At 44.2% G+C, this 144,179-nt stretch overlaps 1 protein-coding gene across 2 annotated transcripts; it reads right to left on the bottom strand.

Moving 5' to 3' along the window:
- Positions 1-45,963: 45,963 nt before the first annotated feature.
- Positions 45,964-138,168, bottom strand: RUNX2 (RUNX family transcription factor 2). 2 transcript variants are annotated; one of them, XM_075086619.1, is made up of 6 exons: positions 137,087-138,168; positions 129,717-129,873; positions 123,962-124,066; positions 84,814-84,987; positions 75,554-75,715; positions 45,964-50,877 (listed from the first exon to the last, which is right to left on the bottom strand). In XM_075086619.1, exons 1-6 carry the CDS (start codon positions 137,387-137,389, stop codon positions 50,399-50,401), a joined length of 1,380 nt encoding a protein of 459 aa, XP_074942720.1. In that variant the 5' UTR covers positions 137,390-138,168; the 3' UTR covers positions 45,964-50,398. The 2 variants fall into 2 exon arrangements, with proteins under 2 accessions (XP_074942720.1, XP_074942721.1); XM_075086620.1 differs by lacking the exon at positions 84,814-84,987.
- Positions 138,169-144,179: the final 6,011 nt, after the last annotated feature.

Here is a 144,179-nt window from a genome sequence, read left to right as displayed (position 1 = left end):
ATTTCTACAAGTATCTCATGCTATTATAAGTTTCCAACAGTTCAGTTTGGGAACTAAATTAAAGATGAAAATGAATGTTTAAAGGCAGGACGCAAATCCAGATCCTTGTTCTAGTGACACGTCTGCTCAGAGACATAAAACTGTTTTGTTAACTGGCAGGGAATACCAGCTCATGGTGGGATTTCCTGTGTTTCATAATCCCATATATATTAGACAATACTGTATGCTGTCATTCCCATTCCACAGATAGGAAACTGGGACCACATGAGCACTGCTACATGGGCAATATAGAAAACAGTGCAAGGACGTTGGAGGGTGTCTAGCTATTAAAACTAAAAATCTATCAGGAAAAACTCCCTTTGAGGTAAGCTGTCTTCTAGGACAAGACCACAAAAGCACCACATGAAACTGTGAAGTGGAAGATTGAAATAAAAAAGAAAAAAAAGGAAAGATATGGTTCTTCACAAAATGTGCAGTGAATCTGCGGGGCATGTGCTGCAAGATGTTGTACAAGAGAAATGTTTGCATGAGGTCAAAAAGTGATCAGATATTGGCAGCTTGTGTACCCAGGGGATAAAGAAGAAAGGGACATTTTTTGAAGCCAGGGTGTTCTTCATGATTCTCTTGGGCTGAACAAAGGTCCCTTCAGAGAGGAGAAGGCTGTCTGTGACCCCTGTCTCTCTAGATCTGCCCAGTCTCACCATGTCTGCACTGTTCTTGACCCAGGTCACTGGCAACACGTTGAGTCTTCCTTGTTGTCCTTCTGTGACACGTCTCAGCTTCTGCTCTTGATCTTTTATTACAGGTCTGTAGATGGCTATGAGGGCCTAGGAGATGGGATGTCTTGTGCCTGGGTAGCAAACATCCTGCAGACACATCTGAACTTACCACCAGTGTATGTTTGCCTGCAATATGGAGGACTGGAAGTGATGACCAAAATAGTGCCTTCTAAATATATATTCCTACTGTCATGATCCCACAAATGTGGTATCATTCACAGAGGGCCACACCAGGACAGTACTTCCTGCAAAAGGGCCCTTCCCTGTCCTGGCTAAATGCTGAAGGACCTACTTCTTGGGGGTTGTTGTTCTTTAGGAAAGTCTCTCTGTTCCCTCATCCACTGTCTACACAAGCTGTCTGTGTTTTCCTCTCCATGTGGCTAGAATAATATATAACAGGATTTCGACTCTCCACTGTATGCAAAAGTAAATGGGCTTTACGGTAGAGGAGAATCTCAGACAGGAAGGGACAGTGCAGAAACACATAAAGAGCTGAGGAAAGCTGAAGATGTACAGAAAGGGTCAACATTAGCTGTTTCCTGCAGGTTGACTGTAAAGCAGCCTACACATCCAGTCAAAACAACCTCACAGTTATTCTGCTTAAGTTTTTGAAGAACATTATTTCAGTGCCAGCACCGAGACAGACTGCTCTCCACGACTCAGAAATTGCAGATGGAGACACCTCCACCAAATGACCACCTGGACCAGCTCAGTGAAGACTGATCTCCTGCAGACTGAACTGAATAGACAAAACCCGGTAAATGGGAGCTGTGCTAAGTCTCACATCCTCTACAGGGATCCAGTAACCCACTCGCCATCGGGTTAAGCTCCTACTGAACATGAGCAAAGCTCCTTACATGTTGTGCAACACAATGGAAAATTGAGACCATACCATAGATGAGGACATACGAGTTACGTGGTTTGCCCGAGGCCACACAGTGAGTCAGTGGCTAAATTATAAACTTGGGAGTCCCTGGCTCCAAGTCACTTATTCAATCTATGCTGCCTCTAAGGCATATTACATTGGGGGTATTGTATGGAAATGACATTAACTTTAAAGAGCACTGTACAGTAGAAGCAAACAAAATAAGTGGGCTTTATTGTGGGCTGATTTTTTTAAAAAAAAAGCATGAAAAAAGTGACATGAGCAGTTTTGCAAGCACACAGTATAAATTAATTTTGCACAATTTGATTTCGAAACCTCCCTCCTGGATTAAAAACCTAAACACCGAGTTTCAGGCCATAATGGACCCTTCTTTTCCACTCTTCTTTTTTTCTCTTCTCTTTTTTTTTTTTTTTTTTTCTTTTCTTTTCTGGCAATTCTGTTAACCCCCGAAAATAGAGGTTTAATATGGAAATGCTGACAGCTCCTTAAGGAGAGCATCGCATTTGCAACACTGTAATTATGTCTACTTCAAAATGCTCCAAAGAAAACAAGATTTTCTTGTTCAAACAAATCTTGAATGGTTTTAGCCCCAGAATTAAATCATTCAGACCAAAAAGGACTGTGCTAAGCACGCTGAACCAGGGCTGTACTAAGGAGATGTGGAAAGAGATAAATGCAAACTGATTTTACAATATTTATGTAATTAGATCCACATCCCTGCTTTTCTCTCTTGAATGAGTAAAGACCAGATTAACCTTATTATTATTATGTTTATTTGATTGACTCAGGAATTCCATCTGGATAAAAGACGGTCTAGATGTCTTTCTCCATGCGCGCCCAGTGTGAAGCCAATCAACATGCCTCTCTAAGTAACAAATTTGTTTTATGTCATCTATCAGCAAGATACTGTAATATTGGATATAGCTTTAGCTCAATGGATGACTGCTCCTTAAAGACCACGCAGCTTAGAGGTTTCCATCCTGCATTTTTATGTCCCCACACAAAATTACTTGTCAGATTTTCCACTCTTGTGAAGAGGGTTGTAAGCAAATGTGTGGTGCAGAAAGCATGCATGGCACATTTAAATGAGAACACAATCAATATCACAGCACTGCTTTTTTGGTGGAGGATGTTTGCTTATTTTGCAAGGCTTTCTTGCACCCCTTTTCTGCTCTGTAGAACAGAGGCAAAGATGTGCGTAGGGACAGGTTTCCTACACCGGTGATGAGACAATAAGAGAAAAGGGAAAGATTTCTTCTACCGCTCATAATGTGTAATTTCGATTGTTATGACTGCTTCATGCAAATAATCCTTCCTAACAATATTTACTACATCCCAGTTTAGCATAAGTAATACTAGACCAAAATAGGGAGGAATTTGGTGTCAGTCTCATTGCATTTGTATGGGGAAAAACAGTGTTTTGAGTTAATAGGAGAAGTCCCTGCAAATGGATTGTTACTTCCTTTGTAAACTATAAAAACTATTCTACCAGCTAATTAAAAACCACTGTCAGGAACCTTCTTCTGGTAGTTACCCTCGCTTTCCAGAGAAGAAGGATAATACAGTTGCTGGGACAGGTTGGATTTATTTCCCAGCTTTACATAACCAAACAGAGCCACACAGTCAATTTTCGCCATCTCCAACCTGGACAAGAAAAATATTCAGTTTTTCTCCATTTTGTATCAGTCTTGTTTACTCAGGTTGCCATCATTTCTGGGCAGAGTCTTCTTCTGACCACGGCAAATATAACACCCAATTCACCCAATGGGGAATGCAATTAATCCAAAGAGATGGCCGTTTGAATGCAACCAAGAACACTTCTATCATCAAAGTAGCTATTTTGCAACTGTAAGTGGACATCTTGTGAATGGTTCTATTTTATCTGATTTCCCATTTCTTGCTTTAATAGGCATACAGGAATTTGCCATCAGGCTGCAATCTGAAATAGTTACGTTACATGAGACTTTGCGTGTTATCTCGTTTGTAGGCTCCCTTTACCACACAGACTCGCTTTTGACTTCCTCTCGTGCATTATCACAACAGACTCCAACTCACGCGCTTTGCTTTTCTGTTGGGAAAATATTGTGTAACCTACAAAACTCACACAGCAACCCTTCCCCCACAGGGAAGGAAGCCTCCAGCCAAATGAAAGCTTTGATATTAAGAGCACAGCAATGTGTAAACCCATAATAATGCACTTGGACTGCAGCTCTCCTTTAGGAAAACAACAAAACAAAACACTCCTAATTAAGCTATTGGCTTGGAGGAGGTACCAAGTCCAAAATGATTTTGACTCCATATGGAATTTATATGGAATGCAACATGTAATAAAACACCAGCACACCCAGATGTGGATGTTCCCCAGCTGTCTGTCTGCCGCTTTGATGGCAAGCTACAAAGATCCTTCCCTACATAGTCATCTCCATGGGAAGCAAGAGGTGACTCCTCTGCGCTCACGTATCAAACTGAGTAGTGGAAGGGACATTTTAGAAAGAAACATTCAAGTTTATGAATGTTAATATTGCACACAGCTTTATTTTCTGTGTTTGAAACAGTGTATGATGCCCCTCAAACTCATCGATGGGTCACACAGTGCCAATGGAGACTCTCAGGACACACAGCTATGGTCTCCCCAAGGTTTCTGCTTGGGGCTGTCGATGCAGATGTTATTTTTCCCTGCAGCTGCTGGGGGCAGTAGACAATCAATCCTGGGTTTCTGTAACCTGTATGACCTGGGTGTGGATCATATACGGGCTGTATATGTGCCCTGATGCTGAACATATTTGCAAGCCAGCTGGCACACGTGGGAACCTGAGGAAAACATAAGTGTTGCCTTGAGAGATGGATATTTCAATGGTCACTGAGATATGGACAACTCTGGTCCTGATCAGGGCCAAGTTCTGCTATCTTACATTGCAGTATCATTTAGCTGATGTCAATTGATTTGGGTCAGAATTTTCCCATTTTTAAGCCATGAGTACACTTATTTTAGACTTAGCTGCTGAATCTTCAAACAAGGTCCAGGAAATGAGTTGCTTAAGTCCTAGTGTCAGGGAAACAGATATGCTCTGGACACAGGCAGGAGGAAGATTGCAGACAGAGACCAGCAAGATAAAATTTTGGAGATTATTTTTACATTAACGGTTACCAAAGATGATTCCCCCCCCCCCCCCCAAACCACCTTACAGCTGTAAGGTGTGCTGGGCACAGTTACTAGCTGGACAGGTACTGAAACGCATGGCTGCGTGATGTGGGAAGGCCACAGCACTGAAGTACAGCAGGATCAAGGAGCTGGGTTCAATCCAGGCACCAGCCATTAATTATTTCACATTTTAGCACACTGTAGGATTCTCCGGTCTGTGCTGACATCTGTGATCAACTTTAAAACAATTCTGAAGCCCTAAAGCAGAGAAGCCCAGCTCATCCTCATCCTTAGACCCCAGAAATGAAGAGCCTTGTCTCCTCTATGCACAGTAATAGATGGGGAGGGGGCAATATCCTCGAGGGCAGCTGAGCCCAAAATCTGAAGGCATCAGAAAAAGCAGCTTGTTTTGTTCCACTACTGAGGGAGACCAGGCACCCTAATTACACTAAGGTCCTTGGAGACAGATGGGATGAGCTTGTGCCCTATGGTGCCCTGTGGCAACGATTCAGCCACCAGCTCAGAGAGACTGTGGAGCTCCTAATCACAGTCAAGCTGGACCCTTCTGCAGGGGGTTTGGAAGTCAGCTCTACCTTCCAGATCTCCAGCATTAGAAAACTGCCTGACTTCTCCCTTTTCTGCCCTTCTCCATCTCTTCTTTTGTTAATGAGTAAGAGGCACCTTTCCATAAAAACAGCACAGCATGGACAGTTTGTGGCTTGCTCAAACAAAGCTTAGGGGAGCTGAGTTAGTGTTCTCAGCCTACCCCTGCAACCTCTGATAGTCCCTTCAGGTCCTACCACAGGCCATCAGTTGCTGTCCTGAGGGCTTCACTGTCTGTTCATGATGTTTCAGGTGTTTCTTCTAGCAAGCAGTGAGCTTAATGCAATGAAGAGCACAGATTTGCGGTGTAGCTGCCCGTACCTGGGCTACTAGTTTAGGCTTAGAGTCAGTGGGGATAGATAGGCACATTCAGGGTACAGCTCACCTTTCCTAAAACAAATGGCTAAAATAACTCAGGTTTTGTGTAGTTTTCATGTTTAGTAGGAAGCATTAACTCCGTGTGCCTCAGCTTGACCTTCTACACTCATCCCTGTTCCAAAGTTCAGGGATGAGATATTTTATTTTTTCTCTAGGCTACTCTTATTCTGAAAACTGAGTGCTCTGGGGCATACTGGTCCCCCACTTTGCCATACTGGGGACCTGCCAGAACAGCCCCAACTGCCTTCTGGGCTGGGCTGGGACAGGGAGGTAACTGGTGCACACCAGGGTCTTTCCCCATATGGGACTGAGCCATGGTCAGGTAATTGTAGATGTCTGGTACAACAGGTGCCAGAATGCTACTTTAATAAAATCATTGCTTTTAATAAGAATAAGAATAAGGAGGAATGCCCAGTAGCTAAAAGGCTAGGCCTTGATCCTGAAAATACATGCTCACATGAGTAATTATATGCATTTAACAGTCCTCCTGCAGTGCTCTGAGAACTTTGGTACGGGCTGCTCCCGTTCCCATGGGCTGCAGCAGGGACAGGACACCCCGAGCTCTGGGGCTGGTTTCACCGTGCATGAAGTGACTCGTGTTCCTGGTCTGACGGGAACGAGACCCCCAACCAGAGAGCTGTTCCTCAGATATATTCCTTCCTCAGTTGCCAAAATGGAGTTCTGCAGGGAGTGGGGTGGGGATGGCCAAATCAGGATTCTATTAGTTAACAGGACAAGATTTTCATATCCTGCAGCTTCCCAGTTTCCATTGAGCTGTGTGATGCTGTGAGGATCGGCTGTTTCTCAGGAGATTTAAAAAGGATTAGTGGTTCCCATGTTGGAGCTATAAACACAGTCCTGCCAATCACTTCACCCTCCCTATTCATGCCAGAAGAATAATACAAGGTCCTGCTCACTTTACTCTTAGATTTCACATTCTCATTTAGAATATTTTTCCTTTTTGAAAGATCATCCAGGGATAAGCGGATAGTGGATTATTTTAACAACTGAGCTCCAATACTGGACCATTTACATTGCTTGTCTCTAACTGGCCTTCTTGTTTACAACAGACTGAAATGGTTAATCAAAATTAGTAACATATGATATACCCAGGTGTTTCATACAGTGGCCATATTTTTTTTTCCTGGAATTATTATGTTACCACAAACAGCATAGAAATAGTTTATTATCTGTATCAGAGGACTTTCAGGAATAAAGAGATTTGACTGAAGGAAAATATTCTAACAAAGGTTTTCCTGTATGGGCAGTTGCACTCTGACACTAACAGCTCCTTATAACTTCACATTTTTAATGATGGGTTTGTGAGCAGAGCTATGAAAAGCTCCAGCCTGGAGAGCTAATATTGCAGTGAAGCTCACATGGGTGGTTTCTCTGTTCCACCCTAGAGGTAGCTGCTTTTCCACCCTGTGACTAAGCAGATGATACACACTCAGGGCTAGATGGGTTTATTTTTTACTCTTACACTGTCAGAGCAATTAGCCAGCCTGCAGTGGAAGTACCACAAGTGGCTTTCAGTATGTAAAAGACTTTTTGCTTCAGTTAAAGAACACTTATCAATTTATTTGGATGTATATTGCAGCTTGGTCCTTCTGTTTCTCTCCTACAGGTCAAAATAGACTTGGGTTCTGTTTAGCTAAATGGGACGTTTTCCTAGTTCTTCCTCAGTCCTCAGGATGGTGAGGAGATGGATGAAAGAATGTGAGAGCTTTTTGTAAGCTAAATGTACCCTTCCTCTTATTCTCACCGCTTGCTTAATGATTAGCATTTAAAAGCAAGCCAAAACAAAACAAAACAAAAATGTCTGAGATATTGCAGTGTCTGAGGAGCGTTTGTATAAGCGGAGGATGTGAGTTCACAGACCCCACCTCTCACTTTCCTTATGCCTCAGGTTGCCTGATGGTTGGGAGCAACCCAGATGGGCTCCAGTGCGGGAAGGCAACCCTTCCACAAGGAATAATGCTGCAGGCCAAGTGTACAACCAGTTCTACCACTAATTGGGGCCCGGAGCAGAAACGATCATATGTTTTCATTATGAAAAGCAGGAACTCCTGGCTTGTACCACGCTCAGCTCTGCACACTGACAGAGAATTCCTCCGGAGAGGCAGCGCATAGCAGCTGCATTTCTTGCGCACACGTCTTATCCATCTTACAATCAATGCCAAGAACAAGTTACCGCTTTACATAATTTCATTTCCATTTCCAGAGCACCGAGTGCCCAGCACGAAGCGCTTATCAAGAACAGCAGGCAGTGACCCCTGTGCTTACACGGTGCTTGCGATCCCAGTGAGCGCTTTTTGCAGCATCCCTTCCCTACGGGGCTAACAGCTCTCACCACTGAGGGGTGGTTGCCCTCGAGCAAGTACATGTGGGACAGATTTCCAGCTTGATACATCCAGCTTTATATTTCATCACACCCCTGAGGTTCACGCACATGTCAGCATGCTGCTGCGTGGGTGACTGCAATGACCACACACTTTTAAGATCCTTCAGCAATCTAGCACAAATCATTTTAGGAGAAGTCTTGATATTTAGTAATTTTTTTCTTTGTTTAGTCCCACCTGAGGATTTCTACAGTGCTTCTAAGTCCTCTTTTGGCAAATATCTTTTTCCACATGGCACTGCCTATTGATTTCAATTTATGCCATGGAATTAATTGACACAAATATTACAGATATCAGAAAACGGTACATACAACTTAGTTTCATTGAGTGAAAGGAATAGCAATGGTCCCACTAAACATTCATTATCTTGTTTGGACTTTTCTGTGTGAAAAATCCATCCTTCCTCTCCTTACCCGTCCATATAATTTTGTTGGGATTAACCTGTGCTCCTTCACATTTTTCTGTTCCTGATGTCAAAATTACCATCAGAGAAGCCCTGGTTCAGCCTCCCAGCCGGGTTGTAGAAGGGCTGAGCAGAGAGGGCAGAAGAGCAATAAGGACCGATACTACTCCCCCAATAAGCAGATCAAGGACTGGATGGTCCAGAAGATGCTTTCCAGGTCTGTGTTTCTGTGAAGAATTGGCTGTAAAGACATTTTTCTACTTGTGGGCTTCTACTCACAGAAAAACTTGGAAATAAAGGCTCAAAGTACGTAGAAAGTCATACCCACAAAGAGGGACAAGCCCTTTTGCCAGGGCAAGATACCTTTGGATTTACTCTACAAGCCAAAATTGCCTTTTTCCACCATTTTACATTGTACAACCATTTCTTAGTCACTTTTAACCACCATTAGTAGCTCTTTTAGGACATCAGTGTTTTTTCAGATCTCTCACCCTCCTATTAAATATCTGTGCTTTGGCTTATTATTCCCAGATTTATTAGTTTGCCTTTTTCCAGACAGAATCTCATTCTGTTTCCTACTCATATTTCTAACCTCTGGTTCCATTAGTGTTATTTCTCTGTCTTCACTTGGTTTACAGTTCTTTCCAGCACAGTGTCGTGTGCAGATCTAGTTAATGTACTTGGTTACACCTCCTTCCAGACCATTAATAAAAGTATTAAATAATGTTGCTGCTAGCATAAATCCATGCAGCACCCTGCTGTTCACCTCCATCATCTTCAAGACCACAGCCATCCATCATGCACACCATTTATCACTGGCAAACAGACTTTGCAAACTAAAGCTGTTCTGTTTGAATTACATCCCTAGTTCTGGGTGAGGACAAAAGGGAAGAAATGTCAAGTGTTAGTGACAGAAGGAGGTGGGACAAGGGCCGGATGATGGCATTGCTCAAACCCACTCTTATCAATGAATCCAAATGGACTGATTGAGAGAAACGTAATCCCTCTCTGCATCCTGCCACATCCCGTAGCAAAGGTTTCCCTGATGCACTCTGGTCTGGCACTACCAGGGACCACATACTTCAGGGAGGAACTATTATTATCCCAACAGTTGCTCCACGAGCCAATGCACAACGAGAATAGCAGTCACCGGCTGAAGAGAGATACTGTTTGCTCCCCATAATTATTTCTGGTAAGAAATAATCACATATTCAGACATGGACTAAAATCAAAGAAGGAGATGTTCAAAGAGGGTGCGTTGCCGCTTTGCTTGCTGCTGGGCTCTGCAGTGAGGGATGCATGTAAAGCTGAATATCAAAAAACTCCTGGGCTGGAACAGGCAATTATCTGGGTAATTCTACCATTCCTGGGCACCTACACTGAGAGAGGGGTTGGCAGAAAGGCAGGAAAGGGGTTTTCATCCAGGCTTCCTCTTTAGGAAAGCAACATATTCTCTATATACTTGTCTAGACGTGTGGCATGTACAGACTGATGTCAGGAACATAAGCGCTTCCACACTGATTTAAGGACCTGAGGTCCAAAGAGCTTGAGCTCCTGCCTTAGACAATGGTCAGCATCACATACCTCTGGGAGAGGTGTAGCTGTCCTGACGCACACAAAGCTGGCAAATCCCCCTCCTAGGTTTTACTACCGAGGCTTCAAGAATGAAAGATGATTTTAATTCCCAAAGCATGAAGTATAATAGTTTTTCAAACTGTTTGATACACTTGTGAGAACTATGGATTTGCTGGCTAACCACAGAAATGTCCCAACCCCACCTGTAGGACAACGAGCCTCCAGAAGTCCAGACAAATTCAGTGGGAACTATGGGGGTTAAGCAAGTGAGAAAAATCACATCCAAAGGCAACACATGCAAACTAGGATGACTGCGCTGGTCTGACTAGTTAGTTAATATCTGGACTCTTGCAGATCTGTTTCTATTAGAAGAAACCTTTCTGGTTTTTGAGTGTAATCCTGTTTAACTACGGAATATGCCCAAAAAATCCTGTTTCTTTGAATGCAGTAGAAACAAAGAAAAGCAAGCAGCTGTTTTGCTCTGAAACATCCAAACTTGCTCCTGTAGCAATTTCTGTGCCCCAAAAAACCCTGTTTGTACTCAAGAAATCATTTAACAAATGCAAGTGAAATAAAGAACCATGGAATTAGGTACAGTTAGAATTATGGAGCTAGACTTTTTCTGGACGACTGGTAGCAAAAAGCACTTAAAGAGAATACCAAGTGAAAGTATTTCTTGAGTGTATAGACATCTTTAGCTCTAGGTTGAATACACTGTTGAATTTTAAAGGAATTGGTCCAGTAGCTTACCAAAGCACTGGGAGTTCAGTTTTGAGCAGCTATGGGAAATAGAAGATATAGGACATACGTAGGAGGAAAAGGGAGGAAAATGTATTGAAATTATTGTGTCTTTCTAATTAAAAATAGCAGTTTCAGCAATCTCGTCAGCTTACAATTCACTGCCCAGATATTATAATTATGGTTATAATAAGCAAGTCTGAACAGAAAAGCAAAAGAGCAAGACAGGCAGCTGAGCATAAGGTTGAAAAGGGGATAATAAAAATATGAGCTATAGAGAATACGATTTCAGACGAACAAGAACGGAGACAATTCCTTAACTAAAACTTCAGAATTACTGAGTACAGAGCTACAGAGCCTAGAGGGAACATAATGAATTTTAGCACAACAATTTCAAGCAAATAGATCATTTATCATGAGCGTTCCCTGCAGAGGGTCAGATTCCTGAATCCACACAGGCACTGCTTGAACCAGCCCATGTTTTTTCCATGGTGCTCAGGTGCTCCTTAACATAGGGTGATCTGTCTGTTTACAGATCATGTGCTGCAATCATATCAGGTCCCATAAACTGGCTGCTTTTGGGTGTGCCACACTACTAACATTTCACTGGAAATTTTTATCCCACATATGTATGAAGTGGAATTCATCCTCCTGAGTCTGAATGGAGCTTTTGTTCACCCCAGAATAGTGATTTTGGTGGCTCGGTGCTGTAGGATTGGGCATAATTGCTTAATAATCAAATAATAAGTTTTATCTTTAAATATTTCATTTGCTCACAATGGTGAGCAATAATTTAAAAAAAAAAAAAGAAACAATTGTTTTTCTTTTGGAATTTTAGATATTGAAACTGCTCATGTGAGAAGGGTGTTAAGTCTGATGCGTTGCCTGAATTCCAGTGGTGTGCTTACATTTGAATTACTTTACATTCCTATGTCATTTAATCTAATAGGGCAATAAATTTCACTTTCTGTCCTAAACTATGGTAGCGTTGCTTTCATGTGTTAAATAGCTGCTTACTGCCCGGGACTCAGGGGAAGTGATCTTTCTGATTTAAGGCATACTTCATCCTGTCCCTAGCACAGACCACCCCGCCAGCCAGGCATCTCCTCACAGTCCAGCTCCCCTCCCCACTGCAATCATGTAATACGCACATGGTAACGACAGCCACGATGCCCGTGATGACGTTGTGCTAGGAAAACACTGAATTTCCTTGCAGTGCGGCGTTGCGACAATAAGAAAACCCTGCTTTAGAGAACGGTGCTGACAGCAGCAGTTATTTTGGAGGGTACTAAGTGTCAGCAGTGAAAACACCCTGGTGCCTGCTGTTTTAAGCACATCCTCCCTGTTTAACCAAACATGAGGTGAACATTACCTTTTTCCACTTGGTGGAAGCCCGTGCAATACGTTTTGTCGTTTTATTTCTCACTTAAGCCAGCCAAGGAGGTAAAGCCATTAGGGGAGAAGAATTTGCTCCTCTTTCTATAAAAGGCTGGACTTTGAGACACTCACAGACGAGGTTTATTCCCCACGACACCACTCAGCAACACCATGCTCCGACCTTGCTGCTGGCGGAGGCTCCTCCGTCTACCTGGCAACTGTTTACAATTAACTGATGATTAAACATGCCGAGATAGCAACCAGCTCACCTAGCCTGCCCTGGGATGCCGAAACTTCAAGTGCCTACAGCAGAGAGAAACCTTTTGTCTCATTTTTGCATAATATGAGGTCGTGGCTACAGCTATCGTTGATGGGGACAGCCACAGATCTTCAGGAGTGAAACCACCGTGGAATTTAGATGCAAAAGTATTTGCTCGCATTAGGATAGACACCAGAGCCGGACAGGCAAGGCAAAATGAGTTAGCGTTTCCTGTATTTTCTGGTGTTTTTCTCTATTTAAACAGGCCAGCCTGTAGGTGTAACAAACAACAGCATTTTAGCCACTGGCAAAAAGGAAACGTTTCCTGCTGCCCATCTACCAGGGATCTGTTTTTCTTCCATGCAACAGTGTCTGCAGAACACGAGCGCTTTGTGCAGGGAATCACAGGTCTGCATCTTCATGCAGATCATGCAAATTGGGATACAGGTGTGAAGGGGCCCATGCAGCTGTGTGAAGAGACAGTAAAACAGCATTTCTTAAAGCCAGAAGAAAACCAGTGCTGTCCTCCAATAAGTGTCTCCTTGTTGCTAGCGGCGAAGCCAGGCCCACCCTACCCATCCCAAATGAAAAAGTTGCTCAGCCGGCAAGATTGTGTCCTCTTCAGTCAGCAGGGCAACAAAAGGAAATTGGATTTTTTTAATGCAGAAAGCTGTCTGGACCTCTTACTGTTAGGAAATGTAAGGAACGGTGTGAACGTGCAGCCTAATACAGAATTTCCTGTTCTTTTCTTGATTCCTGCCACCTTTTGGCAAAAGGCAGGGTTAAGATTATAAATGGAGACACACCAAAACCTTATGCTGTCTTGAGCAACTGTTTAGCTGCAGTTGACTTGCACTAGTGTGAATGTAAATTCTCATTTGCAAAATTCACATTTAATTCATCGTGACTACTCAGGAAAAAAATTAAGTAGGTATAAGATGCAAGATCTGGCTACCAATATGCATGATTTTTGCTCCAGCATGCTTTAGAAAGAGTTACACAAGGTTACTTACAGCTGTACATTATAATTTCTAACCTGAAGGTATACCATTTTTGAAGTTTTAGAAGCTACACAGGACCAGATCCAGAATTTTGTGGGCATCTAATTTCTCTTTAGATTCCAATTGATATCACTGTGCTCAATGCCTGGATACTACTACGGTATGAGCCTTAACAGTAGTGTTATTAATTCCATAGTAACAAATGGGAGTGTTAATATTACCTCATTACAGCAATCTTTATCCCTAGACCATTTCTTTCAGATAGTAAAGAGAAGCTGCCAATGCCCAGTTTACCTTATCCCTAAAGCAGATACCTAAATGAGGTAGAAAATTCCTTCCAGAAGTGATTTTTTTTTTCCACAGAACATACAGGCAGCCTGGAATCACCAGCTCAGCTGTGCCCACCTTGCCAACATCTAAACTTGGCATTGCTAACAAGCCTGTTCAGTCCTGCCATCTTCACTCGCGGTAGCGCTGCCCTGGGCTTTGGTAGGTGCCTGTAAATTAAGACAAGTCTCATGGGTGAGGTCTGGAAGACCTGCTAGTGAAACACAACTCAGGGACAGCACAGGCAATAAATTAAGCTACAGGACAAAAGGGGGCCACTTTTTAAGCAGAACTTGCTGGGCTTACCTTCAACAAAATTTTGCTTTTGTGCAATAATCTTGCAAAACGGATGGAATTTCCATCAGAAGTTACATTCTTTTAACGACTTCATTAAACCAGTATGAACCCAAATGGAAACTCTTATTTATGTTTAGGTAGGCTAATAGGATTATGTCAGAAGGAATTATAATTCAGGTTTTGTAATGTAAATGTAAAAATTAATCCTTAAGCGCCTTAAGTTAAGGTAGAATAAACTGTAAGAAACATCCTCAGCTCAATTTTTTTTAGAAGTAGGGTGTTTTTTAGTGTTGGTGCCGCTGTACCTTGTCAACTGATCTCATCAATATTCTCTCTTTGATTTATTTCTTCATACCCCTCCTGTTGAAGGAGCAACACTCTCTGATCAAATGTAAACATTAGACTGGAGCTAGGCACCTTCCTGGGCTCTCCATCCTGCCCAGGGGAGGGGAACTGGCACATCAGCAGCGTAATTCATCTCACCTAAAAAAAACAGCACTTGATTCAAGCACGCAGCCCCAGCTCCTCTGCACGGACTGTCTCAGGTGTAGCAGAGGTCTAGATGTCTAGAGTGGCTAAAGCTGGTGAGATGAATCCCAGCATAGCCATCCAGACCGGAGTCCAGCTCAGCCTTTAAATCAATACAGCTATTCCATACCTCGGTGTGTTTAAAGCTTTCCCATTTTCATGGGAATGTTGTGTTCACTCCCAAACTGGGTTAGCAGAACATTTCTCTGCTGTCTGGCAGGTTCTCTTGCTTCCCCTCTAAAACATCTGGGCTCAGCTAGACACTTCTTTAGATAAGCCTCAGCCTAACATTTCCAGTTTCATATCAGCCTAAGTTAGAAAAACCGGTTTTGGAGGAACAACGGTATCTTTAAATAGTTCCGAAAAAAGAACATGATGCAAAAGGCTCCCAGAGGTATGTTTGTGTAAATGTAAGCATATGTTATTGCATTTGTTTTCATATCAACGTTATTTAAGTATCTATTTCATTGCTAACATTTGACAGGACTTACAATACACTGATAGTACACATTACAGTCCTCCCACACGAATTGTTCCCAAACATAGCGATAACGCTCTTCCAGCACTTTATGCATCAGAAATATTTATTCATTTGCCTTCATGGGAATATAAGGCAAAGCATATTAAATCAATACCTGTGCAGAGGGTTTTGTTTTTCTGTTAAGTCTCCAAAATAAAACTGACAAACTGATAAAATGGATCGCATCTTACAGTTTCCAAAGTCTGTTTTATGGGCTAGTCTGTGATATTAATCAAATGCTGAGCCAGAGGAAAACATTGATCATACTCGTTAAGTGTATAGAGGATAATAGAGTCAGACCCTTCACTGGTGTAACCTGGAATAATTCAGTATCTCTATACCTCAGTTTACACTGGCTGAAGGTCTAGTCCACAGGCTTTATACTGACAGCTCTTTTGAAAAAAATCTGTGTATTAGACACTACATATTTTCACTTTCCCATTCTCATCGTGGTTAAAAGATTTAGACAGCAAGTTCTCTGAGGCAGGGATTTCCACAGCTGTCTACAACGGGCTGCGTGAATATATAGCTTCCATATATTGTAGGAGAAATAGATTTTCTCACCCCCAAAAGGGTCACTTTTGCTGAAGGCACAAGTCCCTGCACCTGTTTTCCATTGCGCTCTCAGCACGATGTGCTCATCGCTGACCGTAAACACACCACTCTGAGCTCCTCAGAGTGAAACTGCACATCAGAGCTGTGGCCAGGAAGGAATTTCCCAGAGGTCTCAATGTTGGGGCTTTTTTTATATCCTTTTGTGGTAGGTGGCACGTTCTACTTCTAGGATTGCCTGAAATTTTGCCAATCTCACCAGCTCACAAGCAGTATATAAAAAAAACCAAACAAAAAACAAAAAACCCAAACAAACCAGACAAACAAACAAACAAAAAACCAAAACCAATAAACCAAAAAAAGAAAAAAAGAAAAAAGCAAGGGAGAGGATGTTGTTATAGTCCAAGAACACAAGTGACAAACCAGAAGTCCAGATTGCCTCCTGCTCTTGACTTCTTTGCCTTTCCTCGCTTTGCCTCTTTCTATAAACCCTGTGCTTTGCTATTGAACTTGCAGCAGACACTGCCCATGAGTACCTCACCTGGGCAGATGACTTTTATGTAGAGGGCTCATATATAAACAAGCAGGTCAGGTCTAGGATCCATCTAGTCCAGTATCTTGCCTCTGACAGTGGCCAGCAGTGGATGCCTAACATAAGAAAAGGCAATTGCACTGATATTTCCCCAGGAATATTCCTATACCAGAGCTCAGGGCTGGTGGGTCGGGACATTTCATTGTAAGGGCAGATGTGGACCGTGAGAGTCCATCTACGCCAGGAAGAGCAACATTTGGATTGCGCCTTTCATGACAGGTTACTATTTAACCCTGAACTAACCACTTCTTATCTCTACCAACTCCTCATCAACCTTTAGCATTGTGGCCACGCAAAATGGTTGTGAAAGTTAGAAAAAAGGAGCCATTGCTGATGAACTCATTGGAACTCATCCAGCTGGAGGCGCTGGCAGGGACCTGGCACAGGCGCGCGGGGACGGCGGCGGAGCAGGGGACAGCAGCAGGGTGAGACAGACGCCTCGCCACCTCGATCGGATGTTGAATTTCGGGACGCGTGCAGCCACATGCACAAAGCCAAATCAATTACTGCCTCAACTACTCCTGTGAGTAGTTTTACTTAAACCATTGCTTATTCTCCTCTTATCTCAGCACAATAAGATACATTCGGTGCAATAATTAGGAAGACAGATTCCCCTTATAAACATTTTCTGCTTTTGTGCATACTTTTTCCATTTTCAAGACTGTGAGACCATTAGCAACAGACCAGTAAATCTTCAAGATCTATTCCCCATATGAGCACGATTCCCTGTAGTTTGCCAGGTTACAAGAAATATAATTAGGACTCCTTCACCTGACAGATTAATGAGTCGAATAGCAAAGGCCAGATAGCAGTAAATTAAACACCTAAATATTGTGATCTCTGCACATAATATAATCGTGAAATAGCACATCTTTTGTAACAGCCTCGGCCGTTTCAACACATAAATTCTTTATAACATATCAATTTTATGGTACTATTTAATTGTACCTTGGTATAAATATTTATACTTGTAGCTTTCCTTTCCAGTAAATATTTAGCATTTTGTTCTGAACGGTGACAGCCCGGGTTTGTACACACTAAATGCTGCATGGATTTGTCACGTGAAAGCATTTAATGAGCCACCGAGAATGTGCGTTTGGCAATAATCACCTCTTAGAAGAACTAACAAATGCTTGACAAGCTGCTTGTTAAATCCTGCGTGCCCTCGGACTCAAAAGACAGAGCTCGCAAAGTGGTGAAAGCAAGCACATCCGTCTGAGGCCAGCGTGTTTGATTAGGTTAGCTTAACAGGCACTTGTGGAGGGGGAAAAAAAAACCAACAAAAAACCAGATCTCTGCTAAAGTGTTTAATCCTGTTTCAACATGAAGTAGTGGGATTATGTCATTTTAGATGCAAATTAAAAAATAAAAACCTGATCAGGTCATTTTGTACTTGCAAAGAGGTTTTATGGTATTGATGCCACTCGTGAAAGGCTTTTGTTTGGGATTAGATACTGAATTCCTGCTCTCTGTAGGAACTCAGAAGAAAACAAGATTATCCCTTAATTTTTATCATAGTGATGCCTAAAAAAACAGGTTAAGGCATGAGTTGATCTCTCACATATCTTAAAGTTCCCCGATATCTTACCGCTTAGGTGTAAAATGAGGTGCAACAAGCCTACTCAGTGGATGATCATCAGCAAAGCTGCACGGTATGACTATAATAATAATAAAAAAGACTTGCTCGCAATGCTCAATTTTTCAGTCCTTATCTTTTACAGCTACCCAAAGAGCCCTCAGCTCGGTCACACTTTGTGCGGGGCAGGCTCTCCACAAACACATATTCTAGCAACTCGTTAGCTACCTCGATTTCCTTGGGGTGGGATTCATCTCACCTAATTAGCCATCGCCAGGCCAGCGGTCCGCGCAGACCCCATCTCGCGGGCTCCCCCCCAGCCACGGGAGAGCCAGCCACCTCCCGAGAGCAATTTGTTTTGCCCAAAGACGGAGTGAACGGCCCTGAGAAGGTGCCTCCATCTCCCTGGGGTCATTAGCGGAAGGCCAAATGACGGGTTTGGACTAGACACCTAAGTTTTAGACAGCTAAAGTTAGGTGAGAGAAACCCTACCCTGTGAGTGGGAGCTGATCCCACTTCCCTGCACGGCCACATTGTTCTGCTCAACAAAAGGGTCTTTCTTTGGGGTGAGGCTCAAGGCGGACGTCCCAACGAAGGGAGGCCAGGAGCGCTTCCACTGGAAAATCTTTCCAGGGAAAAGACCTTTTCCAACCTTTTCACAGGAAAAAGTTCCCTTCAGACTTCTCAAAAAACCCCAAACTCAATCACAACATTTAATTTCCCGTCCACTCAGAGCCAGGTAGCTCAAAGTACGCCTGCTGGCCCCAAGGGCTCCATGAGAAAAATGTTATTTGCTGTTCCTCCACATACAAAGTTTAGCAGTTGACTGAGGTTATCACGCATGCAGTAACAGTGTGTGTTGGGTAGACACACAGCAAAGTGGTTCTTCCAACCCTGCTGATACTTTTACCATTAATCACCGAATTGAAATAGAGCAATTCTACTAAAAAGCAGGAGGGTTGCACTTGTGTCACCCAGGCACAGTAAGAGCTGACATAGAATCATAGAAGCACTGAATGGTTTGGGCTGGAAGGGACATTTAAAGATCATCCAGTCCAACCCCCTGCCATGGGCAGGGACACCTTCTACTAGACCAGGCTGCTCAAAGCCCCGTCCAACCTGACACTGAACTCTTCCAGGGATGGGGCATCCACAGCTTCTCTGGGCCTCCTGTTCCAGTGCCTCACCGCCCTCATTGTAAAAAATTTCTTCTTTATATCTAGTCTAAATCTACCCTATTTAGTTTAAAATCATTACGCCTTGTCCTATTGCTACAGGCAATACAGGCCCTACTAAAAAGTCTATCTCCATCTTTCCTATAGTCCCCCTTTAAGTACTGGAAGGCTGCAATAGGGTCTCCCCGCAGCCTTCTCTTCTCCAGGCTCAATAACCCCAACTCTCTCAGCCTGTCCTCATAGCAGAGGGGCTCCAGCCCTCAGATCGTTTTTGTGGCGCTCCTCTGGACATGCTCCAACAGATCCATGTTTGTCTTGTAATGAGGGTGCAGAACTGAACTCAGTACTCGGGGCAGGGTCTCATGAGAGTGGAGTAGAGAGGAACAATCATCTCCCTTGACCTGTTGGCCACCCTTCTTGTTATGCAGCCCAGGATAAGATTGGCTTTCTGGGCTGTGCACATGCACTGCTGACTCATATATCATATCATATCATATCATGTCATATCATATATCTTATCTTATCATCAGCCCAGACTAAAATCAGGTTAACCCCAGCACAGCAGGCAGAGAGCCACCTGAATATTTAAAGTGAGTAAAATAAAACCCCAAAACCAGACCAGCCAAAAATACAAGTCAGAGCTACAAGGCTGAACAACGCAGTCAATAGTCTTCATATCTGAATTATCCACCCCAGTTTAAGTCAATGCAGGAAACTTCATTTCCTCTCATGGACAATCCAGTAATGTCATTAAGTATTCATCAGCCTTGGCAACTTTCTGCCTCCATGATGGTCACTCCTTTGCCTCAGGAAAAATCAATGACTAAATGATTTGCAAAGCTTATGAGGCACTTTAGGTAGTGCCGGTGGAGAGGGAAAATTATAGCACACATGAGTGAGTTTTTGTGTCTTTTTTTGCCATATGGGACATGATTTTCAGAAACAGCGTGTTGCAGTAGAGGGCTGTTACCGCCATGTGTTTGGTGCCCATAAAGCAGCCCAGAAATGCTTTGCAGGAACATGATGGTGTGGGAAGTGGATGGCTCGGGGTTGAATCCCCTCTGGGTCAGGAATGGATGTGCCCCTCTGCCCCGCACATGGAGGCACCGCGCAGCCTCCTAGGTGCTCACAGCACCCTTTCAGCTCTTATTGCTGCTTGTCTGAAACCCAGGACTGCACTTCTGGAGGTGTTTAGGTGCCTGCTGAGGTTGTCTAGCACTGAAAGCCACCCGGCTCCCCTTGATGCCACTGGGGTAGTGCCCTACCTCTGCCAGTGCCAGGTCCTGAGGCCACCCCGAGGGAAGTGGGTTCCCATCGCCGGTGCTGCAGGGAGATCACTAACCACAAGGAAACTCTGCTGGAGCCCTCCCTGAGCCAGGAACCACTGTGCTGCAGCTCAGAAGCTGTAAATGTGGCAGGGGGGAGGGGGCAATGAAGGGGGCCTCAAAGCCCTGGGAAGGGGGGATTGGAGAGAAAAGCAAAACTGGAAGAGAAACCCAGTGTATGTGGGAGGCTTGGGGTTGGGTATGGGTATGGGTAAGCAAGCAGGTGTCTTGATAAATGCCTCAGGCAGGCACTGCTGGTGGGATGGGGGCACCCTACAGCCTGGGGGTGCTCCTGAGTCAGCGGCAGTGCTGTGCCCTGATGTGACTCCTTGGGGGGCAGTAGCAGGGATACATCTGTGGGGGTTCACAGACCCCACGCCACGTCTCAGGGTGCTCCTTGAGAGACACCGCAGCAATGGTCACGGCGCGGGACTGCGGTGCCTTGCTGCTCATTGGCACCAACCACTGCTTTCTGAGTCAGGCAGTTGGAAAAGGATCGGGCCATCAATCAGGAAAGGCCAGTGTGCCCACCAGACAGGACAGCACCACTGCACCACGTCCCTCATCTGCACCCATGCCCTGCAGAATCTGCTATGAGCATCCCCAGCCACAAAGTTCATCGGACATCCCCCCCAAAACAAGCAGGGGAGGTTTTTATTGCCATAAGTCATGTTTCTAAGGCTGACTTTAAAAACAGCCCCTTTCTCCAGCTGCTAAAATAGCAACGAGGGATCACCAGGATTTTAATAGTCCTGCAAAACCAGGAGCTGATGGAGGGTAAGAGGCCCAGAAGATCCCGTTCTTTGGGGAAAGAGATTTATTCAGCATTTTGCTGAGGTCTTGTGAAATAAAAACAACTCATCCCCGGACAGGGGTGTAAGGGCTGGCCTCTCCAGCAGCTCCTGGATGAGACAAACACTGCAAAACCCAGAGCAGCTCAGGTTGTATTTTTCTCCCCTTTGATGCCGGGATGTTGGCAGGTTGCAGGGGGGGTTGGTGGGGGAAGGACGTGTGAGACTGAAGGGGCCTGTTTTGGCTACGTCCGCGTGGGCGTACAGCGGCGACCGTCGGTTTCGGTTTGTGTGAGCCTGTGTGAGCGTCGAGCCCTGCTTGCGTAGAGGCTGTGCAGGAGCGTGGGTGGCACAGAGTGCCTGTGTGTGACAGACGGTGTGGGTTTGGGGCTGCGCGGCTCTGGTGCGGACGAGTTTGTCTGCGAGCATGTCCCGTAAATGCTTCTACTGTTAAAGGGAGCCATTTCATAACAACAAGAAAAAAAAAAAAAATAATAATATGTGTTGTCTGTTGGGCTGGGAGGCTGCAGGCTGGTACACGGGCGGCTCCTCAGCCCGGTCCGTGCTGCAGCAAAGGCAGAACATTCCCCAGCTTTAAAGACAACCGGAACGTGCAGTTTTTCCTCCCCAAACCAAAAGCTTGTGTTTGAAAACAAGCAGCGCTTTGTTGTATCATCCCAGCTTCTGACCTCGGACAGCTTTAAACCAAAATGGTTAGTGTGCAGTTTTTTTCTTTTTTAAAGAAAAAAGTCAAACAAATAAAAATAATCCTGTCCTCTTTTCCATGAAGGTGAAGAAGAATAAATTTTTTCAGCTTTCACCGCTGTCATTTTCAAGTAAGTGTCAAAGCCAAGAGGGTTACTTTGGACGTGCATCAGTGCGACCCATGGGTGAAGTCAACCTTATTTCTCCTGGGCCTGGGGGCAATAAAACCTCTGGGGGTTTTGCTGGGCAGGGGTAGATGGGAGAGGATCTTTTATTTCACAGTGTGCCCAGCTGTGGGGATGGGATTAAGACATGGATAAGAAGGAGAAGAACAGCCCCTCCAAGATGCAAGCGGGCAAAGAAAGCTTTTCAGGGACGGCCCATCCCCATTTCACCACCTCAGTAAGCTCTCCCAGTGCTGGCCCTTTTATTCAGTGTGAACACTGGAAACCGAGTTAATTCATAGGGGCTAAAGCAGATCACTGAAACCCCGAGTACTGAACTACGCCTCATTTATCAGCCTATCTCTGTCTCCATATGATCTACACGATAGGGATGAATATTAACTTCCTTTGAAGAAAATAAAGTGAAGCAGCCACATGTTTTACCTGGCAAACTTATGCAGGGGTGATTCATTCCAAGAACGCTCTGAAAAATCCCCACATCACTTTTACCTCTAGGAAATTCCCTTTTCATGGGAATGAAAATCGCAGCTCCCACGCCCACAGATCGCAGGGCTTTGGCACTTCGAAAGGCTAGAGATGCTTCGCTACAGCCTTGCTCATTGAGATCGCTCTGCGACAAGCAAAGCACAAGCAATGCTTTCCCCTAACCGGATCATATATTTTTTTTTAACCGGTGCATTTTTACAGTGGGCTTAAGCAGCTTCCTATGCTCCTGTTCTTGCTTTTAATTTTTTTCCCTACTTCGGGTGAAACCCCTACAGGGGAAGGAAAAAAAAAAAAAGAGAGAGAGAGAATAAATAAATAACGAAGAAAATGTTTCTCTTTCCCTCTCGATGTCAGGAATGTATGGAAAGCTTTAGGCTGCAGCAGTATTTTGACACTGCGCGCAGTACTGCTCCCCTCCCCTATTCCTTTGAGGTTCATCTTTCAGACCACAGCTCTGTTCCGCTGCCAACTCGTTGGAAGTGTTTAGTGACTGGAGAACTGTTGCCTGCTCTCTTCAGAACTTCACACTTCATTTTTCCAGATCCCTGTGAGCAGCAGCAAATATTTCACCAGCCTGGTTTGCTGGCTACCACCATAAATCAGACTTAGGACCCAAAAAAATATCCAGGCCTGTCAAGGCATTAAGCTTTTATTTTCAGGCTGGATCCAGTGGTAAATGAGGGCTTGTATTTTCCTTTAAAACTGTAAAGGGATTTTAAGGATTGTCGTTGGACAATAGCCAGATTCAAAAGATACAATGCAGAATGTAACTGGTTAGAGGAGATTTGAAAAAGTCTTAAGTATGAAAAATGACTTTTCTTAAAGGTTTTTCAATGAAATGTGAATCCAGACTTGAATTTCATAAAGGCTTTGGCATAGGCTGTTTATGAGGAAATCAATTGGGAAAGCAAAGAGGACGATGCTCCTGAGCATTTGAGGGACTCTGTGTCCCAGCCTGCCCCTTCGGGTTCACCGGGCAGAGATCTGTTGCGGATATCACAGGCATGATGGCCAGGGGAAATGTATCAAATGGTTACTTGCTTGATATTAATTGCTTTAAAAATTAAATATAAAATAGAAACCTGTATAACATTGTGGATTTGGGGACGTTTGTAAGGCAAAGATGCTCGGGAAACTTGCTCTTCATTGCCGAGGCCAGAATTAGGTTGCAGTAGGGTTTTTTTTTATAGCAGCCTCTTGAAGCAAACAACCCCAACTCCCTCAGTCTGCTCTTCATTACCCTAAACAAGCAATGAATAGAAACTAGGTGGGGAGTCTAGGAGTGGGGCTTGATTGCCAGCATTGTCACAGGCTCGTTCTGCGACCTTGCGCCACTGGGATTCAGCAATCTGGTAGCTGTATACAAGCGGTCTCTTTTTTTTGCATGTTAATAACAACCAAACTCATTTGCACAATTTAGCTTTAAAACATGCCACAAAGCTTCCAGGCAGTGGCAAGCTGAACATCAGCAGAAATTGCCAGCTGAGACACAGTCACGCGTCCCATGCCTCGGTTTCTCCCACACCTGAGAAACAAGAAGACGACCCGGACAAAATGATGAGTGGTGGAAATGTTGCTTTTCCCCATGGCTCCCACCCCAGACCACCTTCTGGCTCAGCCCCTCTGACCTGGGGACAGCAGAGGTCTGTTCCCATCCTTGTTGCGTATTCCCAGGGTTATCTGAAGCAGGTTGGCTCAGTATTCCTGCCCTGGAGGGAGAGCTGTGTTATTCACCATGGCAAGGTGTTTTGAGGACAAGCTGGTTGACAGTTGCTTGGTGACAAAGTCATACAAAGTTGTGATTAAATCAGATCTATTGGAACTTTTTTCTTCCCATTGGGCAAGTATCCCTCCTCCAGCCTCAACTTTAGCCTGCATCACCCTATTTTGCAGCTCCTGAGATAGCAGCTCCGGCTCCTGGTCCCAAAGAAATTGAGGATAAAACACCAGCTTTTGCATATCATGTGTTTTGCCGCTTCCCCTGGCGTCTGCAGCATGGGCTCAGCAAGACGAGCACCAGCGTTCACAAATGTCAGCTACTCAGCCCCCAGAAATGCCTTTCCTTTGTGCTGTGCTGCTCGGAAATGTCAGCATCCTCCCTGTCATGCAGGCGGGGAAAGTTCAAACACGTGCGTGAGTGACAGCAGCTTAACAAATCGCCTGTGTATCAGCTGAGCCTCCCTAACTGTCTGTGCATGTGCCCTTGGGCCACCTTGAATGGGAACTAAGGTGAATTAGCTGAGCACCCATTTACCGGGGGTGTAGGCTGCGTCGCCTTGCCTCACAAGCCGAGGCAGATGAAAGTGTGCTCGCAGATCATCCCTGTACATCAGCCGGCTGTGAACGGGAAGGGATTATGCTGCCAGCACTCGACTGCGTGTCTGAACTGTCCCCTTTGCACGACCTGCTCTGGGTTACACACAGACCGGCCCTGAAGAGTGGCTCCACAAAGGGATTTCCACGGGATTTCACTCCTCAGCTACTTTTGAAGAGCTGATCCTTGGTAAATCAGGGCAGGCAGAAATTTGGGCATGCTCTCTGCATCATGGACAACTGGCGTACTCTGAGAGCTCTTTTTCCTGTGAAGGTTCATAAAATGAGAGAAAAAGCATTGAAGCCATAGGAGAAAAGCCCTTATGGAGCTGTACCTGGCCCTTGTTCCTTTTTCATCTCACGGGGCTGACTCCCAAGCAGATGGCATGCCTAAGATAAACTACATAATTTAAGATTTCTTTAGACAGCAAAGACGCTGCTCCCTGCAGTCACAGGAGATGGTCCTTAGGGTGCTCTTTGCACATCCTGGCTAGAGGCAAAGGGTGTCTAGAGACAGCACACCTCCCACGGTGAGCCGGGGGCACTCCCCACCGCAGGCATTGCCAGCTCCCCCAATAAATACCAAAGCCTCTCAAGGCCCCGTTGCCTTGTCTCCCATGGCTATGCCTGATCTGAATGGTTTCCTTTTACATTTCCCCACTGGTGCCCATATTCTGCTCTGCTTATTGCTTGCTACCTCTCTCGCAAAATTTCCCACCTCCTCTGACCTTGCTACCGCTGCGTCTTGGGTGTTCTGCGTTTGAGACTGTTTCAGCAGTAGGCTCCGAGTCAATTAATTTTCCAAATCACAGCTAACTCAGCAAGGCATTCATGAGCGGCAAGGTGGGGAGGCCAGCCATACACCGGGAAAAAAAAGTTCAGTTTCCCAATTTAGCCTGGCGTGTAGCAGGGGTGGCCAGGAACCGGCGCTGGCTGTGAAGCAGGATAATTTTCCAGGTATGCCGAGAGTGCAGGCACCACACTCGGAGTAAAACGGCAACAAAAGCACCAGCCCTTTCCCCCACAGCAGGATCAGACCCCCAGCAAAATTACTTCCTACGCCGGGAGCTGACATAAGACTCCACACTTCCAGGCAAATAAACACCTCTTCATTTCAGTGGCTATCTGACACGGGTGGAACAGAGGGCAGGTCAAAGCTTACAGCTCTTATATTTTTAATAGCTATGAACACACTGCTGGTGCTTAAGAAATACGCTCGTTAATAACTGACGAGCGTGAAAGGGCAGCTCAGCAGTTAAGGCGGGTGGTTCGGTAGAGGCTGGTTCGACCCTTGCCTCCACCGCAGACTTCTGGGGTGATCTGGGGGCAAGTCACTTTGTATGAGCATATAAACAAGTTCCCACAGGGTGAGTTATGGTGGAAGCCCCAGCTGAGTCATCTTTGCCATCACAAGTGCATTTCTTCGCCCCCCGATGCCCTGGGAGCTGCGTGCTTCTCCGTAGGAGATGGGTTCCTGGTACACGACACTCGCCATTGGTACCTGGGGGTAACAAGCATGCACAGGTACAGTGGTGGAGGAGAAAGCTCACGCCCTTGTTTACCCTGCAGCAACCTGTTTGTGTGCCCACACTCCCAGCTGAGCACCGGTGCGGTTGTGGCACGAGTAGGTGCATCCCCACTGCTTAGCATGGTTCAAAACCACAGTGAAGACGTGACACCACAGCATCCATGCTGGGAAGCTATGAGCTGATTCAAGAAACAGGCATATAATACATTTTCGAGGTCCACGCTACATTTTTACAATGTTTAACCTCGTTAACTTGCCCGGAGCCAGTTTCATCTGACTGTGCCGCTGTGCGTTGGTGTGCAGACAGCCTTCCCTCTGCCTCCATCCCACTCACTTCAATAAGGGTAATAGCTCTCTCCTACCTACCAGATGGGTTGCAAAGATAAATACATCATGGACTGGGAAGCATGCAGACATGCTGATGATAGGGTGCAGCTAAATGCTTTGGAAAGATAAAAAAATTAATATGCTTGGCCACATCAAAAAAAAAAAAGGACTAGGGCCCATTCTTTGAACAGAAGGCCAACAGGCACGGCTTGGCCATGTCCACAGTATTGAATTTAGCCTCCAGATCAGGGTGGTCATATCCAAACTGCCCACTGGGAACGGTCCCTGGCCTGTGCTGGCTCCAGAGCTGTGCCAGGCATTGTATGGGACAGCCCAGGCCACAAGCTTGCCCAGGCCTCTTCTAGTGATTCTGTTAGGGCAAGTCCAGGCTAATAACAGACAATCAATGTGTCCATTGAACTGTTTAATTTATTAGTATAAATGTCCCCTTTCAGACTGGCTTTCACCATTGAAATGCCTTTTCTTTGGATAACCGTCTTTATTGTCATGTTTTCATTGTCCATCACAGCTCTGTGCTGTGGACATTTGCAAGAAAATGCAACTTTGTGCTCATATGGCTTCAATTATTTCCTATAATCTCTGCTTTGTCTCCCAGATGGACCACCTTTTTTTCCCCCTTCTCTCCACCTCCTTCCTTAATCTAATGAAAACAAGAGTGACTTCCATTAGAGGATCTTAGAGCCTCCTGCTCTTGTGCCCAAGTTCACCCTTGCTCCACCTGATCACAGCAGAGTGGGTGTAAAACCAGAAGAAATGAGGTCTGTTTTGAGGGAATTAGCCAGTCTTTTTTGACATCCCTGCCACTGCCTCCCTTGGCAGTGGCGAAAAGCTTAAGTGTGCCCATCTGATTTCGGGAACCTCAGCACTGATCCAGCTCACAGTCCAGACCCAAAGCAAGCCAGATCCTTCACACCCACCCTGTCCACATCATTCTCACAAACCCCAGATGCGCAAGAGCCTTAGGGAGGGACAAGGTAAATGTTAACCTGGTTTGCTCCAATTTTCATAAATTTACAAGAAAGATAAATCAGGCTGAGAGCTTGAATTCTGTTTTCTCTTCATTTTTGCTTATATTGGTTCACTTGTTGCATGTAAATGCATTGAGTTCCTTTAACGTGCCCTGTGCTAGAGGGTTTTTTTCATCTTAGCAAAACCCTTCCTCGGTACCATCTGTCCCTGCAGTGAGCTTCTCTGGCTATTGCCTTTGCTTCCTCAGAGTTGCCTCTCACTTTGTCATATGGTTGGGCTGTGAGGAGGCATGTCTGGACAGCCATGTCCCTTAAGACTGCAGTCTCCTTTTACCTCACCTCGACTCCATCTGAGCCTTGCACGCAATCCTACGTCTGCAGGAGTGCCTTGGGAGCTGTGCAAGCGCAGGGAGCATTGGCCACTGTACAGGTCGCATGCCCCAGTGTGGGCCTGCCTCTTTCACTTGAATTTATACCTATTTATACAGCTCCTCCCTCTCTCCCTGAAAGTTGCTTACCTTTCTTCTATATTCAAATGCACAAATGTAAACAACCCTTTTCTACAATCTCAGCAGAAATTGCCTGCCCAGAGATGTCTGGCTGGGATTTTCCAAAACACCGCATCCCATCCCACCCCATCCCATCCCATCCCATCCCATCCTTGACTTTTCTCCCAGAGTTAGGAATGGCAATATGTCCTCAACTTCGGGGACTGTGGAGGTCTCCTCTTCCAGTTGGAAAATCAAATTCACAACTGGGTTAGTTGGGCCTAGCTCCACTGAGGTAGGTCATTGATGAACAGGATATTTCAAGCTCTTCACCTCTTTCCAGCCCAAGTCCCATCACTTGCAGGGTCCTTTTGCTGCCTCTCTGCTCCCATCCTGGACATGACCCCCCCTTTAAGCCAAGCCCCAGCCTGCCTCCTAAATTCAACATCACCAATGGTAGCTCTGGCTTCTCCGGCACTCCCAGCTCCCAGTAACACACCCAGTAACACACCCCGGTAACATGCCCAAGAGAACCCTTGCATGGGGCCAGAAACCAGTGCAGGCTAGTTAACTGATGTTGCCTCAAAGAGGAGGAGGTGCCGGTGAGATGGAGCAAATGCAATGCCATCGCAGGTTGTAACACTGGTACATATAAATTGAGTCACTGTAAGATATAAGCTAAGTTCTGGTCAGGCTTTGCTTGTTCCAGTTACTTTGATATAAATATTGGATTTTGAAGCATTACGACTTGATTTCTGGGACAAGGCAGTGCTGGTCAGCAGTTTTGTGGCACTACCAGGAAGCTCCAAGGAAGAAGCAAAGCTAGAACTCAAAAAAACTCCCATGAAAATGGCTTCCTATCAGAAACTGTGATTCAAACAAACTTTCACTTCCCCCCCCCCCCCCCCCCGACAAAATGGCTTTGATGAAAAAAGGCACTTTCCTGAAACAAAAGAATTTATTTCAGAAAAACTCTGTTTCAGAAGGAAAAAAAAAAAAGGATTTTTGTGTCACAATACAACTGCTCTTTTCTTTGTAATGTATTTGGGTAACTCTGATTTCCTAGTGCCTCGGTAGAGGTGCAAATATAACACAGCAGACAGATGAAGTCATTTGATACTGTGGCAAGATGTTGAATAAGACCTGGTACAGTAGATGAAATAGCCTATTTATTTATTGTATATAATTTCATTAAAAAAAAAATAAACATTAAAAGCAGCTGTTAGCACAAACAGCAGAGCTTATCTTATTCCTTAAATCAAAATCTGCCCCTTTGGTGATGTCATATAACAGTTTGACTCTGACACGTAGTATTGGCATTTCCTGCAAAACGGAAATAATAAGACCGTGGGTTTTGCTGAGCACTTCCTCCACACATACGCAGACACGTGTTTCTCCTCCTACCTCCCCCCTATCTGTAATCACTGCTCTGATGAAGTGTGACCAATCCAGAAAAAAATGATTATGTGGGATGGTGGATTCAATGGAAAAGCATCATTTATTTTCCACCCAGCAAAATCCTTTTTGTTACCGCTCTTTGATAAACCATGGTTTGTGTTCTTTTCAGAAGCCTCGACAATGGTAGACTGTGCCTTTTCATCACTTGAGTGCTTTTCCTTTCAGTCGCTCAGCTATAAATAGGAAAACCTTTGTTCTGTCCCCTTTGGACCACAGCTACAAACACGAACCATGGAGGACACTCGAGGCTTTCCATGCTTCTCGGTTGTTCTCCTGCGAGAAAGCAGCCTCACAAACAAACAGGCCGCTTTGTTTGTACTTTCTCTGAAGTCGCAATTTCTTCCACTAAATGTTTACGCATTCCAAAGTTGAGCAACTTGCCTTGCATCTTGGGAACCCGGCGCTGGTTACGTTACTTTCAGGAAGATTTGGAGATGTATATTTAATGGATTCAGTTAACGAGTTAATTAGCATGTGTTTTTTTTCTCAAAGCTAAACTTTTGCTAAAATCAAAACAGAGCTAGCATTTATTTTGGTGCTAATGGGAGCATTTTCATGAAAAACCCAAATTCGGAGCCAGTATAAGGATCCTGGCTTGGCACGCTTTCAGGAGAAGGGCTCGATCCCAGGCTCTTTACAACATCACAGGAGTTATTCCCTCTATTTCAGCAAGTTTGGAGTCAGCTGCTCCATTTAGGGGTAGACTGTATAAGAGAGGGCAGTCTCCCACTTAGGGTCCCCAGCGTCCTCAAGCCTGACGTGGAGGACCCACCTCTAGGATTCAAAGTCAAAGATAATGTTAAGGGTACCTTCGGTCCCTGACTCCCAGCACAGGACACTGCGCTGGGCATGAGCAACAGGCTGAGAGCAGAAGCAGCGCCTGCAAACCCCAGTGCCTGGTCATGACTGGCTTGGCCCAAGATTGAACTGCAGAGCAAGAGGCAAGAAATCTGTTCTTCACACATGTCTTCACTGGGTTGCCAGCCTCCGCAGTTACTCATTTGTGAAGCTTTTTATTTCTCTTTCAGATCAGCCTCTTTCTCTTTCCTTCCTTTTTTTTTTTTTTTGAGTACAAATGAACTAAATTCTCCAAACCCATCTGCATTGTTATCAGACACTGTTTTTTAAAAAAAAACTTGGCATCATTTCTGAAGTTTCTCTATGTACACTTTCCTGTTCGTGTATTTCCGTCATCCAGGTATCATCACTCAATAACCATACTGTGGCTGTAATGCTTTTCACATGGAAGGAATTGTGTTTTATTGATGGCAAATGTTGTAATGCACTTTCATGTCAAGATGAAAATCTGAAAAAGAAACTTTTTATAGTGTATGCTACATGAAACCTCTACACTGAACCAGGCTGTAGAGAGAATATATTCAAGTACACATATGCTATTACTATATATAGTAAATTAAACAGTCCTGGCATGTGGGAACGGGCACAAGAACACATCCCTACTGCAAAATTTTTATCATGGGCACAGTCAAGTAGCGCTCTCCCAAGCCATTTCCAGGCATAGACCATGTGTCAGCAAAGCCAAGGACTGCTCTGAACGGGCATTTTGGATATGGCTGTTCTATTCTGGGGGCTAAGGGTATTTAGTGTCATGGCCCTGACAAAAGAAAGCCAAGTGGCTTCAGGACCAGAGCCTGAGCCCAGGCACTGTTTGATTGACATAGCTGCAGGGATCATGCCTACCTACCCAAGCCTACCATGGGCATGGGCAAGGACTTCTTGGGGATGTCATTCTCCTACCTGCCACCTGATTTCTGTGATCACAATAGGGACCAAACCTTGTGTGGGTTACTTTGATGATGGTTTTATTTGGCAAAGGGGTGCCTGGTGAAGCCCCAGCACCTCACAGCAAGGGGGTTGGAGCAACCTGCTCCCTAGGGCCAACCTGCTTCCACTGAGGGGACAACTCCTCAGTGTGCAATGGGAGAGGAAAGACAGAGCTTTGGCATCTACTACTGAGCTCTTAGCCCAGAGGGAAATTGGGACAACTCAGTCCAAAAAACTGTGCAAGTGAAGTCAAGCTAATCTTTGCTGGGGACTGCCTAGGGATCAGTGGCTGCGGCATTTGGAGGTAGGAGCTAACGCAAGGACAGCTGGACAAGGCACCAGCTGGGAGAGATCTCTGGTTCCCCCAAATCAGAGAATTTCCCCTTCCAGCATCTCCACCAGCACTGCCAGAGCTCATTTCTGAGCACAGACAGAGAAAAAAACTCCTTCTGGAAGGCACATGCGCTGCCTTTGATGGTGGCGACCCGGGTGTGCAGCACAGCCAGCTAATACAAAATGCCTGCTTGGCATCAAGGGGCCGACTACACAATGCAGCTGGGGACAGCAGTGCCCGTAGGTTGTCATTACCCCACTTCCAGCATGACTCTTTGTGCAGCTGATTGATGTCCTTCTTCCCGCTGCTTACGGAAATACGCAGCCTGGCCAGAGCCCTTGGTTGGCTGCCATCTGCACCCAAGCCACGGCTCTTGCTATTGCCAGTGCATGAATCTTTCATTATTTTTTAGGTTCCTTCACGCTGCTCAGGACCAGCTGAATGTGGCTGAATGAAATGCAGAAGACCCATCCCAAGACTAGTTTTTGCCCCAGTTTGGTATCCTGGTGCCACCTGCCATTGGCTCCCATCCAACTTCCCCAACATGAGCGAGAGTTGACCCAGAGCGATTTAGCCCCATTGGAGGAGAAAGGTTCAGACCCCTCTTCGGAAAATCCTCCTGGGACGTTTCCAACTTGGTGTTTTTTTTGCAAATGCGAAATGTTTAACTACACTTTGGGAAAGCATCCAAGTCTATGACTGCTTGTATGAAGGAGCCTTGAAGTTTTTTTGAGGTTGGATTGTCTCCCCAGCTCAGTCACCATTTGTGCAGTTATTTATCATCAGTGAATTTGCATCTGATTTATGTTCCAGAGAAGGAAGATTACCACTCATCCCAAACACAGAAGGAACTGCCCTTCTCCCTCTTTCTCATTTGATTCCTGGACTGAGAGGAAAACTAGAAAACTCAACCCAAAGCCCAGCAGCTAATGGTTCAGGTCTTGGGTCTTGCTTGTTCCTGTTGCTCACAAAGACCAATTCAAAGACTCTCACTATTGCTAATATCTGCTGAGGCAGTGTGTGGAGCTGGCAATTTTTTACAAAAACCAATTTCCTTTCAAAAATATGGGTCTCTCTCACTATTTTTGTGGACAACCATCAATTTAACGGATTGAAAAATAATTTGGACTTCAACACCCAGAATTATTTTCCAGTCATGAGGTATATGAAATCTACCAGTAGATTGGCTCCAGGGCCACAGTTTTTTGCACCTCCTCATGACCAGACCTTAGGACAGGTGCCCCTGGGCTTCCTTTGCAGTCAGGGGGGAGAAATATGCTTCTAGAGTATAATTTATCTCATCCTAAAGTGGGCAACCAAATCTTTTCAGATCAAAGTGCCACCTTACCCCTATCAACTATAAAGTGAGCAAGCATAGGGAAACTAGCCCAGATGTGGAAGTCTGTCCTGATTTAGGTGAGATAATCCCTGTCCTGCCTCTTTGGGCTCCAGCACTGGTCCATTTTCAGCAGTTCTTCCCAAACAGCTCATCCCCTACTTGGGCTGGGTTTTGGGGGGGGACAGCTGCTATGTGTAAGCATTAATTAGTCAGTAATACAGGTCCTGGAAAGATTCACACCTGGCAAAACCAAGACGGAAATGCACTCCAGCCTTCTCCCAAGGGAGCATCACTGTTGGTACACCTGCTTTCTTTCCACTTTATTTTCTCCCATGCTTCATAAATCTCGCTTTCCTTTCCACACTGCAGCCCAACGTCAAGAGGGGTGAATGCTCCTGTTTGCTCAGCCAAAAGGGAAAAACTAGGTTTCCACAAGCTCAGCTTTGCTAAGGCAAACAAACTGTGCGTTAGGAGGTCAGTGCGCCAGGGTGGGGGTCCAGGCAGATGTCAGAGGTGCAAAGGACAGGCCAAAATAGGCCCAAAGTGTGCAAACAGGTAGCACCTGGACAGGCAATCCTGATAAGGGAGAAGCCTTCTGCAAACAGCTAGCAAAGCCAGGAGGAAAGATCTACTCTTACTGTGTATTATTTTCCTATCTAGAACTCTGGGCTACAGCAAAGACCTTTAGAAAGTAGCCAAGCCTGGTTTAACTGTTAGTTGTTTTTTGTGGACGGAAAGAAAGAGCTCAACATTTTCTCTGAAAACACCCCACCCAGGGTTCCTGGAAGAGTCTGAAGTCTCTGGTTTCTACAGTGGCTGCCTCTTATCGAGGGCTCAGGCTGGTGTATGACTCCAGTTTCAGCTCAAGTCTGCAGAAGATCTGAGGAATAACCCCAGGAGTAGGACAGCATGTGCATGGATGCATAACGCAGCCATCGCTGGTCCAGGAGTTATCATGTTCCTGAGGATATCGAAAGTGGGAACTCAAATTGTTTTAAATGGAGCATCATCCCATCTTGCTTCTACGCTGCTGGGACTTTTAAAATCTTAATTCTCTTCTTTTCTGGTATCTAGGGGTTGAGTGAGAAGAGTCATCCTCTCCTATTTTTTAGATGTTTATGCTCAACATCCTGAGTTTATTCATAGAGCAACAAGCCTGCCTTTAAAAATCAAGGCCAAATCTAGGTCAAATCTGATAAACATTTTATCCTTTGCTCTGCAGAATCAGAGGGCTCAGGCACACAATCATGTCACTGCAGCTCAATGAGTGACACCATATCAGCTTCACGGTCATGCACGCTGAGCCACAGGGGTGAGGCCAAAGGCATTAGCTTGAAACCTCTCTTATTGGGCTTTCGGCAAATGCATTTTATCTCACACTTGTTAACAGCCACCATTTGAGTTGCATTATTTCAGTGTTTGCGAACCCAAAGCCTTTTCATGAGCTCTTATTTTTCTGTGCAAGAGAATTTCTTGCAGCATTTAAAAGGAGGGACCATGAAACATGGCATGTCTATAGCTGAGCCTATAAACCAGGGCTGGGCAAGGCTGGTCTGCCAGTTGTCCTGTTTGGGGGCCCACTGGTGCACAGCGGGGCTGTCCAGTCTGTATTTCCTGTGACAGATGTCCAGATGCAGAGAGAAATGGTGCACGATCCAGTTTACTCCCAGCAAAAGAGTTGGGATATGGCAAGAGTGTACTCAATACACAAATATTTGATGGTTGGAGAGGAAAAGGGCATTATGAAGCGCTTCTGTTGCCTACTGTAGACTCAATCTTTGCTATATTCCAGATATGAAATCATCTTGTCCTGTAACAGTGAAGAGCTGCTCCAGCCCTCAGTATATTTAACCACCAGGAAATGAGCTCAGAAGGCTCCTGAACCTATTTTCAACAGAAAACACATACACATGCACGTGCATATACAGGCACATCAGGAGCTCTGGCTATGTTACCCTTTAGAAGCCAATGAGCCTTTGGAAAATGATGCGGACTTCAGGACAATGCACATTGAAAAGGACTTTATACACTTGGATCCTGATATGAAGTTATTCTATAGACATGATTAAATCCTTTCCTATTACTGTAACAAGCAGTAATGTTTAGTGGTGGTTGTAGGCAGTGGTTCAGTTAGAAGCAATGAACTACTTCAAGAGACGGGTGGGACAAACTTTTTAGGAGGTCTCTGAGTCTCCTGTTGCCTTAGTCTAGGCCTAAAATTTAGGGTCTGTAAAAATATAAAAAGAATAAAAGTAGTCCCTCAAATTTTAAGAGGAGTCATTGCATGAAGAGCAAACCAGCCGTGACGGGTACAGGTTGCATCCAAACCAGATGTCATCATGAAATATGTTTGAATTCAGGCGTTCTGAAATCACTGAGTTTCACTGAACTGGGACTGGCCATGGGATTGAAAAGCTTCAGGCAGAGGGACAGGCAGACATTGCCCTCTGTCCACATAGAGCACAATCCCTGTAGTTCTGTCTCCTTCCAAAGGGAGCTGAAAATTAAAGCTAAACACCCCCAAAAGTCTAAATTAAACCTTTAAACTGAAAGAAGGATGTACTTCCTTACAAAGTTACTCACTTTGTCTGCCTCGTCTTCATGTTCATAGAGCTCCCTTGAACATGGAATAGCTCAAAGCGGCAGCAGCTATTCATAGAAGTTGCTTCTACACATGAGCCAAACAAGGCAGTCGGGATGTGACTGCCCAGACAAAGTCAGAGCAAATAAAATGCAAATAATGAAACTAGATTCATGTGGTTCAGCCCTTTTCCTCTGCTATCTTCAGCATCTTTGTGACACCGCTGTGATGGCTGATAAGAAAATAGAGGGTCAAAGTGTCAAGAAAACAGAGGTTGTTTCCTGTGCATCAAACATGAAAAGAAACATCTCCCATCTTTCTCATGGCTTAGCCCAACGCAGAGAGTGGCTGAACTTTGCTCAGGTGGGACTGACAGGTGCTGGCTGAAAGGGGGAGGCATCTGCACAACAACCTATCACACCCATTAGCATGATTCAAAGCCTGGGACACCTCATTTCTCCCAGATCCTCTGCTTTTCTGCATTGAGCAAAAGACTATATGCCATTTCTTCCACTCCAGGAAACATATGCATAAACTTGTCAATAATGGTCATCGTACCAGTTATCCCTGACTTATCTGCTGGTGGTGGAAAAGGTCTCTGTGAAAGACCTGCCACCTCTACAAGCAACCCACTGACCATGCAGTTTGCCACATTCTTGCTGTTGCAATATGGACCTCAGTGCTCAGGCTTCATACTGAGAAACAAGTACGAGGTCACAGACTTAAAATTCAAGCTGCTGGAGTCTAAGGATGTAAACTTGTTGAAAGAAAAACAGTCAGGCTTGGGGAGGGAGGGCTTTTTGAGGCAGTTGATTAGACCAACCGATAAACTGTGAGCTCCCAAAAGCAACTGCTAAAGGCTACAAGGACAAAAAAGAAGAAAAAAAAAAAAAAGAAAAAAAGATGAACTGTGTATGACCTCTAAGTCCTGTAAGAAGAAGGCCAATGCAAGATGAATCTGAGAACTGAAATTCATCTAGTACAATTGTACTAGATAGTAACCATTAAGGTTACAATAGAAATACTGCTTTTATGGCACTTAATCTTTTCCCTCGTCTCTCCCACTGCAAGGTCCCTCTCTGCTCGACTTTTATGTCTCAGATAATTTATAAAATTACAGTAAACTCAGAGCAATTTTTCCCAGTTTCTCCAGTTTCTTTTTTTTTTTTTTATTTAGAGTCTTAAAAACTACTTGGCCAAGAATTTGTAATTTTTTTCCAGCTGTGTTGGTTGGTCTACCAGAGATACTGCTTTGTCTTACTGATATTCAGTGAATTGGTCTCCAACACCGGCAGAATCAAAGACTGGAGTTAACAGAGGGGCAGTGGGATACATTAGAGCTTGAATGACCAAACCACTGACCAAAGGAGAAGAAGTCTTCCCCCACCTTCTGAAGTCCTCAAAACTATCTGGAAACTTCCAGTCTGATCACACATACAATTTTGGGCTCAGGGTGTATGGCCTAGCTGGGGTTCTGCACACAGGGGCATCCCTAAGCACTGCAGCAATGAAGAGTACAACATTAACAGCTGTCAGCATCGCCAATACTTAATTACCCAGAAGACCTTCAAATCTGTGTACTTAGAGGCCAAAATTCTTCATTTTACTAAGAAACAGAAATCTGTTCTGCACAGAGAATGGGTTTTCCCATGCAAAACCAGAGGCAGACCATCAGAGGTTCATCAGCTCTCTTGCACCTTCTGTTTTCCTTGAGAGAGCCAATTTGCCCTGGCTCCCACACACAGATCCACAAACACACCTGGGTACAAGGTGCTGATCCACTCACATGCACAGAAAGCAAAAACCCCCAAAGCCTAAAGGTACATTTTAGAGGGCTTCTCCCAGCAAGGAAGCTGGAGTTTTCTTATGTTCCATTTTAAAATATTTGAGTATTACATAGAATCATTAAGGTTGGAAAAGACCTCCAGGATCATCAAGTCCAACCCCCAACTCAACACCCCCAGGCCTCCTCAACCATGCCCTGAAGTGCCATGTCGACACATTTTTTGAACACCCCCAGGGATGGTGACTCCCCCACCTCTCTGGGCAGCCTGTTCCAGTGCCTGACCACTCTTTGGTCAATTTTTTACAGTACATAAAATTTGTAAATTATGAAAGTACATAAAATACTGTAATTTTTTACAGTATGTAAATACTACAATAGTGCATAAATGCATATATAAGGAAAAAATCTGTAAACTATTGTCCCTAACCCTCAGATCTCAACAAATTAGCTCTTGACTTAAGGAGATAACCTTTGAGCACATCTTGGGCCAAATTCTTTTCTTTTGGTCATCTGCATGGTGGAGGATATCAATGCTGGCATCTAGCTTTGGTTTCTGAATTAACAGTCTATAAAATGCTTCTTACATATTCTGTGAAACCTTTTTAGGGCAATTTAGAGATTAAATTCCAGCTTTAGGAATGAGTTAGTCGCTGTCCCCAGCCCTGAGCTCGCTGGGAGCTGTGAGGTGTCATCTGGCAGGTGAGAAGTCAGGGGCTAGGGCACAACGACATTCAAGGCGCTGCTTCCCACTGTTATCTTTGCAGAAAACATTCAGACAGCTTTTACTGGCTACAAAAGGAAAGCCAGCAGGATTCAATTCTGCCGTTTATTACCTGAAGCAAGTCATTCCTTTGTGTATCTTGCTAATAATGGTTTTGAACCTTTGTCATGAACACAAAGGGGGTGAAGTAGAGTGAACAACTACAGCATCTGTGGCAGAAAAAAAATTCCCAAAACTCCAACCCGCCTTTTCTGTTTAACTGGGATGGCTATTGACCTGGTAAGGAGAACTGTGCTTACTGGCAAGGTATTGGCCTTTTCCAGAAAAGTGGTGCCGCAGCCTTTCATTTCTTTGAAATTTGCCTTGTCACAAATATTAACAAATGGGTACATATTTTACTAAGAAATACTGATTTCTTAACAGCAGCTGTAAAGCAGCCAAAAACCCTTGGAAGAAAAACAATGACTGCGTTTTAAGCTAAAAGAAGTAACTAAATAACAATCACTTTTCCCAAATAAGCCAGAACTGCAGGAGTCATAGTAAGATCAGCTCCCCTGGCCCATATATCTTTTTACCCATTTCTGATAATATTTCAAAAGCCACTCTTGACTTAACAAGGTGGTAAATACAGAGGCCAATTCATATTCATATTCACATTCACATTCATGTTCATTATTTTTACCAACGCCTATCTAAAGCATTACACAACTTTTATTACGTACCCATCACCTCTGGGCACTTGCAAAGAGAGTGAGCTTAAGAAAACATTTTCAAAAATGAACTACTTCTCATTCTGGGAGGCAGCCGAAAATTTTATTTCCCCCTTTCTCATATTGTGTGTGGGTGTGTTTCTGAGCTTCACATCTTCCGTCTTTGAGGTTCAATTTCTTTGCAGTTGTTGTGGCAAAGAAGCACTAAAGAAATGACTTTGACATTTCATTTGCAAGGCCTGAGGTCTGTGGTCATTCTCATCTCTAGCAGGAGACCTTTGCAATTTCTGTCTTATCCTTTCCTCTCTTCAAGGCGCACTAGCCAGGCTGCTGTAATTGTCCCTCATTTCGGTCTGCAACACAACCGTGGGGCCGAAAGAACACAACGGATGGGAGAAGCACTGCGTGAGCCAGTGAAGGACTTGGGCTACACACCTAGGAAAGCGACGGATCCCTTCGTACAGCCCGTATCAGCTCTCATGGGTCAGGAAGGGTTTATAATTAACATATTTTAACGTGGCAGTAGCTGAAATACTGAAGGGCCAACAGTGACATTAAATCTGGCAATGACTTCAGCAAGTCTACCCTTCCCCACGGCACAAACTAGAACTGGTTTTAGTTTTGCTTTTTGATAGAAAGGAAGAGCAAAGTGCAAGTTCTGAACGCTGACACTAGATGTCCAAAACCTTCTGAGGGAGCTGGAACAGCGGGTGCCTTCAGGACCCTGCGGCTTCCAGGGGAAAGCCAGGATTTGGGCTTGAAGATTGGCCTCGGAGAGGACTTATGTTTACAGGGTGCATTCATTTATTCATCTTTGTCACGGTTTCGCCCCTCAGCCCCACCGGGATGGGTGTGAGCCCCCACTGACTAGACTTGAACAGACTCAGGGAGGTGCCACCTCCTCTGAAACATGTTCTGTTCAAGTACCAGCGGTTTGTGTTTTCCTGTCTCAATGCTGTCACGCAGCAGATGACCTAAATTATCTCTCTCTATTTTTACTTTTCTCCAGATGGCGAGATCTGATACAGCCAGGTGTGTCTGAGCAGCCAATTGCCCCGGCCCAGGGCACGAGCCCTCAGCCACGCACAGAGGATCCTCCTTCCATCCTTCACCACTGGCGCTGCCAACACACAGCAGGCGCGGGGTCTGTCCCTCTGTGCCACACGCTCCTGGATCAGTAAATCCAAGAGGCAATAACCAGGTAACGCTGCAGTTCATCAACACGTTATCTGTTGGTATTTTCTGTCATGGAGGAGCTGGTGAGGCGCTCCAGGACAGACACCCACAGAAAACAAAATGCCAGGCTTAACATGACTATCCCCAAGAAGTATCTTCTATAAACAAATGCAGAGCACAGAATAAAAATGTCTGTGCACCCTGTTAAACGGAGCAACCAAAATGAGTTCCTAATTGGAAACTTATGAAAATAGCAATTGGGGGGATCCTCTTGGTCAGGCAGAGACGGGGAGGTTTGAAACGGCACGTACAAAAACTTCCTTTGCTGGCAACCAAAAGGGTTGCACAAAGTCTCCATAAACATCTTTATCTGCAGTCATTAGCTGGCAATCCTAAACATTAGATGAGTTCTCCCCATCATTTCACAATGGGTTTTTTTCTGGATTCTAAGAACTGTTCTGAGGGCTGCCATTCAGCATATGAGAAAAATGTGTGAACATGATGCAGTCAGTTCTTTTTTCTCTTGGACATTGCCCCATTACAGAAATACAAAATGTCACGTCACCATGTACCCTTCCTTTCTCCAACACTTTCCATTCAATACCTGCAAGCACATTACAAACATGAGTGAATTTACCGTGATTTCAAAGATCCCTGTCCAAAGGAAACAGCAGTTTCTGTGCTGAACACAAGGAAAAGATGATTGAAGGGGTAGTGTGTGGAGAGTAAGAGACAGCTTTCTTAATGCCCAATACAATGCCTTATAAAACAATCTTGTCTCTATCTAGTAGTTTGAATTAATCTCTTCCAAACAAATAAAACAGACTAAGGAAAGAAAACAGGGTAGAGGAGAAAGTATGAAAAAAGATGGAACAAAGATGCCGTTTTAAACCACTGGCCCCAGCTCGGCATGTAACCATTTTCTATGGCAAGGAGCACGTCAAACAAATTCTTCATTGACTGGTCCTTTCTACAGCTCCACGAAAGCCAAAGGCTGTGGATTTTGCAGCTCTTTGAAGTACAGGGGGAAATCCCTGTCAGTGCTGCTCCAAACCCCATAGCGGTGCAGGACTCGCCGCTCGACACGTGGTGACCGATCAGTGAAGGGGCAGAAGCACAGATTGGATTTTCAGTCCTGACTTTGAGATCTAGCTGCCAAACGGCGTTGCAAAGAAAGACCTCTGGAGATTTCTCATACTTTTTTTGGCTTATTCTCCTGGTGTATTCCCCTTAACAGAAATCAGCTGTTCTTCTCACTTATACAGTATTTGCAGAAAAGACTTTAGCATCTGGCCTGGCTATTATTAAAAGATGAGAACATCCTGCTTTGTTAGGAGGACACCACTACTGGCAATAAAAGGACAAAGATCCTTCACATCCAGGTTTCCCAAGATCTGCCTGGATTATTTGGAAGTTTTTTCCCTTCTGCGACCACCTTTCCTTCCTATTGCCTGATGTTTGCTAACCAGCCTTGCACACCCTGGAGCAGGGGTAAAACCTGTGCTTTCCTGGGAGAAGCTATCTCACAGCATTTTGATGTAGCAGCATCATTTTCTGCTTCTAACGACTTCTTTTTCCAACTGTGGAAACAAAAAAGTAAACAAGATGGGGGGTGAGGGGCTGCCTTGGTGTTTAGGCTCTGACTTTATTTTTAATAGTGCTCCTAAGTCCCAGCCTGGAGGAATACAAATGAAGGGGTGGAAAGGAGAGGTCACTAAGCACTGGACTTGTATAGTGCAACAAGATTTTGAATCCTGACCGTACACTGTGTGCCCAAACCCAGAGGCAGTGAAAAACTCAAACCCAAAATCCAGAGGCTGGGGGAAATGTCGCCAGCTGCACTTGGGGAGGTGGGAGGTGGACATTAGGAGAAGCACAGGGACGGGATGCTCTGCTGAAGCCCCAGCTCCACCTCAACACTTGGAAGGTTTCGAGACTCACTGGACACAGCCACACCGAGCGGATCTGGTGGTGGTGGTCCTGCGTCAAGTCTCCGTTGGACCAGGAGGTCCACAGAGACCCCTTCTGTCCAGCGTTTCAGTGACCCTTCTCTGATAACACCCACATTTACAGGTTGAAAAATGCCGGCGTCCAAAAACATGAGGCTATTAATAGCGGGACTTCAGCTGATCTCTACCAGCGTAATCACCATCTGAATTTGGCCTCGCAGTGAACATTAATCACTGGCAAGTTGCTGCGGCGTATCGACTTTAACATGGGTTGTTTGCTTTTCTCTAAGTGTTGGGACATCCCACAAGCTCCAGCTGCTCATCCTGAGCGAGCTGCCGGGAGGGAGCGGCCAAGGCCTGCCTCCACGGACTGCAGAGATCTCTGCTTTTCTTCCTGCCCCACCACAAATCCTGAGTAAATCTGTTGAGACAGCACCACTTGGCCTTAACTCCGCATTGTTTTTTGACCAGATCAGCAGTCTGGAAACTGGGTCAATTTTTCTAAACATGTGGTTTAGAAATGTGCTGTTTCAAAGGACACTATCCAATGGTGTGAGACCAAACATTGGATTTGTAGTAAAAAGGGCTAAACAACAACAAAAGTTCAAAGCTCTCTATAAACGCTGAGTCCATGGGACACCCTGACAAAGTAGGGAAATAGTAAAATTTAGGGAAACTGAGGCATAAAAAGAGGAGTCCACGGCTGCCTGGAGAATCACAGACGATGCTGAAATTTCCCAGCTGCAGAACAAAAGCTAATTTGTCACATCTTTACAAATTCTTACAAATATAACTGTACAGATTTTATTGTATTCTCTCACCCAAACTGCAGTAGGGAAATTCAAGTTCACTTGTTACTTAGGTAACACAGTCGACATTAGAAGAGCAGGTTGCATCTACCCTAAGTAATATATGCATTTAATCTGCACGAAAGTAGCAGGGCAGGCTTGAGAACTTCAATTTTAAATCATGTCATAGGTCCCAAGTTACTTTGTACTGCATCAGATCACCAGATGCTTTTGGAATTTTACGCTTTGTTCTCTTTTTATCTCACAGCCTTATCTGTTACTGGGGCCAAGAGTTTCCTATTCCCAGAGGGACAGATGCCGATGTTCCCCCCTCCGGGGCCATATAAGTATCACAGAGAGACCCCATGGGAACAGCTCCATACATCCCAGACTGATATTGCACCAGTAGATCTACAGGGAAAAGGTTGTAATTACAGAAGGCCAAAGACAGTCCTTTTGAATGCTAAATATTTCATTGTTTGCTTTAAGCTTGTGCTAAAACTTTTCTTCAAGATGTTGAGTGGAAATGTTCAACCTGCTCCCAGTATTTTATCCGCCAGAGTCATCCCCATCACCTGTCCAAAGATTATGGGTTTCTGGTGGATTTGCTTATAATTTTAACCTGTCCAACAAATATTTCTGGTAACACTCTTGGGCTGTCCTCTGCAAGCGTTCAGCCAAGTGCTAGGCGCCTGAGCTGCAAAGCTGGTCCCCCAAGTGCTGCACCATGCCCTCTCCTACCCAAATATATGATCTAGTGCGACCCCCCCCCAAGTGCTGCAAAGCACTGCTGTGACTTATGCAGAGCATTGGCCTTCCGTGAGCGGTCGGCCAGGGGAGGGATTTCACCCCAAAATACTGATTCATTTCCTCCTGACCATGCAGAAAGTAACTAGATGGTACATGTCAATCCTTGGGTATATGACTGAGGTTATTTCCTCCTTTTTCCTGGTAAACAGCTTGATGAATTTTTTATTCGGTGCTAGCACAGGGCATGGTGCTAAACCATAAAGTCAGACTCTGCTCCTTCTCTCCCCCACCTCTCCCCAAGAGCTTGTTTTAGGCACAAAAAAGGCTGATTTACTCCCGTGGCTGCCAACACGTGGCTGCTCTGCGCCCCTCCGGTGTTGCTAACAGCCACAGGAAATTAAAAAGTTAAAACCGAGTCCAACGGGGGGGGCAGCACGAGATGCCTTCCACCATACGCACACTGCATGGGACCCGCAAAGGCCTGACTCCAGCGGTCCAAAGTTGAAGTTCAACCCTTACAACACAAAAGCAAGAAGCTGTTTACTGACACCAAAAGATGGGGAAGACAACGGTCACCACCCCTTGTAGGAAACATCTTTAAATCTCATCTAAAAGTACTTTGAGTTTGATGTTCCCCCTCTGTTCCATATGTCTCCGTATTGGGTGGTCATTCACGCGGACCACTGGTGGTCATTCTGCCTTGAGAGTGATTGGTTTCTGGCTAAGGCAAGGGAATGAGAGTCACCTTCTCAAGCTGCAAAAAGGTAAATGAATCGAAAAATCAAAAGCAACACCCCTAGCATGACATACGATGGGAACTGCTGTACTGGATCAGAGAGATGGTTTGGCTCTTCCAACCCCTCTGCTGATCACGTCTGCCATAGATATCCCAGAGGAACATGCCAGAAACCAACAAGAGAGAGAGGGATCTCTACAGCTCCTCAATAACCCACCCATGTAAGAGCTTCATCCTGTCAAACCTCTTTATTCAGGTTGGGTTTAGGTGAATATGTGTTATCTGTACAGTCACGCAAGCTGTTTTTAGCTTAGACAACAACCTGTAGCAGATAGCTCCTAGCCTGGCTCACAGGGCCATGGGGTAACTTGGAGAGGACCATGGGAGTTGTCCAGCCCAATCCCCTGCTCAAGCAGCCCCAGCTCAGGGGTCAGACCAGGTTGCTCCATGCTTTACCCACTTGGGCCCTGTAAACCTCCAAGAACAGAGGTGGCACGACCTCCCTAGGAACCCGTTACACCACTTGACCGTACAAAATGGTGAAAAATCGTTTATTTCCCTTAGTTAGTCCCCCAAGACAATTTACATAGCAATTACACCACAGATCATTGATTTGTTTGCTTTGTTCCTCGCTCTTGGATAAAACTTCCCTAAAATCAGGACTCAGATGATGGGCTGGAATGAAAACACCCTTGAAAAACCTGAAACATTATCCAAATCTTCAACCACCACGCAAGAAATGTGTAGGTCCAAAGTAAAGCCAACAGAGCTCACAAAGTTCAGTATTAGTGACATTTAAACTCCGAAGTTAAAGGTTTCTTGAAATGATCAGAACCTCACGGCTCTCTGTGCTACTATTTCTCTTTTTCAGACTCAAGAATAGCTAAAAAGGATGAGAACTTACTATGAAACCAGGCACAAGCTTGCAAGCAACTCCCTCTCCCCTCCTCCTGCAGACAGCCTTGGGTGAACTTAACCTCACCTTCATTAGCTGCATCTCCTGCTACCCCTGACACTAGGCTGGAGGAAAAATAGCCTGCTCCCCCAGTCTCCTCCCTGTCCATATATCTGATGCTGCTTGGAAACTGTTCTTGCCTCAGGCCATGCAAATCACAGGATTATCTGTAACTGCATTCCTCAGGTCTGACCAGGAAGAAGTGTGGATAGTGCAAGCCCAATCCCGGAAAACCACCATGAACACCAATCCGCCCTCTCCTCCGTCTGGAAATCTATCCCAGCTTTCCCTACAGTTCAAGCTCTGCCCACAGCGCCCTAGCACCAGAATGTCCCGGCTAATGCCAGTTGTTAGGTTTCAGAGTTAACGATCTAGCAAGATGAATGGAGCAGTTTGCACTCCTCTAAGAAACACGGGTTTGCAGACTCAGGAAAAGAAGCAACATTTGAGATCAGCTTTAGGTGGCCCTTACCACCCATAGGCCTGGACACTTGCTTTTTATATTTAATTGAAAATCTAAACACTGCAGAAATCGATGGGGCCACAACGGAAGGGCCGGTACTGTGTCCTACCGTGTACTTACATTACCCTGCCTGGTGCTAAGAGGAGACAGCAGAAGAAAAAGAAGCATAGAAGAACATTAACAAAAAAAAGCCATTTTATTGAAAATGAAATTCAAACTTCAAATTAATATTACAATCATGAGAAAATGCCAAACAATTCAATTTACAGTTGCAACATACAATACAAATAGTCCCTTTGAAGTTGAAGTAAACTGATCCACAATCATCGTTTGTGGCATAAAGCAGAGTGTGTTTGTACAATATGTGCATGAAAAGCAAATCTTGGGTGACAGCATTTGAAAAAATAAAAAATTAAAGCTTGTATTTACACAAAATGCTACAAATATTTTGTTCCAGCAGAAATTCAAGACTGGTAAAGCATATTTAACAACAACAACAACAAAAAAAAATTGGAATGTCACTCATATTACCTAAAACAAAAGTTACTGTAAAAGTATGGTTTTGGCTGATATACTTAGAAGTACTGCATTAAAAAAAAAAAAAAAAAGCAAAGAGTTATCTGTAAACATGGAAGTAAACAAACATCTAAAAAAAGTTCTCAGAAAATGTTAAAATGAAATGCATTCTATTTAAAAACAACAAGATATTCAGGGGTTCAGAGAATGGGGCTTCTTTGAGCTCATGGCTGATCCAGGTTTTAATTATTGCTGTTGCTCATGGCTTGCTGGCCGCGTGCAGCCCAGCGCGGGCTGAGCTTTGCTTCGCTAAGTGTGAAAGTGCAAAACTGTCCCCACTCGAGATGGTACCTGTGGAAACTGGTAAATCTGGGCTCGGGGAACTGGTGGCAAAAAAAGTTCAATGCTGAGAAAGACACAGCAGCTGATCTTTTAAAAGAAACAATAAATGCCACACGAATGATGCTGTGGGTTAAATAATTTGCTTTACTCATCCGTCCTGACCCGCTGACCCTGATCTGGTTACCCTTAGGAGGAGGGAGAGGAGGATTTAATCCTCTGTTCGGCGAAAGGGATATCGTGCCTGTTGTGCTGGAAGTAAATCTTTGGTAGGATAAGAGAGGTGGAAAGTAAAAAAACGCCATCTTTTTATCTTTAAATCTATGACCGGTACCAAAGATTGCCACCCACCGAAGGGAAGGGCTGTCGTACCTTTGAGAAAATGATGCTAAGCACCTCGCAAAACATCGGAGAATCTGATACGGTTAACTACATAGTGCCAGTTGGGGTTTTTTTTGGTATGAAATCCCGATTCAAGAGCATTTCCAAGTGAACTCGGAAGCATTTCCCGAAAGCTTCGATGAGCATTTCTGCCTCAGCCTGTACAACTCCCTCTGTGACCAGCCTGACGTACCAGGAGAGGTTTTCCAAAGACACCAGGAGGGTTCAGGAGCACGGGGGTCTACTGAAAGTCAAGGGGCTGGTGCTCCTCTGTCCGTAGGTACTTAGAAAATCCTTTCCTTCCTATCTCAAGCAGGCGGAGCCAGGTGCCTGCCCGCACGGCCAGGGAGGCCGAGGGCACGGATCGGGCACGTGTGCCTCGGCCGGGCGGAGAAAACGTTTTCAACGTCTGTCCCTAATGGTCCAGTTGAAAAACCGCGGGGACACAAACAGAGTCCTGTCGGTACTGAGCAAAACAAAAGTCTGGTCTGTGCTGGATTTATCCAGAAACAAAAACCAAGTGCTTGAATTTTACAACAAAGTCTTAAAAAAAAACAAGAAAAATCTGGGTTGCTGCCTGCAGCCACTCTTAACAACATTTCAACACAAAAGCACCCTAAAAATTACTTAATATGCATACAGTAAACCTTAAAAAGCCCTTCTCAGCAATAACAAATAATGTACAAATATAGTACCTTTTATTAAATAGGAAACAGCTTGCACTGGCAGTACATCTTTTTCTCTTGCTTACTAAACAAAAAACAAAACTGAAATGTGTAACCAGACACTGGCTTTTTAAGTGCTGCTGAGACTAACAAACGTATTTTACAGTTACAAATAAATGGACAGTGGTATGCTTCAAGCTACCACAAACCAACAATAAATAGAATCAATTACAGCTTCCATCTTTGAAGGAAAACTAAGTATTAGAAGAAAAAAAGTGTCTTACTTATACTTTAAGCATACTTGGTATACAACCTTTAGAAGGCAAAGACTTTATTTAATTATTTTTTTTTTAAGAGCACGTCATCACGCAAATCAGAGGGATGTAGCACGCTAATGTCAACTCGTTTAACAGCTTCGCTGTTAACGAGCGGCGATGGTGTTGTCCGGCTCTGTATGGCTATGCCCACCGTTGAATTATCGCGATACTATGGAGGTAGCCACTGTGCAGCTGAGGAGCGGCGTGGGGGCCGGCAGCCCCCCGAGGAGGCTGCGGGCAGCGGTGGCTAAGGCAGGGGAAGGAGGGAGCGCCGGCAAACCCCATCAGCACGTGCTGAACATCCCGCTAAACCAGGCTTAACGTCACCTGCTTGGGGACAGCACGGGGAGGGCGGTTCAGCCCCTGCCACACCCAGCCGATGCCGCGTCGCCTCCCCGTTTGCCATAGGCAGCCCTGGGATGGGCAAAATTTGGGCCCCTCCGCTGGACAGTTTGGCGGCAGACGGGTTCGTTAAGGGTTTCGGGTGCAATTTGCTCTCCCTGTATCGGGCCTCGGAGCCCCGGGGTGGCTTTTAAGGTGACTTTTTATCTTTAGCATTTGCAGAGGTGAGTATTGCTGCCCTTGTGCTTGTCTCTTTAATAGGCAACAGCCACATCAGCTTCAGAGGCAACACAGCATCCTTACGGCTCTAGCATTTAATGCTAAGGGGTGGTGATGCGCTACCAGGCAGTTTCTGTCTCAAGTTTTGAACTTTTAATTCCATCGAGTGGGCTGAAATTGCAAGGGGAGGGGAAAAAGCTTCACCAATTCTCCCTTAATCCCATTTCTGAGATGTTTAACAATTCATTATTTGTAAAATACGGGCTTTGAAACGGTTTTGATTTTTCTTTGGGAAAAAAGAAACCCTGTCAAAATTCAAATTATGCTGTCAAAACAGAACATTTTGAATATGAATATTTTCAGATTTTGAAGTTCTGAGAAAAATCCTGGGAGAAGAAGAAATTAGGGGAAGGGTGGAAAATATTTCATCCTTCCTACCATTTTTCCAGTGTCTCCACAACTACTGATTAAAAGGCAAGACTGTGTTGAAGGCAACCAGACAGCTAATAAAAATATTTTAAGCACAATATTTCCTTCATAAGTTATATAAAAAGATCCTACATCCAAAATCATTTGATGTGGATGCATTTGGGTTGGGTTTGTCGTTTTTAAGTCACATTGTAAACTGGTTCACACTGGAACTGCTTTTCAGAGTTGGGTAAAGGTTTGAGGTTTACACCATTGCAGAAATGTAATAATTAAAAAAGAGAGGAAAAAAAACACTTTTAGAGACCGAAGTCAATATATCATTACATTAAGAAACGTTTAAAGGGTCCAAATGTCATTAAATAATTATAAATATTCTTTTAAAGTTATATGATGATTCCTGTTAGCAAACAACCTCAAATTTTACACATTTATAATTTAAAAGAAAAATAAAAATGAACATAGCCGAACACAAATACTATGTACGCCATTTTGGCTCTAGTAATATATATTGCCATTTTCATACTTTGCATAAGTAATAACATTTTGTTTTTATTTTTTGTTTTTAAAGGTTTTGGTTGTTATTTTTGGTTTTTGGCTAATCGAAGGCAAAATGAATGGATACAAAAGCAAAAAGGAAACCCCTGGGTTGTCTACCCTAACTCGTTCTCTTTAAGTACCCAAAAACAAACCAAAAAAGCAATGAACACAGAGATGTTCAACCATTATCTGCAGCAAGGCTCGGACCGAGTTTTTTGGGACAGCTGTTTTCATCTGAATGTATCATGGCAAAATGGAAGCAACTCGATCTTTGCTTTCCTTTTTATGTGCACCAATACAAGCCAGTTGAATTGCACTACGGGTGTGAAGAGGGTCCCATACGTTGTATGATTGCAACTGTATCTGGAGTTCATGGTCAGGTGGTGGATTTTTATTAAAAAATAAAAGGGAATGCAGCCTTTGCCTTGCATCACCATCTCTCTCCTGATAGCTGGGGAGTCCGTTCTCTCCTCATTGGCAAAAGAACTCACTAGTTATTACAACACTCTAGACCAAAAAAAAAAAAAAAAAGAAAAAAAAAAAAAAGAAAAAAGAGGGGGTGATTTTTTTTGTGTGTGTAAAAAGTACATTTTAAATATAAAACAAGGTAAAATGGTTCCAAGAAAAAAAAAAAATATGTGCTTTGATCCACATAATCTGAAACATGGGTTGTGGTGTGTTGGTAACCCTTGTGTTATTTATGGCCATTATCATCCCATCTACACAGTTGCACATATCAGTAAAATCTATTTAAAAAAAAAAAAAAAACACAAAAAACAGGCACTTCGTAGTTAGTCGACCGTTTGTTTGGGTTTTTTTTTTTTGTTTTTTTTTTTTTTTGGCTCGCGGAGGTCGGGCCGGCTACAGAAGAAATCTCAGTATGGCCTCCAAACGGACTCATCCATTCTGCCACTAGAATTCAAGACGGTTGGGGAGCTGCTGTGGCTGCCATCCGCCTCCACACCGTCACTCTGGTTGGGCAAGTTAGGGTTTAACAGCGTGCTGCCGTTGGACGTGGTGGTGCACGGAGGAAGCATCCTGGAGGGGGAGCGGTCCCCTCCCGGCACCATGGGGAACTGGTATGATCCTGACGAAGTGCCATAGTAGAGATATGGAGTGCTGCTGGTCTGGAAAGGTCCACTTTGGTTTTGGGAAGAGCCGGGGTAGGGTGGTGGTAGGTAGGTGTGGTAGTGAGTGGTTGCGGACATACCCAGTGACATGCCTGAGGTGACTGGCGGTGTATAGGTAAAGGTGGCTGGATAGTGCATTCGTGGGTTGGAGAAGCGGCTCTCAGTGAGGGATGAAATGCTTGTGAACTGCCTGGGATCTGAAAATGGGCCCAGCTCTGAAGCACCTAAAAAATTATAACAAAAGATGGGGGAAAACAATTCTGTAAATACCATTTTTTGTATCAAGTGATGATAGAATTTTATTTCTCTAAGAAAACCCACTTCTTTTGGCCCCCAAGAGAACAGCAGATCATATCAAATAACACATTGCAAGGAACAGAGTCATACACCTGGCTTCTACAAGCGCTGGGCCAAATTCATCCCTGGTCTAACTCCACCGATGCCAATGGAGGGAGCAGCATTGCCAACCTGAAGCGTTCAAAGGTCACAAGTCAGGCCGGAAGGGGAAAAAAGAAAAAATCTCAAAAATCAAGAGATTGAAAAAGAGCCAAAAAGAGAAAAGTGGATTTGGAGTTGATTTGCCTTCTGGTTTCTGAGCTTTGAGGGTTACGTGTCTCTGGGTTTTTGCTATAGCCTTTCGAGAAACTCAGGTCTGGTTGCACACAAAAGCTGAGATTCCCACCTCAGCACATGCCGTCGGGAGCTGGGGTTTCAAGAAAAGCAGAAATTACTGCGCGACTTGGAATAAAACTACAAGAGTTGGCAACACCAAGTTAGTTGCACCACTGACACCAGGGGAGTTACACTGGGGGTGACTAAGCCCCACTCCTTCCCTTAGATCGATTTATTTAGGTGAGGATCTGCTCATCTGCTTCCTATGGCCAAAAGATATTATTTGCTGCATCCAAAGGATGGGCAAAGCCACTGAGCTGATAGCAAAGATGCAAATTTTACTTTTCAGTACAGTCGATGGAAAATTACAAGTCCAACACTCTTCTTGCCATTGAAAGAAGTTGTTTTCCTATGTAGTCTGCGCAGGCTGGTTGAAAAAAAGACCACACAGTTTATGGCTACCGTGAATGTCTGGATGGTAACGCTGTGAATTGGAGACTAACACAAAACAGGGGTGGGTAAACTCATTTTGCCTAATTTCTAATCCCACATCAAATGCCCAAAGTTTTGGAGCAGAACTGGAAAGCAAACATTAGTAGCTTGGTGATCTGCTTAGGAGGCTGGGGGATGGACAGGAGCAGAAGAAAGAGATGGTGAAAGCTTGTGTTGAGAGCCAGAAAAGTGTGGGGGGGAAACAGGGTGTGGGAAAAGGGACAGGGGGAAAGAGAAAAAGCCTAATGAAGAAGTAGAGCGCACAGGGGAGGGAAATGCACTGGCCAGGATGCAGTAGATACATATATACATTTTTAGAGTGAGCTGCAAAAAGCAGGGTATAAATAAAGAGGAAAAATCATGAAATCGAATGGGGTCTCCCTGCGCTTCCCAGCCAACTCTGATCCAAGGGTTCACCCATCTCTGCCAATCTACCGAATCTGATTTACCTAAAGGGAAAATAAGGCATCTTCTAGATGCCAAACTGACATGCTAAGCACTGAAACACCCTGTGTATCCTCAGTGTAAGATGCAGCAGTGCCTTTCCTTGTAGGTAGGCTTTGGACCTGCCAGAAGGTCCCTCCAGCCCTTCTGCCCTTGGCCCCCTATAGCACCCACAACGGTGGCTGCTACCGTAAGCCCCAGGCTCAACAGATCCCACCACCTTGAGTGGCACATTTTGTTGTTTAGACCACTATTCTCTCCTGTTCTACCAGCTCATTTAACCCACGTCTTCAATGATGTCTAAAAGCGGTGCGGGGCAAAGCTCAGGCGCAGCTTGGGTTCAGGCTGGAGGACCCCGGCCACAGCCAGCCAAGTGTCTGAATCACACAGCCTGAAACCTGGGGATTATAATCTGCCATCTCAAAAGATATCGAGTACAGAGCTTTAAATGGGCAGTAAAAGTCCATTTTTGACTCTGATGACAATGTGATTACTATTATCTTTATCTGGAACCGAATCAGTGACCTGCGGGTGAATGGGTCTGTCTCCATCATCAAGCTCTCCAACCACAGCCCTGTGGAATGTAATATAACTTGTACCTTTACAGCAAACACTCTACTACTTGATGCAACTTCTTTCGTTCCCAACTGCAAACAATACCCAGAGGCGATACCACCCAGATTCAAAGCTGCAATTTTGGAACACTATCCTTTATATTGTGAACAGGTCTGATACGTATCTGGAAATATAAGGTTAGAACATAATTTCCCCAGCTGCTCAAAATACCGAGTTTCAATCTGCTACCACTTATGCTACTTTTTTTTTTAAAATTGTTATTGCAACTCTCCCAACATGAACAGAGTTGCTCTTAGTTTACCCTGATAGAAGCTAAACAAGACTTTTATAATCAAAGGTAGAATTGGTATGAGTGTAAGGGTGTAGAACATCATCGGCATTTTTCGTTTCTTTGCAATCAATACTTTTTTTTTTTTTCTTAATAACAAACCATCCACACAGTTTTACACATTAAAAGGCGATCTCGCCTTTCAGGGCTAGATCCAAATATTATCTGTATGGGTGCTGCCAAGAGATCACGTATGTGTCGAATGACTGGGAATGTGCACTCCACACATAGGCATTTCTAATGCGGGGCTACAGACCTCCTTATATACCCTAGTAAACCCACACTTGTTTGTTTTTACTGTGGCTTGTAAAGCACAATCCTATTTACCCAAAGGCCAAATAACCATAACCCTTTCTTATCTCACTCATGGCTGTGTCTGCACGGCTCCTGCACACTCACTTCTCCAACCCACCTTTTGCGCAAGTGCCTTTTGCTGTCTCCATAGCTCCTTGCACGAGGCCGTGATTTGTTCCCCGCCTTCTGTATCTCCATTGTGTAAAGATATTTTTGGATATCAGAAAAAGTTTTCTCTGATGCCTGTTCTAAAGCCTCTTCTCTAAGTGAGTCCAGAAACTTTTTAAAAAGTCACCTCTAAAATTCAGCTTCTTGCCATCTCACTGCTATGAGACCTCACCGGTGCATTTCACCCTCCTCCTCCTCTCCCTGTGCTACCTCCTTGTGTTAAGGATGATTTTGGTTCTAACTTGCAAAGACCAGAGGCATATTCATTTATATATGTTTAGCTCTTTGCTGGACTGGGAAGATAAATAGATCTTCTGGGTATGGCACCCAGCCTTGCGTATCTGGCTGTGCACAAACAGCGATGTTGATCAGCAATAGAGTAACGTGACAGTGCAAGTAAATACTTTATTTATTCCTCTCCCCAGCAGGATTAAAGATTTATGCTAATTTTCCTCCGTCAGAGCAAGAAAACAATTTGCATCTGTGAATTCCCACTCTCGTGATAGCTTGTATTAAATGGGCGAAGCACAGATCCTCCGCCCTACATCGTGGCCGCGTGGTTGCGAAACCACGCTTCTGTGAAGCGAAGAGACTTTATTTTGTGCCGCCAGGAAGAGAAACACGCAACAAGCACAGCGAGTGATACGTTCTCCCTAAACAGTCTGATCAGCTCATCGTTCTTGACAACACACACACACACACACACAAAGTATATTTTTTTAACAAAAAATACCTTCAGATGTGAACTAGCCCAGTTTAAACCATTTTTAAACCTTCCAAGCTGATTCCACCCTAACGTAACCTGGCCCTCAAGTTTTCTGAGAGCTATACGTTTAGAACAGAAAGGTGGTAATATTAATATGCCAATATATATGCTAACATCCTAGATTCAAGAGTACTCCTCCAGTATGTTTCATATTTAGAATAAGAACAATTAAAATTCCATGTGGTTTCACTTATTTTGATGCAGAAGCCTCATTAAAAACCCTAGACTTGGGCATTTGCCAGCAGCCGACTAAAACGGCTTTGCATTCGCGCTCAAAAACCAATTTTACCTGTTGCAGCTTTGCAGCTCTACCATTTACAGCTGAACGCGTATCGTGGCCATTTCTCTTTTTCAGTTTACAGATGCCAGCTGATGCCAGTTAATGTTCATTTCTCAATTAATAAGCTGTGCTTGTGGTTTGCAGAAAATAAGGCAACAAATTTCTGCCGGGTTTACAGCACTTTGGCCAATCGCTTCCAATTATTAAAGATCATAATGTACTGTGGATAGATTAACTCCTTGTGGGTATAGCAAGCTGACATCTACTTTAAAGGGTTATAGGATAATTTTATAACTTACAAATATAGCAATTTGCTTTGTCATTTTATGCTATAAGGTCACTACCAAAAGAAAGGTCCCCTGGGCTTATTGCTTATGTCTGAAAGGGAGATTTCTAGCGCTTCAAGTCAATGCATAATCACTGGGTGCAGGAAAACAGAGTGGTGCTGTACTCGAAAGTCACTGAATAGTCTGTGTTAAGGAAATTCAGTTATGTACAGATAAATATATTTACCAGTAGCTAAACGATTCACTTGTGTTTTGGAAAACTTCAGTGTTAAGATATTCACTAAAGCAGATACTCCATTTCCTGGGGTTTTGTTCAATAGTTCAATTCTGGGACGTAGCACTGATTGATCTACTAAAACTGTTTTATCCGTCCCTAACATCTACGCCTATGCATTATACGTGCAGCTCGGATTACTTACAGCTGATAATATTGCCTCATATGAAGTATGCCACACACTTCACATGATGAGACGATTTTCAGTCTCTTACAGCCTTGCCAAACTTTAAACGTTCTGGCTGAAATTGTCCATGCTGGGCGTCTGTCTCAGGCTAAATTATGATTTATGCCTTTATTTGTTTTTAAAATTTCAGCTGAAACTCTTCTGCTGGGAAAAATATATTGTTTTACTAATCTTAAACTCTGAGAAGCCTTCCTTTGAAAAGCTGTACCAGTTCCATGCTTTGAAGTGAGGACTTGAACTTTGGAATAGGAGTGGCTTTTGTGTGAGAGACGTTGCCATGAAAATCCAGCCAAATACGAACAAATCATAAGCATTCTGCCTAAAAATGGGCAGAAGAGTCTGTGCCCCTACAAAGACACTTGCCCAGAGACTGGAGTGAAATCCAGGAGTCCCAAGCCCCCGAATTTTTTGAAAGGTCTGCAAATACTGCTGAAACACAGGGACGTCCCCACCCATCCCCGTGCCGGTCCTGACTGAATGGGTCTGGCGGCGGCTCCATTCACGGGAACAGCAGCAGCCTGCACAGAAGGAGCTGAACGGCGGTCCTCGTGGATGTTAGTACGATATTGCAGGGAAGAATTTGGGAAGGCAGGGTTACTTGGGGTTCGCTATGTTTAGAAATCTGAGACACTATAAGCACAACTAGAGAGAAATGAAAGGATATTATTAAGGCTGCCATGTGAAGAGTGAGAAAGCTAGGAAATGCCAGCATTCAAGTCACTTCTCCATGCGCACTACGATACAGCATTCGATTACAGGAGAAGGTGCTATTCCTTTCACACAAGCCTCCTGCAGGCAGCACACAAGCTGACCTCCTCTGGACATGTATCAGGGTTGAGGAACAGAGAAGACCGTTGTCTATATATCCCCCAAATCCACTGCTGGAAGACATCAGGAGTGATCAAGGCAAGGGAGACCCGATGATTTTCCCCAGCAAACTGGATTTTATATGTGTTTCTGCCACGCGGCTCCTACATGACTCAGTTGAAATCTCTCCAAATCACATTTTTACTTCTCTCATTTTCTGTGCCCAGCAAAGATGTTGGCTTCTGACGTGCACGTGTGCTAAATATTCACAGCCGAAGCTGAAGCCCACAGGAGCTCAGGTCTGAACATAAGACTGAAGGCAGAAAAAAATTCATGATGTAGGTGATACACAGACGGTGCACTGAACTACAGGAGACCTTAGAGTCAGTCTCAGTACTCCTTTTAAAGCAGCTTCTTTCTTTCTCGGGAATATTGCACTGCAATGAACTGTCTACAAATGCTATGGCAGAAGTACTAGAGCAAAGCCCATCACGAAATTAAGAATTCCTTCTTCAGAGCAGAATAAGCAAGGCCTGAGGAAATGCAAAGAACAAGAAGAAAACAAAATATTGAAGAGCTGCTCATTAAGTAGGCACTGTCCATCCTGTGCACTGAATGAGACAGGAATCCCGTGGGAAAAGTATCATGTGATCCTGTAATTAAAATCTGCAATATAATGCATAAGCAGAATGAGGCTGATTTAAAGTTGCACAGGCAATGTAAGTACTGACATTTCCCAATTTCTGCGCACTTAGTTTTGCAATCTTACGGATTCTTTGCAACGTGTTTGCATGGCGGGGAGTGATTATTTGCTAGCTGGAACTCTGTTTTCCCCAAGCATCCTTCTGTATCAGGCCAAGAGTGTTATTTTGCTCTTCATTTTGTTAAATCCCAGTCACCTGCCTCTGCTACTAAGTGTTTAGTGAATGAAACACAGCACGATCCTTCTCCTGCCTCCCTCCAGGCAAGACTTTGATTCTCCACAGGTGCTGTACCAGCTTCCCGCTGGATGCTATTGCAGGATGGAGCCTGGGACTGCAATTCCTGTCTACCCGCTGCAAGGGCGAGGGTCCTGCAGCGCCGCACAAGTAGCGCACAGGGCCCCTCTGCCCCCGGTTCACTTTTGGGATGAGTGCACATCGTCTGGATACTTGCAACTATTTGTCATAGGAAATGGTGTGTTTTCTAATGCACTTCCTCTCCCTTTAATTCAGGGGAAAAAAAATCAGGGGAAAAAAGCGCAACATTTTACTTTTTTTTTTTTTCTCCCCTTTTTTTCCCCAGGTTACCCCAGCCAGGTCTCCTGGCAAACAATAGCAGCAGAAAAAGGTGCAAACTGCCCCCTCCCCCCTTTCCTTCACCTCAACAAGGTGTTAACTTCAAGGCCTAGTTGGGACCATTTAAACTGCAACATTATTAAGCACACAAGTCTCACAAAAGTCGGAGGGAGGAAGGAACATTTTAACCCCTTCAGAGCCTCACGCACAACATGCAAGAAACTCATTCTCGTGCATCTCTTCTCACCGCCCCTCGGTACCCCAGTGCCTTCTGGTATTTAGGTAACAGGACTTCGGCACCTAAAATTCCACAGATTAATTTGCAGATAGATGTTTTCACTGGGTTTATGGCACAGCACCTAAGCCCTTTGCTGGGAGAAACACCCCATAAATAACATAATTAGCAGCGACCATTAAAGTACCACTCGTGCAAATAAAGGAGAGTGTTTCCCAAGCAGAGCTGTTATATTGCTTAGTGGCAAAATTGGAGTCTCTTTGCACTTTTCCAGCCCGGGCTCCATCACCACCTGCCCCGCTCCCTCAGTAGGACTCTTCTGCTGGATGAACCACGCTGGAAGAAGGTGATTTTCCTTAGGCACCTAAGTCTTGCTGGGTGACACTACGCATCTAAACACAGGTGGCTGCTGGCTGCACCTCAAGAGGCAGCTCATCTTAAATTTAGGAACATCAATGGGTAGAAATTCCTGCCGCATGTGGAAAAAAGCAACAACAAATCCCTCCTAGATGGACTGTTGGGAGCAGAAATGGAGCTATGAAAAGAATCGGTCACTGCTGTCTCATTTATAGATGTTGCCTCTTGTGAAGCTTTGCTTACACACGATTCACAAACCTTTCTAACAAGAACCACAGGAGGGGGACAAATGGTTACATTACAGAAATGTGTCCTTGGCTTGCGGTTGTCTCCTGCCACCGGAGGATGTCCGTTGACCTGGTGTGATGGGGAGCCTCTCAACCTCTCCGTCTTTGCTATCTCATCCCAGTGACTTCAGTCTGGAGCTGTCACGGGTGATTCAGGTGGAAAGGAATTGGTAATATATGAAACCCCCCTTGCTTGTTTAAAGTCTCAGGCCATCTACGCCGTCATGTTGGAAGGAAAAAGTAAATAACGTTTCCTGGTTCGAGTCTAGCAGCTCTGCAACGCTGCGCGGCACAAACACGCACACAGGCACGTGTCGCGCTCTGTTCCGTTCTCCCCAGTTTTTTCCTGCCTGAATTTCAGCCAGTGCTGCTTTTCACCAACCCCAGCCGAAACGCATCAGAAGGAACATTTGAGGCTTTTCTTGGACAGCAACCTCAGCGGCGTTGCATACAGCAAGGGGGTGAAACCGCCGGGCTGAGAGCCGCAACGCGTGCACGGTGACAGTGAGCGTCAGTACGAGAATCCTGTACAAATCCAATGAATGGGAAGATAATATACATTGGGGCGAGCAGTCTACTTTATTGCTGCTTTTTTTTGGTTTGGTGGTGGTTTTTTTTTTTTTTTTTTTTTTCTCTTTTTAGAAAAATGTGCCTTAACTATCCAGTATAAATATTTGTTTCCAATGTTGTCATGAATTGTACTTTTCCACTGCATGCTAGCAACTCAGAAATACCATCCGATCCTCAAGCAGACACAAAGAAACTATGTTTTGCAGGGGCGGGGAGGAGGGGGGAAGCCCTTGGCATTGCTCTGTAATTTCACCCTTTAAACCTTTCTTTTTTCCTCCCCATCCAAATTTTCCTTTCGAATCTCATTCAGCTAATACACATGCCTCCTGAGGACAGAGGATTCCTTGCTGGTTCTTGATTAAGAGTTTTTAAGAAGCCGGGAAGGAAGATATTCTTTGAAACTGGATCTACTGTAGGATGGGAGCCAGCACACAGGACACCGTGTCTTTCAGAGAGGGCCACACACAGTGCCACTCCAGTCATATGACTTCTCTGTCACATCCTGAAGCCATTTCCAGCTCGTGTGCGAGTTTGTACTCCCATTTAGAAAAGGATGGGATATATTGGGAACACACATATGGAAACACTTTCAGGGAATCGGTTTCCATGAAATCCATAATGAGCCAAGTGGCTTCAGATGTGGCAGTGTGCCTCAGATTAGCCAAAAAAAAAAAAAAAAAAAAAAAAAAAGAAAAAATAGAGGAAAAAAAGGAGAAAAAAAAAGAAAAAGAAGGACAAATCTACTCTTTCAGCCCTTATTTCAATTTCAAGGGGGAAAAGATAAAAAAAAAAATAAATTAAAAACCACTAATGGCTTGGGCTACCAAAACAGGGAGCCACAAAAAAAAATACAACTGACGAGAGCACTGCTCCCTCCCCCAAATAACGGCGCTGCTATCAGCACTCCCGCGGCTCCCCGAAAGCCCTCCCGGCACCCGCCGGCGCGCCGAGCCCGCGCGGGGCCGTCGCCTGCCTGCGCCGGCGTGCGCGGGTCGGGCAGGGCGCCCGCCCGGCGAGGACGCGTGCCGTTAACAGCGCTTCCAAAAACTGCAGCTCGGTGATGAACTGTTCGTTAAGTAAATCTCCCGAGAAAGGCTGGATACAGGAGGGCCATCCTCTGGATGGGGTTGACTGTACCTGGGTCATATTAAAAGCAGGATTTATGGTGGGGATGGTGTGTTAGGTCACGCAGGGGGTGTATATCATCTGCCTAATGCGCTCCAGCGGCCAGGGGCGGAAGGTGAAGAGCAACCCCAGGGTGCCCTCTCCGATGGGTACCAGTGAGCGGGGGCCAGGGAACGCACAGCGCAAGCCCCGCCAATCCCAAAAGGCACGGCAAAGGGCCGGAGGCCACAGCAGTTCCAGGCAGGAGGGATGCAGCCAGCTCATCCCAGCTAGCGTGGTGACGGAATGGTTTTTGGATGGCTGAGGAAGCGGGAAGAAGCACGGAGCAAGTGGCAGGAGTTCAAACGGGGACCGAAGAGATGCTACGTGCATCTCTGTGACAGCTAGCCGTGTTTTTATCACGAGAAAATAACCAGGAATTTGGCTGCTAATTGAGGCTGTATCCTACAAACCCTACTTTTCCTGACAAATGACTCCACAAATAGTCCCTCTGTTTTCAATAGGGTTATTTGCAGTAGGAGGGACCACCCAACACGAGAGGATCAGGCCCTCCGCTCCCTCTCTCTGCACTTCGCTTAAACCTTCCGCAGCCAAATCTGAGCACAACAATCCCCACGAGCTGCAAAGCCTTTTCCTCGCCGCTGCTGGAAAAGCCCTGGACGAGAAGCTCTGAGGAAAGGTCTCGCGTGCTATTAATATGATGCTATCCCCGACTTCTGCCTCCAAAACAGGGATTTGCGATTTGTTTCTCAGGCTGTTTCTCTCCACTCGAGCCTCGGCACAGTAAACTAACTGAAAACTTCTGCATCAAGGAGAAGGTCTCTTTTAAAGTTTTGCTTGGCTTTGCTTTCAAAGAGTTGTCTGTATATTTTAGAATATGTAGAATTTGCCTTTGATTTAAACCTCTCTCTTAACAATAGACAAGAGACGATTTCTCTACAGAGGGAGTTAAACAAAAACAAACATATTTTGGTTTCCCGGGCCTTATTCTCAAAACACTTTTTTTTTCTTTCCAGAGAAAAATCAAACCCTACAAATTGTTACACTTCTGGCCAAAAAACCTTAAATTCACAAATGTAGCTAGTCCAAATTTATTTTTTTTCTTCCTGAACAATATTGTACATGGAGGAAGAAAGGGCACCTCCCCAGACATCCATAAAACATGAAACCCCCTCATCTAAACAATTAAAACCACACTTTTCCCCTCCAAAATAGCTTCTCCCTTCAACGCACATTTTCAGCCTCGGTCCCTGTCCACATTCAGGGCCATGATGTTGGGTTTTCTTTCTCCTCCCCAGCGTGAAGTCCTGTGTCCCCGGAGGGTGAACAGGCACACCTCGTCCTGCGGGGAGGCAGCGGAAAGCAGCTGCTTGTGTTCGGAGCGGCAGCTGCACGGGAGCCCACTTTCATGGGCAGCCGCTCCAAAGGGGATGGGGGCGCTTAGCTCATGGAGAACTTTTGGATACTGGAGAAATGAGAGGGGAGATACTGGGGAGGCATTTCCATCTTAGGTTAAGGATTTTAGCAGCAGGCAAAGTAACGCTGTTGGAGTGAAAACAGTGGAAAAAAACTCACCCAGCGACAGCCAATTTTTTTCCCTTGCAGTGAGAACACGACATTTCCCCCAAGTAACAAGAACGGCGGCAACGTCAAGCCGTGATAAAATTGTCAAACACGTCAGCATGACTCAAGACTGGTCAAAGGAATTTCGGGAGGCTCAGGGTGCGAAGGAGCCCTGCCGGGAGATGTGTGGGCTAACACCGAGCCGAACCGCTGCGCCTGTCTCATGGGGCAGAACGAGAGCAGCTCGGGGATGTCACGACCCTCGGCACCGCAGGAGCAAAGCTGCGACTCTCGACAAGCCACAGAGCAGGACTCGCCGCTGCCCAACACAGACGTGCCCCAAGCCACCACGAGCTTTGGGGAGACGGAGGAAACCTATGCACGCCACTGCTGGGCTCTTTTCGCTAGAGCTGCTGCTCTCATATCTAAGAGTCAAAACCACTGGACCGGTGCAAAGACCTACAGAGGTTTCTATCCACGCATTTCGGTACTCGGTGCCCAATTAGATACCAAACTGCCATCAACTTCAGCAGGACACGGATTGCTCAACGTGGTTGTATGCAGGGCTAGAGGCACTGTATCCCTTTTTACATTCAGCATTGCACCACTTCAACAATCGATTTTCAGTCTCATTTAATAAAATCAGTGTAAAACCCTCTGTATATTTTTCCATTCATTTCAGACCCAACCTGAGTTTCTTACGAAGTTAAGGCAAACTACTGTAAGCTAAGTTTCAATACATTATAAGCTTGTTCACACAGCATCTCCATTCATCAGCTGAGCTGAAGCTTAAACCAACCCAACTTTGAACACCTCTAAATAAATGCTTTTCCTCCATAGTGTAAAGTCTGAATATGGTTTTTATCCTCCCAGGAAACTGGTGATGAGAAAGAGAAACAGACTTTGGTCTGTAATAGCTCACATCATAAATGTGCTTTAGGCTGTTTGCTGTACTGCAACTTAGGCTATACCACTAGCAGCTCAAATCACTATTGATGGTCTGACCTTAAAATCCAAGTTACCACATCTCAAATAAACCACAGTAACAATCATTTGAACGGCCACAGCTTATGGTAAATGTGAGATACTACAATTCTGTGACAGAGGATTAAGTTAAGACTCACCGCCGTGCGCTTGCCATAGGCTGTAGAAATGCGTACTCCTACTGAAGTCTAACTAAGCATGTAGTTAAGTCAGGATAACCTAACTAGTCTCTGAATTCGCTTAATTTCAAAAGAGAGCTTGGACAACATCTAACCAGGCTGGTAAAAAATAAACGTATCATGGAGATATTGCACAGGATAATTGCATATTGGCAAAAAAAGCCTATGTTATTTAGAAGTTTAGAAAGCCTACTTATCTATTAAAGCTGTTAAAAGGGGAAACATGATGCATTGCTTTCTGGCTCTTGCTACTGATTTGTTTTGTGACTTTGGGCATATAATTTGATTTTCCTAGCTAAATTTTGCTTGCTGTAAGATGGATATTTTAATACTTCTGACAAAGGTCAGTAGCACGGCTTGGAAAATACTATGAAATCCTTTGTTGGAAGATGTTGTAAAGTTACAAAGATTAAATGCAAAATCAATCACATTTTTTATAAGCTCTTCAACAGGTGAAGACACAGAAAAGGTGGAAGTCAGACAGAGTAAAGAGAACCTGGCTTAAAATAAACTTTCATATGCAATCCTGATATCTGAAACAAAAAAGAGGCATACAAAGTCACCCTGAATTATCGCCTTCAGTTGTCGTCATCTGCTTGAGAAAGCAACAGCTAGAACTCCTTTAAACTAAACGCCCCTCCAGCGCATCTGCAGAGCAGACCGGTGAGAGCAGAAGCTGGCCCGGCTGAGGACCAGGCGCCATGCTCCAGCTCCACTGCGGCTGGAACAGTTTCCTCCATGGGCAAGCAGCCTGTCCTCAAAACAGCTCCAAACTAGTCTGGCCCACCTACGTGGGCCAGGCCAAACTAGGAACTGGTTGGGTTTGGACTACCCTTAAACCCAGCTTCCTATCTAATTTTGGAATCTAATATGATGGGTCCTAATTAGGCTCTGGTGGTACTTAGATCCTCCCCTGCCGCTCCTTTTCACTCATAAAAAAAACCCAGCATGGGTTGGCTTTTAGCAGGAATCAAAATGAAAACAAAAACAAACAAAAAATCCCTTTAGAGGGAGATATTTGAGAGAGGAAGAGGGAAGAAAGGGGGAAGAGAGGTGCCTTTTTCCCGTTGCCAGGATTCCTCTGTGGCTCCTCCGCCTATGCCAGCATCCACATCCCAGTTCCCAGGGACTTCCTCTGAGAAGCTTCTGCGAGACACCTCTTCCAACGAGCCATTTCATCTCAGGCTCGTGTTGCAGAGATTTTGGGTCAGCAGCCCTCCTCGTGTTTTAGAGGCACTTGCTTCCCTTCCTATTTAGTAAACCAGTTACCTTTGCAGAAGGTTGAATATTTAGTCCTCAGTCCCTAGTCCAGATCCCAGCCTTTGCAATCTGCGCCCTAGAGGCTATCTAAATGTTCGTGCTCTCTCCCACAGAGGTTTCCACTCTATACCTTCTCTCTGCCAATGCTGACAAACCCTATGCAGCTATGGGTCTATTCACCATGCTGCAGTGATGCCTCCCATTTTATGGGCAGCAATGTCATTCAGAAGCCCTGGATATTTTGAATGCATTCACAAAGTCCCCATCACTTCTCAAGCATTTATTCATATATTCTTTTATAATCTTAGCTTTGACTTCCTTTGTTTATTTTCTAAATTTTTTTTAACTGCACAGAAATGATCTATTTCAACCTTAATGAAGTTCTTTGGCTGGGATTTTTCCTTCTTTGGGACATGGTTTTATTTTTGTTTTCAATGGCAGCAATACACATAACTAGTTGGCTACACTTAACAGGAATGACCTGCAGATGTTCGATCCTATTTCTGCACAGAGGGGCACGGATCATATGATCTCATGAGGTCCCTGTCAGTCCTATATGATGACTACGACACTACAGACCTACAGGAAATAGAAGTGATCTAGCAGCTCCTCTGGGGTTATTCCCACCCACCTAAGGTTAAGTAGATTCACAGAGGTCTATCAACAGCTATTAAATACAACAATCCAGGCAAAAAACTCCAGCTTTGGAAACCCCTGCAGCTTGGGAATATGCATATTCTGGTTTTGCACTCCAGCGGAACTGAGCGACCGCTTTTGGCCACGCTGAGAACGCAGTGGGTCCTGGATGGGGCCGTGGTCTAACCTGGTGGGGCTGATGATCTGTCCCACTCAGCTTTTTCAGTCATGATGCTGTTTGCCTCTCATTACAAGCTGTAACAAGCAGCTTTGTGCTTTCTTGTCAGCTGCCCCTGAAGCCCAGGAGGAGTTGAAGAGCCACAGAGCTATCTCAGTACCCTCCTTCAAGCATCATCCTTGACTCCCTTCTGACCCATGCTCGCTACCACGGGCGCTAGCGAGGCTGCAGCCTCTGCTATAGCCTCACTGGCTCTCTTTGTGTTTCCTCAATTCCCTCTTGCATTCTGTTGTACATCTTGTAATTAGTTGTACTGTATTTAAGAGTGCAAATTCATAGAGGACAGGGCTGACCTCTCTTTTTTTTCCTCCTCTTCTTTAACTGTATAGTCCTTAGCAGAATGGGATCGGACTTCCAGGCGCTATGGCAATACAAACAATATTAGCAGCCACTGCCTATTGCGTGGCCAGCAGTGATTCCAGCAAAGGCCCATTAGCTATTCAAAAATACAACTGTTACTTTGATCACTGAACCGCATCGCCTGCTGTAGCCATACTTCGGTGCTCCAGCTACAGTCAAAACCTCATGCGAAGCCTTGTCAAGGGGTCTGGCAAGGCGACTGATCTCCAGTTCGTGGAAATCTCTTTTCAATCCCATGCTCAGCTTTCAGCACAACACGGAACACAATTTCAGCACAGAATTAAATATAGCAGGCTGTGTTTCTACAGACATCTATCACCTAAAAATGATGTGCCTCATACATTTGGTTCTGTAGCTGTGCTGCAATCCTGTTTTCCAAGCAAGCCCATTGCGCAGCCTAATTATATAAACTAAACCAAGGTGGACATACCTTTAGCTGCTGGCCTCATAATATTCTGTTCTAGACAGTGCTTGTTTAATAGAAAAGGGCATTAAACGGCATTGATGCTTATGGATCAGACAGCAATAGCCCAGTTAACCATTAAAAATAACAAGTGGAAACCACGCATGTGGCGTCACTAGACCTTGCGTAGGGACTTTTCATCTCAGCTAAATGAAAGAGGTTTTGTGGGTACCGCTCCTAATCCGAGCATACCACCTTCCACTTCTCACCACCAGAAATGTGACGTTAAGAGGCAAAAAGGTCGACGTGAGATGCCCTATGCCTCCATTTTGCTTTCAGAACTGATCCTTATTTTAAATCCCCCAGGCTGTTTTTCTCTGTTGGTGCTCCCCTTCTCTCATCACGGTTGCTCGCCTTTCTCACAAGAGCCCAAGGAGGCTTCCTCCAGCTGCCTACACTCAGCACTTCTATTTCAAAATAACGTATTTCGGCAAAGATTCATAGCTACGACAGGATAAAAGGTCAAGTGGGTGGTTAGAGAGACCTTTGGGAAAAACAACCGGGAAGCTTGGAGGTGACATGGCGCAGGGCAGGCTGAAGACAGAGCACACACTGACTCCTCTCCTCCTCCACAAGCACCTCTAAAATGCCACAACCCCCCCTGCATTAAGTGTATGATACCTCTTTTGCCAGAACTAAACTTTTTCATGCAAAGACAGCATTGCGTGGTCCAAGTAATCCCACGGGTTTAACACAGTTTCGACTCTCTGTTTGCAGATTAGCCTGTGGAATAATTATGAACGTGGAGAGCGAAGAGGCTGCACTGCCTGGGGGTCTGCTACCCAGCGGGGCCACAGCCTGAGCTCTGAGCTGCAGGCCTCCCTTTGCTTTTGACAGAGCAAATGCTAACTAAACCTGGAGGAAAAAGGCCCCATGACTATACCTGCGTTTCTTAAAATGAAAGGTTAAACAGTGTATGAAAACTAGGGGAGAATGCATATCCTGTTGTCCTATTCCTGTATCTCCATCTAGGGTAGTGGGTGAGGAATTAAATTCATTTTGTTAGAAAAAATGGGAGGGACTTTACAATTGGGCAAATATAAAACCAGAAAAAATCCTGAAGGAATTGCAGAAGCCCGCAAAGTCAGTGAAAAATGCCTTCTCAGTGCGTTTTTTCAGGTGGGCTGGAAAAGCAGAGTCCGACTAGTAATTCAACCAAAAATAACTCCTTTTCAGTGGATACGTAGGAGTTTGGCTGATTAGGGAAGGGAACTTCCACTCTTTGATAGATCATAGTGAACCCACAGCAAACTTAAATGACCAAAATATTTTTGCACAGTGCCCCTCCAGCCTCCTCGCAAGTCAAACCAGTTCTGCATCCCGCAGCGCCCAGCTCCCTGTGGCCTCTGCCACCCTCCTGAGACCCACCACAGCAACCTCCTTGACCACCTCCTTGTTGTACCTGTCACTGCCGCAGGAACTCACTCGAACCTCAGAAATAAAAACCAGTGCTGCAATCTGGCAGACAAAGTTATAGCAAGTTCAAATGAGTAGAAACTAAAGTTAGACAAATTCAGACTAGTAATAAGACCCACATTTCCAAGCGAGCTTAATTAGAGTCTGTAACCAAAGGTTGTGGTGGATTTTGCTTCCCTGGAAATTTTTAAATGAAGACCAACTGAGTTTTCATGGTTTTTTTTTTTTTTTTTCTCAAAGGTTATCCTCAAGTTCAGATGCAAGCTAATCTGGGGAAATCTTACAGCTGGGTTCAAAGCAGATGATCGCATGGACTTCACTGCATTAATAACCTATGAATCTGTATATTTGTTGAAAGTTCCTTCTATCAAATTATTCTCCCCTAAGCTTTATAGACAGAACTCCACCATTGCTAAAAACCCTTGCTGTCCCCAAAAAAACCTCCTTGGATACAGAAGCATAATCGAGCACCACGTGAGTGCAGGGTCAAGTTCCCCCGAGGGGACCCTGCACCACCCGTACACTGCTCTTGTGGACATGGGGAACCTGTCCCAAGCTCAGGAAGGCATCGCCTGCTTTGATCCCTTCCCTCGCTCTTTTTGAGCCAGTCTGAAAGCAAATATTAAGAGATTTCCAGATTAGCGTCCCCAAATACCCTCCCTTTATGCATATGAAATAGTTCCTTCTCTCTTAATAACATCCTTTAAGAGCCACGTGAAGGTGTGCACCTTCATTTTATCTCATTCATCTTCTCCTTCGCTGCCTGCGTTGTTTTCTCTTGTACCACCAGAGAAAGCCTGAACCACTTGCACAGCTCTCACCTCCTCTTTCAGTCACCAGTATCAGCCCAGTATCACCAATATCAATGCTCTTTTAAATCTGGCAGCCAAACTGGCATGACACCAAACCCTCTTCTGCTAAAACATCCATGAAGATGGGAGGAGATTTGGGCATCTGTAAAATGTGGCCAACAACTATTACTAAACCACTTCAAAAAGGTGTTGTGAAGCTCTGCTCAGCTCTAACACTCCCTTCATGACCAAGTTCTTCATGGCCAGAAATGTGAGGAAATTTTACCTAAAGACAAGGCAGCTCCGGCTATTTCTACCAGCAGCAGGTTCTTACTCTTGAATTGTATTTTTTAGCGCAATATTTGCAGAAATGGGCCTTTTAAACCACACAAGGCCTGGAAGGCATAAGATACTTTTCTACCTATCTTGTACCAAACACGGTCAGCCTGAGAAGGACCAAATTCTCCCACATTTTACAGAACCATTTAATAAATACAGCTTGTGCAATTAATCATACTAAATTCAGTGCAACAAAGACTCATGGCTACAGAGACTTAAGAGCAAAATAAGTGATCCTGATCATCCTGTATGTACCAGAGAGCTTCAACTGTGGGGTTAGATTCCCCCTCCATATCAGAACACACACGGTCCTGCATCAGCCACCGCTGATGGCTCCATCCTAGGTAGAAAACCAACAGCAATTCCACCAAGGCAATGTAGAAATGATATGCCTTTGCACAAGCATGAAACCAAGAGCTCGGTCCCACAGCCTTCCTGTTATTGACTTTATTGGGAGCACACATCTAGGTAATGGCTCAGAATCTGGCCCTTCGAAAGTCTGGAATCAAGCGCCCGGTTGCCCCATTAACAATTAGCATTCTGTTTACAAAACCCAGCAGAGTCAGTAAGAATAATCATTACAAAACATGCTCAGACTGTGATTCCGGTTTAAGTTAATATAATTTTAATGAGTTCTTCAGAAAAGGCCTGGCACTTATGGAAAAATTTCCTTAATTAATATCAGACCCTAAATTAGTAATAAAAAAAGCGCCCTGAATATCATTTGGTCTCAAGCTGGAACTAAAGTATGTTTTGGCATCATTACTAACTGTTAGCAGCAAGTTCTGGAAACAGATGCAAATCTTGATATGTGTCCTAAATATAAAACACATTGCAAAAAAAAGCTCAGATAAAAATATATCTATACATCCACATACATTGGAGTGTGCTATTTCCTGCCTGTATCAGCAACAAATTTATTCCATTTAAAAACATTCCACTTGTTTCTTTTTGGTATTTTTTAAAATCCCTTATTTCAGGAATAAAACTCTTTCCCTCTGCCTTCATTTTTCCTGTTTATTTCCTCTCCCAACTGCCGTTTTAAGTAAATCAAAAGGGCTTAAAGACACGCATTATAATATTCAAATGTCTGAAAATCAGCTCGCATGTTTCACCACCTAAATATGGGTATAGGTGCCTAATCTGAGGCCACCCACGCTAGAAAAATTTGGCCTTCCTCATGCAACGCATCTCCTGGACCATTACCCCAGTGAGAGATTCTACCCAGCAGAGAGGCTGCTGCTGAAACCCCACAGACGAGTGCCAAGGTGCTGAGATTCCCAGGTGGCACCAAGTGGGCAGGAGACTAAAAATGGAAAACCTGCGGTAAACAAAATAAATAGAACCACTGAAAAATAATGAAAAAAAAAAAAGACAAGTTACAAGATTAGGGCAGGTAGCAAAATGAACGGGTTGTTTCTGAACACCTGAGCTATCCGAAGTTCTTAGTTCTTTACTTTGCCTTAACTCAGTGTCACCTCGCAGGGAAAGCACTGAAAATTAGCTAGGAGAAATGGAGACAGAGACAACCTTGAGTCTCTCAGCTTCCATTTTCTAAAAAAAAGAAGACAGAGTGAAAATTGTTGTAGTCACCAAGAAAAACATCGCAGCATAGTGAGAGCACCAGACACAGAGCTGGCTTCTTGGGTTTGCCAAGAGCCTGAGACAATATTGCTGAAGCGTGAACTGCTCAGTCATTTCAGGAGTTGCTAACACCAAGGCCATTGCTGGCAATGGTCATGGTATTAACCATTTCCCTGCTCCCCAGACCCATGTAAAGAGGAAAAGAATTGTATTTTGGAGACAGCACTAATGCCTTCTCTTTTTAAGGGTTTCATCCTGAAACATGCTTATTACCCACAAAATTTAATGAAGCTAGTATGAGTTAAGGGATGCAAGAATAGCTACTTCACATGACCACAGTTTTTACTTAGTGGCTGTAAAGTTTTCTGAGCTCCTTAGAAGATAAACAACTTTTCTTTCATAAAGTTAATATTTTTCAAAGACCAAATCCCCGCCAAAAGAGAAAAATCTGTATTATAAAGATCATGTGTGTATGTGACATTAAGCAAAATCCAAGGGAATTCATATTCAGGTTTAGAAACCAAGATGACAACCAGTACAGGAACTCAAGGAAAACCAGCCCATCGCTGTGAGCCACTTTCTCGTTAACATACAAACACTAAATCCAGAGGTTCAGCTGGAGCTGCTTCCATTATGTGTGGTTTTTTTATTTTAAGATTTGTAGGCTTACAAGAATGCAAATTAAATTGTGTAAAGGAACAGAATTGTCACTGATTAGGGCATGGCTCGCACTCGCAGGGTTGCACTTCTGCTTGCCAGCCTTCAGTGAGCTGGCAGAACAGGAGCGTTTCTTAAATTCAGTACCCGATGTAGGTCCAGGATGGTCTAAAACGATGCAGTGATATCTACAGAGCAAGACGAATTAATAGGAAAGTTTGGCTACACTCGAACTAGCAAACAGCCTAGGGTCAGGGCCCATTCTCTGGCTTCAAATCCAGCCGGGATGGTCTGGCCACAGCTGTAATAGTAAATCCTTTTAGCCTCCACAACAGGGTGCCTGCCCCCAAGCTGCCCACGGGAATGGGTTCAGGACTCTGCTCATTTCCAAACCACAGCTGGGACCTGCTCGGGAGCGTGCTGGCCAACCCTGCTCAAAACCAACCTCGCTGACAATTTAACAATACCGGTGTTTAACAACAGCCCAGGCCCTACCACTGTGTGATTTATTGGTAAAGATATTCCTTTCTGGCCATTTTAGTTCTGAGGGATGAGTCTACAAACTTCTTTTGTTTCGAGGCTGAGCCCAGCGTGTCCCTCATCTATCTCAGCGTGCCCCTATTCAATGACACAGTAAATATAAAGGCAGCAGAATCCACCCTACACGCTGCAGGGACTCCAGCATGTGGGATGGGAGAGTTTGGGCACGATGGCACGAGGCCAGCATCCCCAGCTGACAACTATCTGCAAAGAGTGCAAGCCTGGCGCTGGAAAAGATAGGTTTGGTGATTTGTCCTGCTATTTAGATGCAGTTTTAATTTTCTCCTTTGTCATATGGGCGTTTGTCAAACACAGTTGTGTAGGACAGGCTCTTCCACAGGCAGCGCTGGATGTTTTCATGTTACACTTGCCGGGCAGGTCCTCCAGCACCTTAACAACTTGACCCCACAAGTCTCTTTCAGAGGTGAAGCAAAAAGCAAGAGACTAGCGTTTTGGCAGAAGGGTGAGGAGGTCCGGGAAAAGTGTAGGGGAAGAGGTTTCCCCACCTCCCTTCTCAGTATTCTCAACAAAATTAAATTCACGCTCAAACCCTGCAATCGCAGAGCAGGTAGAGGTCAGGGTGAGGCAGAGCACAGCAGGGTTAAACCAGGACTGAAGCGTAACCAGGCTGTGATATGGATATGTTTATGGGACAGTTAAATCATCTCTTAAATCACCTCACCAAAGGCAGACTATCAGATCAGACGTGTTTGTACCTGAACTACTCACCTAGGCTCGCTTTAGAGCCCGTGGAGACAGTGAGGCTCTTCCAAAGCACTGCCAGGGACCAGTACAGCTCATCTGCAGGCTGGTCAAGTCCTGCAAACACCAGTTTGTCCCCACTGGCTCAAAAGGGAGCTGAGGGTGACTGCCTCAGATATGGATGTCTGCCCTGAGGACATCTACACCCATACCTCCTTCACCTGCTGCGGAGCAGCCCTCTTGTGACTACAGAAGCAACCCGAGCTGCACTCCGTGCTCTGAACCTTGCATGTGCTGAGGACTTGCTGGATCAGACCCAAAGCTTTCTGTTAAATGACTGTGATGCGTATTTATATGAATCATATACATTAATTACATAATAGACACCCATGCTCCCCGTCCCACATGCACTTTGGTTATGCACAGGACACAAAGACTGAGTGCATTCACTATGAATCATGCAATAAGACTACATCCCTCAGGCAAAACTCTCTCTAAAATGACCATGTTCATATATTCCCATGGTTTCCACTACAATATTATTTAATTAAGAATATTAACCTGCTAGGCCACCAACTTTCACTGTCTTCTGGGTAAGTCTGAGCAGACAGATATTTTATTAAAATATGGGGAAACCTGCTCTTTTTATGACTGAGTTGGTGCAATAAGGAAAGTCGATTGCACAGCCTTGTAAGCTTATTTTTCAGTTATTCTTGATATGAACATGAGACTTATGCACCAGAGAGATCACTGGTTCGAAAGTTGCATGGGTGACGCCAGATAATATTTTTTTCGCTTCGCTTTTCAGCTACTGCTGTTGAATACTGCCCAAATACGTATGACACATCATTAGTTGTATGACACTGTAACTACAGCACTGATCCCCATTTGGAGAATAAAAGATGAAAACTTGAAGTTTGACAGGCATGGGCACTCATTTGCACGTGCCTGCAGCATGCATGCAAACATTTCAGTTGTGCAAGGAAATCAGTCTAGACACTGACACGACCAGTTCAGCCACATTACACCAGCCTGCCCGAATAGCGCCTCGGGGTTGCAGCCTGCTGCCCTTTTCCCCTCTCCCATGGGACAGAGAACTGCATGAACTGCTATGGCAGCCCCTGGTCACCTCCTTTCCTGTAGTTCCAAACCTCTTTAGATCCTCGAGCTAATCTGTGATGGCTCCTCTTCACCAAGAGATGTACCCAACCCAGAATGGGGAGGAACACGATCGTTTTGGCCATGGATGTGTTTCTGGTCATGGGAGTACCATCAAAAATAGCTCTTGAGGGCCACCACTGACCATGCAGCCAGTACCCCCTCTTTTGAAGGACTCATTGTTTTATTAGATGGTATTATTTTCAAGGTCTGGGTGAGCACAACTTAAGCAGTGGTCTAGGCAGACCCATGGAGGCCTGTGGAAAGGCTGGGTGACGTTAAATTGTGGCAGGTAGGAAGTCCTGTGCCTGTAGGTGTGACATCCAAGGCCTAAGGGGGAAGTTTTAGCCATTTTTCTTCCTGTACGATGTTAAGCAACAGGCAGTAAATATGGCATTCATTAAAATTACCTTGTATACTTTTAACAGCCTTGATAATCAGATTTCTGCCACTGTATCGGAAAGAAAAGTTTGTTTTTTATTCAAGGCCTTGTAAAACCTTAACTTCTCCCTCATGCACTGGAGATGCCTGAAGTTTTCTAACGTTTTTAGTATTTCTTAGCAGTCTTTTTTTTTCCCCCATCAAAGCCCTGATCTCCTCTGAAAGATGTATCAAATAACTGAGTGGAGATTCACATTTCTCCGTGTGCAAGGGATAAACTGGTCGCTCTAACGGGCAGCACTAAACCTGTGGTTTTCTCTCTCTTTATACACAAAAGGGGTCGGATCCTGCCCTCCCTCCCGGTGGCACTGCTAGGCAGAAACCCTCGAGAGGAACCACAAGGTTTGCAGCTGGGGCTGCAACGTGCCTCCTTGCAGCTCGAGCATCACAGCTTGTCCTCCACCCAGGAACACCACTCTATTTCTGAACGTCAGCAAACACTGCAGACAACCTCTGGCACTTGTGGAAGATCAAAGTCCCCTTTTTCAATCTTGAATCTAACTGGAAGCAAGATCCCCACTCTGAGAAAAGCTAAGAGTGTTGCGGAGGCGTCGCTTGAGTCCCCAGAAGATGAAGGGCAAGAAGCATGACGGCAACCGACTGTAGAGTATGGCAGAAAAGTTCAGTCCGCGGCCACATAATGTACACAGCCAGGTCTTTTAGTCATTCTGCCTGTGCCCACATGCCAGGCACTCACGTCTGAATACACACAGACAAGCAAGGGCTGCAGGGCAAGTATGCGGCGGTACAGCTGCCACGGTCCCAGACGAGCCTCTCCCAGAGGTGTTGCTGGGGGCACAATTGCAAAAATAACCCATTTGACAACACAGAGCATCAGGAGGCTCCAACTCAAAGGTAACCTGTTTCGGGCCAAACAAAGCATTTCCTCAGCATCAAGCCCATCAAGTTTTTTGAACGAAGTCAGCGCATTGCACAGAGAGCCAGCAGGAACCTGCTCCGCTACCCTCCAACCCTCGGCCCAGATGGAGACATGTGGCATCTCTGAGAAGGCAGAGCGCGCTAGGACCGCAGAGTTTTTTGCAGCTGTTTGTTTGAGAAACAAAGCTTCCCTCCTCCAAGATGAAAGAAATCAAGGAGTCTACGCTAATCAAATCCTACATGCCTGCTGGCTGAAGTTCAGCTTGTCAGTGATGCAGCTCAGTGGAGTGATCAACATTTCCAGCTCTATGAGCTTGGTGGAAGGGGAAAACATGACAGCAAGAAATTCACCTGGCTGCGAGTCAAACAGGTGTATGGCAGCACCATCCAAGATTATAATAATATCTTGCAAACATGCAAAAAATAGATGTAATAAGACTGATTCTTTGGTTTTCATTAATGAATCATAAAAGCTTTCTTTACATTACACATGCTTTTTTGGCATATGCTGCTAATATTTCCACACTTGCAAGGTTGGAGTTTTCATACTAAGCCTCCCTCCCCTAAGGTTCCTCATTTTTGGCAAGATTTACAAGGTGACTGTCTGCCATGACAGGCTCTATCTTACTTTGGGGCAATCAGATTACTTCTCACAGATGGTTTTATTACTGAGACCATTACAGATGAATTGCACAGTATGTAAATGTATATTTGTTTGATAAAAAAAGTCTCAGTTCCTCACTGCATCTTGTCTATGTTCCTAAACATACTTCCTCTCTCCTGCATCATTCCAAAGCACAATTTGTCCAATCTTTACCCTAAAGTGACTCAGCTACTTTCTGATAGGCATCTTAAGTACATATTAACTAAGGAAATAGACTTTCTTGAGCTACTGGATTGAAATGTGGGAGAACGAACCTTAGCCTTAACTATTGAAGTAATAAAGGCATCTATCTGTCAGGATGCCTAACATCACACACACCACAAATGTAACACACCAAAAAATAGAGAATATCACAATTACTTTTAAACATGCAAGTAAACATCCTCTTGTAGGGAAAAAAAAAAAAGAGATAATTTTTTCATAGAATCAGGTTCACAATTTAAAAATAGACTGATCTGAAATGGACCTAGAGACGTTCAAATGATACATGCTCAGAGCAACACAACAGCTCTTCCACTTCGGAAAAAAAGGGCCTTTGACCCCCGCCCGCTGTGCAGTAATCCTGTTATCACCGACTGAGCTTTGCTCTTCTTAGTAAGGTTTATCTGAGGCCACAGAGGCAGCCTCTGCCAGTCCTGTTCCTATCTGCATAATCTTTTTAGGCAAAACACGGTCTTTACCTGAGAGGCGTCTGGGCACATCGGTGATGGCTGGAAGTCCTGTGCCTCGAGTGGAGGACAGGGGAGTTGTGGAGTGAATGGACGGTGAAGTCATCTGGCTCAAGTAGGATGGGTAAGACTGGTCATAGGACCATGGCGGGGATGACTGTGCCTGCCTGGGGTCTAGGGAAAAAAAAAAAGAATTTTTTTTAAAAAGCAAGAAAAATTGTAGGGCATCAACAGCCTAATTGAAAGAGGTGGGATTACTGAACACACACACATCAGTGCTATCAGGAATGAGAATGCAATGAGATACGACCTGCTCCTCTAGGACTCAACCCCTTCAAGTCTCACTCTGTGCTGCTCCTTCCCCATGATAATTTTTGGGGGAAATGAACGAAGCAGTGAGCAGAGTTCTAAAAGACCCAGCAGCTGTGCTGCAAATTCCTGGCTTCTCTCATCCAGGTCTAACAGCATGTTATACCAGGACTTACCAGTCCTGTGGATTCAGACGGATAAAAGGACCACTAAGTACGAGACCCAGGTCTGAGCTTACGAAGTGGACTTCAGAGGTGGGGACACTCTACAGTCAGCACTTGGCATGCCTATCAAGTTGTTACCCAGTTCAAACATTACACAGTAGTGTTTTCAGTGCCGAAAATACTATCCAAGGAGGAAAATCACATTAATCTTATCAGCATCCGTCCAAAAATGTCACATTTGGATGCTGGCCCAATTACCTACAGTCACCCCAATTACAACATTATGATAACAAATGGTTTGGGTTTGGAATAACTATCGGAAGCCAACAATGCCTTTTGATGTACTTGCTACAGCTCACTATGGAGGAAATTATTTTAAGGATAAGTACAGTTTATTTTTTGCTGAAGCACTGGCAAACTGCACTGAGTGCAAGGGAGACCTAGTTTTACTCACAGTTGTTTGGATTTATAAACCATTTGCTCTCGGTTAATATCTGGTGATAAAGATACCGCTGAATGCCTCATAAATTATTATTTTTATTTCTTTACAGTGATAAAAACAAAGCACTTTCAACCCCAAAGTTTGTTTTGGGCACTGTGCAATAAACAGAAAACTACCTGTGAACTGACTCTAGAATTGTAGCACATCCCTGCAAATCCCTCCCCATATCTTCAGTGAAGCATACCAGGTCCCCTCGGTTTGGAGAACCTGCCCTGTCACAGCACTGCTAAGGCCCTGCTTTGTAGACAGCAATGTGATAGCCACATGGCACAAGCAAAGGCATTTTTTCAGGAAATTCAACTTTTTTTTTCTTTTTTTAACTACTTTCCCTGCTCTTCTACACAGCAAAACCTTGTAGTTTCAGCTACTCCTTGTTTATTTTTTCTTTTCAGACATGGTTTTTTTGAAGGGATGTCTGGAAAGCAGATACTTCCTTGAAGCAAAATAACTATATAGGTATACAAAAAAACCCCAAATTTTCAATTTAATTTTAAGAAGATTTTCCTGGAGTTTGCTATTTATATTAGAGCTGAGTAATATAAGTGATTAACATAAAATCCTCAGAAATCCAAGGGACACTTGATCATTAAAGGTAATGAATTCTTTGTTTTAACAATTTCAGGGCTACGGTTGTATAGATTGGCGCAGGTTCAAAACTGACTGACTGCTTGTTGTTATATCTGATATCGACATATTTCTCTGCCTCATTCCACTACTATAATTCACCATTCAGTCAATGGTAAACGATCTTCAACTGGGAACGGAAAGACTAGGCTTGCTGGGAAAACAATCTTAAAATTAATGATGTGTCAGGAGCACAATCTCAAATCTGAGCTCCTTCAAACTCCAAGAGCTTTTCAATCTCTGCTTCTGAATCCAAAACAGAGTCCCTTAAAGGTTTGATTTTAGGTCAGCTCCAGTGCTGGAAGTAAATTATATAGCAGGTAAAGGCTAGGAAAAAAAAATCATGACAGAGGATGTTTTCACAGGGTTTTGTTCTAAGATGGTGAAAACCTCAGGAAAGGAGCTGCCTTCTGGAGATTCATGCCACTTCTTATTGTGCAGTCCTCATGGTATGAGATCTTGAGCATCTCTGGCACCCTCACCACCCATGCTAGACTTAGTTTTACACCTAGCATCCTTAATCCAATAAGTGTAGATGCCTGTGTGGACCCAAGGAGGACAAATGGCAAAAAGTGGTCTTTCAAAGGCTCACATGGTCTTTCAAAACAGTGTCTCATACTGAGCTGTCAGGGGCAGAATATGGGGCTGGACGGACCAAAAGCTGACCCAGAAGCTTATCATATATTCTTACGACAACTAGCTTAAATTTATACACAGCTTCTGTAGCTCATCACAACATCAGCACCGCATTACCACATTTCTTTTATATATATATTTGATTTCAGCTCTTCCTGAGTCCAATACTGTAAGATTTAAACTGCAAAGTATTTTAGAGAAAGAGAACAGAGAGGGTGGACTGTTAGTGAAGACATGGCTGAGGCCAAGATCAAGGCAGGGTGGGGAAGTTTTTCCTGGGGCTGACTGGCTTCAAGCTTATCTTTGGCCTGTTAGGAAACCGGAAACTGAAGATACAAGTTTCACGAGATCCTGGACTAAATGCCCTTAAACCCGCCTCTGCTCACTGATAGTGGCCAAGGTTTGCATGGACGTGTGAGGAGAGAGCAGCAAAATTCCCTGCCTTGCCAAGTCAGAGGTATAAACGTTGCTGCTCAGTGGCGTTGCACAACCCCCAGAGTAAAATGTCGTGAGGCAGAGTCCAAAGCTGCCCCGTCTTGTCCTCAAAGGTGGACGTGCAGGTGGGTCTCACGCAGCACCCTTTGGTCCCACCAGCAGATGTTCCCTGCAACATTGCTGGAGCAGAGACTTCAGCCATTGAGGCCCAACCAGCCCATCTCTTCTGGTCTTACACGCCACCAAACCAAACCTCCTGGGGGGAAAGAGGGTGCCAGGGGTGTCATGGGGAGGTCCCTGCCAGTGCTTCTGGGGCACCTCCAAGTGGATGCTTGTGGGAGAAAAACAACAATGTCCTCAGGAGGGTCACCTCCTCCTCGCTTGGGCACAGAAGGGATGGAGTGGCTCTTCAGCCATACCGGCAGGAATAAAATTACGAGTGGATTTCTGAGAGGTTTTCCTTGTTCTGCTACACCAAGGGCCAGCCTCCCTATTCGCTCTGGTTGGAGGGCTCGCGTGTGCCTGACCGGGACCCTGCGGGTCAGGGACTTTGCACCATCACCCAAAGCACCACGTGCTCAGGCACAGTGCATCTTCCCAATCACAAAAAGCCGAGAACAGATGAGAAATCCCAGAGCTCTGTGACAGAGCAAACGTGTATTCCTCCCTAAAGGAATCCCTCGAAAACAAGGGAAAATGCTACTACAAAAATACACTGAGCAGCTTGGGAGAAAGTGTCCCACCTTACGTACAGCACCCATGGGGAAGGGCTAGTTCAACGACTGCAAAGGAGGCAGAGGGCCGCTTTCAGCTGGCATTTGCACTTGAAAATTTTGGAGTGATTACTAAGAGCAGTCCTCCTTTTGTAAACATTTCTGTTATGCCTGCGTGGGTGTGAAGAAAAGTACGGCTTTCAGCATATTCGTTCACAATGAGGCATATCGTGCATATGCAAGGAAAGCCTGGGCTGAAACAAATCAGCGGGGAGAGGTCTAAACTAATGCACAAACAGCTCTGCCTCATTTGCACTGCCAGGTAAACCTTGCTGGAGCAGGAAATATTGAGAATTGCTAATTATTTTGTGTCTAGGTTTTCCTGCCACATTTACAATGAGTGGGAGGTATACATGGTTCTTGATGCTTGTGGTCCATGATTGACTGCATCAATGGACAATGGACATTGAAGCCTAATTTGATACTTAATGGACAGCAAGCAGTTTTAAAAATCAGTGTAAGATTGGATCCATTGTATAAAACTAAAAAAAAAAGAATTAAAAAAGGCCAGTGACCCATCCTCCCACCGAATACATTGGCTCTCCAGCATCATGACTTCTCTTCCTTCAATGGAAATGTTCTGAAGGGTCAATGGAGAGAAGAAAGAAGCTGTAAATAGCCCTGAAGAATGAGTTTTTCCACTGGTTTGGCACTGGATTATGAAGCACATAGATTTACTATAGAAGAAAAATCAATTTCCTATTTCCTAAGCTGAGTTACATGATCAGAGCACGATCACAGGCTCACAGCTCCTCGGCGTACTGTCTATAACACCCCAACGTCGCATGCGTGCACGCACTTTGCAAAATCAGTCTCATTTAAATCCGGCCATCAGCTCTAGCACTGCCTACTGCTGACTGTATTAGTGCCCCCGCCAATACTAAAAAACAAGCTGTCTGGAGATATCTTTGGTAAACACTTAAAGCAAATATCCCCACTTCTGATCTTAACGAAGCCAAGATGACTTACTGCATGAGTAACCCAACCATTGTTGTAACACCACTCCCCCAGCAAAACAACAGCAAAAATGCAACCCGATTCTCTTCTCTGACTGTTTCTTAGGCACCTTCAAAAGCCATGGGCTTGATCTGGATTGCCCAGTTCAGCCAGCGAAGCCAAATCCAATGGAGTTACACCCCAATGTACAGAAGTGTAACTGAGACCAGATTTTGGCCTGAAGAACCTCTAAACCTTTCCCTGCTCCCCTCCCCCGAGTCACATTTCTAAAAGAAGAAAAATAAACTGAACAAGTCGTGCCAGTAGGGCAACTAAATTGTAAAGGGGGGGGGGGGGGATAAAATTAAAAGAATAGTTTAATAGGAAGGATACAAGCTTTACCAAATGGAGGTTCTCAGTGGTAACTGGCCAGTCGCCTGAAGGATGCAATCAATTTGCATAAAATACAGCAGACTGCAGCACCCTTGTGTTTGTGGCAGCAGAAATCCCAGCTCCACCACCTCATCCGCTGAGTCTTGTAGCTTTTATTCCACGTTACAGTGAGCTGAAGGCATAATTCACCCTATAAGCCTATAAATTGGGCTATTTCTAAATTATCTGTTCCAGGCAACCCGTACTGTGTCTGATGCACTCTCAGACTGATGTGCACCAGCAGCAAACTGGTGTGTACTTCAGAGTGCTGCTGGTCCAAGGTAAAACACACAGCCCCTGGCAGGGCACTTGCATAGTGCCGGTCTAATAACAGCTGCACAGTTTCTGTTTCAAACCTGCCCTGCAGCTGATGGTCTTGGAGAACGCACTGGTCTTTGAGGCAGATGCTGCATAGCTTCATATCCAGAGCCCAGGACAATGCTGTGGTGAGCACGGCTTTCTGCCTTCTCCCTGACTCTGCAAAAGGGCAGTGTCCAGCCCATTGCCTGCAAGTCCTGAACGGGGGAATTAAGGAGTGCCCAGCTGGCACCATCCCCATCCTCCATCTGAGAGCTGGAGGTGCTTTCTGCCCATGGGCTTCCCAGCAGACTCAGTGTACACCACCCCTGAAACCAGTGCCTGTCTGCCACTGGTTAGTGGGTCTCCCCACTAACTTCCAGGTAAGCCATCTCTGAAGGCTTTAAATCCACTTCCTACAGCGCTAACAATGATGAGAAACAAAAGTGTAACATCCCTGAAGTGCATGGGAAGGGGAAGAGGAAAAGGAAAAAAACCCAAGATTTCACAGGACCTGCTTTTGAGTGCTGTTATTTCAGTGATGAAAGTCACAGGTTGCCTATAGATCAGACGGTGCCACAGTGGTGATGGAGCATGAAACCTCACTTAACTCCCACTTCACAGTCCCCGCAGCCCAGCCGCTGGGGTCCTCGCGCCAACCACATTCCTGCCATTACGCCCGTGGCTTTTTCTGGCCGATAGAAGCTAATCCTCACCCGTTGCATTTTAGAAAAACAACAGTTTTCCTCGTTTCATACTGAAACACTGCTGCAACTGCTCAGTGTCTGAACGGGAACGTAATCGGATATGTGAGCAAGTTGTGCGAGTGCCATTAGGGAAAGGGAAAAAAAAAAAAAGAGGCAAATATACCAGTACCCAAATGTGAACAGACAGGATTCCTGATTTACAGGCAGCAAGCGGGGTTCAAATTGAATCTGCATTGCCTCAGCAAAGGCATCTGCTTATTGGACGATTTGTTTTTTAATGACCCTTCGATGTTGCTTTTGCAGAATCCTAGTTAAAATGCCATGTTGAATAAGGGCAACTCTGTGCCTTGTACTGCCACAGCCCGGCCCGCCGGTAGGCTTAGGACTGTGCCGTGATTTGAAAAACCTGTACTCTGATACCCTGGGAAAATAAACACAACCTAGACAGAGAAAAGAAATATAAGAGTGAACCCCAAAGTGCTGAGTTCTTCCAGACTCAGGTGTGGGCGAGCCAGGCTTTAAATATTATTTTTGTTTAATCATGCAATAGCTATGCAAGACCTCAAGTGGAACGAAACAAAAACAGTTTATGTGCTTACTAGTAATAATATGGATTTTGTCACAGGAAACCAGTATTTACTGTTAAAGTTATTGGGAATTAATTATTTTCCCTAAATTACTAGGTAAAAAGATTAAGAAACAAAGGTATTTCTAAAGGAATGCTTGGTTAATTCCAATAAAGGTAATAAAATAATCCTTGTTTTTTGGACAAGGGTCTGTTTTCCTTTTAATACATACCCGAGCCATACCAGCCCAGTGACCATGTTAAGAAGCCAGTGGGTAACTCCCACTGAATATCGCACCACAACAAGAAAACTGGTGGGGATGGACAGCCCAGACAGCTCACTCCCTACTACCACACCAAACAGGTGGGTGTTTAGCAATTTCCCAGGGTCACCTAACGCCCGATCAAAGAGGTGCCTCGTCTGCAGCACAGTTTGTCTCTCGTTGGCATAGTTTGTGTGGCAACGAGCATCTATTCATCTCAGAAGAACTCTGAGGGACGGTCCACAAAAAGCATCCACTTTGGTAGAACATCAAAGCGCGTAGAGCTTTACAGATTACAATCAACGTCCTGAAAAGCACCAAAAAGCCTTGTGAGGAAGCCAGCGCAATTCTCAGAGCTCGCGCCGATGTAACACGCTCACACTAATCGCCTTATTAAATGGGAGGGCTACCAGAAAGCTAATGAGTAGCCTTTGAGGGCTGGGTGTTCGACTTTTCTAAATTGAGGAGGAGACAAGGGTGGGGAATAACATGGCAAATCCTGTATCGAACCACAGCACAGCCCCATATTCACTGCAAACTTTAATAAGCAGACAAGTCCTCACTGCTTTGGGGGAAATGAGAGCAATTTGGGATTCTAAAGTACCCCACAACCATGAGTTTATCCAGCAAGAAAAGCACATAATCCACAATAGATGGGAAAGTCAGCTTGCCTTCCTCGGTTCGGCTCACCTCCCTCTGCCCAACCAGCACCACATCTTCCCTCTCTCGATGAAGTCTCAGCTGGTACTTTGAACTGCTGACTTTTAAATTTGCAGAGAAGGCAGCGAATGCCACACAGCTTTGTTTCCAGACAGGCTTATTTAAAGCTCATCTGAAGTTTTCACCTCCCGGATCTATAAATGCTGCTGCTGATTCATAACGAGGCAGAGAAGTACTCTATTAATCAAACCCAGCAGAACATTTTCTACAGGAGGCATTTATGTGAATGAGAGCAGCATATGAGGTTACACTTAGCTAGGAAGAAAATTACAAGGGGATCTCAGTTCTCGTGCTTCAGGGCATAAGCTGATCACCAGATGGGGTCAGAAAGAATTTCACCCTCCTTCGTTCCTAGATATAGTATTGCACAATAGGTAAACTATGGAGGCATAAGGAAGAAGGAAAAAAGCTGATTATAGCCCCGTTTTTTCCTGCTGCTTTCTCAGGAACTATGTCCCCAAACACTGACAGGCAGAAGACAGTAGGTTAGAAAAAATATTGGGCTTTATTTTGGCAGTTCTTACCCAGAAAATTATATGCATAAGAGCCCTGACTTCACATGTCCAACTAATAAAACACTAAGCCCTGCCAAAAAACCTGCTCTGGGAAGCTGGTGGGCAGCAGGTACCTTGTTATGGGTACTATTGACATATTTAATATTTTATAAACATTTTATGCTAGTTAAAGCTAGACTTCTAGATCTGGGAGAACTTTGCCACAGCTCATGGGAACAACTTTTTTGTTTCAATTCTCTGAGTGCTTTGGGTTCAAATTAACCCACTTACTTCTCTTTCTTACTGCAAATTAATAAACCAGTGGAACTTAAAAAACAAGAAAAAGAAAGAAGAAGAAAGCCACAACACTTTGTTAAAACCGCTAAGTTTCAGCTGGTATCTTGTCAAAACCACTTGAAACATGAAACCAGAAATCTTCCTAGGTTGACTCAAAGACTATGTCTATACTAGGAGTGTTTACCGGTGAAGGAATACCAGTATATAAGACTGGCAAAGGTCTCCTGGTATAGGTGCAACCATAGCAGCAAAACTGAGTTTTAGACTGGTCTAGTAAATGGAGCCAAGAGTTTTGTTGATGGACTTGCATCTAGGTGAAGTTCTCCAACAGTTCTAGCAAGTGAATTGCTCAGGGGCAAGACCTTTTCACATCCTGGATAGACACAAATATGCTGGAGCTTGTTTGACACTCTCTTGAAAAAATTAACCAGCTCTGAATTTAGAAAAATGACAAGATCGTTTTATATTGTAGGCTTCCCAGTTTTGTTGCAAACTTCTGGCATAGCTGCAGTTAAACATCTTATTTTGGTCTTATAATCTGTGACACATGGTACTTTATGATTTCTCTCAGCACAATGAAGACTGTCTCTCAGCATGCAATCATAAATGTTGCATACAACCCTCACAAGCAACCTTTGGAAATTTCTCCATAACCCAGTTCGTTTATTGTAACAGTGGTCAACACTGGTGCTAGAAGGAAACCGCCACATGAGAAGATTGTATTATAATTCTGATAGAAAGACCATTAAATGCTGGCCGCTTCCCTCAACACCAGTGAAAAATAAAAACGCTGACTAAAAATGTTCATTCTAATATGTACTATTGCACACACAGATGACAAAGCAGAGCAACGTGGCAGTTAGAATTTCACCAGATACCTACTTAATTTACCCAGATTGACTATTTTGGACTCTTTTGGACTTATGGAAAAGGTATTTAAAAAAAAGAAAGACATTTTCAGCTTCAAACACTATAGAAAAATCCACTTCCCATCTAGCTTTGCTTGGAACACATCTCTCACTCTGTAACAGCCTCTTTTACTGCAGTTGAGACACAAATATCCGTAAGCAATTACTACCGTTGCCTGTGCAAGCCAAACCTATGGTTCTGTCTCTTACCTGTAATCTGACTCTGTCCTTGTGGATTAAAAGGACTTGGTGCAGAGTTCAGAGAGGGCCGTGGGCTCTGGGTCGGGACCCCTACTCTCATACTGGGATGAGGAATGCGCCCTAAATCACTGAGGCGTTCAGAGAACAAACTAGGTTTAGAGTCATCAAGCTTCTGTCTGTGCCCTGGAAACAGCAAATCATAAAATAAAAGCGTTAATAACAAGATTTAGTAATTTAACACACCCCCAAAAAAAACCCAAAATGGCCTCTAAGGACCTGTTATTAGATTTAATGGATTCATAGGTACCTCAGATACCCCGATAACACAGCGACATTGATGGGGTGATCTGTGTTTTGGGCCTGGTTGTGCTGGCGAAAGCCTTGTGGAGAACAACTGCGCCCATACAGCTGTGCGACATGGTGCAATTTGGATCAAAATAAGCACTTACGAGGACACTCACACAAGGTCTTTCTTGTCTTTTTTTTTTTTTTTTCTTTTTTTCTCCTTTAACTACATGAGGTAGTTTAAGGGGCAAACTCTGTTTTCCCTAAGCAAGCCTCATATGTAAGTACAAGTTATCAAGCGGGACAATTATTCCATGCCTTGTTTATATGTTGTGGATTTTTGCTAAGAAAATGCGAGCTTTTCTTCTCCCCTTATTTTTTAACTTTAACTCTGTCACAGTTAGTCATTAGCTTTCATTCCTCTGGGAGATTTTCCAAAAAGTAAATAGTCACTGTCATTTGAGAAGAGCAGCATTGCAAGGAAAACCTTCAAAGCTGCTGGCCAAGTCTGGGTCCTACATTCCTTTGCATGGTTGCCCTTCTTCTGTGTTCCTACTTCTCTCCCCCAAAACAGGCTAACTGCCCTGCTGCCATATGGCCACGTCGGGAACACTCATTTTGGGGTGCTTGGTTGTCAAAATGCAAAGGGGAAGAATGGCAAAAGCAACAGGATGCCCCAGCTGGGTCTGCTCATATTGTCATTGAGATGTTTTCAGTGTAAAGGCTTTACTTCTCTAACTGTTGTATTTTTGCTCCTTGGTTTAATTTCTTTCCACAGTAGTTATAGGATACTCCTCACCCAGTGGTGCCTTTGAATGTGAGGCACAGAAGGTGTTATTTCTATCATTCAACATATGGAGAAACAGGCATGCATAGAGATTAAGGTCAGGACTAATTTTACATAACTTTAGCCATTCATAACTCAGGCATGTAGTCTAAACTCTTCTAATGTAGACTTCCTTTACAGTTAATGGAAAGAAATAGCTACTTCCAGAGGGCAATTCATCTCATTTGTCTCTGACACCAGCCTTAAAATGGGATGATTCACCTTCTGAATTTGCTTTCTCTTCCTTCTGATCAGAGAGGGAGCACACATGACTAGTTTAATTAGACACCCTCACCTTTAGTCAACATTAAATGGAATTAATCTTACCCTAAGTTACCGACAAAGGTCACACAAAAAGCCTCTGGCAGGGCCGAAACAGGGGCCCAGACCCCCTGACTGCCACCCAGAACCAAGTCTGCCTCCATCCCTGTAAGCAGTGCTAGGGCACGGGCACAAGCAGTAACAACTGGGTAGGATATTTTTATGCGTTTAACAATAAGAATGGTCCCTGGTAGGGTTTGGGCTTGAACCCTTCCAGATGATCCGCAGCAGCTTGAGATAATCTGTGTTTTCCCTCAGCAGTGTGAACACAGCCACCTGCCTGCAGGCCATGAGAGTTCAGCTTTGCAAACACAGTCAGATTGTCCCATCAGTCTTAGGGCCAGAGGACAAAATCTGGCACTGGTTAATTTATTTTAAAAGCATAAATGAGGCCATTGAATCTTGAGATTGGACTATCAGACTACCACTTTTTAAAAAATGCCTTTAATGGTACCTTTCACCACAGATCTGAAGTACATGAGTTCACATCATCTAACTGGGACCATGGTGCCTACATGACATAGAGGCAAAGCAATGTCAGTAGTAGGCAGCTAAATCCAAGCTACATTCAGAGAAATCATGGTTCTAGATAGAGAAGTGAAGGATTCAGGCTGGGAAATGAGAAGAAACTGGATGGAATTTAATTTTGGAGAAACTTCTCTAGCAATTTAAAAAAATTAATTAGTTGACCCATTATTTTGTACTTTGAAGTATGATTTTTCTCCCCCAGGATGACTCAGTCTAAAAGCATGGGGTAGGCGGGAGCTTTCTCCTTAAGAAGAAGGTGCTGCTCAGTGTTAGAGCTGACATGGGTGGCTACTCCTCCCTTCAGGAGGTATCAATCACTTTAAATGGGGAATGATTTTTGGTGGGCTTGTAACAACTCCGGAATGGCAGCTTAATTAACGGGATAACATCTAACCTGGTAGTCTTTAGCATTATCTTTTCCATCTATTTAAATTACAACTTGTACAAGTTGGGTGCTGCTAAATCTGAAGAAACAACTTTCACACGCGCACGCAGTCAGCATTCTCTTGGGATTTCTCCTTCTCCATTCCCTTTTCCCCCACAATTTTTATGTATTTGCTATTCCCTTTGCCAGCTGTATTTGCCACTCTGTTCTTTAAAGGCATCTCTTTCTCCTCCCCTTTTCTCTTCTACTCATTCCTCATCAGATTTTGGCAAATTCAAGAGGGCTCAAAATAGGACAAACATGATTAGCCTACCTCTGGCCTCACATGCCAGGGCTGAATGAATCCACCCCCAAAGTGAATTTTATTTTGAATTTTTGTAGAAAAATCCTGTGCAATGTTCATACAGTGCCCTTTTTGCTAAAGAATCACTAACAAAGTGGTGCACAAGCTATTTTAATAGTCTTCAGATGACTCAATGAACACTTGTTATATAGGTCACCACTCCTGCATCAACCTGTGCCCGATAACCCCAGCTTTGTTTCCATCATGCTCTGTTTGCCTGTGCATAGCTTTGCTAGAGAACAGTTTATATTTAATTACGTGTATTATTTTTATAATGAACTAGGTCTATCACAGAAAGACAAAATTCAGCAGGATAGCAGTGCACTTTAGCATAGGCAGCAAGGGAAAAAGAAGAAAAAAGGGGGGGGAAAGAGAGGGGGGGGAAAGAAATAAGAAGAAAGATTCCCACATCTGGTTGAATTGAAACAATCTAGAGATGTGCGGGCTTGGGTGTTGTCATCTTCCCCCCCCCCCAACCCCCCACCCCCACCCCCCACCCCCCAAAAAAAAAAAGTAGGGAGAAGAGAGCTATTTGCACATCTGGAAGACCCCAGGCATCAATGGAACTGCAAGTCCCCAGGAACCAGCAAGGGGCTGAAGGCAGACTTGCCTTCCCCTTCTGGACATTTAAAATTTAGGGTTGTAACACGGAGTCATGTTGTGACAAAGAGATCCACAGAAGGAGCCACACTCCCCCAGCGAAATGTCCCAGTGAGATGAGATTACGTTACAGCTTTGCTCGTTATGGGCTACTACGCTTTGATAAAAGCTAAGACGTGCTCACACTGAAAGTAAGCAGGAAACTCAACAGAAACTTCATATGCAGGAGGTGCTCACAAAGAAGTGTAGGCAACTTAAATAAATCTCTTGCCCTGATTCCTGTGCAGAAAAAAAAAGAAATCCTATTAAGTACAGAGAAGCCATGAGGTATGGGCTGAAAACACTCTAAAAAGGCCTTCTGAGTAGCACATAAGCAGCAGCAATGAAATATGTGATACATGTTTAAAACTCATTCCACAAGCTGCTTTTCATCTCTCATTGATATATGTGTCCGTTGACAGAGAAATTCCTGATCCCAGGGGAGTGTGCTAAGAAAAGCTGTATTCCTTGGTCTCAGTCATGAGGCGTAATTTTATTTCAGGAAAAAAGATTAGGGTAGCAAGTGTGGATAGCTCAGGGAGAATCTGTGATCTGCTGCAGCCGTGAATACGCTAAAAAGCAATATAAAAGCTCCTTAAAGAATAGAATAAAGTAATGTTGCAGTTATCCCAATGCCTGCAACACTGCATTTAGTGCTAGTTGCTCTGTTACAGAGATGAGTTTGTGGAATGGATTGGGCTTGGAGGGGGACAAAATGTTTATGGACACGAGCACTCCTGGATACAGAATGCAGTCAAAGAGATTGAGACTGACCCATGAGTCACTGAATGAGGATGGGACCCAGTGGCCATTGGGATAGAGCAGGTCACAGGCAAGGAGATGGGAAAGAGATGAGAAAAATGAGAGTTAATAGGCAAAAGTAATACAAGCTGTTCTCATGTGTCTGTTGTCATAGTACAAAACATGTTAGATATTAGAAATCCATTATTCCCTCCAAAATGACGAGCAATATTTTAGTCTCTCACTGCTACTCGGCTATTTCAAGCCAAACACCAGCCTGAGTATTCGTTTCTGGAGACAGACAGCATTGCCATTAATCCACCCCAGTACCAATTTTGGCCATTTTACATGAATCAAACCAGAAAGTAGTACAGAGAGAGGGCAATAAAGTCAGCGCAAACTGCAGCCTGCCAGGTGGTGCCTGCGCTGCTGCTTCAGCTCGCCAGTCCAGGACAGCCTCAGTACAAGTTGAAATGGCCCATAGAAGCTAATGTTCAATTATCATATCCCAGGCATGGCAGAAGATGTGAGGAGGCTTCATCTCCAGCTTAATCATTTCAGTTTAAACTAAATGAAGGAACGTCTCCCAGATCAAAGCAAGGCAATCCTGAGTCTGCTGGATGTGGTAACTGGAAAGGGACGTGAGCTCGTCTCTCATCAATGAACTTCCACCGCTCCACTGGAGAAGTCAAGATGTAAATCGGGCCATGGAAGAGGCTGACTTGCAGAATGTAAATGTGGTGTTGATGCTTGAAGATTTTTACCTCCTCGGGGAGGAGGGGTGTGCGTTTTTATCTTTCAGCTTGTGGGTGTGGAACTGAAAACTAATCAGATTATGCTACACGTGGCCTCGCCAGATGCTGACACTCAGGGACTCCCTTTCTTTGTACCGTGTACACCACCCACCAGTTTTTTTGTGTGTGTGTGTTTTTTTTTTCTGGTACCAAGGAGATCTGGTTACCAGATTTTCAACAGATGCTTTTATCACTCTCAAGTGGGTTAGCTATTTTCAGTCATCGCCCAGTTCTATCTTTTTTGCTTTTGCCTTAACAACAAGAAGTATCGTGGGAGTCAGGTGTCTCTGCAAAAGAGCCAAGGGAAGGCAGAAAGGTCATGAAAGCAAGAACCTGGGCTCTCACCTGCTGGGGACACATTCGCTGGGACACCCCAAGCAGAATGGAGGGCGATGACCCAACATGAAATACCACCCCGGTTTGTGTTTGCTCTATGTCATGAGTGTGCTCAGCATCAGCTGGTGAAGCCTGGAGAGTCACTCCATGGAATGACTAGAGCTGGAAAGGGCAAACAAAACAAAAATCCTTCAAAAGCCAGGGCCAGTAACCGAGGCTTTCTATAGCTCTGGGTTCAGTGCTGAGATTGAGAAAAAAGAAAACTTTAATGGAAAGGGGGCTTTCCTTCAGGCTAAGGAGTGGAAGAAAGAAGAAGAATCCCCCAGTTTACAAGCTGTGAATTTATAGCCTGTACATCCCAAGCTTTCCCGGACTTCGAGAAGCACATCAGAGCCCAAGAACCCAGGTTTTGATTATTCCCAATGTTCTTCAAAGTGCTTTAAAAAGGTAAAGAATGGGCACGTTTTTTTCATACTAACATTATATGTCTTTGAGACAAGCACTCTAATTGTGTCTCTTTTAACACTAGCCCACTAGTGACATATTTCTGTGTAGACGCTGTACAAGACAATTTCACACCACGAAAAAGAGAGGTTACATGTCCTCTGAACTTCATCACAAATTCTCATTAAATTCTCTTTAGATGTCTTCCTGCATTTCATCCCATTTACTCCTGTGGATCAGATGTAACTGGCAGATACTGATATGGGTTTGACTGTGAATTCGGCTACAGGCCTGTAAAGCTGAGGTCAAGGGAGCCACATTTATGCCACGGAATTGAGACCTGAGCCTAAGGCTTCTTAACAGCTGCTGTGCAGGGACTGAATAATGCCGAGCATTCAGCATGAAGCAAAAATATTCATTGTTCTGTTACAAATTCCAGACGATACATCATTGCAGCAAGATATCACTCCAAAGCAGTGTCAATCTATGCTCTGGAGGTAAAAATAAGAGAGCCATAACTCAGCAAAAGCCCAGAAGACACACATCAGCTAATTGCAAGGGAAAATCTCTGAAGCAAGCCACAAGGGTCCCTCTTGTGTCCCTTGTCTTGTGACAAACTGTCATCCCCAGGCTGGTTTCCCCCCACCCAGTCCTACCAAAAGCACCCAAACCAAAGTTCATGACAAAAAAACTCAAAACACAAAAGAGCCAAACAATTTTTACCCAGGAAAGGGAAAAGTTTGGAACCCTTCCAGTCTCTTGGGTAAAGACACAATTATGAGAAGAAAATATAATCCACCCAAGAGACATAATTACATAATTAGGCCATAGGCTGTGCATAGGAAAGGTTCTTATAGTTCATAAAACAAGGAGCTACATAGGTGCAACAACTGCAGTTAATTCACTCAATGGAAAAAAAAATGTTTGTTTTTTAAATAGCTGAGGGCACCAGTTTGCATTAGACTGGAGAGCTTATTCTCCTGACTGTACACAGAGCCCTATTAGTGTCAATAGGAGTCACTCAGATGTAGGCAGAAAACAAGACTCTGCCTCTTTTTGTTCTTAAAAAAAGACATATTTTTTTTACCCAAAGCAGGTAAGCCCTGTAGCTGAAACTACTGCAGAGAATGGAAATAAATAAAGACAGAGGAACGTGCACCACGGACGGGCTCAGTTCCTATACAGCGGATTTAACGTGGCCCATTGCCAAAGTCCCACTGAGTTCCTCCTCCCTGACCCCTCTCTCCTGAAGGTCTGCAGACTACTGGTACAGCTCCAAAAGGGCCAGATCCACCTCCCAGGGGAGCCACTTATGCTACTGTCTTCGCAGAGCTGTGGCTCCAACCAGGGGTGAGCAGAGGCTGGGGCAGGTTTGCACCTCAGCGTAGAGGTCAAGCCCGCAGAGCATCTCTGGTGTTGATGGTCATCTCCCCATGGACTTACTGGGAGAAAAGCACATGTCGACTCAGCTCATCTTGCAGGCAGCCCTCCCAGCACGGGACAAAGTCAGAGCTTCCAGCAGGTCAAAGGGAGGAAGGGGCCGGAAGGGTGAGGAGGAATGATCCCATGGGTGTGTAACCTGTGTCCCCCTGTGCCCATGGGAATGACTCTAATTCAGTCATTGCAAAGCCTTTGATGATATAAAGTGCTGTATATAAAGGTTTTTAAAATTCAGCTGGGGTCTGTGAAAAGCATGCATCTAGCTGTAAGACAGACCCAGAGGTCGGGGTTTTTCAGCAAATGGCAATAGATGCAAAGGAGCCTCTTGCTCCCAAAATTTCTCTACGTACAGAGGTGAAAAATGCCTGCTCGGAGCAGGGCTGCAGGCTGTTCCTCCGGCAGACAAGGGACTGATACGGGGCATGCAGCAGGGGCTGAGCTGCCAGGAAGTCTGCGCAAGGGAAGTTGTGTTAGAACAGCAAAACCAGAAGATTTAACGAATGAAACCAAAAAGATGCTTTGAGAAAAAGGACAAGCAAAGCAGGAAGGGGTTTGAGTGGGACTGCTTTTGCACCGGTTCCCTCCCACCCTTCAACTCATCCCAGGGTTGCAGGATCCACGCTGCCCTCTGCTCTGCCCCTCTGCTGCGGTACGGCCGCGGCCCGCCAGTAAATGAGCAAGCTCTCCCCTTGCTGTAGTGGGTTTTCTTTTCTTTCTTTTTTTCTTTTTGAAAAGCTTTTGAACTCTGACTTGGATCTTGAAGCTTGTTCTGCAAAGCTGAGCAACACCCTGTATGAACATCAGTACAAACCGTCTGGGTTGGGGAGGGAGCAGGTGGGACCCCCCCTTGCACCATGATGCTCTGCCTTCACCTTTATCCATCCTTCACGAACACAAAGGAATCTGTGTGCACGTGTGCCAGGAAACTAGCTAAACATTGCCGGTATCACCGCTCAGAGACATTAAAGACAACTCATATAAACAGAGACTGTCACGCAAGTCTCGGTCCCTGCCTTAATTCCCTTTGCATGCTGGTATCTGTTACAGTCTCACTCGTCTCCTCCCCCTTTTTTTAGCAGACGGGGGGAAGAGGGAGAGCAAGGGCTGTCCCACAAAAGTGCAAGAGCTCCTCATTCTGACTTTATCATCCTCATCTTAACGCAGCAGTATCTTTTGAGGAATAAGGCTTTTTCCGCCCCCAAAGGTAGCTATCCTTTAAAGAGCCCACCAACTTCTGTGCCTTGCTGCGGCGACAGGCAGTAAAGATCATAGCAAACCAAGGGGGCGAGGGGGGGGGGAGAAAAGAAATCTCCTTGAACTGGCCTCCCTCCAGCTGGCAGGAGGGGACGGTTTTCTTAACGCTTGCGAAATCTGATTACTTTAAAAGAATGAAAAGGGTGGGGGGTGATGTATACACAGCCCCTAAACCAGATTTAAGGCGCTTAGTTCAAATCTAGTCAAAGAGCTCTCGGATGCTATGCCGTTCTGCTCTCTAGACACCAATAAGGTGCATTTTCATTTTTGGTTTTCTTTTACACCCCCAAAACCAAGAGCGTATTGCAGGCTGAATGCTGCGGTTACAACGGGAATTCAGGCATGGAAGAAACAACTGTTAAGCAATAATAGATGGATGTGTGCGTGTTTGCACTGTATCTTTCAACAGATTGTTTTGGTGCATTAGAAGACTACTGTGTTTATATCCATGCAGCAGGTTTTAAGCAGATTGTTTAAACTTGATTAAAGTAGGATATTTCTAAAATAACCTTACTAATAAAATTCAGATGGCTAAAGAAACCTGAAAACGTGGTTAAAAATAAGAAAGATGCCATTTCAATCTATACTGGCGGGAGTAACAGGATATAAACTCCAAAAGAAAACAGTCTTTACAAGTTCGACTTGAAGGATTATCTTGTGTATCAGCACCCTCTGTAGCAGAGTAGCACTTATCCATGTATCCACCCATGTTAATGCTGTTGCACAATTTACTACAGCCGTGATAGACAGATAATTGCTTTATCCACCCAAGTGTAATAAACGGAGTCTACTATGTTAATCCTGGTATTCTTATTGTCTGCGAATGCCAAGTAAGGGAGAGACATACACTGAAAAACCTACCCTCTCCTTCCAAAACTACTGGAGTTTACTCACCCTCAGACTTGCTAAAGTGTTCTTATTGCATTCCACTCCCCTGCTTGCAGCGCCAAGTATTTTGAGTAGCGTCGAGTTATTGTTATATAAGGGGCACCTACACTAGGGCTATATGGAGGCAGAAGTCAGGATGTAGCAGCCTTGAAAAAAAAACCAACCACCCTCAAACATCTTTTCCTACTCAGTAACTAAAATAGGCCAAGTATTATTTGTTCCTATGCATAGCACAGAAAACAATTAACCTGTCCTAAAATTGGACATCTATTCAGCTGGTGTGGAGTCTGTCTGACTATTGAGAAATGTCATTTAGCTGCTGGCCCATCAGTGTTTTCCACAAAAATCTATAATTTTTTTTTATTTTGAATGTCATAACCAGGCGTATCCTTTAAAAGGTTGACAGATTCCTGGCGGCTCCACGAGCTTAGGTTTGTGGTATCAAATTTGTAATGACAGTTAATGGATCTCACCCTTTCTTCCTCCTGAAAGGTACAAAGAATCGGTGGTTCCCCCAGTAAAAATTATGTTTAATGCTGTTTTTTGCTCTTATTTATACACCTAACTGTGCAAAAAAGTCTCGTGCTGCTGGAAATAAATGGGTTTATTGGGGCAACTTTCACTTTGCAGAAGGTATCCAGCTTTCTGTGTAATCAGGGCACTTGCACAAGCACCTACACGATGCGCAAGTTTTGAAAATGGACAGCCTTAAGCGGCACATAAATGATGCAGCTGAGCTTAAGAGAAGAAAAGTTGGCCTGAAGATCCTGCCAGCAGTCCTGGAGGTGAGTTGCAGTTTTTCGCCCCTTGTTACGCTCCACCTCTATCTGCCAATGCCAGCAGGGGCATTTCTGTGTCAGGTGGAAGCCGGGATGGATTAACCTCTGCTTTCAAGTCTTTGAGGGAAAGAAAGCATCATTTAAAGGCTAAAACACAGCCATAGGGGATGCGTGGTTGGGAGTTCGGTGTCACAACGTTGCCTGCTGACTATCACTAGCGATAATGAAATGGCAGGTATTTTATGTGCTCTTCAGCCAATTAGTATTTATTATTTTATTTAATAACTTGGATGATGCAATACGAAGCACGATTATAAAATCTTGAGACGACATCCAGTAGGACGGAGTCCTCCAGGCTTTGGAGAAAGGGGTCAGAATTCAAAATGATCTTAGCAAGTTGGGGAAATGATATTTGTCATGGCATTAGCAAAAGGGCATGCAATAAAAGTTAAGTGCTTTGCACTACACTTTGGAGCAAGAAATCGAATGCTCAAATGCACCATGACTAGCCTATTAGCCAGCAGCACTGCAGAGGAAGATCTGCGGTAGCAGGGAGCTGCAAGTTGAACGTGAGTCAGTAATAGGATTCTGTCTTTAAAAATAAAAAATGAAGTAAATGCAGTTCTGGGGAAGATTAATGGCTGAGTTGCACAGAAGACATAGAAGGTAACTATTACACTCTGCTCAGAAGTGGTGAGGCATCAGCTGGACTGCTTTATCCGGCTTGGGACACCGCCCTCTAAGATACAGACAAATGAGAGAGAATCCAGAGAAGAGCAACAGGAGTGATAAGAGATTTAGAAAGTATGACCGACATGGAAAAGTTGAAAGAAATACAGTTGTTTAGTCTAGAAAAGAGACGAGCAGGAAAGGACATGATAAGAGTAAAACGTTTTCTAAAGAAAATGGTAATCAATTGATCTCTATGTCGGCTGAGAAGAGAACAAGAAAAAGCTGGCTTCGTTTGAGGTAGAGGAGATTTAAGAGATTAATGTATGATATTAGCAAACTCCTTTTTAAGTATAAAAGAAAAAAAAACACAAAAACCAGACTTGGTAAGTAAGTGGAAGGCACAGTCCTGGAGGATTTAAGAATTTGGACAGATGTCAGTGATGATCTAAGTATATATAATACTTCCTCTGAGGAAAAATGGACTAGGTCGCCTGAGGTTTCTTTTAGCCCTACTGTTCTAGGACTGAGTGATTGTCTGTGCTTGGTTGAGTCACGTACACAATATTTTTAACATGAGTACATCGAGTCAGGCAGCTCATGCTAACTCTGAGCCTGATGCTGCGAAATGTTCAGCATCTCCAGCTGCCATGAAAGGGCACAGTGAAATGCAGGCTGTGTCTGCTTAGGTATTCCAGACCACGAGGAACCTGAGTTTGGAAACGCCGGTCGTAAGTCCTCCCTGCCAGCATTTCCTACGGCTCTAACTTCAGAATAACTGTCATTTCTTTGCCTCACAATGGATATTACACGACTGATTTCACCACTAATTTAGCAAGCATGACTCTGCGTTTCCACTGGCTTTCAGGAGAGGCACAACAAAGTAAAAGCAGAATTTCATGCCCAATGCTCAAGAGTGTTCCTGCGTCCCCAGGTGAAGGTCCAGATGACCATTAACATGTCACTAGTCCACGACCACTTTTGGTTGCTGCTTTCTTATTTGTGTATCTGCTGGTTATTCGAAGGGAGATGGTCCCACGCAGAGTAGCCCTGGGCACCCCCTTCTGCAAAAACCTGTGTCCTCCATGCCAGTATGAAGAACAGGGGACATCAAAATGACAAACTTCTTGAGGAAAAAAAACCCAAAGGCTAAGCCTGGAAGCAAATGTTTTGGACAACCTATGTCTTCTATGAGAGTATAGGGAACTCCTCAACACAGTGAGAGACTATAAAATCCTGGGATTTTCCAACAAGACAGCCTCATTATTTGTATTATTTCCTCCTGGAAGTGCTTCATTCATAACTAACTCCACTGGATATTTTTTTTTTCCTTTGGCAGAAAAGAAAAACTAAATTCTGCTGTGAGCTATACAAACACAAATCCCGTCCTTGCTACAGAACTCCAGCTCTACATACATCCATCTCACATTAAACCCCCTGAGCCCTAAGGCTGACTGCCTCTGCCCCAGACCCGCTGTTTAATAACATCGTGCCCAAAACTCAGCAAAGCGTTGCAAGTGCATGAGATGCAAGCCATTGGCCTAAGTTAAGCCTGTCCTTACAGGCTTTGCAGGTTGCTAATTCAGTGCCTAAGCCAGGTGTTTAACCTGCCCAGGGGCGATGCCTTGTACCGAAAGCCCCAGGGGGGACAGCGGGGAGGGAGGTGAGTGACACAACTGCATTTGGCTGTGAGGAATGTAATTTTTTTTTGAAGGGCTCTGGCAGGGGGCTGACCCTTTTGCCGACAGTTGTAAAGTTTGTTTAGTAACGGGGAGCCTCCTGTGAACTTAAAACCAATAGGAAAATAGAGTCCTGGAGAATAAATCTCGCCCCCTGCTCCGGTTGCCTGCACGTTTGGCTACCAGAAGGTAACAAATCCCCAGGAATGCAGGCGGTGGGGGGGATGCGCCTGCGAGATGGAGCTGGAGGGTGGCCAACATAAGCAGTGGGCAATGCCATTCACGGCACGGCAAACTGCGCTGATGAACACCCGGGGAAAGCCTGGGAAAGGCTGGGGCTACCGCAGGCAAGATGGCCCCTCCAACGGCTCCGGCTGCTTCTGCAGGGAGCTCTTCAGGAGCTTGTCCTGTAGTATCCAAATACTTCTTCTGCTGCTTCTAATCGTACTGAATTAAGTACAAAGTGGTCATGGCAGAGAAGGTCGGTCCAAACAGGACCTGATTTTTATTTCTGAATTCATGAGTCTCCCTTGCCCATACACCACAGGATCTCAGAGGGCATTAGTTTTTGGTCACTGGACAGGACGTAGCATACGAGAAAGGGAAATCTCTGTCTTATCACCAGTCCCCTGAGAAGCACGATGCTTCCCCAAGTTCATTTTTTAAAGATTATAGCTCACATGCTTTGCTCTCACCCTGCTGTAACTACTGCATTATTTCACTGCTAAACAGAAATCCACTTGGGCATTGCATTGTGGGTGCAATCTGCTGGCAAAAGGAAAAGCAAAGAAACAGAAGCTGTAAGTGCTGAGTTATAAAAATCACAAGTCGTTCAAACAGGCAGCTGTGAAGTTAATAGCTTTCAAAGATGTACACAAGCACATACATACCTATAGATACTCCCTATACATATGCTTCGAGCTTGGAAAGATGTTAGAACGCGTTGGATCATCACTGGCACATTCTTTGAATAACCTCTAACTATTTTATTATTATTTTGGTAAGTCATTAAGTTTGGATGCCCACTACAGTGCACCAGTGGAAAACATCTCTGCAATGCAAGAGTGGCAAGGATATTTTATTCTGCTCTCTTAAAACAGGCAGAAGTAACGCTCAAGTACTTAAATTCTGGAAATACTCATCATCCCCGTGCTATTAATATCATCTCAATAACTTGTTCTATTTAAAGAGGGTTTCTTTCTTTGGGTTTTATTTTGCAGGTGGCAAATCCTCATTTAATTCACAGGATAAAAAAGTATGAACCTACAATTGGAAAAATCGATTGTATGGGGCCCAAGCCATCCACCATCGGCCAGATAGAGGCTTTGCCACCGTCTTCAGCGGGAGGAAGCCTGGCCCTGAAGTCTTTACAGCTTACACAAATTTGACTTTTATTATTTGCTTTGTTTTTAATGTCATATGACTCATTTTAAAAGAATAATATAGCTGCTTCCACTGTAGTGGTTACAGTTATGTGTCTGCAACGCCAAAATTTGATCCCTCGGTTATGGACTTTAAGATACAAGCTGTGTAGTATACCTTTTAGCTCTACCGCTTGCCTTTTTTTCCATGGAGAAAATAAGGCATGCTCAAGCCATTGGCACCATTTATTACAGGACAACACATATGTATGAGGGGTTTACTTTTTGTTTAAGCACAATCCTGATTTAATTCCCTCAAAGAATAATGGAAAATAGAATGCAAAGTGCTCTTCCCCTTTTGTCCAAGAAAAGTAAAACAAGCAACACCGGTGATGCTGAAGAAATTAGATATCTTTTAGTGGTGTGTTGCCTCGGGTTTTTTTACAAGTAAAACTCATCTGTCTCAACCAATTTAAATGAAGTAAAAAGGTAATAACAGAAAAGAGGGATGGAAAACTTTTTCCAGCTTCAACACAAACTGTGAGGAAGTCAAGGCTTAAAAAAAGAAAGTTGTTTTTTTGTAAAAGTCTACAGAGAGCTCAGTGCTATGACAAAGGAAGAAATTTGGTTTTTAACTCTTCTCCAGGTAGGACAGATCATTCCTTGTCCTTTCGCTCCGGCTTCCCACAAGGCCCATGGGATTATTCTCCTCATGGCAGCAGAAAAGGAGTTCAACTGTCAGTGTCCCCATCACGGAGCAGTTTTTATGTACAAAAAAGTTATTCCTCCCTTGACAAAAGACTCAATGTGCTAACGACACCCTTTCATCAAATGACAAACATTAGACTAGGACTGAACCCAGTTTCTAATCCCTGGTGGATTTAGATGGCCAAACTACTGCCAAGGGTGATCTGCTGTCAAGTCTACCCCCCAGCATCAGGCAGCATTTCTGACAAGACATTGGTTTAAAATTAAATATCTTGTATACAGGAGGAAAAATACACTCCCTTCTCTATGATACTGATAGTTGACTGCCTCATCTGAACAGGTGTGGTGGTAATTTACTTCCTGCACATCACTCAGATTTGACAGTGAAAAGTGTTTTTTCCGGTTTTGCTTTTCTTTGATGAAGTGTCTTGATAGTGTTTGAGAACGGCTGATATTACTGTTTGCTAATGTTTTGATAATGTTTCTTGCTTTCTTGTTGATGGTGGCATAAATCTTCACTAAAATAAATGGAAGCACGCTGGTATAAAACTGATGTAAGAGAGAATTTACAGTGAAACTCAAGGCTCGCTCACCTACCAGTTAAGACAACTACCTCTACCAAGCCTTGTGGTTTTCACACCTTTGTATTTAGTGATTGGATGCTTCTTTCTCTGCTTTCACAAAAACAGCAACACGAAAAACTGGTCAAAGGCCTTCTCCTGTAAGGAGCAGCTCCCCAGGCCAGGCCAGGTACCCAGCTCCTGATGGCAGCTGGGAGTACCCCGAGAACAGGGAGCCAGGCTCTGCCCACGCTGACCCAGGCGCCGGACCACGGTCCCACAGCACGGCAGGATCAGAGGTACCACTGCATTGCCGAAAGGCATCATGGCCCCCATCACGTCAGACCAGGGTAACCCCACAGCCACCCGTAAAAGTGGCAGGAGATGACATGCCAGGGAGAAGGATGAAGTGCACCGTAATTAAAACCTGCCCTTTGTATTTTATTTTGCATATGGGTGAGTTAAATGGCTTCATTTAAAGTAAGGTAACATCATTTCCACTGGCTGTAGTTTCTAAAAGTACCGTTGCTTGACCTAAACTGAAGCATAACTCATTCTGATGGAGTTTCTGTGATATGCAGTTTTGGTGTGCACACATGATGATTCCTTCCGTGTCTCCAGTTTTTGTTCAGAGGCAGCGCGATTTATTGCTGCTTCAGTACACTGAACAGCAAGCTTACATGTGTATGCAAACAAACACACCAGCACCCTCACACATGCTAAAAATGACATTTTTGTGTCTGCTCACAAGGAAAAAGAAGGATTAATTATGCACAAACATGACAACTTTCTCTAACTCTGCCTGGAGATGTGAAAGAGAAGTGGCCCTGTAATCACGTCTCTTCTGAGAATACTGCCATATGGTTTTAACAGAGGTTTATTTCCTGAAGCAAGAGAGGACTGCAGATTCTCAATCCAACTAAAATAATTATGCAGACAATTTCACTCCATTACTTTCAGTGGAACCCAAGCTGTGTGGTCCTCACACGCTCGCTGACACCTTTAAAGAGACATTAAACCATTTTTACATAAAATTCCCTTAATGGGTGGGATATAGGATGAATTTCCTGGAAGATTAGCACCTGTCGCATTGCATAAGGCTTGCCTCTGACTGCTGCATTAATTCCCTTCGGCTGGTAGACAGCAAAACGACAACTGAAGCTTCCAGAATACGGAGCAGCAAAGCATCGACCATATCACTACAGAGGGAAACTTCTCCCGTTGCTGAGGTTTGCTATGCAATTATTTTACCTCCCACATTTGTCCCTGAAATAGCACAGGACTTAAGCACAAATGCGTGCCCCGCATTAAGTACAAGGAAATTTAAATATGGCCTTAAATTTCATGCTACAAGCACAATACGGAGACTTTGCTGAGAACTTTTTTTCAGAGCCACCCTGGGCTGCTGATCCTTCCCCTCAACTAGATAGATCGCAGTATCAAACTTCCAATCTTTCAATCAACAACGGGTAAAAATCCAGGAAAAATGAAACCACTTTGACTCGAAATAATAAAACGCGTATTAAAACATCACCTATCCAACTTTGAATGTAAACTACAGGAATCCTGTAAAAACAGGGATGTTAACCAAGACACACAGTAATTAAGTGATATTTTAAAGGGAGAAGGGAGACCACCCTTAAAGCATGGAAATATCTCTTTTGGACTAAAATGCAATCTGGTGTTTTGGTTGGGGTTTTTTTTTGGTAACTGTGTCTGATTTTAGTTTCAGTAGCTAGTTTATGGAATTAGCAAACAAACTACATTTCAGAGTAGCAAATCCAATTAAATCAGACGAAAGCATACACATACTTTTAGTGTGCCAATCTGCCCATGGTGTTAGAAAGACATAATCCCCAGTAGCAAAGGGGTGAGGGAAGGGAAAGAAGGCTTTCCACAAGACTGGGGGATTTTTCATAGTGTAAAAAGCTAATTTCTTCAGATTAAAAAGGTAAATTTAAAGAAAAAAGCAACTGGGACTATGAGATCAGATCAGAAATCAGGTATGCACCAGCAGCAAACCACAGGGCACAACAGAATGGTGCACGGGTTGTTTTCTTGATGAATTGCAAACCTTGGCGCAGCTTGAGGCTACTGAACGAGCACCTTCCTTCACTGGGCATGGGAGCTCTGCAACGGTTAATGGCATGCTCTGCGTGTGTGTGGCCTGAGCGGTGAGGAAACTGAGCAGGAAACATGTTTCTAATCATTTTCTAGTGGCAATTTCAACATTATGCTACAGATAAATTACAGTAATGTAAGCAATAAAATCCCGTTCTCAATTCTTCGGCTCTCTGTCTGCCACCACCTTAGGTTTTTGCAGGCGGGATGGGCACAGGATGCTCTGCTACGGGGCGGAGGTTTTGTGCTCAACTCCTGAAGGTGGCACAAGCAAGGCAGTCTCCCCTCTGCTTTCCCTCCCACGTTTTATCCCTTTGTGTTGTTAAGCTCTGGGGAATTTTCTCCCATTTCAAGTCTGGGGAGCACGGAACCGAAAGATCCCCCTCCTAGCTGTGGCATCCATACGTCTTACTACAAAGCAATTGCATGGCTGATAAAACTGTAAAAGTGTGTTGTCCATTATCAAAGCTGCCCTTACTAATATAACCAAATAAGGTTGGTTTGTTAAGTCAGCAGTACTTTCTCAGTCCCGGGCCAGAGCGAAACGCTCTGACTGAGCCTTTCAACACAGTGAAGAAATACTGAAGACGTTAGCAATGGCATTGTCTTTCTGTAATACTCTAAAAAAAGCTACAAACATATTTTTGTCCAAGATGGATTTAACAATGCTCTTTCTCCCCTAAACCTTCTGTTTTCAAAACAAAACCTAAATTTTGGGCCAACGTTTCCTGTGGTGATCGTTGTGGTTAAACAATATTTGTGAATTTTGCATGCTTGATAAGGTCTCTCAGCAGAAGAATCGCTTTTCAACTGAGGTGTGGCAAATGGTGACAGAGGTTAAACCCCGTAGAAATGGCCACATGCAGTTCTCTCCCAAGTTCATGGAAAAACTCCCACTTATTCCCAGAAAAGCAAGATTTGGGCTGATACAGCTACTCCAGTTAGCGTCTGGTTTTGTGGGTAGAGGGGCGACAGCTTTACTTGTGTTATTCACCAAAACAGGAGGAAAATGCTCAAAAGGATAAGAGCGCTGGGGTTTGGCCAGCTGCACCTTCTCTTCACGCTACATGCCACAAATGTCTAAAGTGGATCTTGGGGAAATTACCCATAGTGGTTTTGAGGTTTTAAATAAGGACTGAAAAAAAAAAAAAAAGACAGGAAAACTGCAGTCTGATTCACTCTATAAATTGATTTAACTTTCTGACAGATGAATTGAAAGTTCAGAGAGACAACCTGATTTATCAAGATGCAGCCCTGCTTTGGAATCATTTAGCCAAAATGTCACCTTCTTTCTCGAGAAGATTTTGGCTCTCCAAAAGTATTACTCATTAATTTTGAAGTATTACAAGTCATATATTTAACACACTTTCTTCCCAGTCTGACCCGGACAAGTGAGACCAAACCTGCATAGAGACCTGCCCAACAGGCAGGACCATGATTGTGTGTAAGAAGCCAATCTTAGGTTAGCAATAAAATCAAGCGCCAGTGCTTTACAAATGACCAGCAAGAACTGGTGTCCTTGCCAATGAATAACGTCACGTAATTTGGGGGACTTTACACAGAAGTTAGAAACTCAGCAGTCATATAAAAATGTGCTAATCACATGAATCAGCAGTGAAGACTCCTACACATATGGTTATAATGCCTGGCATTCATGGGCCAACATTAACGTGCTGGTGAAAATACAATGAGATCTCTGACCACAAATGATAACAACTTTAGTTTTATGCCACACCCTGAAGGCAAAACTTTGGAAAACATCAGTGTTCCCTTGGACTTTTCAGAAATGGCATAGGCTGTTCGTTCCTTATCTTGATGGGGATTTCCACTTATCTTAGGTCTTGAAGATGGAACCTGCAAAGCTTTTTTCCCCATACCTGAACACACTGGATGCCTGTTTACCTGACTACTATATGCAGGTTTGGACTCTCTTGTCCATGTCAGACTGGGGAGAAAGTGTGTTAAAAACATGACTCACAATACTCCAAAATTAACGGGTAATACTTTTGGAGAGCCAGAACCCTCTCAAGGAGGAAAAGAGTCTATCTGCCTTGTATTGAGATCTACAGGAAACGGCCAGCACTGCAAATAACAATTTAATGGGACATTTCATCAATTAATCTTCAAATTATGGACTTATTAGACATCATACTCTTTCCATCAGCACTGCTCAGAGTTTATTAGCAGGTTCTAGAGCACTCTAGGTTATGCCCTGTCCCATGTCTTAGAAATTGCTGAACTTAAATCAGTGAGACAATACGATCATTCAAAACATGCTGGATCCTTGGCTTTTCATGGAGCAACTAAGAGGGGAACATTTTATAGCTAGCAGCACAAATAGTATTCACATATTTCTTTCCCCGCCTTTTTCCATATTTGATTCTTTACAAACCTAATCAAATTTCTTTTCTTCCTCTTTTTTATTTTCTGGAAGCTTCCTCTAGAAAACAAACCAACAGAGACCAGCAAACATTTCTTCTCTGATGTCTTCCATTCATCTTATTTTTCCCTCCAACTCTTAGCACTTGCTGCACATGTATTTCTGGGTGCTTTTATATCCTTCCATTCACTAACCTTTCATTGCTCTAGCTATAATAGCACTAGGCATTTAAGTCTACTTTCTCAAAAATTACAGTTTTAGTAGTCTGCTCTGCTTCTCTGTGAACTGTAAGCTTTTAGAGATGGGTACGCTACTGGAGAAGTTAGTTATTTCTTGGCTGTACCAGGTACCCTTTACTCTATGGTTGCACCCCAGCCAACACCATTTCCACAGCTTTTCTTTTCTACCCGAGCTTTTCTACACCAGCACTTCAGTGAATGACTGGAGGGACATGTTGGACAGTAACACACAGAGAAACACACCTGGCATCCCAAATTACTCCCATGTGTTCACTGTTGCTAACGAAAGATGAGGTTAGCAAATACGAGAGGCTCCATTTCACAAATATTTATATGGGCAGTGTGGAGAAGTGACAGAAAAGTAAGATATTAATTGCAAAAGACAACAAAAAAGGTCATTGCAATACCGTGAGCCAAAGTGAAATGGGATTTCACAGTGACTGCTCTGGTACCTTGCATTTAGAAATGCATCCAGTCAAACGTTTCACAAACAACTTGACAATTTATTACTGTCTGTAATGTAGAAATGAATTGGCCAAAAACTAGAAAGAAAGAAAAAAAGTTTTTCTCATTAACGTCAGGCTGCAGAATTCCGAATTAAAACAGCCTGGAGGCTTTCTCACCTTTAATAGATCTCAATTATTTTTTCCCCCTTAGGGGAGAAATGACCAGCTAGGTCTTGCAGCAGCAGGTTTATGGCTAGTGCATTGACAGCATTTCCAGGAGAAGCCTCTGTTTCCAGGGTTTTCTGACACTGTTGTAGAGCTCACTCAGACTAACTTTTTTTTTTGCCTAACAAACTCTATAAATTTTTAAATAACGCTTTAAAAAATAAATCTTGCTTAGGCGCTCAGCTAATGGGAACTGACTTTTTCGGGGCTCACTTTCCATTCCCGAAGCAGAAGCCGATCTCAGCGAGATGTTTAATTGAAACCTGGTCACTGTCCACTTCGCAGCCCCTGCTATTCATCACGAAGCCTGGACGTGCAATCAGCATGGGGGGTAACTGAGCCCGACACAATCAGGGCTGTGTTCGCATGGTCTCTTCAGGTTGCAGCTGTGCCAGCTGACGACGTTATCACGCCTGGCCTCTCTCTGCTGTTAATCACTCATCTTCAACCGCAGTACCGCTGATTTGGAGCAGCTCTCTGCTAAGCCAACTCGTTTTGACGGCTGCTGATTAGAGGAGCACTGGGGAATGGAGTCCTCCCCAGACAGCACAGCCGTGGCTGGCAGAGGATGCCCAAGGAGGCCTCAGGTCCTCCAGTCCCCGGAATTCCTCCTGCTAGAGGATGTGCAAGGCAAAGCAACATGCCCTCCCTAAGCAGTGTCTTAGGGCTTACAAATTTCCCAATTTCCCTGGAGACCTGCAGGGATGCTAAGGTGCTTATGGCAGATGCCTCCATCCTGACATCTTCTGCCTTTCCTGCTGTATTTGCTGTAGGTTCTGCTATCAGCTTCCTCCACTACACATGGCCATAAGAAATGCTGAATGCAAAGTCCACCTGAGCTCAGGACAGAGCTCAGGGAAATGCCCCAAGCTGACCCACTTTTCTTCCCTTACAAATACCTTGTGTTAATCCAGAGGGAAAAGATGGTTTATGAACATCCATGGACTGTCCATATTTACATATAGTAAGAATCAAATGTCATTAGGGACACCAAAAGGTTAGTACAGGGACAGACACCACTTGCTGGACCATTGCAGACACAGAGTAGAGGAGCAGCCCAGTAGAGGATTGTGAGTCAAGTAACTGGAAATCCTGCCTGTTCAAAGGGGCTGCAGAAAGTGGAAAAAACGAACTCACTACTTTCTCAAATCCCGTGTCTAAGGAGGGTCGTAACATGTTAAGGAAGAGCAGATTGAGTATATATTGTATACATCCAGAGGTACAAGTTTAGATAACTCACTCTGAGTTTAAATGACTTAATGAGTTATCATCCATGCTGAAACTCAAAAGCGATGCTAAGCTGTGGCTTACTGAGCCTGCCTGATAATCTGCCCACACTCATGGTGCAGCCTCACTTTCTCACATGGAGCTTATGATCGTGCTCGTTGCCTATGTCCTGGAGAAGTGTTGCAACTTTGCCCTACTCAGCAAGCAAAGGAGGTCACAGGGGATTTCAAAAGCAATTTTCTTAAATCAGCTATTGGTTGCTATATGCTAAATATTATAGACTGTGGGAATTACAGAGTTAAAGGTAAACAAATGCAAGGTATTGTTCCATATCCAGAATATCTGAAAAGTCAAGGCTGGTAAAATTCAGGGTCTAAAATACCTGTCAAAGTCTCTCTAAAGAAGTGTCTTCCCAGCCAGGCTGAGAAATAAAATAATTTCTGCTTTGAATGAGTCCCTCAAACATGGCTTCCACTGCTGTTGCCTTGTGTGCAATAGTGCTTGTGGGGCTGAGAAAGGAGAACTGGCAAACTATTTTTATGCAAGCCAACAAACCCACTAAATTAAGGGATTGAACAACTAATTTTTAAACGAGAATGTAAATGCTGATCTAAAAATTGGCTTGACTATTGGCAGTACAGGAACATACAGGTACACAGCCAGTTCCCGGGGTGGAATGCGTTACCGTGTCCCGGACAGGGACGGTAACCATCTGCGCATGTGCTCCCTGCCTGTGGCTAGTGTGCAGCAATTCTACTTATCTTAAGCCTCCTTTACTGAGGGCTAAGCTAAATCAAATCAACTTATATTTATGGGGGGCCAAGAACACCTACTGGGCAGCTGCTGTGGCTCAGCTGATGTGTGGAAACACAGACATCCCCTGTAACTTGATCACGCATTTAAGTCCTGAAATTTTCTCGGTATGGACTCAACAGGAGGCTGAAATTAAGTGCAATTTCAGGTCTACCTTCCCTCAGACTGAAGTGGTGCATAGGTCTAGTGTTAACACTTCACAGTAGGGCAAATTCCATGCGTACATACCAAAGCTACAATGATTCTGTAAGTTAAATATAAAAAGTTTTGTTTGCGTGGAAATATTTTAACATCTGTCTACAGAGTTGGGAGCCCAAATAATAGAAGTACACTACTGCACAAGAATCAAATGATGATAATTATGGAATGGAAAACAAAAACACATGATAGGCTGTTTCATAAGCATGCAATACTATTATGTATACACATATGCATATGTAGGCATATAGCATAATAAAAGAAAATGCAAAAAAGTCAATAAACACCAATAAGAAAAATTTAAACGTTAAACGTCTGTCTCATTGAATAAGTGAAACTGTGGTTGGAAACACAGCAACGGACATTTATACTGAAGTCTTCGCCATTTCAATTCCCTTTGCAATGTAAAAACAACAAAAACCAATGGTGCTGTCATAAAAATGCCAACATCACAACACAGAGACTGCTCCTCCCCATCAGGCAGGGTATTCATTATTATTTTAAATGTGCGGAGTCTAAAAAGCTGTAAAAATATTTGACCATGGTGTGTATCCTTTTAATTCTGCACATACTCATCTCGTTGTTCCATCAAGCACTTGGCATCAAAGATTTTCTTTATGTGCAGGTGTGAAAGGTGTGCGTACAAATTAAGGAAGTATCTTGCTAGCTATTCAGTCTGGAAGAGCACATGAAAGAACCTGATTATAGCAACCCGAGGGATTCATTTTCACTCTGAACTACGATTCCCAGGCTCCAGAGCTGCTCATGTCCTCTTTGCACATCCAAGGCTCACACTGACTTCTGCAGGACTTCTGCAGGAGTCCCGGTGCCAGAGAAATATTCCCTAACTACAGAGGTGGATACAAACAGCTATGTATGTCTTTTCTATTACTAATTGTTGCTTAAAAACGTCAAATGTGTTTGGTGAGATTCATTTTCAAATGACCTGCACATCCTGTCGGATGCAAGTGATCTGCTCGAACTTACGTATTTTCCAGTTCAGATAGGGAAATCGCCTTGCCCCCACAGAGTGAGGTTTGCCAAGGCCCATGCCCTCCCCGCGGCTCCAGATGGCTATGACTTCAGTCATACATTCTGGCCAGTAGTCTCAAGGCTGGGGTTAAACAAGCAGTTTGTTCCTCTCTTACATAAGCATGGAAAGACAATACTACATTTGAGCTCATAAAAATATTTTAATTGGTGATGATTTCCAGACAACTATGTCAAAATTAACTCAGAGTTGATGCCCACTTGCTTAAATTTCATTCATCTGGGTTCAAATTATTTGCTTAAAAGAAGAAACATTTCCTTTTATACACACTTTGGTTTCAACCTCCAAAACCATTGCTAGAAATTAGTCCTAACCACCCAGTCGGCTGCCTCAGAAACCAAGCTCAAATCCATCACTTTAATGACATCAATAACAAATACACAACTTTAAACCCTATTGTGAACAGTGGCATACCGAGGAGCATGTGTAGCTGTCATCTCGTTAGTCACTACAAAAACACCAATGAAACCAAAAGAGTCTAACCATGACAAATTATTCAAGAGTTTAACCTGAGACATTAATGAGTACTAAATAGCTTGTTTTCATGCTTGCTTAAGGAGATTTGTTTAAAATCCCACCAACCTCCCCTGAATGTCGCTTGGCGAAGCCGTTCATTCTTGTCAAGCTGGTTTTCCTATTCCACCTAAAACAGCAGGTTGCAAATGTTTGGTTAAGGATGCCTGCCTTCCCCACCCCTCAAGACACACACGCGTATGGAGGCAACTGCACCGGCTGTAAAGCCTCTTCCCCTCGGCTGCACAAAGATGGCCAATTCACTCCCCAGAGTCAGGAAACATATGGCTGATAAAGTATATGCATTGCGATCATTCAACAGTCGGTGGTATAAAAGAAATGTGGAAATCCAGGAGTTTCATCTTTTCAGACTTTCTATTCCGTCTGGTTTTTGTCTCTCCAGGCTGTACTAGTGTAAAGCTCCAAAGCAGGGACTAGAAAAGCCTGGTACTTGCCATTCTCTGAAAGCAGCACCAGGTATTTAACTCTGAGTAAGGGCTGATTTAATGAGAGGCTCACTCCTACAAGCCACCATTACCTCCTGCAATGTCTTCAAGAAGTTGAAGGAACTGGGATCTGGAACAACTACGTATATGTACTGCAACTACAAATACAGAGTAGCAATATATGGAGCTCAAAGCTAACTGGACAGAAAATAAAGCCCACTTCTTCCCATCTCAAAGATGGACTAATATGAAATAAAATTTAAAACAAATAAAGATCTTTCCATTTATCAAGGGAAACTGACACTTTCTGACTCATATTGGGATATACCTTGGATGGGAACATGCCTTATAAACATAACTGGTAAATGAACACCTTTATTTTCATCATCTACCCAGATTCATGTCATCCCTGGGGTAGGATACTGCCACTTTTCATACTTCACACAAGGAGAACTGAGGCTGAGAGAAAGAGGTACCCGGTTTCCATTGATATCAGTAAGTTTGAACATCTGCTTAGAGGGATTTTCAAATGCACGAACGTCATAAAGACATCACAGTCAGATGACAGACCTGGAGGACCCACGTTCAAATGCATCAGCCACTGAACTGTCCTCCTACATCCCTGCCTTACTCATCTGGCTGCAGAGACCGGGTCTTCAAAACTCCCTGACATGAGAATTAAAGAAAGAAAAAAAAAAATGGCATAGAGTAGGAGTGTTTTATTCTCTTTAAAAAGAAACATTTCTTCTAACAGACAGCCTTTATGCTGATGTTCCAGATATGCTAACATTGCTTTTTGCTACACACAGTCTTGCTTCAAAGAAGACATGAGCAGGCTTCCAAAACAGGAGCAGTCTCAAATGCACTCCAAAAAACTGCATTGCGCTCCAATGTAAAACTATTCTTCAGTCCATATGGGAGATTTCAAGCATTTGCTGAGTCTGGCTTTACTTTCAATGGAATTTATGTTGGAAAAACCATTTTATTTTGAACAGATTAGTTTTTATGCCAAAACTTCCTTTTTTTTCTTTTAAATTTTGGGCCAAATTTCACTTGAGAGTATCATCTTTGAAGAGATGACCAAGTATATGCAATTGCTCCGTGTTGCATATGAGCCTAAAATCTAATCTCTCCCCAAACTCATGTCCTTATAAAACTGTGACGCCTTCTTATAACTTTAAGTTATTCTGCATACTGAACATAAGTTAAGTGAGGGGTTTTGGAATAGTTTTAATAACTCGTAAAGTTGGGAAGTTTTCAGCGTGGATTCTGGAACCAAAGCTCAGGGCACACTGAACTAATTTAAAAATGTAAATGTAAAAAGATATGACCCATAAGCGACAAATTAAAGAGGGAAGGTAAACAGTTCGCAGAGCGCGCTGCCCTCCACTGCTGACTGCTTACACAGCGCGGCTACTCCGGGGTCAACATTTTCTGGCAGCGCCAGACAATAAAAAACGCATAAACTCGCTGCGCATGGTAAAGCTACTGTCTCTGACATAACACTAACGCAGAGGCCCAGAGAGGTGACTGAACCCTGGCTCCCAGCTGCATCAATCCCTATTTTAATCACCCTCCTGACAGCACTTCTCTTTCAGCTCTCAAGCTGCTTGGCTCCCAAAGATGCGAACACCGTGATAGTAAAAGACGTGGGGAAAAGCTTAAATGAACTTGTAGTAGTGAGGGGAATAAAACTGCCTGCGAAGGTGCCTTTTGCCCAGCACTGAAATCTGTCTCCAAAAAAGTTTGTTTTAACTTAAAATAAAAAGCCATGCAGCAAACCGCTTGCCCCGAGCCCTGTTCCAGCGAATGGCAAACAACCCGACAAGGAGCACGCCATGTCTGGAGGCAGCTTCAAATAGGAGGGTGCATGCTTTGCACAGAAGGAGGGAAAGATTTCTGTGCAGAGGCAGATCTCAAGTATAAATTGCAACACTGCCTGCTTCTGATCAGCTCCTCCAGTTTACCAACCTGTTAAAACAACTCTCGTGGCTGGTTTTAAATGGGCCCAACATCTTCTGCAACTGAGTCACGTAAAGGAGAAGGTAACAACGAGCAAGCGTTTTTTCATCGGCTGACAACAGAGTACCCAACACACCACAGACCATTCCCCTGGATAAACCTATCACCCAGGTACACCCAGATTATTTTTGCAGAAGGACTGGTATTTGCCCCGATTTTACCTGGCTTTGCACCCTCTCCCGGAGGCTCTCAGAAGCCCGAAGTGTCTTTCCCACATTCACTGACTCCAGCTGGACCTCAGCAATGAGACTGGGTCCGTATTTTGCCCACCGTAAGGTTTGGATGGTGCCTGCACTCAGGCTGTGGCTGCCTCTTACCTGAGCTAACGGGGGCCCAGGCAGCAGTGCAAAGCCCGCCCTGGGAGCTATTTAGGGCAGAGTTTGAGGGGGAAGGGTTTCAATGTTAATTTCCTGTGGTTGTTGTTCTTAAACACAAGGGGGGTTTTGCCTAAAACCACTCCTTTTCAGGAGCTCCGCTGCCCACACCGGCTCTCTCAGCGCGGCAAAGCGGCGCCGAGGCGCAGGAGCGCTCGCAGCGAGGAGGCCCGGCTCCGCACCCCCGGCACATTGGAGGAGTCTCGGTCTACGGCCCAAACCTCTCTCGGCTCGCACCCCGTGTGTGTTACAGCCTGCAACGTCTGGGCGGGCTGTGCCAATTCAGTTGAAGTGTACACACACCAAATTACCCCTCTGAAGAGGCTAAGGGTGGGGAAGGAGAGTCCTGCCAAACACCGGTGCCTGGAGGCACGCTGCCTTCTAACCTGCAACGCCTCCAGAGGCCCTGCAGGCTGCGGTGGCCCTTGTTTCATCTTTTACAAAGGTTGTTGCCTTCTCCAGCACATCCCCAGCACGCAGGTAGGAGTCACATCGTGCTCTCCTGTGCTGCTGGAGATGGCACCTCGCTCCTCGCCTGTCGGTCACCAGCCAAAGACCTCACCTGTTGAAGCCAATGCCGGAGCTGCTGCAGCCCATGAGGAGACCCTGCCAACTGCTGAGTTAATTTTCTATGCAGGATTTCCACTGAAGCTAATGGATTATTTTTCAGTGCAAATTAATACCACAGTAGGTTAAATAAATTAGAGGTGGGGCTGGTAGAACTGCTACCAGTTGCTCAGCATTTCCCACTATCAGACCCAATTTTCAATTGATTGCAACTTTACAGAACTTTGACCGTTTGCATTCAGTGTTTTCTTGCATGAGTAAGGAACACACTTCTTCAGTTTCAACCAAAATGGCTCAGACACTCCTGGAAATGAGTTAGCTGCGGGAAAATGTAGCGCCTCGCAAAACATTTTTGGCAATCTTTTCTTGAAGAAGCTTTTTTGCCGCCGTATTTTGGAGTGGAGATTTGAAACTTGGCTCAGCAGGTTGGGTCTTTTTTTTTTTTTTCAGAATCTCCATGGCAATCCAGCCAGATTTGGTAAAATTATAAAACTTTGAAACACAAAATTTCATAGAATGGAAATTCCTTAGATTTTATCCGCTAAAAGCTTGGGTTACGGCTTGGCAAAGGTGGCCAATTGCTGGCCCACAGATTTTATGCTCTTGCCACACAATTTTTTGTTGTGACAATACTTAGGTTGCATAAAACAGCGTTCACAGATCCCATTCACTATGTGTTCATACTTTTCCTAGCGCCTTCAGATTTATTCTTCAGAAGCACTGACCATTCACCACTAACTCAGCCTGAGAGCAGCATTTTGAACATATACAGCACTATATATTGTTAGGTCTCTGAAAAATAATAGAGTAAGTGGGCATGCTCCATCCCAAAGGACACCACTGTCGTGTGGATAAATCAGCACATGCTCTTACATGAGAAGGGCTGCACGAGGGGCATGAATTAAAGCTGCACTGATAACCATAATCTTGGCATTTCCCTATTCTGAGTGCTCAGACATAGACTCTTCCTACTGTAATTTTTGCCTGAAAAGTACTTACTGCAAAAAGTAAGACTTAGAGCTAGAGGTATCTGCCCTTTAATCAAAAAGATCTGTTTCTTCTATTGCAACATATCATTTATCTGGCATGTAAGTATCCCCTTCTTACATACCTTAAATTTACTGTTTGTTCCCTTTTACACCAAGTCACTGGAGAAAAACAGTTCTCATTTTATTTCTTAATGTTGCATGGCTTGTATATAGTTAGTGAGGTGTTTACTTTGCATCCCACACAGAAGTAAACACGCTTCCCAGAAAGCTTCCTTCATCCCTGAGCTGGGTCTAAAGAACAGTCACTGTTATCTAGATTTTGCGAGCACCAGGTCCTTACTGCTCTCTCCTACCTGTCTATAATAAAGACTATCTCTACAAGCCAACTGCTATCAGGTTTCATTTTTGCTGCCATCTCTCAGGAATAGCAAATATCAGGAAGAGTGAAACTAGTAACACAGATCGGTAAATCTGCATACATGCAAAGCGCAAACCCTACCTAAATACCGAGTCTGAGTATCCTTCATGTGCTGTAATTCTGCTCTCCTAATTCTCAGGGATGCTTATGACTGTGTGTCATACCGCAGGCAATGAATACTGCTGTGTGAGACCTCTTCACAGCACTAATAGGCATACCCTGGGCTCACTCTTCCAAAGCAAAAGATTAATTAAACTGTCTGACTTTGCCGCAAAGCTGATGAGGATCACGTATAAAAGCCAGACTACTGCTGAGCTGTAGGGGCACACCAACATGGGGAAAGGCAACGTTTTAAACCAGGATGGACATTTCTGCACTGAGTTCCTGAGAGTTTCAACCAAGCAGGCACGGAAGGGGAAAACATGAAAGATCACACACTGGCCATTTATGTCTAACGCAGAGGGGCTCACCAACATCCTAAATTGTAACAAACTTCAGAATGCAGCCCTTCAACGTGGCTTTTGAAAAAGCAGGCACTAAATCCCTCTTTTAGAAGGTTTAAAGAACAATCAAAAGGAGCACAAAGAAGCATTTCTAAGCTGTGTGCTGCCGGTGAGCCAGGTAGCCTGTTTAAAGCTGATGCAGATGTCTGCATGGCACTGCGCACGAGCCCTGTGGTCCACGCTGCTCCACATTCCCTCTGCAGTCAGAGTTCACCACCACTCACCTCCAGAGATCTGCACACTGATGCTGGTAGATACTTAGGGTGAGATAAACCAGCTTCGACACATGCATGTATCTCCCTCTTGACCGCAGTGGGCTAGAGGTGACTTGCTGAGACCCCATATATAGCTTTTAGACAACTACAGTTGAGTCAATCCACCCTGCATCTCTCTCAAAATTTAACCCATATGTCCCTTTACAAAAAGGATTTTCATTTTGACTGCTTAGCTGATGAATTGAAACACTGAATAATTTACATTTGCAGCTCTATCGCTGAGCCCTCTTCTGCAGTCAACACTTCTGTCTACAGCAGTGGTAATTTTGCTATAGCGCTTTGAGCAATACAAAATTGTTCGAAGACATCAAAAAAGACCAAAAGTGGCACCGGACACATAGGCCAGATCATCAAAGCCAAAGAGTGTCCAGTGTGAGAGCAAAAAGTATGTTCCACAAATCTATGGTTTATGGTGATAAGAGTTTATGGTGATAAGAGACCCAGGTAATGAAATATTACATTTTCTTAATTTCATTGGTATCCTAGGAACCTGGAACCAACTCTATCGCACTTCATATGTCTACAACGCTTTATAAATTCACTAGATAAATTGAATTCATTGGAGTATGTTGTTGTCTAAGTATCTGAATGTGGGTCCTTGATTACATACGTACACATGCAAAAAAAAAAAAGTATTCCATGTATAATACTCTCTGTGCTCCTACCCAGTGGTTTGTACCACACAGAGACTGCGTATTGTATTTCTAGGTCTTTATTTTTTTCCAGCTTCTATACTACTGAGAAACCCAGGTCTGAATTTTCAAAATACAGCAAATAATTGTGAGTACCATCCCTTTTTGATGGGTAATCTCTGGATTTCTGATCCCTTTTAATGCAACAAGTTAAAATCGGGCTTCTTTTGCAAACCTAATCTAGGATTTACCATATATAAACAAGAACATAGCCGGTACTGCATCAGCACCTGCACGTGCCTACTCCTTTCCAAGAAGGTGCTGCACCGACGTGAAACTGCTGTACATAATTGTCTGCCTGTCTCATGACGTGCAAAGTGACACTTTAATATAATGAGCTAGAACTTGGTTTCTAGCAAATTAAACTACAAATGCAAGAACTGGACTCATACATTTCCTCCGCAGCGCGCTTCTGCGTTGCTTGTGGAGGTGATGATTTTCCTGTTGAGCTCTGAGAGCAATGGAACAAAACACTGTCAAGTGCCTCTAACTGCACGTGACATTTAAGACCGTGTCTACTACTGTGGGAATGCAAGAATGAGAAAGTGTACGAAGATTTAAGGAAGCAGACAACTAATTGGCATTACTCACATGGATTATAGACAGACAGGAAGCAGATTCTATACTTGTAAGCACCCTGATTAATGCCTATTTGGCATCCTGAATTTAAATCAGCAGGGCTACTAAAGAAGCAGGGTATTATAAAGTGGGAATAAAGTTCACAAAATGCACATATGAGAGTTTGAAGAGTGATGGAAGCAAGAAACATTTATGCCGGCAATAATCACGTAAAAGAGATGCCTTCCCACGCTGTGGGAAAGTTTACATCTCAGAACCAACGGAGAATGGGCAGCATGTTAAGTTTGGATCAGGAAGGAACAACTAATATGTTCTAATGTGAAGCAGGAATATTGGAAACATAGACTATTTTGTGGTGTTAGGAAGATCTTTATATGTGTTCCACAGTATTCTTCACCTATAGGTAACATCTATAAAGTGTATTATCACTTCTATATTGTTTCTTATGCAGCTGCAATATTTTAGCGTGAGAATCTTATGGAATACTATGCCTACAGCTAAATAACCTGAGTTTTACTCCCAGCAGTTCACATAAGCCAAGCTAAGTAGGACCTGAGCACTACTTGACTACAGAAATCCTGCAAGAGGTGATAATGATGCCTTAGTAGATAGCATCATTTTTAAGGTATGTGTGTATTGCACTCATTATGGCAGCTGTATAGACACTTCAAAGTCAGCTTTAATTTCTTGCATTGTCAGAAATGTAGCATGGCCTGTTCACGGTTCAACCGAAGACAAAGCATCCACCCAAAATGCTGGGCAAACAGTTGCTTAACCCGTGCTGAGCTCCATGTTATCTGTGAGTGTGCTGCTACCACTATGTGAGCTACCTGCTTGAAAGCTGACTCGCACTGTCTGAACTTCACAGCAGTCCTTAGGTACACCTTAGGACTATAATATCTGATTTCAGCCAACTCAAAACCAGGGTGCCTAGTCTAGGCTAGTCATCTCCATTTATAATCAATGGAAAGGGACGGATGGCTCCATAGGGCAATTCACTGCACTCTAAGACAGGCATTAAGATAGGTGGGATGAATCACACTCTGCAAATGCCTGTGGCTCTTCATTCACTTCAGAGGAAATCTACCCTAGATGTCTAATTTTGCTCCACAGTGAGCCACTGTTGTGCTGTGTAAGCTGGTTTACTGTAGATGAGATACATAACAGGGGATCTGAGCAGACACACGCGTTAAGGAACCCAGTTCTTCACAAGAGTAAGGTTTCCGGTGTCCCAAACATACTGCAGCATGAGATCATTACTAAGTTTCTTCCTCTGAAGTTTCAATTAAGTATGATATTCTTCCTCATTTCCTCTTCTGCATTCCATGTCTGGTTAAATCAGCATCTGCATTTCATGTCTGGGATGACTATGTTTCACTGGAGAATGGACTTTATATGGAGAATAAAAATAAATTTTGCACAAATTTTTTTAAAGAAATTTGGGATTGCCAGCGAGGAAGAACTACATAAGTACTCTACTTACACTGCTTTGGTGCAGCATCTCCCAAACATATTTGCCCTGCTCCCTACTTCCCAACCCACTTTAGAAAGCAGAGGGAGAGGTATGAGAGGAGCTATACCGAAGTGTGAGAAGAAAATGCTGATATTAGTAGCAACAAGCTAAATATATTTCAAAAGTGAAGATGTACAAGAGTTCTCTTGGGAGGAAAGTATGAAACAAAATGGACTTGGAAAAGATACTCTAATGCCTTTTTTCTATATCATCTTCCTCCACAGAACCTACATGAAGTCACAGACTCATAAAAATGGCTTTCACTTTTCCCTTCCTCGTAGTCGTGCTGTATGGAGACACAGAGTGAACCCACATCCACTGTTGACTTCATTTCTTTAGTTACAACCCGTTTTCCCATCTGTATTTTTAATGGAGACTGTAAACTAGTCAGAGCAAAACTCTCTTATCATATGACTGTGCAGCACGGCTACAGCACAGTGGGGCCATGATTTCATTCATAGCTGGGAGAGACCTTTTGAATACGAGCAGCAACAGTGGCAATACCAAAAAAACCGCGGCAACGGTCATCCTACATGCCAAAAGTACTGGGAATAGACTGTTTGGAATCAGTGTTCCCTCTACAGTGGGATGGAAACAATCCGTTCTGTTGACAAATACAAACCAAGACTGCATTACTATTGGTGAGGACGTCTTGGGGAATGGTTTTATGCTCAGACTTGCCCATTTGTTTCACACAATCTTCTCAAGGCCTTTTTGCTCTCACCGTACCAGTGCCTACACAGTCACCTTGACACTTCCCTGGGCAGCAACATCCTCCGATGGAGACAACCAGCCTGTGTCACATAAATCACTGAGATTTCAGGACTTCAGCATATGAATTCAAGCCATGAGTGAACTAAGTAGGTTTCACTTTCATCTTACCCTACTCACTACACCAGCAGATAAAAGTTACGATCACTGGAAAATAAATTATTTTTACTCTCATAGCCTATTTCTCAGACGATGAGTTTTTACAAACCAGCACCTCTCTAGCTGCGGTGGGAAAAAGCAAGAACTGGCTGGTCCTTGGGGTGCAGCTACCACCCCCAGCAGCCTCCTGGTCACCTGGTTGTAGAGGCATTCATCATGGTCGGGGTAACTGTAAGAAGCCCTGCTCTGTGGGTTACACACCCATCTCAAACGTAGACCTAAACCACCAGCACATATAATGTCTGCCACCTTTGATGAGGAACACTTGAATCATCCCACTGGTTTCTTACGGCCTCTGGGAACACTCCGGAGCTCTGGTCCCCAACTAGTAAGGTTTTGTGAAATTACACATTTGCAAAAAGCAAATGACAGTGAGTGAAACTATGATGTCTTGCATTTTACACTGCAAAAAGGACCTGGTGGTGTACCACTGAAATCAGAAACACTACAACTCCTTACTGGGGCCCAGGAGGTCAGGTCCCAGCCTCTAAGTGGACTGTGGTCATGCTCAAATACGCCGACGATAGTCACAGAAGAGAACCTAAACCCCATAGCATAGCCACACTGAACATTTCTTTGGCTCTATAATCACACTTTGCCTCTTTTCTTACAAAGGGGCATTATAACACAAACATTAAGCTTTACAAAGTCATTTAGAGCAACTCGCAAACCACCAGACCGCCCACTCTGCCTTCCTCTGCTCCCACTTACGCTGGGAGAAATCTGGAATAGCCCAGCCTATCTCAGTAGAGATTTGTCGCTCTGAAAGACACCAGCACGACTCACAGATTTTCTAACTTGGGTTTGGATGAAAACCCAGGACTCGTTCATTGTATCTCAGGGTGTTTAGCATTGACTTTAATTGAAAACCCTCTCGCCGTGCCGAAAGGCACGCGGGCGCAAACTTCCGCGTTCAGCGTGCAACGCATCGCTTGACAAAACTGCGATGCTGCATTTACAGCCTGAGGTGGATGCACAAAGTAGGACCTGCCTGTAAAATTTCCTCTTGTTCTGCAAACTCTCTCGCAGCACTGCCCCAATTTACCACAGTGCAAAAAAAAAAAAACCCACAGTCAAATCAGTATATTCTTGGGAAGGAAGGGGGCTGGTAGAGTGGTTTTTGAAGGCAAGCCAGAGAATATTCTGAACGGGGGACACACAGTGTGTTTTAACTGCTGTGATAATTCTGCATAAAGAGATGTTAAGGATCTAGCTCCTTGCTGTAGCATGCCATGTGTCCCTGAATAAAATTACTGCCATGCAGGCTGTTAGCAGAGGAATGCGTAAACAGACAATGTATCCTTGCATCAGTTCCACAAAATGTTGCACAACACAAATGCCTCTCGATGTGTCATTTCCTGCTTGGCCACCAGCCCAGCTCCTGACAGGCAGTCAACAAAAAAAAAAAAGAGGGGGGGAAAAAAAAGAAAAAAAAAAGGAAAAAAAGAAAAAAACAACAACAAAAAAAAAAAGAGAAAAAAATACTGAAAGATTTAAAGCTGTTCTACTCCAAAGCACATTCCACTAGCCCCAGACTTATCCCTCCACCCTGTGCCTTTGAAAGAAAAGGAGAACTTCCTAAAAACTGTTATGGTTTTAAGACAAGGAATCTCAAAAATCTCAATCACTTATCCGCGTTCTATAAGCCGGGTTCAGCCAAACAGTTAATACAAAGGCTGAGCAGAACCTCTCGCTGGCTTTCGCCGGCTTCTGCAGCGTGCGCAGACAAAAAGGCGATGTTTGCTCATACCTTTCATCACGTGTGCACCTTGCAAGCTGCAGCAGCAGAGAAATATTCGGGAGCTGAATGAAATAATAGAACAGTTTTTCTCCTACCGAAACACCTCAGTTCAAAGCTCTCAACTAGTTTTCCATTCAATCTGACAGAGAAAATTGTGGTTGGTGACTTCGGAGACTACCTTTAATTAGAGACGAACAAAAGCCTTTGGAAGCCAGGAAAAATATAAAAATATATATCAACCTCTCCCTCCTTCCTCATGATTTCCCTCCTGACCAGGTTCCTACCAAAACCAGCCAGAAAGGAGGACATGTCTCCTATTCTAAAGGTACCACTATGGAAGGGCAAATCATTATTTCTGTATTTGTAATAAGGTACTGCAAAGGCACTAAAGGTGGGCCTGCATAAAGGTTTGGGTTTTCTTTTTTGTTCTGTTTTTTTTTTTTCTTCTTTTAATTCCTTTACAGTGACCCCTTCTTATCTGTCCATCAGTTATGACCTCACGGCAACTTATTTCACCAGAGAACTTCTTTCAGCCCTCCCAGCTGGAAGGCAGCTCTGCTGGCTAAGATGTGCATATGGCAGAGGTTTTATCCTGGATATGAGGAAAGAAAAATATCTGCAGGATTTCCCAATGATTCTCAAAGATCTTATACAACCCCATCTCTAGACTCCATCACTCAGAGCACAATGCGCTGTCTCAATCCAGCACAAATACTGTGCAATACAGTAGATGTCCCTGGATGGTCATCTAGAGAGACTCAAATAGATAATTAAAAATAAATAACTCTTTTCCGAGGAAAAATCATCAGAAGACCTTTTCTCTTATAGAAATGGGCAGGTTTTCCTAACAGAGCAGCCTGACATCACTGTCTCTATTAAAATATTTTAAAATAATAACAGAGAGGCAAGGCAGCAAGCTTCTACAAGCACAAGTTTAATACAACTAAATGGTACTTACATTTAAGAACCTGACTTTCTGAAGTGCTGAGCATCCAAAACACCAACTGGAGTCACTGCATGCCATGACTGTTCAGCACTCTTAAAGACAGGCTCTAAATGATTGTGATATCTGTCATGGTATTGCCGCTGCTCCTACTGCTGCTGGAAAGCACGCAGCATTTGTTCGCTCGAGTCAACTTGCCAACAGAAGGTCAGAGTGCCTTGCCTATAAACAAGCCTTACAAATTCACGATCTAAAGCATGATGTCATGTCTTAAAATGATAAACTGGCAACAAAGTAAATGACATTTTGTAAAGATGTGCATAATTTTATGTTTACGCTACTTAGAATGAAGGTTCTAATAAGTCATCAGTTGTGTTCCTTTAAAGGGAAGTTTTATAACTGAGATGAATCACAACTGCAAAAGATCAAAGTTAAAAAACATCAATGATGCCATGGGGTACTTTTTAATCTTGTAATGAATGATGATCATGTGCTCTTATGAAGTTGGTCCAACTGCCAACGCCAGATGTGTATATTAAGAAAAAAGTTGTTTGTGATGTGACAGCTCTGGTTGAGCTGCCAGAGAGAGGAAAACTAGGATAACATGCTCGAGATGTCGAAGTGAAATACAGATCCTGGCAGAGAGGGGCACTATTTGCCGATACATAATTTGTTAAGAAAAACACATTTGCTATCAGAGCCGCTCATTGACCTGAATGCCTTATTGCCCCCAACCACCTAATTTTCCTTATGCAATGTAAATGCCAGATACACTCCTTGAACGATTACTACCAAGCAGTAATAAATCTACATAAGTGCAGGGGCTCTCAGAAGGAAGCAGAACCTCAGTGGAACTCCCACAGCCCACTGGAGCTACTCTTTCCCTGAAAATTCAAGTTCAAAAACTAGTCATTCTGGAGGTGTCATAGCCTTGAAAGTATCAGACTGCAACGACAGAACTCACAGAACCAAACTGACCCCGGAGTACACCCTCACTAAGTATTTAGTCAAAATATTAAAATTCGAATGGACATTCAAGCTCAAACGTGGCTTTCTTTAAAAAAAAAAAAAAGATTAAGAAACACACAATAACTCCATCTAGACTATAAGAACGATGTTACTGAGCATTCCTAGGTTCACCTATTCAATGAGAGTAGCAAGCAGGTATCACATACAGAGGCCTTTCAGGTCTAAACTAAAAACCTCCAGCAGAACTTGGAAATCTTATTAAGTTATACGAACACAGCCTCACTTTTAATCCACTCATCACCAGAATGGTTGGTCCCAATGCAAGCAGGTTCCCTTTCTGCGGCACACAGGGTAGTGCACGCTATTCTCTGCATCATTGTCAAACCGCTCCGCTCTTTCACAGCGGCTGTGTCCTCTGCGGGGACATTTCCTCTTTCATGGATGCCTCAACACATACATGGAAGCAGCTTCCAAATGGGAATGGCTAAATGATGTATAACTCACTCCCTGGTTTTTACTCCATGAACGCAGTTTGCCCGGTGTCTCCAAGTCAGCTACACGGAGCACCAGCTGCAGGTGAAAATTAAGAACGGGAACTGCTTCAGCTCAGGAGAGAAGACAGAACAAAAACCCCCTCGCTGTGACAGGCAGACACCTCAGCTGTGAGCAGGTAGTAATGTAAGTATCTAGGCAATGAAATTTATCCATACCTACTTGCTTTTTCTTATCTGTTATTCAAGGTGAAACTCTACAGCCTGGACTGTTCTTACAGAAGGCATTTCAGTTCCCGTCTCCCAGTGTAAGAGCAGGTGACACCGCAGCGTGTATTAGCACGAGAAACACTTAACTGCGTGAATTCTGCCTATGTCTTTTGACTTCTTCTGCCTTTGTGGTATTTTAAACAAAACGTGGAAGATCCTTAAAGGTCTCGTTTGTATGTGCAGATGAAAAGCAAAATAATTATTTGAGGTGCTCCCATTACAAGGATTTTTTAAATGTGATTATTCATCAAAAAATTCTTAACCTCTAAATGTAATTTAAATACAGCTATACCTGGTTAATCCGATCAATTTAGATAGACTCGTTCTAGTTAGATTAAGAAGAAACTCCGTATCTGGCTCATCAGCGCTCCCCATATGATGTGAGACTAGTTACCAGCTAAATGTGCCAGACAGAGAGAGCGCCGTATAAATCAGGATGGATTAACCAGACTTGACTGTATCTAAAAATAAGCGCTACCCATAAAACTGCTAGAACATGGCAAAACACAATTGTCATAAAAATTATAGCCAGTGATTATTGTAAATAGATTCTTGGTAAGTTAGTAAGTGCGTTGCTATGAAGTAAACATGCTGAGTGAAAATCACTGGACTATGTTTAAATAAAATGTACGTTCTGTGCGCAAATAAGAAACAAAGACCACGCTGCTGATATACTGGGTTTTTATCTTTCTTTGGCCCCCAAGGGTCTACAATAAGTCCATAGCTGAAAACCAATTTCAGATATGATGAGATTAACCAGGTGCATTAATTATCTGCTGGCAAAAGAATTTAAGGGCAAACAAAAAGGCACTATATTATATATTTTCTCTCTGCGTTGGGACCGATCCTGAAAGATCAGCCTCCTATTTTGTTCTAAACGTCTTTAGTTGGAAGCTTACAGGAGTTCAGGGAATTCAGCATGTTGCATGATTGTATCTGTGATGCCTAAATCAGATTATATATAAATATAGTGGGTTTAGTGTTCATTTACACTGGCAGATAATGTATCAAGACCTTGATGTGAATGAAAATCAGGTTCGTGATTGCCCAAATTCAGCCAGGCACTTAAGTGCGTGTTTAATGCAAGCATGTGTGTGGTCCAATAGACTCCAAGTTAAGCATGCGCTTACATATTTTGCTGAGCAAGAACCAGTGTTTGACAAAGATATACATTTCATTTATGGGTCTCTGTTAAACGAAATTAAGCAGATGTAAGTGCAAAAATAAGAATATAATACTCACTTCTTGGCTCCCTTGGCCCATCCACTGTAACCTTTATAGCTCTGTGGTATGTAGCGACTTGGGGGGGATTTGTCAGGACAGTTATTGTCAAAGTAAAGCTCTTCCCTACAAAGGGAAAAAAACAACAAGGAATGAGTGATTACAACATGAAAATAGTCACATGCATGTTCAGTAAAGAATCAGAGACATTTAAAATTATTCCCTGTTGTTACCACAATCATGAAAATTAAAAACATAACTGACCATAGGAGTTTTCCTCCCCTTCGGTTTTACTCTATGTCAGGAATACGTCCATGTGTTGACAATCTAAAAGTTCCTTATTTAATAATGGGTCATCATACAATGACAGAACAAAATTGATTCACTGCTGAGGACAAGCCAAATTCTTTGCTGTATTGAAAGTGGTGTAAATGCAAAGCAAGTCAGATAATTTAAAAATTTACTCCAGTTTTGCAGCTGTGTGGCAGAGAGCAGAATGTGGCCACATGTTATTTACTTCACACAGCTTTATCATTTCATTTGTTTGACTTGACTACAATACGATGAGGAAAGAATACATTTTCCTCCTGGGATTCATTTTAACAGGGAACCAGTGTCTCCTGTCCTTCATATGCCAGGGGTAATATGATGATATCATTATTACTGGAACAGACTTTTTTCCCTACATATATTCTATCTATGAAATACTAAGAAAGCCCCCAACTTTCCTGTGAGGGTGAGAAACTGCTGCGTGCATGTACGTTGCTAATGTAAGCCTGCACTTCTTTTTTTATTTTTCAAAGTTCATATTCACGCAGAGATTGCACAAGATCATCCGCAGCCTTTAGCTGAATGAAAACGTTAAAAAGAAATAAACAAAGGGAGCTGCCTGCGTCTGAGCACACATTCTCACAAGACGCTGGCCCCCGTTCGGGAGACTCACTGACAGTTGTAATCTGTTAGATATGCAACGGTTAGTCATGTCAGATAGTCAAAACTGAAAACTGTTTCAAGACAGGAAAAGGTGGGCGTACAACAGTGACTCAATAAAACAGTCAGCAATCTTCGGCCTTCATGCTCATTTAAGCTGCTATTTTACCAGACACTTAAAACTCTCTTTTTTTCTCCCCCCTCCCTGTGTGTATACGTGCATTTTTCTTGCTAGGGCTTTTCCTCTTGCTGAACTCTGAAGGCATTCAATCAAGACACAAATCTTAAACGATATGTAACAGCACAAACTTAATGCAGTTTTTTCAAGCCTAATATAGAACAGCTTCTATATAAGGCATAATACAGAACAGAGCTTTGGCTGTCAAATCTAGTAATTGGTCTTTCTTTCTCGTCCAAGTCGTATATCCCCCAAACCTGCCTGAGACACGCATCATTTATTATCAGGAGTGCAACTTCAAACTGTCTTGGCTATATTTTTCACGAACTAGAATATGACATGGATTTTTTTTTTAAAGGAAATATAACTGTCATTTAGAGTAAAATGATTTTCCAGGTGTAGCTGCACTCCAGCTGTGCCCACCCCTCCACGAGGTGCAGGTTAGAGGGGAGGCCAAGACCCCGACAAAGGTGCGAAAATCTCAGGAGGCTGGATTCTGCCTCGGTGGAGACGCGTGCCTGAAGGTGGCTTTCCACGGTTTCATTTGGAAAGGGATTATTTCTCAAATCTTCAAAGAGTGGTCATCACAGGAAGAGAGTTAAGTGTGTGTAGGACATCTAGTCTTCGTCCCATCCTGCCCATCGCCGTCCCCAGAGGTAAATTGTGTGTCCTGGCAGTGTACAGAGCGTGCGTGGGCAGCCTTCAGACAGACAGCGCCAGCCCTACTGAAGCACTCGGTGCCTCCACGCCTGCTTGTTTAGGGCTGAAAAGGGTCTGTGCCTTTTATCCCTCTCCAAGTAGGAATTCAGCCCATTGCTTGGACATATATAAATTCACCAGGACAGGTTTAAGGCCTCCTTCGGTGCCAGCCTATCGTGCCAAAAATTTCTGACTATGAAATTGTGTGATGATGCCATTCAGATCACAGATACCCATATGAAATGGGTAGATTATTATTGGTAACAAAGATACTAAAGGGATTTCCGTACACCTTCGAATGAAGAATTTGGCCTTCCGATGCTACGATTCTATTTAGATGCCAAATCAGTACAAAAGTCTGCCATGACTAAAAATTAACCTGACAGAATATACTTTGTAAGACCCTGTAAAATCACGTCTGCATGATTTTCTGCACCAAATGTATCTCAACAGGATACACTGGCCAGAAAAAACGCATTCCTTCATATCTAAGAGCTATGTTTCGACCTTGCCTGCGAGCACTTCTAAATTATCACTTCTCAGCCAGCCTAAGCTGAACGGGTAAGCATCTCATTTGAAAGGGAAACTGGTTTTGTTCCCTAACTGGGATCCTACTAAACCAAAGCATGAAAGAAGTAACACTGATGAAGCCCCCTCGCACTCAGTAAACAATACATCACTTCATCGTGGGGAGCTGCGCCACCCTGCCAGCACGCTCAGGTTCCAGAGCTCTCAAGAGATGATTTACATATTACGGGATTAAGAACAAAATCAATTTTAAGGTCCCCTGTTTCAGTGATGCTTATGCCTTCCACAGATATTTCACCGATACCCCTCCTCAGCTATGAAATCCTTTAATGCACTTTTTATCACCTTTCTTTATTGCCGTTAGTCATTTCAACTATCCACTTGTAAAGGCTAAAGACTAATTGTAAGTCACTTTTATTAAACTCCCCAGCCAAGCAGTCATCTGGCACTACTGCTTCAGTGTGTCTAAACTGTGCATTCTTTGTTATTCACACATGTGAGCCGAGCCGACACAGAGGAGGACGAGATGGACATATGCTGAAGCGCGAGGCAAACCCCAGAAATTAGCTTGAAAGGAGACTCGGCAGCTTGTGTGTGTTGCATATTTTTTCAGTTAGATGCTAATGTGATTAAAGTATCAGGACACAACAAAATTAAGGTTATGATCCTTTGCTTATTGAAGACAGGAATTCTTTCTTCTCTGCGCTGTGGATTGGGCTCGTAAAAGTGAGCTACCTCCTGAAAACCACATACAAACGACTTCTGCATTCACATAAAGCGCCCAGTTACTTATTCTTATGAATCCAGAAAAGGTGTTTAAGAGAAATTATACAAACCAAAACGTGAAGCTTCTGTCAGGCAAGCAACATTAATATGTATAAAAATCAAGTTTCTCCATTGAGCCATGGGAAGCAAGAAAAAACGTGGGAGAGGAGGTGAAGTGGTAAGCTGATGATTCAGACTTCACAATCAACTTTAGAGATACAGAGATCAAAGAGCGAGCTGTTTAGAAAGATGTAAATCTAAAGTCAGGAACAGGTGTGGATTAGTTTCTTGCCACTGAAAAATGATTTCTTTATTAGTTAATTTTTCCTGTTCTACTTCAAGACCTGTATCTACCGATATTTGTCTACGTAAGGAGCTTTCTCACTTCTCTTTGCAACTACTGCTTTCTCTCCCTGCTATTTTCAGCAGAGTTCTAAAAATCTATCATTAATGATAACTCTTTCTCCTCTCCCTCTCTCTCTCTCCCCCTCTCTGTTCTAAGTCTGGAAGACAAGTCTGGACCAATTTCTCCATCCTGCCTCTGGCAGCAGAATGCAGCATTTCAGATCCTCCACCGAGTCCCGGCTGCTTCAAAGGAAAAGCCCTACTTTCTTCCGTTAAGATCATAAGAAATATAGGGGGAGGGGGTCAGCTCTGTTTGGACATAATTACACTTCATCAAAAGAAGCTTTCTTCATCTTCCATGCGTGAAAAGTCTGCAAGCAGTTAAGTCTGTCTTTTTTCTTCCTTTTTTTTTTTTTTTTTTAAATATAAAAATTGCTATTTGGGAAACTAGCCAAAACTCAGAAAGCCAATATAGTAAAACAGTGCACACCCTTTGTTTTTCTTTGAAGTCTCTTAAATAAATATGTTGAGGGTTTGAAAAGTACACTATCGCTTTTCCATAGATTCTACCCAGATTGATCAGAGAAAAAGTCTATTCCAAGTCTGCTAGATACAAATATAAATTAAAACTACTGGAACCAAAGTTTAGGAGGTTTGTGTTTGTATGCGCCTGTAGCCGTATCTACTAAGGCTTTCAGCCCTCGATTTCATTTCCTATGTTTTAATAAAAAGTATATATCATAGGTTTCAAATGAAATTCACAGATCAGAGGTAGTACATCACATTTCAGTTCTTTTTCAGCACTACTGAAAGACTGACACACTACTGAACTTTTACTGTAAGGCAGCAGTAGCGATGGAGCCAGAGAACTTTCAAGCCTAATCCATCAGCAGAATAACAAAGCAGACCGGTTTTTTTAAAGAAAGCAAGACAAATGGAAGAGATGGGTAACACCTTATCCAAAAGGGCAATAAACTCCATACTTATATTGCATTACTTTTGTGGTAGTTATTCTGTATTTCAAGTTATTCTTCATTATCGATGCTTTTCAATTTGTAAAATGATAAAGAGGATTATTGGCCAGGTCGCTAAAATAAAAAATAGACACTGTAAGCCACGCTTAAGGAGCCACTTTCACAAAGCATTTGTAATTGTAAAAGTGTGCCGACCGATTTAGACCATCTAGGCCTCTGTCATATGTTTAATTTTTTTTTGTACAAATACTCTTTCCTTCCTTAAGATGAATTACAACTGCTTTCTAAAGAATACTACTGTAAAATTAGCTTTATTGCTAATTCCCCACAGCAGTTGTTCAGCTTCTATTGCTTTGTTTTCCCCCATGCAGGGCTAGTTTAAAAAATGAATAACAACTTCAAGTACATAAAGGAAAAAATATGTAGGTTGAATCAGCAACTGATACAGCAAACCCTCTGAAGGTTCCTGCAGCAAAAACTGAAGTGCCAGCTTCCTTCAAGCTATCCTTTCAATCATTACCTCAAATTTGAAAGCAGCTACAAGACTTTTAAAGAGGAATTCTTGCAAACTTGCCATGATTACAAAGGCTTTCCATGAGTGTAGTGCAGTTTCCAGATTATAGGAAGCTCCTAAACAGCTGGAAGACAATGACAGCACTCTATATCTTCAAAAAAAAAAAAAAAAATTGCAAGTTACCCTGTCATTTAAAGTGAAGGTTAAATTTAGTTCAAGCCCAAGCTTACCAGCAATTCATAAAAAGTCGACCAGTTTACTAAAAAGAAAAGTACAGCTAATTTTTGCAGGTCATATGCAGTTTGATTGTAAAAGGCAGGGAAGTCACTAGAAAGCTTTCCAGGAATAGCTGTAAGCCCTTAAAGATGTAAGCCCTTAAAGAATACAACCTATAGCACATGTGATATGCAAAATCCCCTTAATTATAGGTCTTCTGCAACAACTTCACAAGCAGCTCCACTGCTAAAGGGAATTCTCCGTCTCTCACTGCCGTGGCCTGAGATACACTCTCTGACTACACGTAACTCAGATCACCAACACCCCCATTTCCTTCTACCTTCACTGCGTGATTAAAAGAGGGAGGCAGGTATTCTGTGAACCACTTTTCAAAATCTGTCTCATGAAAACGAACAGAGACGTGAGGAGTCAGAAGAACTTAAGAGAAACTCTCAACTTGGTTTCCACAAACGCTGAAGTTTGCAAATAAAAAATGCATTCATCCCTCCAAACGAAAGGCCAACGACGATTTATTTTACAGATTAATCAGTGTTTCATTGCAAAGTGAGTTTGTCATCTAGACATTGTTCTTACTTCGTTAGGGACACATAAAACGCAGCGGCCTACCTCTTCCACTTCTGCCCACAAATCGTAAGTCATTAAATCTGGCCACCTGGTTCTTCATCACGGCAGAAGCGTTTCGCAGCTCTGCAGAGTAGTTCTCATCGTTTCCAGCCATGACGGTGACCACCGTCCCATCAGGCACTTCTCCTAAGGCCACCACCTGTTAAAAGGGGAAGACAACCACAACTCATGAGGCGACACTCTGAAAACGCGTGCCTCCATCCCAGCTTTGCAGGCTGCCATGCTCATTACGAAGCTCTGTGGCAGCTTCTCCAGCCCGCTGTGGTGTAGAGTCATGTATTAGCTGAACACAGAACAAAGTGCCACATCAAACAAAGAAACATCTTGTATTGTCTCCCTTTCTCATAGCCTAATAGGGAGTTTCTTCTTTGTTACATTTCTTCAGAAACATTCAACATCCTTATGTAGAGTGTATGGTTTAACGCTTCCCGAAGGCCAACTTTGTTCTTAGCAACCAGTGAGCAGCGAGAAAACATGAGGCATGGCTCGTATCCATAAATTATAAGCAGGAGCGCATTTGAAATGGAAAATTATAAATTACTATTAGCAGCCATATCACCCAGATTCGGTTCTACTTCTCTGCCGGTTGCACCCATCACCCTAACCCCAGAACTCCTCAAACTTCAAGCTAGAGAGAAATCCCCGTCTACCCATCCCAGGAGTGGCACCGGCGGCATTAGCAGGCAAAGCTCTCCACCCAACAAGCTGCTGCGATGGAGCACTTCACGGCTGGAATTCAAACTCTTCAGATGCAATATAAAACAAAGGCTGTACTTCCTCACAGGCATGTAAATTTTCGCAGCACTCGCAAGAGTCGCATGTGGTTAGTGCTGATACCTCCCTCAAATTCCAGGACGGGTGAACAGAAGATATTAAGGTATTTCTCCTTACGTTTCAACTAGCTGACAGTCTCACTTTTATGCTTCAGTGGTTGCACAGTTCTCCAACACCTGACTAGATGAATGCCACGGAGTAGGCAGCTCCTGCCCTCTAATGTGAAAACACCAGGGATATCTGCAGTGTTACTGCACTGTGACTTTTTAAAAAGAAAGTTAAACAGGAATACTACGTTACTAGGTAGACAATATACATGTTTCTTCACGTGGGGTAAAAAAAGTCCACAAAAGTATCAAGAACATAATTTTCTTTTGCCCAGTTAGGCCAGCTCATACTGGTGCTGGAAATAATTTTATAACAAAGAGAGTTTCACAAATATTACATGGCTGAACTCTAAACTGAAAAAAGAAAATATTGAGATATGAAGTCTGTCTGTCCCCTTGCAGTTTCTACCAGTTCACACGGTCAGATACGACTTTTTATACTGTTCACAGTAATTTATTCTGTCTCCTGAAATATATGTTACATTTTGTCATAAGCCCTGCTTGCAATGGCTTTCCTGCCTGAAACTAATAACTGTAGGTTGCACTTTAATATTAAGTGGAAAGAATGAGGAGTTCTGAATATATAGGCAGAGCATTATGTGGCCCAGTGCACTGCACAATGTTTCTCTAAAACAATCTGAAAATATTTAAAATAGACTGTATTACTGAAAACTACAGCTTGTCTTATTCAAAAGAAATACTGAAGAGCAAGAAGAAAGCAAAGCTGAAATGCTGTACGAAAAGGAGCTACGCTGGTGCTTTTCTGTTCTTCCATAAAGCACCAGGTAATACCACCCAAAACTGTAACCTGAGTTTCGCCACAAAATACTGTGAGGTCTCCATCTATCAAGCAAAGCTTTTACTTTAAAGTGATATGAACATCCCCGAACACAAAAACACAGGAACCACCGCTGTGGGTAAGATCTGAGGTCTCACTAGCTCACTGCCTTGGGTCTGACAGCAACCAGGTCTGACGGCTTCAAAGCGAGGTGTAAGGAATACTAAATAATAATCAAATAGCAAATAATAATCTGATGAACAGATTATAGAGCTGACTCTAACCCTTAGTAAATGGATATTGGCTTAAACTCTAAAGCACGGGGCTTCAGACTACTTACAAAACACTCCCCAGCCTGCAACAGACCATGTTATCTCCCAACAGCCTTGCCACGCACATTAGCATCCAGGGGAGCCGCAACCTATGCTTTTTATATCTCATGAAACAAAACAAGAAAATAAATTCACATTAACTCCAGAAATGCAAAGAAGCCGAGAGCACAGGAGGAAGTGCGAGTCTGCCAGGGGCCTCGGAAGAGGGAGCGAAATGACTGCAGCCTCAGCTCACCTCCTCTCTAGGTAACCAGAGCGCGGAGCAGGCAGTGGCATCCCGTCTCCGTCTCGGCCTGTCTCCCGGACACAGGCACGGCTTGCAACACCTGGGCACGAGGCAGCAAAGCCTCCTCAAAGGCCCCCCTGCCTCCCATTGCTTTTCAGAGGTTTCCTCCCTACCCTTTCCACTCGACGATGTCAGTTCAGTTTGTCAGCTCAGACATCAGCCTGAAGCTGCACGTGCCGCTGCCGGAGTCACTGGGCTGATCGTGCCTCATCAGGAGCTGCATCATTACTAAAATACCCTGGCTTTGGGATGCAGTATGATGCAATATTGCTATTTGTCTCATTAGGAGAAGACTGAAGGAAAAGACAAACTGAAATCAGAGGTGAAAATAAAAACTTCGGCTAATAAAAGAAACTCCTATTACATGGGAAGCTCCCCTGCTATGCAACGGGAGTAAAATGCTTGTCCTCTGCATCATTTCATACCTCTTTGCCATGAAATGCCAGAAGACACTGCACAAATACATCATAGCAGCGGTTAGAAAAAAAAGCTTTGCAAAAGAAGTTTGAAACCTGGAGAAATGCACAACATTTTGAGAATTTTAAAAAGTAACTTTACACACTGAAAGACTGTTGGCATAAACCCTGATCTGGTAATTTTATGCCATGTATCAATCCAAAATTATTTACTTATTCTTAGAAAGAGGATTGTAAGGACACTGCGAAACGAATAAGGACTGCGTAAAAAAATACAGGTTAAAAGCAGCCACAGTGCACATTCCTCACCTATTCTTCAACCATAAATATCTCCACTATTTCAAAATCTTTATTTTCCATATTAAACTACCTACACATTTTGGTGATTAAAGGTAGATTTTGCTTTTGCATTGGCTTTTTAACTAAAGCTCAAAAAGGCACACAAAGTCAGATGAAGCCACAAAATAAAAACCAAACCAATTCTTACAAGTTGAAAATAACTGTGCAATTTTTGCATAACACAATTCTTGTCTGGTTAGGCAACCTGTTTGCCCAGTTTCGGTCCAGTGGGATTTGAACTGGCCAAAGTATGTACCCTAAAGACGGAAGTTATAAGCACGAAGCAAAACTACTACACAACGGCAGGTACTAAGACTTTCTGCAGAGTAAAATGCTTGTTTCGAAAAAAGCTAGTGTACATGCCAAGCAGTTCCTCTCAGACATTGATATCTACCGCCGCAACAACCTTCCTTGCAAAACACTGAATTCAAACAGGCTCTGAACGTAAAACCTCCGTACTGAGAACGCCTTTTCCAGAGATTGCCAAAAGAGCATCTGATACTATTAAAAATATTTTAATGTTCTGTAACTTAAAACAGAATAACTGATTTGCACTACTTTTTGTTTCAAAATATACATCTGGGATGACAATTTATACACCAGGTTTCAGCTTGAAGCTATTTAAAACAGCTGAGTTATAAACTCTGAAAATTGGGGTTTGCAGGAGAAATGCTGACAGACCCTTAACTACTGTGGTGCTACTGGGGAGAGGTTTTAGACTTCACGTCCCTTTTTTTTCCCTCCTGCCTTTAGGACCGCTAAGGATCTTTGCTACTATCAGCATCAGACAGAAGCCACTTGTAACATCTAACGTGGCAATTTGGGTCTTTATGACTTTCAGTAAAAACTCCCAGGCAGGCACATAAACAGAGGCCAACTCAAATAAAGTACTGCTGGCCATTAAGAAGTGAGCACGATTTGGACCCAAGTGCACGATATCTATTTCTTTTATGCTGGAATATCACTAGATAGATAGAGCTCTGCGCAGAGGTACACGTCTAATACTCTTCCCCACAAAGCCAGCTTGCATTAACACCCTTATTAGTCAGTACTCAACATGGGCTCCCTCCCCAGTGCGTGTAAATGCTAATACTTATAATTCAAATCTAATACTAAGCCAACATTATTTCAAAAAATTATAATCAAACCCAGCACTGTTTATAACATACTTCCTCTCCTGCATATGATTTATATCTGGTTTTTTACATTAAAACAGTGCTATATCCAGAGATCTCTGCGAGAGACTTATGACACACTTAACGCACCACTCAAAACATTATCATCAACGTATTATTTATTGCCAATAAAACTTCAAAAAGTGTGTTGTCTGTGAGCTATTTTACTTTCAAGTTACTGTTTAGCCGAGATTTCTATAGGTCAAATCTGTCTGTTTTTTTCCTTTTCAGAGATAATTCCCATTCTGTTATACCCCAGTCAAGCGTTTCACTGTATCACACGTGCCCCTTCCTTGGTCTGAAAGTACTGGACAGCTGCACCCAAGTTACGTTTGAAAAACGTAATAAATTTTTTTAAATGGTCAAAATTGTTTCGACTGAGTTTCAGATTAATTTCCCAGTGAATAAGGGCGTCTACATCTTCGGCATATTTAAAGAAGTACGCGTCGCACGCTGCGTGTGAAAACACAGATGCACCCATGCGGAAGGGTGCAAGGGGCGACGCATACTGATGCATCAGTAAATTGGTCTGAGCTACACCTCCCTGTCAGCAATCAAATATAGGGCCCAAATATAAGGCATGTATAAATATATATATATGAACCCAAAAAGCTTGGGAAATGGTCTAATCCTTTTTCTATCCTTTTACCACAGGTAAGTATTCTTATTTTAATAATATTCTAAATACTTTAATATTTAGTTTAGCTCCTTCCCTTATTCTAATGAACTGCGACCGCATCCTTTGAATTGCTGTAAGGTAGGAGAAGGCTCAGACGTTTCAAACGAAAGCTGCAATGCGAGCACGATAATGTAAGAGCTCCCGCGTCCCTTCCATAAAGAGTAACTATAATACCGGCTTAATCTAACGCTCAGTTAAATTATAATCACAATTCTCCGAAAGCTCCTCCTCCTTCCCCCGCAGCCCCTGTGAATCAGAATCACCGTGACCCACACCTAGAGCCCTCGAGTGCTACGCCGAGTCACGAAAACAGAAGACACCCCGCTTTTTTCTGCCACTGCTCCTTAGTCCGACCCCCGCGACCCACACAAGCAGGCCCCGTGCAAGGGCTTCCCCTGCAGCCCCAGGCGGCTTCCCCCACACCACAGCGCTTTAGTCAACTCTAATCTGCGCCCCTATTACAGTTTTGAAGTGAAGCTTCATCTTTATCACCAGTCACTTCAACGCCGGCTCACTTCACCGCTTTTACTAATTTTTCCCAGATAAACGGCCATGATAGCACGGTTAGCGACCGGGAAGCGCAAGAACAGGGCGATGCTCTGCAAACCCTCTGGGTGAGACCGTTCCAAGCTCTTCTACCCTTTGAGTGATTTCCAGGCGCGTTATTTTTCACACAGCGGGTGTGGGAGCGACGGGGCTCCCGCTGGGCCACCCCACCCCGGCTCCAACCCCGTACCCCGCTCGGGCAGGTGCTCTGGGACACCCGAGCCATCGCTCTCTCCCTCCCCAAGGCCACAGGAGAGAAAACTCCAGGGGCAACGCTTTCGAATATTGCTAGGGGAGGAAAAGGCTTTGCTTTAAAGCACGCAATTATTGTTGTTATTATTATAGTTTTAAAAAAACCCAGCTTTTCCTCTCAGTAGCACGCCGTGGGGATGTAGACAGAAAATTAAAAGCAGCATCCCCGGTGCAGATCGGGGTGGTATTTATTATTTAAACGTGCGAGCCCTGCCAAGGAGAGCGTCTTCTGGGCAGACACTTCCTCCCTTGTCCACCAGGAGAAGTGAAGGGGCCCGTGTACCCCCCCCCCCCCAAGGAGCCTCGGCTCCCCCTTCCCAGCCCCCTCTCAGCCCGGGCTGCCTCTGGGGTAGGGGGTGCAAAGCCCCGGCCCCCCACCCCCCACCCCAGCACCTCCAGCTTGACCCTCGGACCCCAGACCCCCCAGCACGTTTCGAAAGCCACCCCAAATCCCCCAGTGCCACCCCTAGGAGCAGGGAGGGAGAGGCAGGGGCACCCCGGTGGGTGAGGTGCTGGGTTTGGGGGGGGGACACGACCCACTTTGCACCCCCACACTGATGGGCCGATGGGTGAGTCCCCCCTTCCTCTGGGAGGGAAAGCAGGGTTTCTGGGTTTGTTGTTTTTTTTTAAAAAAAAAAAAAAGCGAAGCGCAGGAGAGGGTCTGTGGGGAGAAGGGGGGGTCTCCGGGGGTGCTGCTGAGGGGGACACAGGGTGCCCAGGGCTGCGGGGGGGGCACACGCCGGCACTGCTCCGCGGGGATGGAGATAACGGGATGGCTCCGGGGTGCGCGCTGGGCGGGCAGGGGGGCATTGCAAGGGGGGGCACCGGAGCCCCTGCAAGGGCGAGGGGGGCAGAGCCGGCATTCCGGGGGGCACAGGAAGCACAGCAGGACCCGGGGGGGGGCCACGGGAGCCACTGCAGGACGGGGGGATGGGGGGGTGGGAGGCACCGAGCGGGGTGCACAGGAGGCATTGGAGTGAGGGGGGGGAGAGGACGTTTGGCGGGACAGAGGGGGGCACATGACTACAGGACAGAGGGCACAGAAGGACTGCAGGACGGGGGGGGGGGGGGCAGACGGACGGACGGACCAGAGGCACGGCAGGAGGGGGGTAGCACTGAGACACTGCAGGACGGGGGGGTACAGGAGGCACAGCAGGACGAGGACGGAAAACAGAAGCCACTGCAAGACTTTGAGGGGGGGACGACTGGAGGCATTGCAGGACTGCGGGGGGGGGGGGCTGAGAAGGCCCTGCGGGACACACGGGGCACAGGAGGCATTGCAGGCCCGAGGGGGGGGGGGGGGGGGGCCAAGAAGCCCCTGCAGGAACGGGGGACACGGGAGGCACTGCAGGCCGGGGGGGGGGGAGGGGGGCCGAGAAGCCCCTGCAAGACTGGGGGGGCACGGGAGGCACTGCAGGCCGCGGGGGGGCAGAGAAGCCCCTGCAGGACTGGGGGGGCACGGGAGGCACTGCAGGCCGGGGGGGGGGGGGGGGCAGAGAAGCCCCTGCAGGACTGGGGGGGGCACGGGGGAAGCATTGCGGGCCGGCGGGGAGCGGGGGGTCAGAGAAGCCCCTGCAGACCGGGGGGCACGGGAGCCCCTGCGGGAGGAAGCGCGGCGCGGGGGGAGGCATTGCCGGCCGGCGGCGGCTGCGGGAGGGGGTGTCTCACCTTGAATGCCACCGGGAGGGTCTTGTTGCAGCGCCAGTGCGAGGGCAGGACGGAGCAGAGGAAGTTGGGGCTGTCGGTGCGGACCAGCTCGGCGGGGTGGTCAGCGATGATCTCCACCATGGTGCGGTTATCGTGGGGGCGCAGCCTGGGCACGGCGGCCGCCGCTTCTTGCTGCTGCTGCTGCTGCTGCTGCTGCTGTTGGGCTACTACGACCGGGCTGACTTCGCTCATCTTGCCGGGCTGCAGGCTGCTGGAGGGGGGGCTGAACCTCCGGCTGGTGCTGGGATCTACGGGAATACGCATCACAACAGCCACAAGTTAGCGAATTGGGGGGCGGGGGGGGGGGAGCGGTGGGGGGATCGCTGGAGGAGGCGTGTAGTGGGGGGTGTGGGTTGTAAAAAGAAAAAAAATAGCGAAAAAAGGGGTGAATGAAAAAGTGGAGGGGTGAGGGTGAGGGGCAAAAAAGTGGATCAGGAAAGAAAAAAAAAAGGAGCGGATTAAACGCACGAGGAAAAAAAATCTCAGTCTGTTTTTGTTTGGGTTTGTTGGTTGTTTGTTTTTTTTTTTAAAAAAAAAAAAAGAAAGATGGACGGGGCGGGGGGCGATGCCGGTCTGGGGGCGGCTGGAGCAGCGACGAGACAGAGTCTGGCTGTGGGGTCCGGGGCTGCCCCTCTTAGCAAAGCCCGGCTGGAAACTGCATGGTCCCGGCTTCTGCCCAGCTGCAAAACGCTGCTGCTGCCGCTTCTCCTCCTCCTTCCTTCCTTCCTTCTCGCACAGTCTCTCTGCTCTTTTCCCTCCTTCTAGCCACCGCTTCTTCCCTCAAGTGGTTGAATTTCTTTCCTTTTTCTTCCCCTCCCTCCCCGTCCTCTTTTCCTTTTCGGATTTTTCAAAAGGTTGCCTTGGGAGAAGTTAAACTCGCTGCTGGTTCGGCTTCCTGGGCTGCGGCTGCTGCTGCTGGCGGCCGCCAGGAGAGGAGCGTAAACTCTCAGCCCCGGAGAGGGGGTGTTCAGGGGAACGTCCCGATTTCCTCCGAAGAAATCTTCCTCCTCCGGACAAACAACAACAACAAAAAAAAAAAAATAAAAAAAAAAAAAAGGAGAAAAGGAGCAAACAAAAAAGTCTCGCTGGGACGGAGGCGCGGAGCCGCCGGGCTCCCCCGCGTAGCGCCTGTGGCTCCGGGAAGCGGGAGCTCGGGAAGGGCTTGGGAAAAGTGGCTCCCCCCACCCAGAAAAAAAAAAAAAAAAAAAAAAGGAGCTCCCCAAGCGATTTCGGCGTGGAAAGAAAGTTACGGGGGTTGTTGGGGTGAGGAGGAAAGTCACACGGCTGATAATTAAGAGAGAGACTTGAGCCGGTTCCTCTGGGAGGAGCAGGGCTTAAGAAAAGTTGAACTTTCGGATTGCCAGGGGAAAAAAAGCGGGGAGCATAGTTGGAAAAAAAAAAAAAAAAAAAGGGAAACCACCCCAAAACAGTCCTCCTTAGGCTGATTTCTAAAATATGACCAAGTAAACTCTGGGAAAAGGCAGCCTCGGTGCAGTCCGGTCCTTCTAATTAAGTCGCTGCTGGATCCAGGTCCGGTGAGTCGAACAGACTAGCAAAAATCTTTTTTTTTTCCGCCCTTGATGAACAACAGCAGCAAAAAAATCATTAAAACGTCGGTTTGTTTGAGTTAGTTTTCTTTCTGAAAAACCGGGGTTCTTTTTTTTTAAAAAAAAAAAAAAGGCAACAAAACCCAACAAACTTCTTTTGGGTCCCGAGAAGTTGAGGTCGGGGAAGATGAAGGAGCCGAAAAAAAAAAAAAAAAAGAAAGAAAGAAAAAAAAGCCACAGTTTTTTTGTCCTGAATGTGGTTTTTGGAGGCTGGGATTTCTAATGATTAGGTTTTTGTGGTTTATATATACAGGACTCTCTGGCTAAGGCGATCATTATGCTGATGAGAGGCAGCAGCACGTGGTGCTTCAGTCCTCAGACTTCTGCTGCCTTCAAAATAAATACAACGTGCATCCCCCGCAGGAGGAGAGACCTCGCTTGAAGTCGCTCTCACCGCGGGGAGGGGGACGGGGAAGGGGGCACCAGGAGACGGGCTCCCATCTCCGCTTTGCTCCGGGTTTTTTCCATTAACACTTTTGGGATTGTTTGTTTAAAAAAAAAAAAAAAAAAAAGAGAAAAAAAAGCATGAAAAATCTTGTTTGCAAAAAAAATAATCGTAAGAATAATCTGGTGCCAAAGGGTTGGGTGGTTTTTTTTTTTTTTTGGCTTTTTTTTTTTTTCTAAGTCTCCGGTAGTCTAAAGCCTAAACCATTTCCTTGAATGAATGAAAGCTATAAAACCCCCCTCAGACTATTAAGGTAAAGGGAGTCTGGTTTGTTTTCTGCCTTAAAAAAAAAAAAAAAAAAAAAAGAAAAGAAAAAAAAAAAGGGCAGATCTTATTAAAAACAATTTACATACCCAATAGTAAAAAAGTGTAAACGCCTCCCAGCGCAGATAACAACCTATCACAACCCTCCCTCTAATTTCTAAGGCTTTACTTCGACTTGCTGCTTCCACCTTCTTGTAAAAAGCCGGCGCTGCGTGTGTGCTCCTTGCTCGCCGCCTGTGTGTGACTCGCGGCGGTGTGTGTCCGTCTGTCCGTCCGTGTTGGGGTGCGGGGGGAGGGGGGGGAATGTGTCCTTGTCGCGGAGCCTCTACAAGCCCTAAGGCCGGCGCCCTGACCCAGCAGAAAAGCCGGGTTTATGCCGCCCGCCCCCTCCGCCAAAAGCGGGGCGCAGCAGCCCGCCGGCCCCACGTACGCGGGCGGGGGGGACGGTGGTGGAGGGGGTGGTTTGGGGGGGGGGGGTGTAGAGACACCCTCGGGGCTGTTTCCGCGCCCCGCGGATCCTCCGCGCGCTCCGCCGGCAACGCCGCCCCCCCCCGCCCCCCCAAATCTCTGCCCCCCCCCCCAATCTCTGCCCCCCCCCCCCAATCTCTGCCCCCCCCATGCGGGGGGCTCTGCCCGGGGTGGGGGGGAAGGTGCGTGCCCAGGCTGCAGCGCTGCCCCTTCCGTTCGCCTTTGGTTTGGCCTTTTTTTTCTGGTTTTTTTTTTTTTCTTTTTCTTTCTTTTTGCTCTTAAAGAATAATCCTGCGGAAAGCTGCGACGTTCGGTCACAGGGGAGAGCTCTCGCTCCGCGCACCGCGGCTGCCGCCCCCCCCGCCCCGCTCCGCGCCCGGCGGGCACCCAGCCCCGCCGCCCCCGGCCCCCGCTCCCGCCTTTCCCACGGTGAAACCGGGGGCTCACAGCCCCTGCCCCACGGCCCCGCAGGGACCTAGGCCCTCTTCTTCCTTTTCCTCCCCCCCCCCCTTTTTTTCTCTCTCTCTTTTTTTTTTTTTTTTTTTTTTTTTTTGCTTTTCTTTTCCTGCTCCACTCTTGGAGGGACTGTGGAAGTTTTCTATCCCGCCGTGAAAATGCAGTCGCTGTGGGTAACACCGCAAACCCCTCCTGAGCTCGCCCTGCTTCTCCGACAGCCCTAGGGATCCGCTTTTCCCCCAGAGCGCCCACAGGCATTCCCAAGGGACAATCACTCGTCACCTATAAGGACCAGCATATACAGAAACTCTGGTTTGCCAGAGTTGCAATACAGAAAATATATTTTTTCATCATTATTTTGGTAAAATTTTTATGTTCTTTTGACTCTTCCCCCCCCCCCCCCCCTTTAGCTGGAGGGGAAATACATTCCGTTAGAGCCATTCCAAAGGTGCTAGAAGGAACGCAAGGGGTTGTCTTATATCCAAGTATAAGCCTGACAATCATGATTTATTTTATTTCAAACAAGAAGATACACTTCCACTTTTAATTAGTCACCCTAAAAGCTTTACAGTCGCCTCTCTTCCTACTGAAATAAAATTAAAAGTTAATTAGGATAAACTAAACTAAGTTATTGGAAGCTACCAGTGTAAGGTCACTTAAAATAGTCCACGGTTATTTATAGTGTCGAAATAAAATTTTCCACTGAACGCCCTAACAAAGTTTCAGGTATCTGGCACAGCTGATTTTCAGTCTCCATGCAAAAATATCTTTCTGCTGAACATTTGCACATTTAACAGGAACTTACTACAGCCTGGAACAGATCACGGCTCAGAGCACTAGAATTTTATTTAAATGGTTATGGACAAATTAATAAAAGTACCAGTAATGGTTATGGACCTGCATAAAAGCTGGATGGGATTTTTCAGAAATAGTAATTTATGTTATGATATATATAATCTGGAACCTTGGCACGGTTTTGGCTGAAATGGAGAGCAACCCTGCTGCTCGGCTTTCCTCGGGTTTTATTTCAGAACTTCTCGGAATTTTAGCCCTGGTTGCAAAATGGGTCGTATTTTAAGATGTTTGAGAATTGCAGGAGGTTAGTGAAAAAATGTGCTTGCATGGCGAGTTATGTCTTCACAAACACCTTCGGGTCCACTTTATAAAATAAGATATTCATTAGTACGGCTACATTTGCTGCAATTTCGATTGTCTTCAAGCTTTTTTACTTTAAACCCTGTTATGAATACAGCCGTAATCAGATTGCTTTTGGACAAAAAGGTAATGTTTTAAGGAGCGCCGAGTCTGTTTACTGTTACATTTATAAAACATGGGCCCAGCACGCTCCTGCTGTAAGCATTGTGTGCTCGAGCTGCAAAATAATTATCGAATTCGAAAGTTTCTAACCTGGACGATGTTCCCTAAATAAATAGTTTTGATGCCAGTTTGTTGGGCTGGAACGTGCTGTAAGTACAACAAATACAGAATTTATTTTGAGCTTCTCTGTGTATGTAAATAGCCTTTGTGAAACTGGAATAAATGAACGGGTTCACTGGGTCTGTTATTGTATTGGATATTTTTAGTCAGAGCGACTACAGCAATGTCAGCAATTATTACTATAGTTAAGGACTTGCCAATATTCTCTTTCCAAAATCTACCTTCCCAAAATTTTTTCTTCGCTCGTGAAAATGTGCATCGAGCCAAAATGTGTGAACTTAAGTGAGCTTAATGCTAGAGAAGGTTTTGCCCAGATTTCCATTCATTTCAGTAGGGGCAAGATAAGCTCCAGTGTCTCTTGGCAGGGCTTTGCTTTCGCTTTGGTTGTAAATTGACTGTTTGCCCAGCTATTCTTTACTTTTTTCTTAAGTATGACAAATAGTAACTCTAGATTTGCAGGTTATTTGGTCTGTTAAGTAGGCATGTGGTAATGAGTTCTGTAACTACAGCTTTCATAAGTCAGCCTATGGACTACTATGGTTTGTTTAACTACTGTGTCCCTGCCCCGCTGATTTACGGCCCAGATAAAAGAAGATTCTTTGTGTCCCGAAATTAGTCGAAAGCATTTCATATTTCAGCACCATGCACTGGTTTTTAGCGTTTAGAGTCCCCGATACAAACATAAGCCTAAAGCTTTGAATGACAGGCTAGAAAATTATTAAATTAAAAAATAAGTCTTGGGAATATTACTTTTTCCCCCGGTATTTTCAGTAGGAAGTGAGGACCGAGAGCTGAGAGTCTTGTGTTCTGTCTCAGGATTTGATGCCTACTTGCTCTGGGACCTCCGACAAGGCTTTTTGGCAAGTTTTCCTTCAGTATGAAATGGGGCACTAACTATTAACGTTTACCTTTTGAGATATAAAAATACGTGTTAAATACAGAAGTCCAAAGATTAGCGGGGCTCCGCATCTGTAAAGCAATCCAGTAACACTGGGAGAAAAATTCTGAAAGCTGGTAAGAAACCTGCCGTCTCACTACTGAAAAATTGTCGGCTCCTCCATGGCACGCAGTGAAATGCACGTTATTCAAACGACAAAGTAAATAGTTCCTGCTTCTGATTTTTTTTTTCCCTAAATGATTTATTTTCTGCCTCTCTACTAAGGATGGACTGCCAGCCCAGGTCTCAGTCCTCCCGTGGGGTTCTCCCATTTCCCCCCCTTGTCTGCAACCTCTTATGCCCCATTGGAACTGCCTGTATTTCAGGGAGGTTTAAAGCAGCAAATGACCACGTCATCATTGCGAAGGAAAGAAACGTGGGCCCTACTTGTCATCTTACAACAGCGTTTGAAAGAGAAAGTATGGCCTGTGTTTTCTGGCAGGAAAAGCCTGAATGGGGAGTACGATTAGAAAAATGTTGGGCCTTTTTCAAGGAAATTATATTCTTTATTTTTTTTTGCTCACAACGTGCAAACTAAAAACTAACTGTAGAAAGATATTAGGGTCCCCATAGTTAGGGACAAACTGTTTTTTTCATGGCAAGATTGACTTTGTCCCTTTCCATTAATCCTCCTCCCAGTTTCTGTGTAACTAATTTCAGAATGAGGAAGAAGTAAATTTTTTTTTTCCTTGAATGATTTCAGATAAAATCAGCACATTGTTTTAGAGATGTAAAGGCTTAAATATGAGAGCTTAAGTTTTCTTCTTTTTTCCCCCTTCTTTCAGCATATATAAACCCAGCACGAGCCAGAAGCTTCACGGTTATTTTTTCTGTTGACCTCAATGAAAACTGGTTCCCTTGACTGACTGTGGGGAAAGTGGGTGGTAGAACTGTTTGTAATTAAAAAGGGTTTATGCATTTGGAACCTTGCAGAGTCTCTAAATTTTGCATGCTGGTTTTTAAGAGACTAATGAAGTGCACTCTGGCCAGATACAAGCTCCATAAAGCTCACACAGAAGATACTACAAGATGTAAGTCAGTCTCGAGTGAGAGAGGTTGTTTTCAACACTCCCAACTACAAGCACACCACCAGATTCTTGCACTGACTGTCTCAGGGTTGCAATGGTGAGGATTCCCACTGTAAATCTATCCTCAGCAGCATGAATGGTAGAAATAATTTTTAGGCATATTCTTTGTTAATAACATGGATCTTGAAGCTGGAACGATAGAAAAACACCAAATAGTGATAGACTTGTCCTAAAGAGGATGAAAACATATGACATTGAAAGACATGGAGCAGTCCGCAGGAGTGCAATAGAAGAAGAAAGCACACGGTGATGGCAAATGTAGAGCAAACATAATGGACATAGCAAACCAACTCTTTGAGGAACTATAAAAATTAGCCTGTTTTTGCCCTTTCTTCCCTGAAAATTCAGTCAC

The sequence above is a fragment of the Phalacrocorax aristotelis genome, chromosome 3 (assembly GCF_949628215.1).
Source record: "Phalacrocorax aristotelis chromosome 3, bGulAri2.1, whole genome shotgun sequence".
NCBI lineage: Eukaryota > Metazoa > Chordata > Aves > Suliformes > Phalacrocoracidae > Phalacrocorax > Phalacrocorax aristotelis.
Note: the sequence above shows the minus strand (reverse complement) of the source record. Positions and strands in the feature narration are given on the sequence as shown.

Coding starts and splice junctions, on each gene's coding strand:
- RUNX2 (XM_075086619.1), bottom strand. CDS start 137,389: ATGCGTATTCCCGTAGATCCCAGCACCAGCCGGAGGTTCAGCCCCCCC. Junction 129,874..137,086: donor CCCTCCCGGTGGCATTCAAG/GTGAGACACCCC, acceptor CCCTTTTAACAG/GTGGTGGCCTTAGGAGAAGT. Junction 84,988..123,961: donor TGGGCCAAGGGAGCCAAGAA/GTGAGTATTATA, acceptor TGCTGTTTCCAG/GGCACAGACAGAAGCTTGAT.